Source organism: Cydia strobilella, chromosome 1 (genome assembly GCF_947568885.1).
Source record: "Cydia strobilella chromosome 1, ilCydStro3.1, whole genome shotgun sequence".
Taxonomy (NCBI): domain Eukaryota; kingdom Metazoa; phylum Arthropoda; class Insecta; order Lepidoptera; family Tortricidae; genus Cydia; species Cydia strobilella.
This window is the reverse complement of record NC_086041.1, coordinates 14718976-14863154: the sequence shown is the minus strand read 5'-3', so window position 1 is coordinate 14863154 and position 144179 is coordinate 14718976. Positions and strand designations below refer to the sequence as shown.

Sequence of the window (144179 nt, the reverse complement as noted above, 5' to 3'; positions counted from 1 at the left end):
CAATAAGCATGGATGATCAGGTCATTGACCAGGGCGAACTTGCAAATTGCAAGAGTAAAGGGCAGTGGTCTGACCGCGCCCGCGCCGCTAGCAAGGCTCTGTAATATTGGACTTAATTGCTCTTTTTAATACTACGCCGCGAAGGTGTTATAATTACTAACGACGTAAATCGAAGACATTATATTTAAAGGGGTTGCGTGAGGTATACTCAAATGACATGTTATTACTAACTCTTTTTAGAACTAGAAGAGATACAAGGGTATTTACGTAAAAATATTCCGTACACGACAACGACGATTTCGTAATTTGATCAATACTATCTTATCTGGTTTCAATTAAGTTGTCTTTTAGTTGACCCTTAATTTTGTAATTGATTTTTGACCTATCTGTGTTCGTATGACATTTTCCTCAGCTACGTTTGAATTATATGTAGTTCTTTAAAATCTGATAGCAAGATATACAAAACCTACTAGATAAATATGTTCAATGAGACTCAGCAAGAGTAGGAATAAGCCACAAGAGCGCGCGGGCCGTCAGTATAGGGCTGCACTTAGTGGCAATAAAGTAATACGCGGTGCGCGTGCGCCGCCGCGCCGCCGCGCCGCCGCCGTCGTGAATCGTTTACTGGAGATGAGCAGGGCTGCTAGATGCCATAAATTAATATAAAGAAAAAAAATCGGAACCTATTTGCAAAGGCACACAACATTTTTAAATCTTTTTAGGGTTCCGTACCTCAAAAGGAAAAAATGGAACCCTTATAGGATCACTCGTGCGTCTGTCTGTCTGTCTGTCCGTCTGTCAAAGCCTATTTTATCCGAAACTACTGGACCAATTAAGTTGAAATTTGGTATACATATGTACGTTTGTGACCCAAAGACGGACATGTAACGAAAACAAATGAATTCTAAACATGGGGGCCACTTTTGGGGGGTAAATGAAAAAATAAAAAAAATAAGTTTTTCAGACTATATCAAATGAAAGAGCTCATTATGGGAATCTCAAATATATATTTTTTATAATTTTAGAATAAATAATTTAGAAATTATTCAAGAAAATAGGCAAAAAAAATTTCATTTATATCCGAAACTACTAGGTTTAAAATTTTGAAAAAAATAAACATAATAGATACCTATAGATTACAGGAAAACCTATTAGAAATCGCAGTCTAGCGTGAGTCGGACTTAATTACTTAGTTTTTGATCCGACCCCTACGGGTTTTTTAAAGACATTTCACTCACGTTTCAGTTTCACATACAAAATACATTGTTTAAATTGTGTAATATACGGAACCCTTGGAACGCGAGTCCGACTCGCACTTGGCCGGTTTTTTTTCAATGGTTGTGCTGATGTAACGGTTATTTATGCATGTGAGCAATCATAAAAATTTCAAATCATTTTAAAAAGCACTACTACATACTACATGTAGCATTAAGCATTTACTCTCATATTAAGGATAGCAGTTTACAGCAATAATGCTTGACTCGCTACTTGCCAATAGTCACTTTTTGTACACACCAGAGTGAAACTGGAGCGAATGCTAAATAAGATTTTGTTATAAGACATTCAAAGTGACAGCCCTGCTATTATCACGGACGGATCGGGATTTGAATATGCAGCGCTGGCGCAGCGAAGGAGGGCGCGGGGTGAGGAAAGGGGATAATCGAAGGGCACAGGTGCCGGGTCAGCCTGCGTGTGCCCTTAGCGCATTTGCATAATGAAAGTTCGAAGATTAGTTTCGGGCGGTCCCGCGATTGATTGCTGTATAGGAAACTACATATCGTCACTAACAGTACAACAACTTTGAAACTTTACCTTCCAACTAATCTTTCACTTTAATTTAATCTCAAACTTGTGGAATAAACCATGTAAGAACTGTAAACGAGGATGAGGCTAATTGAGACTTTAGCTCACAAAAATAAAATTGTCTTTGCACTTTCTTTGAGCTACAATAAACAGTAAAGAATTTCTTTTTATTATCTCAACAAACAACAGTTATCCAAAACAATGCAGAAAGTAATTCATTGTTTCGTCGAAAATAAAAAAAATAAAAAACATCCTTGATTCGGCGCTGTAACAACGACCGCGGTGAAAGCCTGTCCTTGAGACTAACTGCAGTTAAACTGTTGCCCTTAGTGTTATGCAGCTAAGCAATTGTAGTTATCACTTAAATGTATTTGCGTGGTTCTACAAAAATACGTAGCAAATCTGCATATCTATTCATAAGAACTTTTTTATATCTAATCTACTTATTTAGATATAATATAGATAGATATATTATTAGCCAGTTTAGCTTAGTTACGGGGGAATAAAATAAAAAATATAAGTATGAGAAATGAAATTGACAGCTGCTTTATGTTATGAAACAGGTACTTACCTAGTTTAAATATAGCAGAATCAGCACTACAAGTTTGAACAGTTGCGCAGACAATTCTTTCGCACGTGTCAAAGAACACTAAAGGCATAGTTAATTATTATAATTTGGTTAAAAAAAATTACTACAGTCTTAAATCGAAGACGTGTAGATATGAGTGGTCTGTAAACCTGGTTTGGTGGCGCCTGCAATTCGGTGGTTAACGAGTATGAACGCCATGCTCCAGTGCAATTAGTCACATTAATTTAAAACTTGCTTTGAGTAGCAAATGACTAAAGACTAAAAGAGTTAAGACCGCTCTAGTAGACAACTAGACAGTAATGACTTATGGTTATTACTGTCTAGTTGTCTACCAAATTGGTATTAGGTATAGGCCACCAAACGAAGGAAATACAAGGGAAATAATTCGTGTTTAAGCAAATTTAGGAAATGGTATATTAAACAAGATATTAAAAGTACCCGAGGATGGGGGTGAAGCTAACGGGTAGGGGGGGGGGGGGGTTAAAATTCTTAAACAGTGGCCCGTAGCAAGAAATGTTCTATTACATAGGTAATCTACATAAAATTCTCTACAAAAAAGGTTCAGTACACTTTTTCGCTAGGATCAATATTTCAAAATATATTAAAGTGGGGGTTACTTATAATTTGTTCTACGGTCGGTTTTTTTAGTTTTTCATAAATAAGTCGTAAACGGTAGCCCATAGCAAACAAAAAACTTGTGCGTAAATAATCTGTATAAATTAATTTTTAACAAGCAGAAACGTCTGCGATCGATGCTATTAAGCTTAGAATAAATTTAAAAGTGGAAAAATTACTGCCTTGGGTGAGACTTGAACTCACGGCCTCTGGATCGATACTCCAGCGCTCTGCCAACTGAGCCACCAAGACCTCATCCATAGTCAGCAAATCTTCCCACTATATGGGTCTAGGGGACCCTAGCGACATCTACCGTAATAGTGTTACACTTCTTAAAACGGCCACCGGAGTTCCAAGTCATATTGGAAATTCACCAGTTACGATGTGCTACCCATTCTAAATTAATTTTTAACAAGCAGAAACGTCTGCGATCGATGCTATTAAGCTTAGAATAAATTTAAAAGTGTTAAAAGTTTAAAAGTCCAGTGGCCGTGAGTTCAAGTCTCACCCAAGGCAGTAATTTATCCACTTTTAAATTAATTTAATCTGTATAAAATTTCCTACAAAATAGATATATTTATTACACGCATATATTTGTCGCGTATATTTTGAAATATTGATCCTAGCGAAAAAGTATACTGAACCTTTTTAACCGACTTCAAAAAAAGGAGGAGGTTATCAATTCGACCGTATTTTTTTTTGCATGAATGTTACCTCGGAACTCCGTCATTTCTGAGCCGATTTGGAATATATATTTTTTGTTTGAATGTATATGCCCCAAATAAATAAAATAAAGTAAAATAAAATAAAATAAAATAAAATAAAATAAAATAAAATAAAATAAAATAAAATAAATATATACTCCCTAGTTGGTCCCGTTTTTGTAAAGCACTTTCTTCCAAAACAGTACCATTTGATAAAGTGGAACTACTGATGATGACCAGAACGGGACTCTTTAACAACGCATATTTCAATTTTGGCGATTTAAGTCCTCTTCGTTATATTTATTAAGCACAAGTAAGTTCTGAAGGAACATTTGTGTTAAGGTCTAGTTCTGATGATGGGTTCCATGAGTTCCAAGTCCTCAAATCTTTATAACTTAGATTAGACCTTGAAACTTACCCGAAGTGCAAAAATATTTAGTGACAGTTTGGCCAGACATATGAAGAGAAACTAAAAATGGCAAAATAAAATTAATCTTAAAAAAAAGGTAAAACCGACTTCAAACGAAAAAATAAAATATTATCTTGTTATATATGCGCTAGCAAACTGATACGTTTGAAGTCGGTGCCAAGCTAAATGTTACAATACTGGTTATTTTGTTCTTATCAAACTATACCAGGGTTGGCATTCGGTTTGACGGCAACTTGACGCTTTTAAGATTTGGCTTGGTACCGACTTCAAACGTATCAGTTTGCTAGCGCATATAAAACGAGATAATATTTTATTTTTTCCGTTTGAAGTCGGTTTTCCTGTTTTTTCTTTAAAGATTAATTTTATTTGTAGATAATTTTAAGTAGATTACTTATGTAATAGAACATTTTATTTACGAAAAACTATAAAAAGGGACACTAAAACAGGTTAGCTTCACCCCCACCCTCGGGTTTAATACACTATCCTCTACAACTACGCCAAAATTTGCTTATACACGAATTATTTCCCCCGATTGGCAATGTTGAATGAATGAATGAATGTTTATTTGTATCAAACAAGCGTATATATACAGGTGTTTCATTTTTGTTTTTGGACGATCCTTGTTTTTCCATGACTGGCGTACAAATATTGTTTATATACTAACTAAATTAACTATGTACAAGATACTATAAACCTAAACTTACAGACTACGATTCTAATTTATAATTTTATGTAATTCATGCAATTATATACATAATTATCCAATTAGATTTTAGGTGTATAAAATTAATGAATAAGTATTACAATTATATATTATATAACAATGATATTCGTGTAGGTAATAAAAATTAACCGTTACAATTTACATTTGTTTATAAATTCATCGACAGAATAATAACAATGTTCAATTAAATAATTAAATAACTTCTTCTTCAAAATATTAAAAGGCATTTCTTTAAATGTATCAGAGAGAATATTAAATATCTTAATGGCCATACAGTACGAATTTTGTCGTGATAACGCTAGATTGGTTTTCGGTATGTTTAACTTAATCCTATGTGTCCCTCTTTCAGAGTTAGTGACCCTTACATCAAACAGTTCTATATTTTTCTTTACAAAGATACACATTTCAAATACATACCTATATAGACATGGAAGTGGCAGTATACGTTTGGATTGGTAAAGTGGTCTAAGAAATCGGCTCCACATAAAGTGCGGATGCATTTTTTTTGTATTTTGAAAATTATTTCAGCATCCGTCGAGTTTCCCCAAAGTATGAGTCCGTACCGGAGTATTGATGCCACATAACCGTGATATGCAGAAAGAGCTGCTTCTTCTGAGACTACATTCCGTAACCGATATAAGGCATACACAAAACGATCGAGTCTTATGCGCAAATTATCAATGTGACTCTTCCAGTTACAGAAGCAGTCCAATGTTATTCCTAAAAATGTCGCAGATTTAACTTCTTCAATTGACTGATTATCATATGATATATTTAAATTCGTCATTTTACTTTTACATGTCAAAAATTGTATAAATTTAGTCTTTGCCAAATTAATGCTCAGATTATTATCTCCCATCCAATTAATTATGTCATTTAATGCTTGATTTATTTCATGTTCAAATGTTAAAATATCACTACACTTTATTAGTAAGGTAGTGTCATCAGCGAACAATATACATTTGTGATTCGTTGCATCTGGCAGGTCATTAATGTAAAGAAGGAATAGCAATGGACCTAATATACTTCCTTGAGGTACGCCTGTAGGATTGAGTTTGTAGTTCGATCTGTATGCTAATCTATCATGACCAGTCATTTTCATGATTTCTACGCACTGTTGTCTGTCACTGAGATAACTATTAAGCCAGTCATAAGCAAGACCCCTTATTCCATACCTATACAGTTTACTCATTAATATGTTATGGTTCACATAATCAGTTTGGTCTTCGTTTGGCCTATTACGCTAAGGAGGACGGATGACTCCAAAATGCGAAAAATAAAACAATTATTTACACAGGCACGCTTTAGAATGCAGATTAGGTAATATGGCTAAGCTAAATAGGTATTTACTTTTTTATGGCTTCTTTTAGACTGAAATGGAGTACAGTTTCATATTTGAAAATTATAAGTCATCATTTAATTTTGCACGGATTACAAAACATATACCTAGTTTTCATTGCCCATTAAGTAGGTTTAGTACGAGTAGGTACATTAAAACATAATGGGTAGAATTTAGTAGGCTGTTAGAGACAGGGGTCGAATACCGGTATATTTTTCATACAAATTAGCCGGTACCTATTCAATTTCGATATCTCGGTTGTTTACGTATAATTTTCCATTTCATTTAGGTAATCTGATAACTCATTGTCCATACCTAAATACCATTCTACAGTATCAGAGAAATATTTCAAATATGTGATATTTAGATTTTAAGTTATACCGGTAACGAGCCCTAGTTAGAGAAATCTTACTATAGGTAATTTAGTATTTATATTTAGTAGAAAAATCTAACTAAGTGTAGCCAATATTCGATAAGTGATGTCGATACTTAGCCAATATTGTAAACAAAATGATTTTTTTAAATATTAAATGATGTACATAAGTCTCTTCATTTGATGAATACATATGTGGGGTACGTAAATGTATGTATGAACTTATGTCACCATTCAGCTCTCAAAATGTTTAGCTGCTGGCACGTTGCCACGTTTTCATATTCAATGCTCAAAAGGTGTTCAGCCAGTGGAAATATTTGTCTGCGACCTACAGTTTCGTGCCAATTCTTAATCTAGCAATCGAATACAATAAATAGAAGAAAAAAACAGCCTATTCGAAAAGTACAAAATATAATAAAACTATGTAGCTGGTGCCCGCGACTTCGTACGCATGGATTTGTATGTTGGTGTATATTCTACATGATCATAGAACATTATGCAACAAATGACAGCAGTAGGGACAGTTAATCATTTGTTAATAATTATACAAAGCATGAGATTTGTCTGTCATACCTACGAAGTTTCAAGCCCCTAACTGAAAAAAGTTGTTCTCGATATAATCCCTTTTAGCGCCACTTGCACCATCCCACTAACCCGAGGTTATCCGGTTAAGCCGTTAACCCAGTCAAATTGTACTGGTAACGATGGTAACTCCAGGTTTAACCGGCTAACCCCGGGTTACTGAATTGTGGCCCTTAGAAGTTCACTCGTTATAAAAATGTTCGTTCCCGATGCAAACTTTCGACCCTTTTTTCACCAACTTATGGAATGAATTTTCAAAAACGGTGATATCAGTTTTCGTCTTTTTAATATTGACGCAGAATGGCCTGGATCATCAGATTATTATCTATTTGTGGGCATCGTAATGGCTAATTAGTCCTAAGAAGTTTGGATTCAAACTTTCAGCCCCTTTTTAACCCTTTCACAGGTTATTTTTTTATATGTACGTTGAAATTACTTTTCTTGTATTATTATAATATGCCTTTACAAAAAAAATCCAGTCCCGCACTTTAAAACGATTGATCTCCATATAAATTTTTCAACCCCTTTTTCACGACCTTCAGGAATGAATTTTCAAAAACGTTGGAATTACTTTTCTTTTATTCTAATAATATGAATTTATACAAAATGCGTGCGACTTTCAATCCGGAGGTCGCGGGTTCCAACCCCGGCTCGTACCAATGAGTATTAGTTTTAATAAATTAGAACAGAACACAGTAGTTGAGCGGGGATAGTGGCGCGGTCGAGGCGAGGCGTTGCGCAATGTTTGACACATTTCGTGTGGTTCTTATCGCATCGCGGATGAATATTCATTCTCACGGGCCGAGAGGGCGGGATCGGGGAGCGGGGCGTGGGAAGCTACCTGTAGCCCCCTAGGGCTGTCTCAGGTATGTTTATAACCAAATATTATGCTTTTGATGCATACAAGTCTTCAAGAGTGTGGGACCGCGTTGTGGTGTATGCACAGTTGGTACACACCTATTTCGTTCATACTTTAAGGCCCCAAATAAAATTGTCTTTACTTTTCCTAAAAGTTAAGAATATTGGCAAAATAAATGTTAACAATTCTGATACAGGTTAAACCTACGTCGGGAGCAGTTTATCGATATAAAGGCTCGAGAATGTCTTAACTTTCGGTAACAGATGAGAAAACGGAAATTTTCTATTGAGTCCTAAATATGAAACTACGTAATAATGATAATAAAAAGCTATTCTGTGCTCTCCAGTGAACATAAAAATACGTGTTCTTAAATAAATGGTAAATTGATAATTAAAATGGCATAACACCGAAGTAAAGATCCATTTCCGAGCTTTATTGACCTTGGATATAAAGATTGTTTTTAATGTCTCCTTCTAAATATTTTGTATAGTATACACCCGTTTTTGGTATGTTAAATAGCAGGTCCACGTAGAAATAAATAACAAACATTTACGTAGACAGCCCTAACGTTAGCAGCTAGCTATCTGTCATCGCAACAGATCAACGTGTCGTCGGCGCGTCACATCAGCCACACATCTACATACTCAGCAATAACTGTGCTCTAGACACCTCCCTGGAATATGTAGAGCAGAATACTATCACGAGGTCAATGACCTGAATCATAGAAGTAAAGTATTTTTTCTCGCGCCATCAGATAATCCATTCTGATATTCAACAGATGCAAGCAAGACTTTCTAGATGGCTTATCGAGGCTGTGTTTAAATTGTTCTATATTTTGACCCTCCTTAGTTATCCAATCAATGGTAACGTTTGCACATTGACGAATATTCAATATTTTATGAACTATATTGGCTGTCTTTCAGAACTCCCGTTATTACAGCATAGCCTTGCCGCGGGCAATGTTGCCTCGCCGCGCCCGCGCCTGGATCATTTTGGCGATCATATTGCCCGGTCGTGTCCGCCCGTGATTTATCTGCGAGATACCGCCCTCCCCCATCTCCCTACGGCCGCACGGTGCGTGTGCGCCGATCGCGCAGATATGATATAATTAAAATGCTCTGAGGTGCACGAGCGCGCGAAATATTACCATACTCGGGAGATCGGGATCGCGCGTCACTGAGCGCACGCAGGGCGACGTGGGCGACGATCGATTAAACGAAGATTATGCACTAATATGAAAATGTTTACCAAATTAAACTAAGATCTTTATCTTTGGATGATTTTAGACGAAATAGGTAAGTAAATAATGCCGATATAATCGGCTGGGCCTCCTAAAGCACCGGTAGACTTTTTTTAAATTGCTTTTGGTTCTTGGAACTATATTTCAATCTCATAATTACTAGAACTATTATAATGTAAGCTTCTACTTAGTTTATATGACATGTGCTTCAATTTCGAGTATTAGCCTCGTGGCGCATACAAATCATCTATTCAGGGCTCCGGTTGTCCTAATTCGGCTAAATGGTGGCAATCACTGGACGCGCGATCGCTTAGTATTCACGTCGGTCAACATTCGGCTTAGTTTATTCAACACCTGATCAAGAAAAAATATGTAAAGCAAGCGATCAATATTATCAATATTTTGTTGCAAATCCCCTCTAACACGAGAGCCTTATTTCAATGGGTTAGCGATCAAATTTTGCTGTGATAAAATGTAAGTAGTTGTGATGCGACTCGCGCGCAGCACACCTGCGCGGGTCGTGCCGCGCATGCGCTGTTACTACAGATTCGGACTAAGTTTTATTATCTTCTGCTTAACTAGGCATCTAATGATCTTATTGTATCAATAAATGTTTATAAATACTCGTTCCATCCCCCTTCTATGCTGTTTCATTTAAAGGTTCACCAAACATTAAATATGTAGCAGTATACATAGGTTGTAACAAAAATAGTGGGGATCCGCTTTAGGGCATATTCGGTATCGTGTTCTGATTAGGAAAAAGAAGAAAAAAAAATTAAGGATTTTTTTGCATCCTGTAGGTATAAGGACAGTCGAGAAAAATATATTACTTCTATAATAGATGATGATCTTGATGCTAGCAAATCTAACACAGTATGTGAAGATGAGTGAATTGCAAAAAAAGTGTAGGTAACACAATGGAATAATCACAAATATATGCAAAAATTTAACACAAAAATGAAGAAAATGTATGTGATATTTTTTGTGCTACGTCACATAAAGTCACACAAGGGAAGCCAAAATCGACGCCGCAATATGTTTCACCGCGCGTAAAATAAAAGTGGCGTCGAATTCAGGAATCCGCTAATACCATGCCGATAGCCAAGTAATTTATCTATAGAACAATGTGAATACAGTAGTAGAAAACGGTTAGCTTATCAGTTTTAACTGCTATCCAAATTTACAGGTTTTTTTGCGACAAAATACTAAAACACACATTTTCTCACCATTGCTCGAAAACCAATACAGCTGACGACACGTGCGTTTGCGCCGCGCCGGCGTAGGTATAAAGTTTTTAAAGTAGTAATAACAACTTTAAACGCGTGAATAGCCCTCGATTTTCAACACAAGATTATGTTATATAAAATATACTAGCGGAAGCCGCTCGACCCCAATTTCAAAGGAATACCGCAAATCGATGTACAGGTTAGCCGTTTGGCACACACATACTAGAGGTCAAAACAAAATTTTTGACCCGCAGTTCCTAACAAAATTTCGCTGCGGGGGGAGTGGTAAAAAATTGTTTTATTTGTATGGAAAAAAAATAGGTAATGAAAATATGAATTTACTTGAAACTCAAATAGGTACAACTTGGGAGGAATTATCCTACTGGTTTGATTGCAATGGTCTTAAAATAAATTTAGACAAAACGGTATGTTTTCCTTTTCTCAGACACACAAATAGCATACCGTATGATCTGCCTCTACCAGTAGCAAAAGCCGATAATGTTAAGTTCTTAGGTATACATTTAGACACACAATTGCGCTGGTCCACTCATATAGAACTTCTAAGAAAAAAATTGGCCTCCGCCTGTTACACCCTGAAAAGCCTCTCTAACATTTTTAGCTCATCTGCACTTAAAACAGTTTATTTTGCATATTTTGAAAGCCTAATGCGATATGGCCTTGAGGTCTGGGGTAACAGTGTCCATGTGAAACCTGTTTTGATTTTACAAAAAAAGGCTGTGAGATATGTTGATAAGGCGAAGCCACTTGAACATTGCCGTCCTCTATTTGTGAAGCATAAAATATTGACAGTGATATCGCTTTACATATACTTAGTCTGTATTTTTGTTTATAAAAATAAGACTTGCATGTAAAAATAAAAATAGACACCCTAGATTAAGACATAAATTTGACATACAATTACCAGAATCTAAAAATTATTCACATTTCAAAAGTAGTCTGGAATACATAGGAATTAAAATTTATAATTTTTAAAATGAGGACATTAGGCAATGTGATAATATTATTGACTTTTCCAAGAAATTAAAATTATTTCTACTAATAAGACCATTTTATAATCTGAATGAATATTTTGATAACTTGACATTTTAATTGTAATATTTAAGGAATTTTTATTGAAATACAATTTAAAATCAAATAAATAACTACCTAAACATAGAGTATAAAAATTAAACTAACCTAAAACATTGTAATTAGGTTATTTAGATTATTATTTTAAGTTAGTCTAAGATTTTGCATGCTATATTGTGGTAGACCATACATGCATGTAACACTTAATAGCTACACTATTTACCTATAACATCCCAATGACATGTAACCATAACAACTGTGTATGTTCAAGCGAAATAAATAAATTGAAATTGAAATTGAAACTGTCTAACAAACATTTTGATAATAAGTTTTTGTTTGTATAAAAGACGTCATTTAAAAAAACACGCTCAGCCAATTAACACAAAAGTTATACATTTTTAATTACAGTGGAGTGTTGCGAGGACATAGGCATTTTGTATGGGAAAAAAATATAGAATTTGGTATTTTTTTTTAAATACTTAAAGCAATGTTTTACTGTAAAAGTGTAAAATGTTAGCATTTGAGTTACATACACTATATGTAAGAGTGTTCAAAATGATTGTTCATATGTGCTACCTATATTTTTTTTTACAGATATTTTAATGTTGAGGACATTTCTGATTTAGGAAAGTACACTTCTTTTGCAATTCACTTAGGTAGTGAAATGCGAAGAATATGAAAATTTACAGTTTACATTAACTACCCCATTTCCACCAATTTCGGGGTTGAATTTAAAAAGTCATTAACATTTGGGCTCTGTAACAATTGAAGATTATGTGTCCTTTTCAAGTAATTTCAACGGCTTCAGCTGTGTGTTGTCTGTACATTAACATAATTGTTCCTTTTAGTGTAGGTATAAAGGTTTAAAATTAAAATTGTTCTCAGTAGTTCGAAATTTCTTATGAGTTGTTACAAAGATATTTTGTCAGTGTGGGAGACGACCCCACCTGCGCTACCGGATGTGCCACTGAGTGGACTAATCTTTTATTTCCGGACTTATTTGACTTCGGACACTGCATATTAACCTTTTCTTTGATTGCGTTTACAATTCAACTGTGAGAAAGTTTCGGTTAAGATGATTAAAGTATGTGAAAATTGTAAGCTCACAAAAGCAAACGGCTTGGATAGGTTTTACATAGATCTAGTCCAACTAATAAATATATTTTTTTTTTAATACCACGTCGGTGGTAATCAAGCATACGGCCCGCCTGATGGTAAGCAGTTACCGTAGCCTATGGACGCCTGCAACACCGGAGATATTACACGCGCGTTGCCGACCCTTTAAAAACCTGTACACTCCTTTTTTGAAGAACCCCATACTGTAGCCCCTCGGGAAAACCTCGGCAGGGAGCTCATTCTACAGCCGAAGCGTACGCGGGAGGAAATTCCTCTTAAACCGCACAGTACGCGACCATTTAGGTGCTAGGGTGTGAGGATGAACACCCTGCCGATGGCGAGGGGTGCGGTGATAGAAAGCGGCCGTTGGCATTATGTCAAACAATTCTTCAGAGCACAGCCCATTGTACAAGCGGTAGAACACACACAAGGAGGCGAAGTTTCTCCTTAGACTTAAAGGTTCAATACCGCTTGTGAGTTTGGGATCGTCGACGATTCGTACAGCGCGCTTTTGGACTGAGTCGATGGGTCCAAGCTGGCATCCAGGTGCTTCTGCCCAAAGGTGACAGCAGTACTCAATTAATTAATTAATATTCGGAGACAATCTTACACAGATCAACCTAGCCCCGAACTAAGCTAAACTTGTACCCAAAATTCAAACTCGGCAAGTCGGCACCTCTTGCTTAATACTTCGTATGCAGGATCACTACCGACTATTGGGTCCATAGCCGTTAAAACAATATTTAAATATTTATCCACAGTCCATTCTACTGGCTAATGTGACCAAACAATTCAAAATTTGCATGAAAAATTTGGAGAAGTGCAATTTTGCTTATAGATTTACATAAAAAAAGCCTTTCTGAGCAGGTTTAGTCGTGCGTAGACGACATAAAGTTGCTTATTATGTTCTAGAGCATAAAGTAAAATCATCTATTACGACCCTTATTGACTTAGCAATAAAGTCCAAAATCTGCCATTAAAACTGCCCGCCCTGCCGGGGCGCCCCCAACCGACGCGCTCCCGACCGGCGCGCGTGCCCTGCGCCCCCGACACAACCGAGTACAAGTCTTGATAAAAAATGGTAAAATAACCTAAAATATTGGATATTATTGTATATTTTACTCACACTCGAAGTGAAAAGCAGAGTGTATAACTCGGGCAGAAATGTCCATTTTTATCCTCGACTATATTGGTCCTCGCTGCGCTTGAACCAATAAATTGCCTCGGATAAAAATGGATCCCTTTATGCTCTTGTTTTACAATTTACTATTTTGTCATTCATTATACTACATATAGTAATATAGTAAAATACTATATTAAGAGAAGGCACGGAAAAATGTATCTATGCTTCAAAAAACTAAACCAAACCTCCGGACACCGGAGATTCACTAGATTTATGTCAGTTACAGTTCCGAAATGATGACAAAATCAAACGTCATTGACAATCAACACAACATGCCATCGAAAGCTAACAAACAAATACAAAGAACCGATGGACAAGCAGATTAGCCACATTACTATTAATGAGGGCTGATCACCATACAAAGCGTGCGTCATACGCAGGTGCTTCCTTCTCCGAAGTGTTTATAAGTAGGTATACTTTACTCAAATAGCCAAAAGGTCGTGTGTTCGAATAAATGACATAGTAACATATACCTTTTGGTTCAGTGTTGCTTAAGCAATGACAAACGCACGCACACTTTATAGTTTTATATTATACTTGATCAAGGGCTTCATCCAAAGCAGCTTTGGATATCATCAAGTGATTGAAATGAGCGGTATTCAGATTTTATAATTTGTTAATGTTTTCATATCACTATGGTACGAACTTGATTGACCGAGCGTTAGCGAAGGTCTCCGTTTCGGCTTGGGCAAAAATGCTTTCGTACGTCCGGATGTTCTCGTCTACAGGTCACAAGTCACAATTCTCAGCCGATTCTCGTGAATTTATGTGAGCAGATTCGATGATTAAATAGCAATGGACTCCCGGAGGATATAAATGTGCTCGAGGGCACTTTTTTTAAGCGTCGCCTGACGAACTGGCTTCTAGAGCAGTGCTATGCTATACTATAGCGTAAAGGAGGACCGCGGGCCGCGGTTCGGTCGTGCCCGTGCCTCTAGGTTACAATTAGAATTGCATGTATTGTTATTTATTGAGATATCTTGAGCTGTACAAAGAGGACATTTTAGTTATTAATATATAATATATAAATAACTACATCTGCACCGACCACCCATCGGGGTCCCGCCACGTGACTGCTTTTACGCAAATCTGCGGCGCCACTTGACTACTTTTCGCGTTTTCGCTGGCGCCACTTGAAGGGTTATGTTATTTATTTTTATTATTAAATTTAAGACTAATTTGATTTGCACGCTTGTATGCAGGCAAGAAACACAGTACATCTAAGAATAATGTTATGTAACATCCTATTACTGTATCTAAGCAAATAAACATTTCTGATTTCTGAATAGTTTTTTTATGTTGATTCAGTTCTTGGACATTTTTCAAAATGCCGGAGCCATACATTTATTACGTTTTAAGTTATGCTAGCGAGGTCTACAGCTCACAGAGCTACAAATGTATGTACTCGTAAATCTCAGTGCATCTCGCGCGCAACCGTAAGTGCATATGTGCAAGCATGTAGCTTTTAAAACTGAAAATTTGACTACTACCTACCACAATTCTCACTTCTACAGATAAATGGCTGCCAGGTAGTAACAGTATGAGGGTTGTGATCTGGGGGCCTAGCCTAGGAGAGATGACAATCGTACATCGACAAAAGCCAAACGAAAAGAACAAATATATCGCGATGATTTGCGTTTTCTATTACCGTTCGTCATCTTGGCTAGCCAGATATTTTTTAAGGTAATTAATATTGAATACATCGCCTTCTAGACTAGGATTCATCGAAGTCTTTATTTTATTGAAAGTTGAAAGGAATGACACGTTTCCTTTGATTAAGAGTAAATTTAATAACTATGAAATATTGCAAGTAAGATCTCCCACGGGTTGTGCGTTAACGAGCGTAGTTAATGACGAAAAAGACGATAAAATTCAAATATTTCGCGCACTCATAAAGCGCGCCGGCGCATCACAGACGCGCTATAACGTATGAGTAATAACTATATAAAAAAACTCATTCGATTGTTTACTCTGTTCTACTAAAATAAGGTACACAATTGAATAAGTTCTGAAACGTAGTTCACATACGCCAAGCGCGACAGATTAGACCCCCGCTCGTGGAGAGGGGTAATTAACCTCCGGTTAATAACTGCAACGCTATCAAAAGCACAGGCAAATTAACGTTTAAGCCTTAAAGTGTGATTTCATGGCAGTAAAGCGGTGCAGCGCCAAATGAAGGACTGCACGTTTCCATTCGTATACAGAAGACGTTCTTAGCAACAGCCTCACAGCAAGTCAGCAACAGAGTTAAGCTATTGAGCATTTGTTTGGCATCGCTGTGGTAAGTATATACCTACGTTCCACAGAGATGTAACAAAACAATGCCATGAAATGAGCAATATCAGAAAACTTACCTTATCTAATCCATAGTTACCTATGTTATTGTATGTATGTACAGTCAGCTGCAGAGAAAAGGTACCCCCCATGCATATGCTACGGGTAATGCTAGAAGGTTAATTAGAGATTTTGGGTAAAGTCCGAAAATTTAAAGAACATTAATCTGTACTCGGCGTTTATATACCCGTACACATCTAGGTCTACCCAACACTGGCTGGGTAATGTTAGGTGTTGCATGATCACTTCTGACATGCATTGCATGACCCAGTGTTGGGTAGACCTACATGTATACGGGTAAACGCCGAATACACATTAAAGTTAATTTAATTTTCGGGCTTTACCCAAAAGGCTTGGGTAATACTAGGTAACCCCAGGGCCCAGGTAAACTTAAGTTAAGTATACCTAAGTTACGGGTAATGCTAGAATATTAAGTAAACTTAGGTTTACTCTGATTTTCTTTCTAGATTTTCTAGTATTACCCAAGCTTTTTGGGTATAGTCCGAATATGAAATAAAAAATAATTTGTGTTTGGCGTTTACCCGTACACGCCTTTTTATTTTTTTTTAATTGTTTATCAATAAATAAGGGCCTACACAAAACGTCGTACTAACTGTACCAAAATATGTCGTTCAAAAAAGTTAACTGTTTCTTCGGTCAAAATACTGTATCTGTGTCCACTAACGTTGGAGATCGAAGCCTAAGAGGCTAATGTATTATTGTATCGTTAATAAAATGTAATGGTAGATCAATAGACAAACCAGATTTACATAGATATGCAGGTATCCTTGAGCCATAACAAAAATAGTGCCACGCGGGACAACCACAAAACGGCTTTCCTGTTTTCTTTTTTTAATAAGCAACACATTACCTTTTATAAATAATTAAATCAGTTCTCTGAATAATTTTCTTAACGGGTATTAAGTATTTAATGATACGTTGCATTACAGCGGTACATTTCGCTGTTTTTAGGGTTTGAAATTCTATTTTATCACAAACAATACATACTTAAGCAACAATAGTATATTTTTAATTAGTTTATATTTCATTTCATTTATTTTATTCTTAAACAATACAATCATTGTGTCAGAAATCACAATGTACATATACAACATACATAATGCACATATATATTTATATGTAATTTGAAAATTTACCCTCTTACGTGTTTAATATCACTGTATGTATGTCTGACCCTATGTATGCTTAGGTCTTTAAAACTAGGCAACGGATTTTGATGCGGTTTTTTTAATAGATAGAGTGATTCAAGAGGAAGGTTTATAATTATGTATAATTTGTAAAGGTTTTGTGTAAATTAGTTGAACTACCCGTGCGAAGCCGGGGCGGGTCGCTAGTAATATATATTCAAATAACAAAATAATGCCTTTTCATTAAATATTTCTAATTCCCGTTTCATTTATTTCAATTGTCTTTTATTAAGAAACAAACGTAATAATCTAATAATATAATATAATATTTTATTTTAAACTTAGTCCTACAGTTTGCTTATATTTATACCCAATATTACGTCTGTTTCCGTAATAAAATGCGTATGTATTTTACATAATTTAGAATTAAAAATTATCGCGTTTTGAAACATATTAAATATTAAACATATTTATGAGAATATTAAATCACATTTACAACCGGGTCTATCGCGATTTTATTTTGTTACCTACCTTTATTTACCGACGTTTCAATTTAGGTTTCACTGGTCGTGACTCGTGGTCGCGGCTAACTGATGTCCCAGCAAAATGTCAAAACAGTGTGTAACTACCCGACGAAAAGTGTATGACAAAGTTTGGGGTAGACATCACATTTTTAAACCACCCATACACATATATGTTAATTATTGTCAATAGTCGCGTGTCGGATACAATATCCACGCACACGCACACATCCGAAGATAGATCCCTTGGCTTTAACCACAGATTAATAAATAGTTACTACGTAACAGATACATCATTCCCATACTAAAGCGAAAATACCTACGCTATAATAGCCTACAAAATCTTAATAATAATACCTGCTGCTCAGGACGAGAAGAAATGTACCATAAGTACGCGCACAAAGAGTCGAGACTGCCTTGCTCGCCGTGCGAGTCACGTGCCAACGCGTCATCGTAAAGAATGCGCTAGGGTTGTACTGTTACTTATGTTATTATTGTAATAAAACGAATGTTGCGAATAAACCATATTTTTTATTAGTCAATCAAATATAAAAACAACCTGACTCAAAAAACTCCTTAATTTACGATTTACCTACTTATGTTCAAAGAAATAAATGGTGACAAAATTCATAAAGATAGATTTAAAACACAACTCACCTTTCTTCGTCTCTCGGAAATGAAAAGACGACAAATTTTCCATTGTTTTTTGACTTTTACACCCATCTACTGCACAATAATTACGTGGTTTCGGCATTTCGAAGCGTAGGCGCGGGAAACGTGCGGTGCGAGCGCTCAGGCGGGCGTTCGACGGCCCTCTGTCGGTTGTATCATCGACGATACGCCGAGCGGTAGGCATATAGCGCGTGGCCTTGAGCGAGTGAAGAAGGCCTGCTTTAACTTCTGGATCACTGGTTCCTCAGTTGGCGATAAGTTAAATCCATCTTCTCTATTAAAATTTCAGGGGTGTTTCTTGATTTCAATCGCTTCACATAATTGTCTGTAAGATATATGCGATGGGCCCAAAATCGACGATCTTTGGTGCGTATTTAACAAAAATACCTAAGCCTAAAATACTAACCAATGGAATGAAACGAAAGTGGTGAGGCGAAAAGTCCCGTTATGCGCGGGTCGCGGGAGTGGCGCGGGGGACGACCTTTTCGTGCGAGTAATCGTTCGGCCCGGCCTTGACCTCGACAGGTGCGTCTAATCGTATGCAACGCGTAATGAATGAAGTGCAAGGTGCTGCGCTATGAATGAGCTTAAAATATGTTTAGTCGTGGCAGTCCATTGATCGCGAGGGATAGCGTCGGCGATGTCTATGAATACGACTATTCTACAGGTGTCTCAAATAAAACTCAGGGATCGATGATAGGTATTAGTTTACCTTATTATACCTGCTTTAATAGTTGTACTACTTATAGTGGTAGACATTATTCAGGCTTAAAAAAGGATAATATTTTATTTCATCCTTTTTGAAGTCGGTTTTCTTTTTATTGTAAAAAGTTTTTATTATTTATGCGTTACGTATGGTGCGATACGACAGTGTGACTGAAAGTAAATCGAGCGAGGCAATCTGAGCGCGCATAACTCTTGAACTACTGGCAAGGGGATGTAAACGATCGCACATTCATTGATAAAATACGTAGTATAGATTTACTTTATACTTATTTGACATTAGTTACAGCATTTTTTTATCAATCTGGTCGTGATGGATTACCTACTGAAACATTTTAAATATTTTTATTCGGTTATTCATGTCATTACACTAAATGAAGTTATTCAGTATTTATTTAGTGTAATTCTCCATAAGAAAAATGTATGTAAAAGACCCCTTTTATATATTAAATGTGGACCTACGCAAGTGCAAATGTAAGAACCTGCCTACTTATTTAACTCAAGATTTCTTCAAAAATATTTGATAAGGCTTTTGTGGTTTAGAATATGTCACTTATACATAATTTATAATACGTATTTATGTACATTGGTACAATTATGGTATTCAATTTCAGTAGTAGGTACGCAACCCCTTTAAGTACCTATTCTTCTATTTGGTGCTCGTGATTGGTAGGTGCTATTATTATTTAAAATTTGTTTTAAGTATCTAACTAGAACATTATCTCTCTTGCTACATGAAGTTTATTAATAAACCAGGAAACTATAACAATAAAAGAAACGCAGTTGTTATTGTTTTATGACTGAAGTGCAAAAAAATGTACGTAGAAGGACCTATAAAATTACTATTAGTTTTAAGTTAATTGATTCCATTGTGTTACGTAAATTAACCGTGTAAATTCTATTTATTTATTTTACTGAACTCATACACATATAAGTTTAAAGGTTATATAGTTATATAGCATTAGCTAACACACTGTCATGCATGTGAAATAGATACTTACTGCGTCGTTGTCGCAGTATGTACAATGAAATAAATTAATTTAAGATTAATTAGAGTTCTTTAACTATGTACATTTCCCAACTAGCAAATAATGTCGTAAGAAAGGCACCATTACGATTCTCTTTCAGCTATTTGGTCGAGAGATAGCTGTGTAAACGGTCGAAAGAAGGATCCGACGACGTTCTCTCGACGCGATTTGGGCGCACTTCTTTCAGCTTTTTAGTTGAAAGAATATCGTAAGTGTCATGGAATATCCAAATAGTTGAAAGATAGTCATCAGAATCGCTTTCATTCGACTTATTTATCGTAAGATAGCAGCGCGGTTGCAATCACTCGACTTATTTATCGTAAGATAGTCATCAGAATCACTTTCATTCGACTTATTTATCGTAAAATAGCTACCGCGTGACGGCCGGGTTGTCAAATTTAATTGGAGTGACAGAAAATAAAAGTAAAAGGTTATATATGTTGTTCAATTTTACGCCAGCCATAATGATATTAGGTAACTTTGACGACACTTAGTCGTAGGTCTTACTTTCACGTGCGAAATTAAGTTTTTCGTCTACATTTCTTAAATGTTAGTTAAAATATTCATGGGCCGCAAGATTATTCAATGGAAAATTAGTCAGAAATAATATTAATTTAAAAGTTAATATGAATTCGCCATTTTGTCATCTCACTTGTCATCCTAAAAGCCTTCTTTCAGCTTTTTAGTCGAAAGATAGATTTGAGAATACCTTTTTTCAACGTAAGTAGCGACATTTTGTGTTAGTTTAGGGGTCTTTAGGGTGAATGTAAAAAGGAAAACCATTATTATCCACCAATACGGGCGGGGACCGTCTGATTTAAAACTCAGATTTCTCGGTTCGGGCGGAGTATGTCACTTTCTGAGTATGTCACTTTCTGAGTAGGTCACTTTCTGAGTATGTCACTTTCTGAGTTGGTCACTTTCGGAGTACGTCACTTTCTCACTGTCATTATCACTATTTTCGTACGCCGATTTCTCACTGCCATTATTACTATTTTCAATATTAGGATCCGAGTCTTGATTAATGGGGATGTTTCCGGTACAAGAACTAGTAGACGCTTCAGAAATTTCATGTTCAGTAATATCGGAAATATTTTCTACTGAACCCTCGTTCAATTTTTTTGATTGCACTTCACCCGCGGCTGCACTCAATGTCCCTGTTGTACGATCTATCATACGAGTGTACAATTTATAAACTTTACGTCGGAAACCACCACTTCTTTTAATTTTTTTCCACCTGTTGTAATCCATTTTAAATTGAACTAAAGCCCACGCGGTTTTTATTGTTTTCATCAACAAAATGGCGATTAAATGCTGTAAAAAATTTCAAATAGCCTTCATTCGACTATTTAGCTGAATGATAGCCGTCAAAACAGCCTTTTCTCAACCTCAATATTCAAGTCGAAAGAAAGTCTTGCAGACAGCCATTATACGACTATTTGGTTGAATGAACCGCTTTTACTCAACAATTCAGCTGAATGATAGCCGTCAAAACAGCCTTTTCTCGACCTCAATATTCAAGTCAAAAGAAAGTCTTGCAGACAGCCATTATACGACTATTTGGTTGAATGAACCGCCTTTACTCAACAATTCTGCTGTTAGAACTGAAAGATGGCGCTATAAAAGCTGTTTTGATGACAAATTAGCAATTTGGTTACTTTTATACAACCTTCTTACGACATATCAGTCGTAAGAAGGCGATCGAGAGATACCTTTATACAATTATCGAGTAAAAGCGATATGAGTTGGTCGAGAGCACGCTTACTCGACAAGTTTATGCGACAAAAAGTTTTTAATGCTAAACAGTCGAGAGAGTTGCTTTTATACGGCTTTGTGATAACGAGAGATCTTTCATACGACTGTTTTTCGACTTAATAGTCTAAAGAGTGAAGCTTATTCGACATAATTTGCTAGTTGGGTTGTACATCATCTATGTAATACATCGTCACGGTATATAGGAGTATTGAATTAAGAGGGAAGCGAAAGATGCCGTAAAGTATGTACATATTTATAAGTTTTATAACAGTCTAACTGTTCCATAACTTCCACATATGGAGATTATAGAGACATCTCTTTTTGTCAAGCTGTTAAGCGAGGTTTAGACTAGCAAGAACCAGCATGCAATTTACGTTACATTGCTGACTACTAAGGTAAACTGCATTCAAAATGTTTATCAGATACCGCAATGTAATGAAAATTGCATGCAAGTTCTTGCTAGTCTAAACCTCACTTTAGAGAAAGGTAGATACTATTGACGCGTAGTCTAATCCGCTACTTTTGATGCTAATCTACGTAATTTCAGTAAACTGTCATTATGCCTTGGTATTCTAAATATGTACTTACTTGTTTACCAAATTAACTACTTAAGTACCTTAATGGAAGAAGAATCGCTTACCATTAGGCAGGCTGTAGGTATATTTGTTTGCCATCGGCGTGGAATCAAAAAAGTAATTAACAGCTAGGTACTCACCACCTGATCACTGGCTCACATATACGCGGCTGCACGGGGTTGATCACGGGTTGATGCTGCACTGATCGGTGACTTGATCGCTTAAGCAGGTTTAAATTAAGTACCTGAGTGCATCACACTTTTATGTAACACATGATTGTCACAATACTAAAACGATACTGGCAAACGGACAAGGAGCGTGCTCAGAAATAAAGCGCTAAAATCTTTACATACAAATTGCTATTCAAAACAAATTTAATATATTTCCAATAGCTTCTAACAGTTATAACATTACATCTGCCACTCGATTTGTCTGTCAGAGTTGCATGCAACCTGTATGTAAATATATATTATACTACTCTTTGATGTAAATTAAGTGAAAAAGAGGAAAAACCAAGTAGAAATATGTTGTCAATGGTTTTAAAATAATAATATTAATAATTTATCTGTGGTTTTAGCCTTTGACTGCAAAAAGTCAAGAATTTTGACTATGTCAAAGTACCTACAATTATGGATCCTACAACCAAAGAATACCAAAAATATATTATTTACTAGTGATTTAGAAAGTAAGAAAAGAAGTGAAAAATTTAAAATGGATAAAACAATGTGACCTCTGTTTGATTATTACGGTACCTACTTGCGCCTATTTATTGTCCAAGTGATCAGTATTTGGCAGGTATAAGAGGGAAATAATATCTTGATAAACTATGGCACTAACTCTTAAACTCTTGTTTTATAAATTTGTTTTCTTTGTGGTGCAATAAAAAAAATTACTTACTTACTTTTAGCCAAATGGAGCGAATCAAGCATTTACGTAATTATATCAACATTTATTCCTTACAATTTTGGTATTTTGTACACCTGTCTTGTAGGTATGCTCATTATATTGTAATAACAAATTATTACTGTACCAATTGATTATTTCTATGTGTTATTCAGCTTTATCGTCGCCAAATGTTTTTTTCCAGAACTCTTACGACAGGGTTCGACTGCAGCGTCACAATTCTCGTAAAGTAACGACAATTTTAAACAAATGTCAGGACAGCAAATATGTGTGTTATTGTGGAGGTGGAGGTCGCAAAGGAGCGGGAGGGTGCAGCGCGGAAGCGGAGGCCTTATCGAGCTGGCCCCGCCGCCCGCACCCCTCGGCCCCTCACGCGAATTTACAATGTACGCAAACCCAGCCTCACACCACACCGCCGCCTGGCCCGTTCACTTCAATCTCCCAACAACGCTGAAATTGACACCCTGTCCCTAAAAAGGTAAAGTATACTTTTCCGTGGCATTTTTCTTTTATAGCTGTGTGCGTGAGATTTTCTCGCCTGGAAATTCTAATGCGCCGCGCGACTGCGATAAAAAATGAGTAGCTCGGGAAACGTGAATACATTACCGAGAGAGACGGCGGCGCCCCGCCCCGACCCCGCCGCTCCGCCCCAAGCTTATGTATTTTACACTACTTTATATTTTGATCCGATCTGAAGGGACCTATGTAGTTGAAGCCTTGAAGGTTCGCAGGGTGGCGTTAGATAATGAGCCTGGCACGAGCGACGGCGTTAGACGCTAATTGCGCAGGAAAAAACCGACAGGGGACGGTTTTTCTACAAGTTACTAATACTTATCAACCCCAATATATAAGTACCTATACCTATTTTTAATTTTTTTCGAGTCCTATTCTATATCTAAAAAATGCGTAAAATAAGTTTCCGAATACTGAAAATTGAGAAAACTAACTTTGCCTGGGAGGCTTTTTCTTCAAAGAGAAATGTCGTTTTTGACACTGAAATATCATATTATCCGTAACAAATCCAGGTCAAATCCATAACCTATACAATCAGAATAAACCTCTACCACTTTTTCCACAATAACCTGATCTAATATTCGGATTGGATTCAGGGGTTTATTCAGCTTGTCCTTACAGTCAATATACTGAGCAAAACATCTGCACCGTTGGCACATGGGCATATAAACTTCATCAAGCCACAAAGTCTTATGGATAGGTAGATATCCCTACTAATATTATAAATGCGACATTAACTCTACCTGTTTGTCTGTTACCTCTTCACACTTAAACCGCTACTGAACCGATTTAGAAAAAATTTGGTATTGAGATAGTTTGATGGTTCGATCCTAATGGGATAAAACAATGTCCCAAGGTTTTTTTCCCATTGTGTTACCATTTCCACATATACTTTGTATAGCGGTAACAAAAAGGAAAGTTTGATATATGTATGGAAATTTTGGGACACTTTTATTCTCCTATAAGGATGAAAAGGGCTCGTGATTCTGACTAGAAATAACACAAAAGTGGCAAAAAAGGTCTCATAAATAAATGGCAAAAGAAAAAATAAACGCTCAAATAATTGTAAATGTGAAGTGTTAAATTTTTAATATAATATAAATTGTTATGTTTGTGTACGATAGCACAATAAATGAATATTATATGACATAAATGATAGTACTTTTATACTGATAATTAAAGCAATTCGTGCAAAATTATTCCCTAACCATTCCAAAATATCAATAAGTTTTTGGCAAAAATGTCATTTTTGGTACAAGCTTTTATCGCTGACTGCTTTTTTTCCACAGGCAACTAATACTCTTCGAGACAATTCTAAAATCCCCAAACATAATTAGGTTGCGTTGTTTTATTACAGAGTTCCTATGACCACCTCCTGTCTTCATCATCAGATCAGCTCGATGGTACCATAATATTGCATTGTCACCCGACTTACATCCGTATGCAAATTTTCAGCTTCATCCGAAACCGGGAAGATAGCTAAATTATTTACCTTAGATTCCATTACATAGTTAGTAATTGACTCCAACATGAAGTTCCAGTTCATGCCTTCTGGCTCCATCGTCAGATTAGTTCGACAGTACCATATTATTGTATTGTCATCAGAACTATAGGTACATACAGCTGCCAATTTTCATGACGCTACGATTCTTGGAAGATGGTTAAATTATTTACCTTAGATTTCATTACATAGTTAGTTAGGTACATACAGGTCGACCTAATAAAAGCATTTTAAAAATGCGCAACGTTAATATTCAAGTTTTCACTTCTGCCGGCACTCCCGCAGTGCAACCCGTTGTTTTTTTTTTTGTAAATAACGTAGGTATCATATGTAAACTAAATAGGTTGATTTAATTTGTTTTATATGATTTTAAATACAAAAAACCGCACTCTCCTGTAACTACGGAACCCGAAGGGTGCACGGACCTTAGCGACGGCAGGATCTAACACCTGTGTTCTAACTCGCGCCCGCGCAGGGGTGGCTCCGCTAATAACTCTATTAGCGCACGCGGAACAACTCCATTCACGCGCTTAATCATATGACCCCCAATTAATTTATTAACTTAGTTAATAGACAATTATTCATGTTATGTTGATGTTGATGTTCCAATTGTAAATTAACTTACTTGTTATATGCATTGGCTATTGCATGGCTGTCGTTGCGAACATTAATTACTATTTTAAGGTACTTATTAATTCATTATTAATTCTCTCAAAAAGCGTAGGTATTAGGTACCTTACCTATCACTGGCAGATAGTCAATTTATATTATTTCAAAGCTAATTTGTCCTTTGCTTTCTTTGACACCTGTAAAATACAACTTCGGCCTGATTCTAATAAATTTTAGTAATCGCCAAAAATTAGATCTCGATACGATATGAATCGGATCTGTCAGTGTCAAAAGTGACGTTTCTTGGAACAAAATTAATTTAATTTTTGACTTTTTTTTAAATTAGAATCAGGCCGTTTGTTAGCACAGAATACAAAACTTAAATTTTATTTATAAGTATCATCATTTGTCTATTTAAATACCGTCTTTTTAATAAACGTCTCTTAAAATTAAAAAAACGTCTATTTGAATAGTAATAATAAGTAAAAATCGTGGAAGTTTAAATCAGTGTTTCGCTAAATACCTGGTGTTAAATGAAATACTTAACAACTTCTAATTTATTAATATCAATTAAAGTTGTCAGCGCAATCCTTGTCGTGTGCGCAGCGCGGGCGCACGCGCCTTAAAGGGTTAACAATAGCGTAACCCTAACGTGTCTCGGGGTCACAAAAACTTGCCACGGTTTGTATAGGGACCTTGAATGGCCACGTGGCTCGTCAGGTGGGTATCTAAGGGTGTTAGACAGTTTTTTGCGGTTGCGGTAAAGACCTTGGGCTTTGCTGGTGAGAAATAAAAAACCGGCCAAGTGCGAGTCGAACTCGCGCACGAAGGGTTCCGTACCATTACGCAAAAGAACAGCAAAAAAATCACGTTTGTTGTATGGGAGCCCCACTTAAATATTTATTTTATTCTGTTTTCAGTATTTGTTGTTATAGCGGCAACAGAAATACATCATCTGTGAAATTTTCAACTGTCTAGCTGTCACGGTTCATAAGATACAGACGGACGGACAGACAGACGGACAGCGGAGTCTTAGTAATAGGGTCCCGTTTTTACCCTTTGGGTACGGAACCCTAAAAAGAATCGTAATAGTAGCACCCTATTTAACGCTTTTGCTGTCGTGAACTCCTTATGCAGTTTTATTAAAAAAAATAGGTATTTGAGACAGAAAAATGTGAATGGTCATTTTGTATTTAAAAATGCAAGGCGTTTCTTTGAATGAATCTTCAGGTGTGAACTGTGTCCGTATGGTCTTGTTGCAGAGAAGAAGCGAGGGCACACGGCCATGGTTGGAGTATCCGGCGGCACGGCTGCGACGCCTGCTGACGGACGCGTGCGCACCGCGACCGCCGCGCCACCAGCGCCCGCCGCGACACCATGCTCTCTTTACAGGTAAGAATAAACGATGATCGGACACCTAAGTTATAACTGTCAAATACTCGTACACAGTTGTTCGACCCTGTCTGCAGTGAGAAAGTTTCAGTTTAAGACGAAAGCGGAGGACCCGTGTGAAATCGCCTTTTCATACAAACTTAGTCCTCATTTTCCTCTCTGGATATTAACATTATTCAAAATACATCATATTTTGATACAATTTGTTGTAGTAAGTTGCAACCATGCTAAGGCATGGTTGCAACTTACTACAACAAATTGCTTGATTTTTTAACCGACTTCAATTTCATAGAAGGAGGAGGTTCTGTATTCGGTTGTGGCTATTTTTTTTTTTTTTTTATGTATGTTCACCGATTATTCCGAGACCCGTGGTCCGATTTGAGGAATTCTTTTTTTGTTCGAAAGGAGCTACTTCCAAGTTGGTCCCATATTAATCTGGTTCTGATCTGATTATGGGATCCCTGAGGAATTGAGGGAACTCCTCAATTTTTAAAGGCACATGTATGGTGATTTGGGTGTTTTCATAAGCAACTTGAGCATTTTCTCTCGAAAACGACCAATTTGATGAAGTGGACCTGTTGATGATGATTGTTTTGAAGATAGTGATGATGATTTTTTTAATGTAGGATGTTCAGCGATTACTCCGAGACCCGTGGTCCGACTTGAACAATTCTTTTTTTGTTTGAAAGGAACTACCTCCAAGGTGGTCCCACATTAATCTGGTGCTGTTCTGATGATGGACTCCATGAGGAATTGAGGGAACTCCTCAATTTTTAACAGTACATGTATGGTGATTTGGTCGTTTTCTTAAGCAACTTGATCATTTTTTCTCGAAAACCACCAATTGGATGAAGTGGAGCTGATGATGATGATTGTTTTGATGATAATGATTTCAGCGATTACTCCGGCACACATGATCCGATTTGAGTTATTCTTTTTCTGTTTGAAAGAAGTTACCTCTCCAAGGTGTTTTCGTAATATTTTTGGTTTTGATCTGATGATGGAATCCGTGAGGAATTGAGGGAACTCCTCAATTTAAAAAGGCACGTGTATGGTAATTTCGGTGTTTTCTAAAGTAACTCAAGCATTTCCTCACCAAAACCACCAATTTGATGTAGTGCAACTGTAGCCTAACCACGAGTTTGGCACTAAATATTCTTCGTAACTTACTTTGTACACTAATACGCCAGTACGAGCGAGATGCATAAACAGTAAGTTACGCACACGATAGCGAATATATCAATGTCAAACTCGTAGTAAGGCTACTGATAACTTCCCTCGTTTGTGTATTATGATTTTTGAAGTAGGTAGTGTTGGAAACAACCAAAGAGACTGAGAGGTGAAGGTAGAGGGTATTAGTGTTTGGGGGGTTTGAGGTTGGGGGTTAAGGGGAGGTGAGTTGATGGGTCGGGGACTGAGGGGTTGGGAGTTAAGGGATTGGGGTTTAGGGTTAGGAGTTAAGGGGTCTGGGGTTAGGGGTCGGGGAATGGCGGTTGAAGGGTTGGTGGTTTAGAGTCGAGGGGTTCAGTGATCAGAGGTTGATGTGCTGTGAGGTTGAGTGATCGGGGGGTTTGAGGGGTTGGGTCAGTGGCGGGGCGGAGAATGGATTTAGTGACAGGAATGATTTCCCAGACGGACTCGAGGAAAATTCTGATTATTTAATAAAGTTTACGAATTTACAGATAAACATGATTATGTTTTTCATACATGCGTCACGCTCTTAACAATGTCTTAAAACTAAAAATGGAAAAATAAAAACTTTTATAAAAAAAAGATAAACCGACTTCAAAAAGGATGAAATAAAATATTATCCTTTTTAGGGTTCCGTGTTTAAGTATATGCGTTACCAACTGATATGTTTGAAGTCGGTGCCAAGCCAAGTACTCCAAGTAGTAACAATACCAGTCAAAAATAATCAGCTTAATGTCTATAAATCCCATTACAACTGTACAAATATTATAAACGTGAAAGCAATTATGTCTGCCTCTTTGCTACCTTTTCATGGCTAAACAACTGAACCGCTTTAGCTGAAATTTTGCATGAAGGTTCCTTGAATTGTTTTATATTTTGAAATGTAGTCCTCTGGATAAGCGACAGAAAATAACTCAGTCCCAATCCCACACTTGCGTGCTATGACTGTTTAAGAACAAGTAAGAAATGCTCTTTAAAAAAATACGACGACGAAACGTATTAGATTTACACTAACGTGACGACAAGCATGGTACGACCTGCGCCAAGAAGGTTCAACCGTGTGTTCTGTTCTGAGGTCTAAAGAAAGTTCGTTTATTGTCGTCGTGTAACGCTGCGTCTTACATAGGCGAACACTCGCGAACGCGAAGCGAAGCGACGCGGCACGGCGCGGCCGGCCCAAGGCGTTCGCGTTCGCAACGAGATCGCCCACGTTGGACACTTCTATATAGGTATCAAAGGATTAATTAAGGCGCCGTGCCGCGCCGCTTCGCATTCGCGTGTTGTTCGCCTACGTAGTACGGTGCGTTAGGTAATCCAACGTACATACTTATATAGCCGCATCTTTATCGAATTGCACCAAAATCACTATGAATATATGGTTTAAAATTTGGCTTGGCACCGACTTCAAACATATCAGTTGGTAACGCATATACTTAAACACGGAACCCTAAAAAGGATAATATTTTATTTCATCCTTTTTGAAGTCGGTTTATCTTTTTTTTTATAAAAGTTTTTATTTTATTAATATTACAAGAGTTAGGAGCATTTAAAAATTTGTATGAAATCTGTTTTTCGCTCCATGGCATGGATATATAAATCATGCATGGCGACTGAACGGTAAAATAAAAAATACAAGAAAAAAAATGTTTCTAGGGTACCTACCTCCCATACAAAAGTTTTTTTTTTGCTTGAACCCAATGACATGGAATATCGTTGAATAGGTCTTTCAAAACGAATAAGGGTCTTCAACAACCATTTTTTGATAATCTCAATATTTTCGGACATAATCGCTCCAAAAGAAATAAAAATTGTCCACCCCCCCTGTCCCTGTCGGACCATGCGTCCAAACATATGGAAAAGATCGTGAAAATAAAGGTCGATAAATATTTTTAACGAAAACGAAGTTTTTGAATCATTGCAAAATAAATAGCCCCCGTTTAGCCTATTCTGACAGAATGGTAACTACGGAACCCTTCACAGATTTTTTTTATTTTTTTGCAAAAACAAATTATAAAATTGCTAATTTTATCATTATACTCATACTTAGTTTCAGTACCTAGGTGTAGGAGTATTTGAAACAAACTTAGTGCCGTGCCGAAAACATTATAATAATTAACAATATGCCTATTGTTTTAAATTGTTAAAAAATTTCCAAGACCGCAATCAATCAACTTTTATTTTTTTATTTGTTTATTGATTCAGGTAAATACACATAATATACAACTTAATTACAAAACTACCGTTAAACCAGTAAGGTTTGTCTCGGTATACACCATCCGCAGTTGATTTTATACAATAATAAAATATCTTATAACAACAACATAAGAAAGTTCATAACATGCTCAATTTAAGTAATCTATTATTTAAATTACTACATTCCGACACCGATGCACTGAGCGCATATAACAGTTTTTCCTTATCCTAGTTACTTAGTATTTACAAAAAAAATAATGCCACACTGGGTCGGTATATGAATTTAAAAAAATCCATATATATATACTGATAGTAAAGTTATGTTACGTTATAAAAGTCGTAAAACTGAACGATTGCAAAACTACTGACTGGTGTTCTGGTAATAAGTAATAACTGCAATAACCGTTGTTAAACTACAACGATTTGGTTTATAACTTAGTACGCAAACATTCGTTGAACGTTTCAGCACATCATCAGTTTCACAGTTGTTTTTTCCAATAGCACACCACAGCTTCAACATTCAATAGGAATGCTCCAAACCTAACTAACCGCAATTTGTTAGGATAAATACATTGTAGGTACAGTCGACGTCAAAGATATGTTTACACTTGCACTTTGCGAAAAATGTAAACTTATCTTTGCCGTCGACTGTACATATGTACTTAGATTACTAGCAATGTCATGGGAACTTAAGAACTGCAATAACTAGTATGCAGGCGCAATATCTTAATCACGGTGATCAAACACCTCCATGTTCTGAGAAGCAATCTCAGCAGCGCCGAGCTCGACGGTACTGGCTGCGTACGCGATAATCGCCATTGGCAAAAAGTGCCCGGAACAGTCCGGGAGCGAACGGGTTTGCCTCGCGTGGGACCCGCGACCCGCAGCTGCAAAAACTAGATCTTGCCATGTCGTCAATTTGCGTGAGAATGGTCAGTCCTGGGAAGCTGGTGCAGGTCAAAATATGCAGCGTATGCTATGCATCTTGGGAGTAGCAAGAGTGAAGGATAAGACTTGTGACGTTTGGTAGAACTGAAACGTGGAATTCGTCAGTGATTATTTTTCACAAATTTACTCTGCTTAGTTGAAATATTTAATGAATGTCTTTCCAAATCCGGCACATATATACATATCAGGTGATAGAGAAATACATAGATGCATTACCTTAGAAATATTGAAAGCAAATTATTCGGCCAACTAAATTCAATATCCATTATAACCTGTTTATAACTAGCTCACAATCCAGGTTTTTAAAATAAAGTCTTTGGTATTGTTGTGTTACTTACTATGGGTAAGGTATCAGTTGTTTTCATTGTACCAGACCTGCTACCGTTGTAAAACGATAATGTAAAACTCCTGTCACTTTATAATATGCTGCGAGTAGGTACATGCTGGCCAGATTTTATTGAAATTGCCTCCTGACAGTATACATTGATCTGCACATATTTTAGCTAGGGTTATGTAAGATTAAATCGTGAATCGTCGAATACGTGCAAAATTTTAAGTAACAACATATTTATACTATGTCTAGTAGCTATATGTTTAACACAACATAAAAATGGCAACATCTGCAATCGCAGTTTGGCGAGGAATGCTCTTGGCCTTGGTTTTGTTAGAAAATTGTTGTGTACTTTGTGATAAGTAAAAAAAAAACAAACATAAAAAATCTCGTGCTTAGAGTAGCTAACGAGAGTTCGCACATTCATTTCATAAAATACACCAGTCTGCAAGAACAGATGTGCAGCGTTTATCCCGTTTAAAATGGAAATAGATGGGCGCATTCAATTCATTCCATTGACTTCAAATTGGCTGGCATCAGCATCCAAACGAATCGTCATTATCCAATTAAGAGTTCTGACAACTAGCGGAGTATATACCGTATATGCTGCTCACTTCTTTATTGAATCGTGTTGTACAGAGAGCCACGAGCCACTGCCACTAGTTGGTAATCATATTTTATTTTTGGTATTGTTCGGGTTATATGAATATTTAGAGGAATACGAGTACCTATACAAAATCGTTTCAGAATTTTACTTGAATAATTTGTAGTCTGTGCGGAAAATAAAGCGTCGTAGGATTTGAGGGCATGCCGGTGCTATTTTACGGATTTTGCTATGCTGACAACACTGTGACGTAATTATAGTACGACGGTCATGATACTTGAATCCTTTTGTTCCGGCTTTTTGCCACAGCTCACTAAATCGAGCCCGGTGTCGGCTCGGCAACCTAATCCTATGAATTAGCACAGGCATTTGTGACACTTGTTTTTATATCTCAGATACTACAGTGACAGTTCGATGGAAAATACATGCCCACCAATACCAATATAATACCAATTGTCGTATTAGTACAAAACTAGATAGGTTCTAATTTACTCCAATCTGCCCAGTCTAGCAGTTATTTTAGCACAAACCTGGATAGGTAGATTGGGTAAGTAATCGAACTGTAATTTTATTATCGGGGACAGAAAAACAGAGAATAGGTCTTATTGGGATTATTCGAATTACGACATTTTACTTCGTCGAAAGTCACTGCAGAAAATGAAATAATATTTCATAACTAAAAATAAGGAAATGTTCTCAATCAAAAACTTTTATTTAAATCGAAGTCTGTGGGTTTACCGCGAACACCGAAGTTCGCAAATTGCGGGCACCTTTCTCTGTCACTCTAATTACGCCCTGATTGGAGTAAAAGAGAAAGATGCCCGCCCGGAAGGGAAGGCCAAAAAACTCGGTGTGCTCAATAAAGCGAGGCGATACTTTACTCCGGGGCAAAGACTGCTGCTATATCAATCGCAAGTGAGACCCCATATGGAGTACTGCTGTCACCTTTGGGCAGGAGCACCTGGATGCCAGCTTGGACCCTTCGACTCAGTCCAAAGGCGCGCTGTACGAATCGTCGACGATCCCAAACTCACAAGCGGTATTGATCCTTTAAGTCTAAGGAGAGACTTCGCCTCCTTGTGTGTGTTCTACCGCTTGTACAATGGGCTGTGCTCTGAAGAATTGTTTGACATGATGCCCACGACCGCTTTCTATCACCGCACCGCTCGCCATCGGCAGGGTGTTCATCCTCACACCCTAATAGCACCTAAATGGTCGCGTACTGTGCGGCTTAAGAGGAATTTCCTCCCGCGTACGCTTCCGCTGTGGAATGAGCTCCCTGCCGAGGTTTTCCCGAGGGGCTACAGTATGGGGTTCTTCAAAAAAGGAGTGTACAGGTTTTTAAAGGGTCGGCAACGCGCGTGTAATACCTCCGGTGTTGCAGGCGTCCATAGGCTACGGTAACTGCTTACCATCAGGCGGGCCGTATGCTTGATTGCCACCGACGTGGTATAAAAAAAATCGAGAACTTCGGTGTTCGCGGTAGGCCCTCTGAATCTAAATATTCAACGTAACTTATGATTGAACTAGCTTCAGAATAACCAGACGAGACACTCAATGAGTGACATGGAACTGTCTTCATCTAAACTGGATGTGCTTGAATCTGACATGTGGATTGCAAATTATTGTATATCATCTAATAAAATTGTCTTTTATTCGAGATACCGTAGGTACTTTTACTCAGTCCTGAAAATAAATTATACAAATACAACTAAAATGGTAAAGTATCAAAACTATTTGTCAGTTATTTAAAGATCACGAATGACCTTTATTATTTACGTAAATTAATAAATTAAATCAGATAGAAGGGTTAGAAGTTCAGTTAGAAGGTCGAACCATATTGTTCTACCTTAGGGATGGCCAGGGGGCGCATAGCCTCCAGTAAGAAGTGAATATACTTGGAAAATTTCGACCTATGCCACTGTGGCCCGGTGGCCGAATGGCACAGGCACCTGCCGCGATAGCAGAGGATGCTGGTTCGATTCCAGGCTGGGGCACTGGAGGCCTTGGTCACTTTTTCTTAGTATATGACATTTATTTCAGTTTATAATTTATATAGTAGTGTTTCTACTTGAATTTTAATAAAAACAAATTTAAGTATTTTCTGAAAATAATTTAATTTGTTCTAATACTTCTAACAGAATTAATATATTGTTAATGAATATATTTACCGATTATATATATATGTATACGCTGACAAAACTGAACAATATTAAATATAATTTTCCTTGTGGTTTTATGTACGGATTTTGTTTTTGTAAATTAAAATACACAATGACAGAAGTTTGTTTACTTTTTACAAGACAGGTGTCAAAGGTTTATAAAATTGATAATGTTAGTTCCCGTTTCTGCCACGACGCTTCTCTTTTCGAACAGACTCTACTAGTATTTAAAGTAATTTAAAAATATACATATAATGAAACCGCGATAACACTTATCCCTAGACTAGGGAAATGACAAAAAAAACTTTTTTAATCATAATTCCACACAGACGAAGTCGCGGGCAGAAGCTAATGATATGATATTACTCTCAACACAACTTTATCATTATATGTAAGTTAGAACGAGCGCGATTAATAGCGTCCAGCGTATAAAATATCGTACATACTCTGGAAGGTTCTAAATTCAAAAACACTCAGGAGCATAAAGGGCATAGGTGAAATCTATATATACATATATATTATTTCATGGACTAACTTATACGAACGTTCTATAGTTATGACGAATTTTTAAATGTTTAGTTAATTATTTTATTTTATTAACCCATTAACAGTTAATAAATAAATTGTATCCTGATTTGACCTGCTATATTAGAAATATAATTAATAATATGAGTATACAAATGGAATTCTTAATAATTTTTAAGAAAAAAAACCGACTTCAATGGGGGCCGCTGAAAGTTCTCTTATTGTTGATGGTGCACTCTTAGATTCCAGACAATAAAATGAAAAAGACAGCATCTTTTGCCTAATTATGTAGAAAAGGAGTTTTAAATGTAAATGCTGGATTTGTTGATGAAAATACAAAAATCATTATATGTATGCCTTTCACATTTGAGGAGTTCCCTCGATTCCTCATGGATCCCATCATCAGAATTCGAGCTTGACAAAAATGTTTCTTGAAAACCTAACTTGCTTAACAAACATAACGAAGAGGACAAATCGCCAAACGTGAACTATGCTCCATTGAAGAGTTCCGTTCTGATCATCATCAGCAGTTCCACTTCATCTAATGTCACTTTTTAAAATGGAAGTGCTCGATTTGTTTATAAAAATACAAAAATCACTATATGTATGCCTTTCACATTTGAGGAGTTCCCTCGATTCCTCATGGATCCCATCATCAGAACTCGAGCTTGACAAAAAAAAATGTTTCTTGAAAACCTACCTTGCTTAACAAACATAACGAAGAGGACAAATCGCCAAACGTGAACTATGCTCCATTGAAGAGTTCCGTTCTGATCATCATCAGCAGTTCCACTTCATCAAATGTCACTTTTTTAAATGTAAGTGCTTGATTTGTTGATGAAAATACTAAAATCACTATATGTATGCCTTTAACATTTGAGGAGTTCCCTCGATTCCTCATGGATCCCATCATCAGAACTGCTTTTTGACAAAAACGGGACCAATCTGTATGTATATACTTACAATCAAAAAAAGAATTTTCAAAATCGGTCCAGAAATGACGGAGTTAAGGAGTAACTAACATTAAAAAAAAAAACAAAAAAAAAAACATACAACCGAATTGAGAACCTCCTCCTTTGAAATCTTGAAGTCGGTTAAAAATAAACCTATATAGGATAGTTATGAGGCCGACAATCCCTTTTCACGGCGAGGTATGTATAGTGCTTTTCTCAAACATGCAACGAAATAAATAAATAAAAATTCCACGAACTAAATGTTTTATTTCTAGGGAAACTTAACGTAAACTAGACACAAAATATCACTAACACGTATATCTTCATCACACTTACATTTTACACATTTATTTTTGTGTCTGTTTTTTTTCGCCTTGTATCCGTCTGACTGCCGTTTTAGCCACGTAGGTAAGTAAGTTTACATAGTTGTTTATGTTGATATTATTCTTCACAATACATCGTTACCTTAAGCATGGAGTATAATTCCCACAGTGATGACGGTTTTATAGTTACTTCAAGTGCTTTAAAATATGCCATAAAATCTGTTTCCGATAAACTGCGGGCAGTTTACTTAGTTTTTCAATTTACAAGATTGCCATTAGCAACCATACACTGCCGTTGAATTTAGCGCCAGGAAGTTATTTAAAGTCAATTCTGCTTCCAATTTCAATTTCGTAGGAGTACCTACAATTAACATTCATTTCCTTTTTCGTCGGTATTTTCGTCGGAACTCATATTAAATGAGAAAATAAACATCGCACAATAAATCCAATAAAATTGAATTACAGAATGATAATTTTTCAACTTTGCCTCCAAAACGATTTTAAAAAATTGCGGTTCGAGTAGACATTTGTACCACTAATATTTATATGAAATATTTTTAATGTGTATTGGAATTTGTTAATAATGTTTTATTTATTATTTTTTTGAAGATTTTATCAATTTTATTAAATCAAATATCGTTTAATGTTTTTTTAGTAGGTAGGCGTATTTGCAGAATGTCATTCCGAATCAAAAAGCAAATATTGCCTATAGTTTTTTTTAATGACTGAATGCCATGATGCTGTGTCACAAATTTATGTACCATGGAAATTAAAAAAGGGCCTGCCCCGGCCTAGGCCAGCAACTTTCGTCTAGCTGCTCCCGATACGTGATACTTCCAAGCCTAATATGAAGAACATGATATCAATATTGCATTGCATGTTTGAGAAAATATTCATAAAGCTAAAAATACACAGAAAATGAAATACAGTTAAAAGCTAGGTAACAACAACAACAGGCGGACTTATCGCTAAGAAACCGATCTCTTTCAGGCAAACTTTGGGTGGCAGGAAATTAAAAACTTACAACATTGAACAACATTCAACGTTGAAAGCATCAATTTGTTTTCTATATTACCTTGCTAATTACCTTGCAAACCATGGCATGATTAGTTAGCGATACAAGGTACCTACCGTCCTAAAGAGGCACTCCATACATGTAATATGTGAAAAAAATGTCTATCAAAAATCCATACACGTATGTACCTATGTGGCACATTATTCCATAGTTTTTATACTATAATATGCAGTCATGGAAGCCATAATAATTTGCTATCAATACCGAAGAACTTTCTAGAAAACACATTTTTTCAAAATATTCCCACGAGGAAATCCATTTAAGTGGCTACATAGCCCATAAAGCCCCATATTGGATAGGAGCGCATTCCCGCCGGCGCGACGGCGTGCGCGGCTCCCACACTCGACTCGCGTATGAAGCAGTTACCCTCGGTAAGGAAGCCGAACCATTCCATTTCTCACTTTTTACTCCCCAACCAAATTAATGAATACTTATTCTCTTTCACCGGAATCGTTGTCCACTTACTTGCCCCCGATGAACGAATACTTACGTGGCGGACCAAGGGACACAATACGCATTGTTCGTCGTTCGGATAGCCTAACCATAACTTATATTTCGTTATTGTACTGCAATGTTTTTTTAATCTCGCTTGACTTATGGTTTTAATACCGTAAAATCAGGTAACTTACAACTATTGTCCAAATTCAAGTTCCAGTAAAATATATATGTACGACAAGTATGTTTTCAAATTATGTTGAGTACATAATATAGAAAGAGCATTAGTGTTATCTAAGCTCTAAAATAAATGTAACAAGTACAAATCATAACGGCTCGTTAAGAATCAACGTTAAAAACTGGACCATAGTTGTACTTAAGGACTATAATTACCTGATTTTACGGTACTCGTAAATGAGCATAAAATATGATTAATTACTCTGGCATTTCATAAGTCAAGCATAATCTATACGTTATCAATTTATCTTAATAAATATCTGATTTAGTCAGTAGATAAACTCGTAATATATTTGCATACCTACCTATTTTTTTTTTGCAGATAGGAACTCATTTTCAAAACTTAGATTATTTTTATTGCTTGATTTATAATATTTATATATCTCTTTTTTGTTATCAGCTCGATCAGATCAACTCAAATTAAGGCACAAAATTATTGTACACACAGCTTATGTGACAGCTTGATTAACCGCCCTGGCGGTATATGGCACATGTCTCCGTGCTAATTGCAGAGTGGTGTCAGCCTCCGTTATCAGTATCTGTGCATTATGCGCCGGCGCAGCGGGTGCGCGGCGATAGAGCCGTCGTGCGCAGCGTGACATCTGACAGAAACCATACACATACATACACACAGGTACACTACTGGAAGTGACAGCATTATTGTTCGCATATTGTGATAAGTTTACAATAATACTTTAATGTATTTTTGACCTATGATAATTGTCGAAACAGTTTTCCAAGGTTGCCCCTTTTTGCTGCTGTCAGCACAAACTTTTTAATTTTCACTTATTATCTCCATCTTAGACACAATATTTAACTCTCCCGACATCTTACGTTTTATAAAGAGTAGCTAATTTATCTGGTTAGAACATTACTCTACGCGGTCACTTCCATACGTTTCACATCGCGCTTCTTTAGTTCTTCGACTTGGCAATTCGGTTCTAACATAAATCTGCATGTCGTGCGGGAGCCGGGAACTCCGGGGTGAGCGGGCGGGGAAAGGGAGGCTGCCAGGTGCGGGGGCGGCAGATGGCGCTCTGACCCACATCTCAACAATGAGCATCAACGTGAACCTTCTGCCCTTGATATAAGGCTGACAACCTGGAGTGGGGTCAACTGCTCGAGTAACAATGGCACACGCACGGTGTAAACAAAGGACACACGCGTTTAATTCATCAATACAAATCGATATAAAAATAAATAGTTTATTTTCGGTTATTTTAGTTTGTAAGGGTGTTGAACGGGTGTGGTAATAGCTGCTGCCCTCGATCTAAATATTTCGGGGTCACAGTCATGAAGGACATTAAAATTAATTTTTAATAAATATTGCTGAAAGGTACTAGGTAATTTGAAAATTGTGTAAAAATATTTTAAACGGTTATTAAATCCTTCACCCGATGAGGGGTTCTTGTCCACAAACTTAATTTTTGTTATAGATAATATCAAATTACTTAAAAATATATGTGAAAAATTGACTTATTTAAATTGACATACTAAGAATACATTCTAAATAAATTATATAAATGCTTTACTGTAACAAAACTGACTTATTTAATGTAATTAACTTGGACTCGACATAAAAGGTTTTTTTATTTTATTTTATTTATTAAATAAATCAAATTATGTAAATATTTTTAAACACAAACAAAAATATTAAATTATAAAACGTCAGTATTTTAAAAGTAAAACTCATTTACTTGGTTCGTATGAATTATTGACATAATAAAATAAAATAAACCGGCCAAGAGCATGTCGGGCCATGCTCAGTGTAGGGTATCCGTGGTTACCCCTCCGTCACAATAGGCTAAACTGGAGCTATTAGTACATACCTATTAGAAGATTGTTAACAAAGGGATGATATGGTGCTTGGTGCCTTTCACCCGAGTTAAACAATCTACTTTTCATATCGAACACGAGGAAACCAAAAGGCAAATTTAATTAAAGTAGGTAATAGACGTATGACCATGATTTTTTTCCTTAGAACTTACTTTCAATCGGAGACTTTGCATGTCTGGTCATAATAATCCATAGGTAGCGAAAAACATTAAATTGCAATATTTATTAATAAACACATATTTTAGGAAACTGCAGTAATTTTAAAATGATTTGTTAATTTAAATATAAAAATCAGGGATATTGCCTCTTATTTTTTAATTTTTACTTTTTCGTTCTAAAACGGCCAATATTCAACGGCATTCGTGCACTCATTCAGCCAATAAAAAAAACATATTAAATATTATTACATATTGAAATTACATATTAAATATACAAATTACATATTGAATGAGTAAAATAGTAAACAAGAGTGAATAGGCTGTTACTGAACCGGTGAGCTCCATCTTAGGCCCTGTCTTCACTTTCCATCAGGTGTGACTAGGGCCAATCGCCGATCAGTTTATAATAAAAAAAATAAAAATAAAAACTATTTTTATCTTACATTTTACTTTATTTACATGAATAATCCCAAATAACTTTAAAACCCCATTTTAATGCCGTAGTTAGTAACGTTTACCTGTGACTAACATCTTTTTACTATGAAGGGGAGACTTTTTACGAAAACTCGAAGACAGCTATACTGATCATGTTCGCTATAGTTTTCATTAAATGTCTTTCTTAACCCTTAAATCGACAAGGGAAAACAAATCTCAAAAAAAAACTGTGTTGTATTGAATCGTTTTTTTTTTGGTGTTAGTATGTGGTTGTTTATTGTAGAAAAATCATGAAAAAAACAATTTACAATAGTATTGAAAAAAAAACATATGTCCAGTTGGTTGGACGTAGCCAGGCTCGGCGTAAAGTTATAAAATAGCCGCAAATGGAAAAGACGTCCAGTATTTTGGACGTTGCCAAGTATAGCACTTTATGTGTATGAGGTTTTATTAGTCAAATTCATGTTTTTTAATAATTATAAAATAATTGTAGTTTTTAAATTAAAAATACACTTACTGATAATTTCAACTTATGTAATGAATTTAAGTAAAACCTATATTTTTTTATATTTTTGTTGTTTCTACAATGACTCGATCACGAATGACTTGAGCTCGTAGGTGGTGAAATTTTACCACTCATTGACTTCATTTTTTAACATTAAATCAAACTTAGCCAGGTATCGTGGAATGCAGTAACATCTGGGTAATGGTCTTGGCAACTACCAGAAATTTTAATAATTTTACTCTTCGCATACTTGGCAACGTCCAACAAACTGGACTCAGCAAAAGTGCCGTGTAACAACGGGCAAAATACTGGACATTACACTTTTTAAGTGTGTTTCACCCATTAATACAACACATTTTTATGTAAATCATACTGCCAAGTAAGAAATAATCACCTATTACATGTTTTAACGATGCATAATACTGCCATATAAAAAAATGTTGAAATATGGTAAAAATGACAGTCTGTCGGATGCTTCCTTGGAAGTTCTGCGTTCTGTAGGACTTTGACAAAAATATTATGTTCTCACTGGTTTCCAATATTTTATTCTTTACTGGAAAATAACATATTATTCACTTACGCTACCAGGAAAGTATCGCTATTTTTATTATTTATTTATTTATTAAAAAAAAAACACTTAGGACTAGGTATACAATATTTTCGCCAACTGAAGACAGTTTGTCAGCGAATAGTGCTAGATAGTGATAGGGTTATATGCTTTTTATAAACCTATCACAATAATATATTTGGAGCAGATTTTTTTTCTTGGGATGTCCATTATAGTGGACGTTATCGATTTAAGGGTTAAGCCATATTTCTACGATTTTTTTCATATGTTTTGGATCCATGGTTCAAAAGTTAGAGAGAGAGTTATGGGGGGGGGACACAATTGGTCTTTCTTTCAGAGCGATTATTTCCGAAAATATTCACTATCTAAAAATATTTGTTGGAGACCCCTATTCGTTTTAACTCCCTAGGTAGTTATAGTTCTTTTGTTATAATCCATAACTCCCGTGGGAACAATACATGCCTTTGTCCTTTAGTACACCTGCATGAAATAAGATCTTTTTTGAGCAAGTGTGATGAAAGTAACTCATAAATATTTTAAAGGGATTTTATAAAGTTCAAAACAAGTCATGTCGTATTCAGAAACGTAAAACATGATAGCAATTGGATTTTTATTATCATTATAATCATTTTTTCGAGTATTATTGCTCAAAGGAAGATAGTGTGCGAAATACTGGAAGCGTTACTGGGGGAAATAGTGGCAGTACGTACTTACCTAAAAATGCACTTTTCCTTGGATAAAACTAAGCAGGCCTACCGCCCTAGCTACGCGATCAAGCCCTGTTTCTTCCAAAGAATAGCTATCCCATATTGGGATTCCCAACATACCATGTTGAGCTAATCTAATGCTAGAAGGACAACTATGACGACTAGATTTGCACTTCATTTCTACCTTTTTGGACTTTTCAGGTCAAGTTTGGTAGGTATCATTCATTATCATTTCAGTATACGAGTATTATAAATAAAGCACGATTTTTCATAAAATTGACATTACATGATGCAACGAATAGTGCTTATTTTATGAAAACGAAATACGAAAATAAACTTGTAGATACTTACATCGTATTTTCGCTTTGAAATATAAAAAGATCATTGTAAACAAATCTTACGTTTGATATGGTCACTAATTATCTAATAACACTTTTTTATTATTTATTTATTTAAAGAGAACCAACAGCTAATTACCTAAATGACAATAGAATCTTAAATAGAGATACAGAGCCAATTACAGGAATACAATTAGATGTGGTATAAAATTCGAATACAAGTATAGTAGTGAATTTTCTTTTGTGGTTTCTATGATATAGGAAAATCAAGTCTCGGCCATACTTATACATGGGTGGTAAATATTCACCGCAGATCGCAACGGTCAACTCGTAGCCTGCTTCGAACCAGCCGTCTCGCGATGCCAAAAATAATGGCAGACGGAAAGCTTTCTAGAAATAGTTCTAGGAATATACTGGGATACCCAGCCCAGATGTTGCAAGAAAAGCAGAGCATTGATGGCAGACTTTACTTGTGGTTAAAGGGTTCAGCTCAATGCAGCTGTAGGTACCTATGTTATAATTCAGTAAGATTTATTTAGATACACTGCTTAATACAAAGTTGATTCCATTTTATTTACCAGAAAAAGCCGCTCACTAGAATTGACTGACTTATCTAATCATTTGTTAGGTAAACACTGTTCAGATTTTTTTCTAATTTTAATTCTTGCATTTTTTATTTAAACCTTAATGGAAAAATTTATGAACCTCTACCTACTATATTGACGTAACAGAGGCAATAGAATGAATCGTAAATATGAATTTCCCACGTACACGGTAGTTAGAGCTGGTAAAGCGTTATATTTTAGGCTCTCTCTAGCCTACGGCGCTATCCAGATTGCACCGATCGCCGTGATATTCGTTAATGTGTAATGGGCATGTTAATTGTGAGCGGTCATGAGTTCAAGTTCAGAGGCAAAGGCTGTTGACCCCGCGCGCCGTGACGTCACGCCTCTCCGCCCGCCACACTCCTAATTTTCCAGCTTAACAAAAGTAAATTACATACAATAATCACCCGCAACGTCGAAATGATACCCCACCGAGTCATGGCCCGATAAACGAAAACACTCCATTCTTATATCGAAACGTACATGAATGAAAATTGTGAAGACTTTTTACTTCAGCACCGATTCTGGCGAGCAGTTTTTGCTGCGACACTTCTTGCTGAAGCATGATTGTATCTCGAGGAATGCGCTACCTACCGCAGCGCAGCCTGGGTCCGGGTGCGGAGCGGAGCGGGCCGGCGCGGGCGGGCGGACGCGTATGTAAAACTCTTCGCGAAGGAAAATCCATAACGGCACGCGGAAAACCCTTTTAATATACGGCACGTAAATAAGAGGCTCTTGCGGGGCGGCGCGGTGCGGCGGGGGAGTGGCGCGCCATTGGCCGGCGCCGCCCCGCCCCCGCCCGCGCGCGAAAAAAACCTCGGGAAAAAAAGCGGATCGGCGCGGCAGTGTCTCACCGACGCGCTTAGTGGGCGGACGCTCGCTCCGGAGAGACGGCGCGACCCACGACCGGCGGCCGCGGCCGCGCCATGCCCGCGCTGGCTCTGCGCGACCAGCCGCTCGACTGCTCCATGCGCCTGCGTGACCTGCCTGTCTGGCCACCCGCGCCGCCGCGCGCGAGGGACCACGGTCAGTAGTGTGTGTCCAGTGCCCAGTGTTTTCAGTGAGACAGCCAGCCGCAGCCTGACCCGTGCACGCCAACTGGACCCGACCAGCATCGCGATCGAACCCGACATAAACAAATAGTGCAACCCCTACTCGCGTAACCGTCATTTTGACAGCGCGATTCTTTAGCGGCTTTGATCCCATTCTTCACGACCCCTGCCGCGAGTTGTATGTCTCTGGGGTCAGATTTGCGCGCTCCATTATTGTCATTCGTTCGACCCCATCGTTATACAAATTTAAACCGATATCAAATGTCTGACACAACATTAAACGTGCTGACCCTTGGCAGCAGGTTTACAGGTACGTCCAATTTTTAAGTGACCAAGGCGATTATGCGAAGACAATTCACTGGCCGACAATGTAGTAAGTTTTAAAGTAGTTTTGTATTTAATTGGCATTAAAGGATTTCAAAATTACTGTTTTTATCCATATTAAGATGTACATTAAGTATTTACAGAGTTAGTATTCACACATCTTTACATTTAAAACAAAAGAAGACCGGTATCGGAAGGATAATTCTTAAATATTATAAGATTTAAAGGTAAATTAGAATCTCCATTAATATCCAACCTAAAACTATAAAATCATATAATACCTATCAAGCCTTTAAGTGCTTAAACTATGAACTGAGTTCAGCTTAATTATCTTACATTTTGTATATATAGTTACCTAATAAACGTTACATAATAATATATCCTTCGAATCAACGAACACACCCAAATCTCGAAGGTGTATTAACAGACCGGCAAGGGGCCATAATTAAACTCTGGCAACCCTTCCGACCCCGCACAATATCAATATTGTGCGACAACAAATATCTGGACATAAAAAACGTCAACAAGTCGTTCGGACATAATCCTTTATCAGAAGTAACGCGGGTCAGGTGGCGCGCTGTAAGACGCGGTCCCCGGAGCCTGGGCTGCCACCCTCCGCAAATAATATTAACTCTCTCACTCCTTTGTCGCCTCAATTCGTGTGCAAAATGATTCCTTTGACACGCCCCGCATGCACTTCGCCTTTTTATTGTGAACTGGAGTGTTGCTTTTCTATTTGGACAAGGAAGGGCTTCTAATAATAAAATTGGCTCCGTCTTATACGGTAAAATCTTTAGACAATCATTACTCAGCCAGAGGGTGAAGGAATTTTTATTTGGTTTATTTTTAACCTTAAATAAATAGCTTATTTGTAATTACTTTGATATTTTTTAAACATACGAATTACATTTTGAAACATATTGCAATGTTTGTGTTATACAAAAAATGTACATAGGATATCCTTTATTTTCATCTTAATTTATGTTCATTTTTGTACCTCATCCAACCACGTGATGTTTAACAAATTGTACATGAATGAAGTTAATAAGATCCGAATGTAAGTGACACGTTGACTTGTTACCTACTTATGTTTTTTTTTAATGGGTAATGTTTCATGTCCATAAATATCAGACTACAGAGGTAGACGGTAGATATGAATGTCAAGAAATACCGAGTGCCCATATTGCATATGTATAAGCTGAGTTAAGCTCACAATACAGCCTTTCTAAGAAGCGTCATACAAATTTTGAAAATCTGTTAAATATTGATTTCATATTTATTTATCTACGCTACTGATTTATTATTGCGAGTGCGCTGCTTAGTGAATAGGTAACAGATTTTTAGAACCTAAATGCCGTTCCAGTAATAATTGGAAAGTGGCAGAATTTTATCAAGTAATTTCGTATTTGAGGACAATCTTATATGCATACTAAGCGTGGCCCCAAATGTGTCCAAACTAAGCAAAGCTAAATAATATTGAAATATCGTTGGTAGGTGTATTTGAATTTAATTTATATACAACAGGCAATGCCAGTTATCGTTGTACCAATACCAAGGGTAGAAGTTATCGATTGCTAGGTTTGGACAATACAGATACCTCTTGACGCATTACTCTATTATTATCAACGGAAGTGACACGTTTGGCATGTTGACATACAAACTAATGTGGAGGCCAACTCTAGTAATCATCTTCTTAGCGTTGTACCGGCTTTTTATCACGGCTCACTAACAGTCGAGGACAATTTTTAACTACTAAATTACCTTTAAACTTTTATTGATATTTTTTAGGCTTTTTTCAATTATTTTTAGTTTCTGACTATCAGGGTAACTTCTCATAATCTAAGGAATAAGGAGTCAAAAAATGTGTAAGTAGTTGTTGGTAGTTACCGTTGCATAGAAAAGATAAAAGCTTTCATGAACAATTAAAATTAGGTAGGTCTGGTTAACCATCCTCAAGATAATTTAAATAGACTTCAAATCAAAGGGGCTTATCAAACTGATTTAGAAAATTAAAGTAATAGACGTATGGCCATGATTTTTTCCTTAGAACTTACTTTCAGTCGGAGACTTTGCATGTCTGGTCATAATAATCCATAGGTAGCGAAAAACATTAAATTGCAATATTTATGAAAAAACACATATTTTAGGAAACTGCAGTAATTTTAAAATGATTTGTTAATTAAAGTATGAAAATCAGCGGGATTGCCTCTTACTTTTGAATTTTTTACTTTTTCGTTTTAAAACTGCCAATAGTCAACGGCATTAGGTACCTACTCATTCAGTCAATGAAACGTTTTTAAAGAAATTAAATTACAAATAAAATGAGTAAAATAGGCAATAGGCTAGATGTAATTTTTTCCTAAATGGTATCAATCGATCAGGTTTGTTTTTAGGATCAAATGTCTATATGGGACCCATTGCATTAAAGCATTACAAAAGTTAGAAATGATAGTCAAAGTCCGACATTCGTACTTCACTCGCGAAACGCTTCTAATAAAACGATAAGTGAACGTGACGTCAAGTTCACTGAGAGCCCATCTTGAATGTATGAAAAATAAGTAAAAATGCGATTTTGTCGGTGAAATATTGCGTTTATGTATATAGTTGCCATACAATTTTGTTTCTAATAAAATGTAAGGAATCGAATGGTACCCTTACTTTTTCCCTTTTTGAAAGTTAAAAAAGCTTAAATATTTAAACTTCCTGTCCTGTATTTTTGTAATTTTTCCTTATATTATTTTTTTATCCACATTATTGTGATAAATTGGTCATTTATATATTTTACTAGATTTTGTTATAAAATTCAACATGTGTCATCATCCCTATTATCTTACATTTTGCTTTATTTACATGAATAATGCCAGATAACTCTAAAAATCCGTTTAATGTCGTAATAACTGTAGCTGTAAGTACGTATTTTATGAAGGGGAGACTTTTTGCGACAACTCGCAAGCGATTAAACTGATCATGTTCGCTATAGTTTTCATTGAATGTCTTTCTTAAGCTCTATTTCCAACATTTTTTCATATTTTTTGGACCCACGAAAGAAAAAAATGTGTCCCCCATTTTTTTCTTTCGGAGCGATTATTTGAACATATTCCCTATATAAAAAAATGTTCGTTGAAGACCCTTATTCGTTTTGAAAGACCTATCCAACGATGTCCCACACTATAGGGTTAAAGCGTAAAAAAATTACACTCGCACTACATGTAAGGGGAGGTACCTATCCTAAAAAAAAATTTTTTTTTGTTCTATTGTACGACTTTGTCGGGTTTATTAATTTATATATCCATGCCAAATTGCAGCTTTCTAGCACGAACGTTCACGGAGCAAACCCTCGGACTGACAGACGGACAGACTGACGGAAATCGCGAAACTATAAGGCAAAATAGTTGACTACAGAACCCTAAAAACAGAGTGACAAGGAATAGAAATAGAGATATCTTGACGAACAATAGCTTTATAATGACGTAATCGTCGCATTCACATTAAAATAACAATTGAATTGACGCTGACGATAATGTAATCGAAATGGTGGTGCTGTTTTCCATCAATTACGTGGTAATTTGGGGATAATAATGTCATCAATGTGTGATGTGTTTGCCTTTACGCGTTATTGCCCGTGGACTCCGCGCGCCGGCCTGCGCGCGCGCCTCCGCCTGGGAGCGTCGCGCTCTTTTGCCGCACACGCAACACACCTGCGTTAATAGTAATTTGGCATTATTTCCTTATTAAACCGGACTTTTCAATACCCGATTTTTTAATGTTAGCCGTGACTTCCTAAAATGTTATTACCCGCATTTTTATAAATGTCTCATTGATTAAGTTCAGTAACAGGTCATGTATGACGTAAGCAGATATCTTGTCTTACCTCTTGTAGCTACCTATACTCGTCGTACTGAATTGGATCTATGTTTAGTTGAATAAAAGGTGAGTGAATATAAATACAAAAACTCTTACGATATTGAAATACTTAGTACAATCACAGAATAAATAATAGTAGGTAATTTTGGTTCCGGCGGCATCATTAATGTTTTTTATTAAAATAATAAGCAAGATTATGAAGTGTCTAGCAATAAATTAAATTAACATGAAGGTAATTAAATTGTAAGCGTTATAATTAGTAGTATTTTATATTTGTACAGTACCGGCCAATAATATATCACCTCCATGTTTTTACGGTATAACTTTTATTTTACATTTGTGAGTGACTTCCACCTCACTGCTTTAGGTAGTCTAGTAGTATTCCTTTGTACGGGCGATGAGAAAAATTTGTCTCATTGTAATGGTTTTTGCATAGAGGTTTTTTTAATGTATTATTAACCTCTTTTTTTTACTAAAGGTTTTATAGTAATATGCTGAGTATGATACTCAGAAATACTGTGAATTACAATAGGATACTCGGAGTATCCTATTGTAATTCACAGTATTTCGGTGGTTGCAATATTCATCATATATTTATATAAAATGACTAGTAAAATATGCAATCTACAAACTAACCTATATTGTGTACTCTAAACAAGCTCATACAAAACACGGATTTAGATTTTAATAAACCGGATGGAGTACACGGGCCAAAAAGTGTGTCCACATGAGAAGTCAAAGTGGGCGGTTGCATCTCTTTCTAATTAGGGTGACCATAAGTCATATGTATGTGGGATATTAGGATAAGTTGGAATGTATAGTTTGGCCAAGATCTTTTTTCATTCATGCATAGGAAGTCAGAGAGAATGGATATAGTTTTTTTCTCCTCTGTAAAACGCTTCTCAAAACCTTACTTAATTTAGTCGTTATAAAAGCTGTTACTGATGACAGACAGACTGACAGACGGACAGCGGAGTCTTAGTGATAGGGTCCCGTTTTTACCCTTTGGGTACGGAACCCTAAAAATGGTCACGTTTTTTTCATCTGCCTCTTTCGCACTCATGGTATGTTCATATACGTAATGGCTTCTCTTTTGCACACTTCAGCTATTCTTTAAGCGTCATCGTAGTTAATTGCACCATTTTTTTTTAATTTGCCGCCTTTGTGTACTGACGGAAATATGTGTTCAACCTATATAGAATATTATGTATAAATGTGTCTGTAATATTTAAGGATTTTGGATTTAAATTTTGGCAATTATATAGCTCTCATTACGTGCACAAATAAATCATTTATCTATCTATCTATCAACCAAATAATTAAACATGCCGAAATAAAGATATACTTATTTAGGTAAACTTATTTTTACATTAAGTAAGTACGTAGGTAATAAGAACTCTGTAAGGCCGATTCACATCGTGCCGACATCATAGTCACCCTAATGAGTTTGACAATGTTTTCTTGTATTTTTATCGTAAACTTTAATAGTTGAGGCTTACCTGTGAAAAGATATACCACAATCAACAAAACTTTCACTTCTGCAACCTTTCACACAACATCTTTTACCCATTTTATACTTTATTTCGCAAATAAATCTTGAGCGCCGCCATTAATGTATTTTGAAAATTTCTTTATTAAGTTGGGGATACCAATTAATATTCAAAGTTACTACAATGTCTACCATATTAAAATTAATGTATTTTTTGTTGTGCACATGCTTGGTTAAATCAGTTAATAATATTGACATTATAACTATTTACAAATTGCGTAAAAGATATCAGAACCGCACTCTGAATATAGCACTTAAATAATATAAGAAGGTATTTAATTTTAGTAGTTATTGATATAAATACTACCAAAATGGTATTTTTTTAACATTGGCAACATGTGCGAGTGGGACACCGCGACCCACTTTTGCTATCTCATGTGGACCGTTTTCTCTCTGGTACGAACACCTTTCTGCCTCGGTGATAAGGTTCAATTTAGTATGGCAAAAAAAGTGACATTTCGCTCCTGTTTAGGGTATAACTTCATGATACAAAAACACTCAAATGCGATATATTATTGGCCGGTACTGTATGTCTTATGAATAAAAAATGTCAAGTGGCAAGTCATTGATAGGTCATTGAAAAACAAATTGTAGAATATCTGCGACTTATTTTAAAATCACGACATATCAATTCAAGGTTGATACCGTAAGCACGCTATAACTTTCACAGCATAGTTCTCATAATTGTAAAATGCAAATGAAATTATAAGCATATTCTTTCTAAAAAGTACATTGTGACTTCCGAATAATGCATCGAATATTTTGTACGAACATGAATTTGTTATAAGAATGTTTCAAAAGAAAACAAGCATTGATGTTTGTCAATTCACCCGATTGTTATACATACTTTATAGGTACCTACTTAAAAAATATCACTGATAGCTGGGGAGCCGATGATGCTAAATGTGTAGTTACTCGAGCGTCGTAGAGTAGAGGCCTATTGGAATCGAAAGATTAGATGATAAGAAGAAAAAAAAGTTATATAAAGTTTTTTATTCCAGTGAGCAGGGAAGCGTCTACAGATTTTTTTAAATTTCGGGGGGTTGGTGGAGGGTTAAAAAAAATCATTAAGTAGATTGTGGATTTGGTCGTTTTGGTCCAAGTTAATGCTATAATTTTTCTATAACTGAATATGACACGTATTGTTACGCATTTCCTTAATCTGATGACAAACGCCCGATTTTCACATTGTAACCGTCATATTAAGGTAATGCGTACAAATAATTGTCAGATTTAGTAATAGCACAATTATAGCATTACTTGTAAAAATCCACAATCTCCTTAACGATTTGTTGAACCCACCCACCAACCAACTGCTCAACATAAACGGCTAAAAGTGGAAAAGGTAGACTCCACGAGGTAGCAAGATATCACTCATATCTTAATCTGACGCGCTCGAGTAACTACGAAAATCCCAACTCCAGGCAACGACCGAATCCAGGCTCCCCAACCATAATGCTCGTTTTTCCGAGATAGAATAGTTATATGCGTGCATTCATGTAACCGTATAAAAGAAACTACTTGCTATATCGATTAATAATTGTCTTTAACAACCTCTCCCAGAAAATACCCATTGAATTAGTTATAATTCAGCCATTCTCAAAGTGTGCTCCGCGGACCCCTAGGGCTCCGCAAAGCCTCTGTGGGGGCTCCGCGAAAAAAGCGAAAACAAATCAATAACCAGCTCTTCTATTAGGTATACAGTTAAATAGTGACGAACGTTTTTTTTTTTGGGGCTCTGTCAAATATTTCGCTTTCCGACAGGGTTCCGTCGCCAAAAAAGTTTGAGAACAGCTATATAAAGTGACTGCTTAGTTTTTAGTACTCTTTTAATGATTATTAGATATTATTAAATTACCTGTTCCTTACGGTTAGCGACACTGATACTGAATAATGCGACAGAATCTCTAGGTTAGAAGTTTCCTGCTAAATATAAGTATACATATAAATAAAACAACCGAAAGTGAAAGGTTGCAAAAATTTTAATATTATTAAGAAAAAAATCGTGACTGTAATAGCAGGTCCATTATCGCCACAATGATGCCACTTCCGATAGGTAAGAAGGTAAGTAACTGGATACTTACACAGTTTATTTAAGAGACGCCTTTGTTCTCCGGTATTTTTGCTTTATTTAGGGACATTTCTGCCTTCCATAGAACATTTTAATTGGCAACTATATTGCCAACTATATTTTCAGTCACCGAACTTTAGATTTGAATTTGAATCCCCCAATAATAATAATAAGTATTGAAATAATGTTGTATTTACATTGAGTAGCGAGATTAAGTGTAGGTATGTATTTAGATTTAAGAAATATATATTGAGTTACAAAAAAAATTGGTTGTTTGTATTGATTTAATTAGACAAAAACGAGGAATGCATTCTTTTTTGCCATATTTATAACAATATTATTTACTTGTACTTACGTATCTGGGACTTTAGTCCCGGAAAAAAATGTTATCGCAAGGCAGTCTCCACTTTATAACTTTGTTCTACCAAGTTTAGGTATTTATACTCTGACTTCGGTTACCGCGATAGTTACTCATGAAATAAAACTATGAAAACGGATTACACGGGGAGTAGTCACCCGTTGACCACGAACGCTGTAAAGGGTTCGAAACGTCGGGATGTAAATATTATAAATTCAATATACGCGATATAATAATACGTGATATACTCTGCCTATTCCGATCACTGATTATATTCCCAACAAATATATTTGTCATCGTATTAATCAAATCTGTCTCCAAATTCGAATTACCAAATTAATGAAAATGTGTATCCTGCCTAAATAAAAATTTGTTCTGTTACCAAAATAGTAGGTCTATCAGCAAATAAATCGATATGTGAGACTTATTGATATGAACAAATAACCAAAAAGGTCAAATCGTAATATTATGTATCTGTTTAAGATCAATTAGTAAAAAAAAAACAATCATACTACCCACGTGATCATGTTTGTCCTTCCCCTAGTCCTAAAGTGTTATTGCAAATCCGGAAAGCCAAGTTCTAAGCGCGACGGAAGTGACATCATCATATCACTTATGAGAACGCTTGCATCCCGCAGCGCCGAAGCCTTTGAAAATATAATTTTAATTTCTCGTTTTTTCCGACAGAAATACTCAATTTTATTGGTGAGCTGGAAACACATTGCTTGTTGGCTTGATTTTGCTGACAAATCTATTATTTTGTGAACTGATATAGTTATTAGATGATTGATATAATTTACCACAAATCTATTCACCTTTTTTTAACATGTTGTTTATCGTTAGCGAAGCTCAAATTGACCCTTAGTTCAAAATATTATGCATTCCAGAAAAATCCATGGTTTTAATGTTAAGTTGATAACCCACACGGATATTTACACTTGTATTGTTTTGCAGGATAAATATAAAAATAGTTTTCCCGAATTGATCGGTTACTTGTGCCATTTTCAATTAAAAGGGTACTTATTGTCGCTTGTCAGTAAGGCGCTATTTCCATATAGCTTCAATTAGAAATCAACTTTATCGACAACCGACATTGTTGTACCTTTTGGTTGAAAACGTCACGTTTTATGTGCATAACTGAATCAAACCAAACAAGTGAGATGTGTTTACTTGCTTTACAATATATATTACAACATACATTAAAAGTATTAAAACTGACTATTCAAGTGCGTGCATTATCGCACTCGGGTTCTGACAGATGCGGGATGATATATCTGTGTGTGTGTATTATCTGGTTCGTTTAAGACATGGATGGACACAAAAATAATGCATTCATTTAATGTTGTTCTGATGTATGTACATAAATGGTGATCACTTGCAATCTAAAATAAGCACTTAGTCGATTGCCACGTTTGCGTCGCTTTATGCTTTTCTGGCAAGATGTGTAGACGCAGCTTGGAGGCGTGCGTGCGCGCGTTGGCCCGCACGGCGCTCTTAATGTCTCATTATACGTGTCTAATTAATTAATTTCATGCTTATGCAGATTCGCCGCGATACACATCGGCCGGCTTCGTTCTCTGCCGTGTTTGTAATGTCGACTACATTAAAAGCCTAATTATGATTTCTGTTTGTTTATTAAATTGTCATGCGGGATTTTTAATAGTTTTCGACGTTTCAACATTATGGGGCCAATCTATATCGAAATAATGGCTTATTAAAATAATGGAGCTTACTCAGGGAAGATGCGCCGCGCGACTAGTCGTGTCATGCGGCAAAATACTCGTTACTGACGTGTTCGTTCTTTTAAGTTAGTGTTAATCAATCAACGAGATACCATAATAATATTAGGCTTCTAAAAGAAACACCGATAAGTAGCCTTTCAGACAAACGGATGCATATCGCCGCCCCTTCACTCGAGTCTACTTAGTTTTGCGTGTAGCTACAATCGGGAACATTCCCGGAGAACCACCTTAAGGGCAAAAGTCGTTTAAACGTCTTGCAGACGGTCAGGCGATATCATTAATGTGATGACCAATAGCATGGCACTTAAAAATGGGGCTGTTGAAAAGAAAGGTTAGCTCAGGTAACGTTTATTGCCGTCCATTTTCTTTGTGACGGCCGGCATGTGCAAACTAAGATAAGGAATCCAAAATGCATCCTAATTCTTTATCTTTATGGGGAGGCGAAGTTTAGCCTAAACAACAACAACTAATAAACTGTCCCTACTCCCTATTGTTTGTCTCATTACCTTTTCATTATTAAGATAAAGAATCCTAAATACATCGTAAATCGTAATTGGTTATCTCTATGGGAGGCGGAGTTTAGCTCACTCGTAAGGATCGAGCTAATTTTTTTCTAAAGCGGTTTACCGGCAATGTCCCAGATTGTACATACTCGTACCTAAATTCTGAAATCTCTTCAGGCGGGACTCAGTTTTGCGTCAGTGTCGGGTAGACAACGTGGTTATTACCCTTCGGGCGTGCAGCAGCGTCCTGTGACGCGGGTCGAGGCGAGACAAGTGTTAACATTGAACGTGCTCCCGTTACGGACGTATCGATTTTCGTATATGGGGCAATGTTTGTGTCCGCTACGAGCCATGTGCGTGAGCCGAAGGCGGGTGCGGGGGTGAAACATAGCGGGGGACGCGGGGGCGCCTAATTAACCACCGCCGGTCAACGACACCGACAGATTCTCGTCTCGAGAATCCGCGACACCAAAATAGAAACCTGTAATTCTGCGAAGCGATCTGTTGCTCGGTTAATCGCGAGAAAATCCCGAGGTGTTTTTATTGAAAATGTTTCTAATAGAGTCGTCAGTCTCGTCTGATTAGCATATCGTCAGGCATGCGGCTCACGCGATTTCGTGTTAACACAAATTATTGTAACTGATAACGCGTCACCGCTTCGCAAAAACACTCGTTGAGGAGAAAACAGTGTTCGCCTCGATCAGTAGTAGATCAGCCTTGCGTGTTAGACCTGTGGCCAAATTTGGCTCGTTTCGTTTTCATCTGCATATTTTATGTAATTAATATTTATATGTCTTTCCTTGCGTACAAGTCAAGGTAAAAACATGCAAAATTCGTGTATTGAGTGTATTTATTGGCCACTCGAAAGTCATAATAAGCGACACAACGGCAATAAATGGTTTGTCGACGACGCTGCCGCTGATTTACATTCCTGCCGCGCATCAGCGGGGGAAGGGCGCCCTCGTTCTTTCTTTTCTCAAATTGGATTTAAACATTGTGAATTACCTTTCTTTGATTCGCGGGTTAGCCAAATGGGGACGATTTATGGAGTAGCGAGCAGGTCGGGTCCCGCGGGACCAGCGCGTTGCTCGCTGGCCGGCACTATTTCACGCGCGCGATTTACTGAGGGGGGGCACCTGACCCCACTTTAAATAGAAACTATCCGCTCGTTTATTTCCCTAAGTCTAATGCGATGCCTTCTAAGATAAGCTGAGGTCCTCCTTACATCACAACAAAACACCGCCATGGAGCGTTCTTCTTCTGTATTTTCTGCGCGACAGCGGTTACCAATCGGTTCCGGTTTAGTTTTTTTTTGTGGGTACCTCCGTCACACTTCAAGTGGCCCTCCCAAGAGGTTTAATTCACTTTCGTCAAGGTTATTTTTACAGATTTAAAGCTCGACAATATTCCCACAAAATCTACTATGATTCCGTTTAAAGTATAACTACCTAAACCAACTGTTTATCGGACACTCGTCAGTCAATGTACTTACATGTCTCCCGCTATAAATAATCAGATAAAACTAGCTGAAATGTGTTCTAACACATATTCACATACTTATTTAATAATAATATCAAAGTTTTGCACAAATATAGCGTGGCTGATTGCTATTTTGCAGAGTAGTTGTCTATGCTACATAATTCCATTTCAAGCTTAGGTAAATAATGGCCCCAAAAGTTCGCCAATACGTCGCGTACCGAACCGTCCCTTGGGTGAAGTGACCCTTTAATTTTTCACCGTTCGAGGGCAGTCGGTGCATGTCTTTAAGTTGGTGCGGCTGCTTAGTCGGTACTTGCGACACGCGATACACAACATGTTGCGACTCGAGGAAACGCAACATAAGTTATACTTGTAACAAATAAATTAACAAATCTTTATGAAATCTTTATATTACGTTGCTAATATTTGCCTATTCAGAATAGGCAGAAATATGCTTGATTAGTAATTTTTAACCGACTTCAAAAAAGGAGGAGGTTATCAATTGGACTCATAACTCCGTCATTGGTAAACCTATTTGGAAAATTGTTTTTTTTTTGTTTGAAAAAAAATTGAAAATTGAAAAATTATTTATTTAGGTAATTATTTCGTTTTGACAATACAGTTAATGGAGTCTCCTAGTAAGTATAATATACCTGACAGGAGGATTTAAGTCCTCTTCGTTATATTTGTTAAGCACAAGTAAGTTCTGAAGGAACATTTGTGTTAAGGTCTAGTTCTGATGATGGGTTCCATGAGGTCCAGCTCCTCAAATCTTGATAGCTTAGATCCAGACCTTGATACTTACCGGAAGAGCAAAAATGTTTAGTGACAGTTTGGCCAGACAGATGAAGAAACACTAAAAATGGAAAAATAAAATTAATCTTTAAAAAAAAGGAAAACCGACTTCAAACGGGGAAAAATTAAATATTATCTTGTTTTATATGCGCTAGCAAACTGATACGTTTAAAGTCAGTGCCTTAGTCACCGACGCGGTAAGCCTCCTTGGACTTACCGTGGGACTTAGTCAATCTGTGTAAGAATGTCCCATAATATTTATTTATATATAATATATACTTACACTTAAATACATAGAAAACACCCATGACTCAAGAACAAATATCTGTGCTCATCACACAAAATAATTGACCTTACCGGGATTCGAACCCAGGACCATCGGCTTCACAGGCAGGGTCACTACCCACTAGGCCAGACCGGTCGTCGTATTTATAACATGTTTATTAGAGCAAATTAATGAATATTATATGTACAGTTACGAGTAACCATTCGTTTGTTGAATTACCTTAGGTACGCTCATTACCTTCTCTCTCACTGCGCACAGTGCCCGGCACAAGCGCCACGTTCGTCCCTAATGATCATGGTGTAGGATAATTTATGGCCACCGGCGGATGGATTATTCTATTAACTTTGAATATAGAATGGTCCGCCCCCGCATTTGACGATATGACAATGATTGTTGGATTTGGCAAGCAACGGTCATCGGCATCGGCGCAGCTGCTGGACCACGCGTCGAGAGGCGATTGTGTCCGCACACTCCGCTTTTTGCACCTTCACTAAATATATGAAATCTATCACATTCGCACATTCAATGTTGGATTGTCAAAGTTTTTACATTAACATTGTGCCAATTGACACTTAATAGCGCCGAGTGTTTTTTTTTTTCACTGTGGCTATTCGTTTAAAACAGGCGTAGCGGTAAAGAAGCTAAAGATGATTTTGCCGGTTTTTGTAAGGTATAAGACAGGCTAAAGGCTTCTACATAGACTCATTGCAAGAGTGTACCTAGTCCATTTCACAATAGGTAGTTAGGTACAAGATGTTTAACTGCATCTAGGCTTTTTCGTATCTTCTAAGTTATTTGAAATTATAACTTATTTCCATACAACGCGAGCGTAGTCACACTGAACAACTTTCCTATGGGATCAATCCCATAGAGTTAGTGTTGGTTGCTCCGAAATCACAATGCTGTTCTCTATTTTTTACAAGGTGTTTCTTATGGACAATTTGACATTAATATTTTCAGAAATAAAGTATTTTTTTGTGTTGTAGAATATTCCTCAGTTAAATTCACCGATTTGATACCTATTGATTGTATCCTGGTTCTCTAATAATCATATTTTGTTGCAGTGTCGGCGCGCGGTGACGTTAGCAGCTACTTCAACACACAAATGGTGCTCGACCTTAACGGTAAGTGCATAGAGTATATATTAGCACTTTTGCGGCACATTTGGATGTCGCGAGCATTATCTACCTAATTATGTTTTTGTGGCTGGCTCGCGGTCTGTGCTAGTTCCTAGGGTCAAGTCCATGCCGCTAGCTTCAGCCATACTTAGGTTTTAAAACAACTTGACTAATAATATACTTATGTGTCAAATATTACCTTTTCCTAATTGTACCTATTAAGTTCCTTCTTGGTGTTTCTGTACAATAAAGAGTTTACTGCTGCTAATTTATAAGTAACTAGAGATAAAATATACATGAATCATGATATTCATGATAAAAGCACATAGGTATATAACTGAATCAAGGGGTAACGAACCTGGAACAAGTGATAGTTTATTCGATTGACCCAAACGTCGAGTAAATTGCGCTCATCGTTATTGTAGTCAAGGTCTGACGTACCAAGAAACAAACAAAAAATGATGACTACGAAATGTTCAAAACGCGATGAATCATAATACTGTGGATTGCCGCGATGTAGGCAGACTCCGAAAATATGTAAAAAAATAACAAATCCTGTCAATGAATCTCCTGTCTATGTACATATTAGCGACCCATAAATAAAAAGTAGACCTATAAATAATAATAATAAATAATAAATCAATAAATCTGCCTAAAAATTGAATTTAGCACGCGTACGAGTATGAAGGTATCGCAGCTGCTCGCGTGTCTTAGCTGTATACTTTTGGTTTGTTTACCTATATGATTCTACTAGTCTAAAGTATTATTTTTGTTCACTCGTAGAAAAAGTATTGTATACAATAGTGATATTATCAAGCTTTTCAATCTCGTACCCAATAAGGCCACTCAGCAAGCTTCGTGGCCTTAACACGGTACTTAACTAAAAAGCTCTCCATTATATCACGATTGTATAAAATACTATTATTGGCCACTGTATAATATATAGAAGCAATCGAAGGAAGCAATACTGCTGTTACTGTAAATAAATATTCTTATTCTTACTGTTCCGGATGCTAATGAGCCTTCACGGAGACAACACGGCACATTTAAATTAATACCATTTCACAGCCGAAGCTTTTTGTACCAGCACATTTCTAATTTTCGTCAGGCGCGTTTTTATGCGCGTTAATTACGCGTTGAATGGGCGATGCGGCGCGGCGCAGTGCGACGCGGCTGCGCGTGCGTCACGCCGCGCTTTGTGCGCGACTCTTATTCAAATGCTGCGACAAAAAACGAGGCGCGATCGGTCACATTGCTGTAATGCCCTAATAACCGTGTAACTCGACTTTTACTCTATTTTGACGACATCGAATCAACACTTGCAATGCCAATGAGATTCCACGAGTAAATAGGTTGAATCGCCCATGTATGCCACTGATTTTTTTAATGACGACGGCTTTATTACTAAAAACATATAAGTTAAAACTACACTTACTAAAAAAAGTATGTTGACATTGTAATGAATCGGCCGATAAAAGTAGCACGTGCACACGTGTTGCAATTCAAGACATTATATCACGGACAGTCCCTTCATTACACCCTTACACTCAACTCAACCACTCTAGTTACCTTATGTTTTAATTTGTACAGTACCCCTTTCACACATGACACTCAAAACATTTGGACAATCTGCAGTACCAAGTGTATAGTAGAAGGAATATATACATGTTAATAATGTAACATGACATAACACACATAACATAACATGTTATAGTGACATGTCTTCCGCACAGGCGCGTCGCGATTCGCGATGGGTCCCGTCCCGGCGTTGCATCGCGTCTCGGGTGACAACAGCAATAAAAGGTTTAAATTTTACGCGACGTACCCTAAACCAAAGAGGATATAATAAGATAAAGCGGTACTGTCATCGTAAATTTTGTAACCACTGTAAATTCACTGCCATCTATCGACATATTTAAAACTAAGAATGAAGATTTATAAAAATACGTTAAAATGTATTTAAATATGGATAAATGATTTTTTTATTTGCATTTTTTATTTTTATATGATTTTGACCCATGTCGTTTCACTGATATGCGTTAAAATTATAAATAACAAACGAAACCGTCAACGCCCTCTATACGAGAGTAGGCCAAAACTAGTGGCGCCATCTGATCGAAAATCAAATTTTCGTGATTTTCGAGGCACGTTTTTTCCTTAAACTGTATCACGTCTATCACGGAGTTATATCTATCTTTGCCTAAACGAAACTGTATAATTTGGTAAACAATGAAAGATAGGCGAAATGCAGTCAAGAGGCGATCGGACGCGCACGGAGCTGCGGTCAGCAAATTGCGTAAAAGAGATTGTTCACAATAAAATCAGTAATTTAATAAGAAAATTACGTTTAGATATTCGGTTCATTGGTCAAAATTAGTGACGGGTTGATAATTTAGCTTTCTACGGCACAAAGAGATCCATCTAGCGATACCGTTTCAGTCAAATAGAACTGTTTCCAATTTCAGATAGGTATCTCGTTAATCGCGGCGAGTCGTCGCGTCGCCTAATATCTGATCATTTAACATTCTGACGCTCGTGCGCCGTAAGATCCGACCCGGTCCGCGGGTCGTTATCTTCGCATCGACGTCTAATTCTATAGTAGAGCGTAAACAAGCGGATCATTTTCTATTATGTATTTATAAAGCTCTCAAGTATAATTTGATAACTGCTTCAAAGCACTCGACAAAACGTTCTTCAAAAACAAAACGAAGCAAAATTTGAAATTAGATAAACAACGGTTAAGCTTAGAAACTTTTTTTATAAAACAGCTCTTATGAATATTAATATAGATAAGTTTTAAAGCCAGAAGAAAAAAACTTGTAAGTCATCGGGCGATTAGATCTCCGCCATGAGCGATGTCCACCGGTGCACGCGCTGTGGTCTGTAATGTAACCTGTATTAAAGAATGGTCTCGAGTCTCTTTGTCCCAAACTGTACAATTAAGTCCAAAATTTTACTTATATTAACATCTCTTTTTTTTCTCTTGCTTTAAAGTTAAAGCAAGAGAAAAACCTTCCCTGAACAACAAAGTGTAGCGTATTGGCGCGAAACGTGACTGGTCTCTCGTGCAAACTATTCAGTTTAGAAAAAAAAAATATTAGAATCCTCAATATCATTTTTAAAGACCTATGTTACAGGTATGCGTTTGATGAAAAAAAAAATTGAGTTTCAGTTCTAAGTATGGGGAACCCCCAAAATTTATTATTTTTAGGGTTCCGTTACGTTATGAAGAAAAGCTACCTCGAATTTTTGATATCGTATGGTTATGGGGTGGTGGTAATCGATTATCTTTCTTAGAGGTCTTTTATTTTTCTCATACTTACATGGTGTAAAATGCCCGTTTGTCACCAAGTATGTGCCACATGATAGAAAACATACGTCCACCCTTTGTAGAATTCCTCGCGACGGTCTCGCTCAGGATTCTCTTGTTTCTGCGTTCAAGATTCAATGTACGCCCTCGCCGTAAACATAATCATCGTTTTTAGGGTTCCGTAGCCAAATGGCAAAAACGGAACCCTTATGGATTCGTCATGTCTGTCTCTCTGTCTGTCCGTCCGTTTGGCACAGCCACTTTTCTCCGAAACTATAAGAACTATTGAAACTTGGTAAGTAGATGTATTCTGTGAACGGCATTAAGATTTTCACTCAAAAATAGAAAAAAACAATAAATTTTGGGGGTCCCCCATAGTTAGAACTGAAACACAAATCTTTTTTTTTTCATCAAACGCATACGTGTGGGGTATGGATAGGTCTTCGAAAATGATATTGAGGTTTCTAATATCATTTTTTTCTAAACTGAATAGTTTGCGCGAGAGACACTTCCAAAGTGGTAAAATGTGTCCCCCCCCCCCTCTAACTTCTAAAATAAGAGAAAGATAAAACTAAAAAAATATAATATGATGTACATTACCATGCAAACTTCCACCGAAAATTGGTTTGAACGAGATCTAGTAAGTAGTTTTTTTTTAATATGTCATAGATCGTAAACCGCAATTTACCTTTCACTCACGTTTCACATAAAAATACATTGTTTAAATTGTGTAATGCACGGAACCCTCGGTATGCGAGTCCGACTCGCACTTGGCCGGTTTTTTTTCTATTTTTGTGTGAAAAACTTAATGCGGTTCACAGAATACATCTACTTACCAAGTTTCAACAGTATAGTTCTTATAGTTTCGGAAAAAAGTGGCTGTGACATACGGACGAACAGACAGACAGACAGACATAACAAATCCATAACGGTTCCGTTTTTTGCCATTTGGCTACGGAACCCTAAAAACGATGATTATGTTTACGGCGAGGGCGTACATTGAAGCTTGAGCGCAGAAACAAGAGAATCCTGAGCGAGACCGTCGCGAGGAATTCTACAAAGGGTGGACGTATGTTTTCTATCATGTGGCACATACTTGGTGACAAACGGGCATTTTACATCATGTAAGTATGAGAAAAATAAAAGACCTCTAAGAAAGAATCGATTACCACCGCCCCATACCATACGATATCAAAAATTCGAGGTAGCTTTTCTTCATACCGTAATAATTATCCAAATAAAATACAAGGATTTGCGAATTTTGCGATGCTTCTAAGTTTTTACTTGACTTAATTTTCTGTTTATTTACGCGAAGAAGGTAGTACATGCGCACGGGAAAGTAGCGCGGATCCCAGAGTTTGAGTGTCAACGAGCGCACTTCACACTCCTCGTGTGTGTGGCTTTATCGTTCAAGTGTTAGTACCGACCATTCGAAACAACTGCTCACTCCGCAGGTAAAATATGAATTTGATAGTGATATGAATAGCTAAAAAAATATTGATTACTTACATGTATGATTTTCTGAGTAAAATAAATGTAAATACTTATTTTTACTTATATTACAATTGAGATTATGCACACAAGTCCCTCGAATTGTCGATTGGGTTCCTCAAACCTATGTATACTTCTCTACACCTTGTAATCTAGAATGCGCTAATTCCTAGAGACATCTCAGCGCATTTGCATGCGGCCTCCCCCGCGCCCGCCGCCCCGCGCCGCTACCTGCTCACGCGCATCTGCCATTTTTTTGCCTCACCTCGATCTCTCGATCGCCGAACAATCACTCGCTTGCATATTTCTTTCTATTTCCATTAGTTTTTGTCGCCGACTGCGTCTGCGTCCGACGTGAATAAGATTTTTTTACTTTTTTCCAAATTTATTACTAAACGTGCGACGGATCACAATGACGCCATGCTAATGATAATGTTGATGTGCGCATTGTGCGGCTAGCGGACGCGCCGAGCGAAGGGCCGTGTTGGACATAATCGCTGGAGACACAGGAGCTCGGCCCGCAGATTACAGTAGTTACTGCCCTCGCCCTATATTTCCAATGGCCATCGCTTTCCTATAATTGCAATGCAAGCTACACGTTTGAGCAATCAATAGATTTAATTTTAACAACACATTATTAATGCTATCTAAATTTACCCTATTTGGTGCATCGTCGTGACGCGTCATATGACAAAAACGCGTTGCACCATAATGCGCGCTTTATACTAATAGCATCTGCGACGTGACCCATTGATCCACCTTAACGGACAACAATAACCAAATTCAAATTCGTTTCTTACGTTGGCTATTGATCTTATTTCAATTTTAACCGAGTTGTGTGAGTTCCAGGGCTCACAAACAAACGTTAACGGTATGCACGCTCCACGCATCTACGCCGCGCACGCGCACGTGTAATCCTTCTAGTATTGATGCTCAACATAACTGAATTCATAATTTTGAATTTAGATAGTTCTGATGGAATAAATAGGTTGTAATTAGGGTAATTGTTATACTACATTAATATCCAGAATATTTTCATAATGAAGTAGGTAATAGGTATCCACGCGGCTTTTTGCGGTGGATTAAGATCTTGAGTTAATTAGTAATTACATAAGCGCGGGGTGCGTGTTTCATCTCCTGAACGATAGCTGACATTTGTACTAATTGTGGACGGCTGGGGCATCTACATCTGCTCATAGATCGGGACTAGGAAGCATTACTACTGGTGTCTTTATGATTAAATACGTTCATAGGATATAAATAAATCACAGAAGAAGCCTTAATTTAAGTCTGGAAGAGAGATGACAATCACTTACATTTTCTTGACACTACTTAACTCTCTATGTTTGGAAACTCATCACAACAATTCTGACCTTTCATATCTTGCTATGCGTGTTGCAGTATGCGAGCGGCGCGTCATGCGTGCATGATTACGATCGCTGCATGCTGCGCGTCTACCGCCGGTGAGGGCGCGGGCGCAGGTAGCTCTACCTGACCGAAAAAAATCGCACTGACCCCCATCAACCACACGTTGGCCAAATTTTTGTTCGAAGCTGTAATATTAACGTCCTGTTTTACATAAGTACTGGAACATTCCTGAGACGATTACTTCTATGTACGAGTTGGTATAAACACATGGATATTCTGTTTAGGTACTACTATTTATTTTGTTGACCATATTTCTATACGACTAGGTACAGTCGCCATCAGATATATTAGAGCGCACGAGGTGCTCAAAATATCTGAACACGCACTCTAACGCCTTGACAATAGAGGCGTGTTCAGATATTTGTGAGCACCTTGGCCGCTCCGATATATCTGGTGGCGACTGTACTTATAGTATTATTCAAACTCGGTGGGTAGGGTGACAGGTGTCATCTACATATAATTTATAAACTAAAACCGACAAATCTCGCAAAATTGCATTGAAATGATAATACCAAAGATAGATATAACTCCGTAATAGATGGATACAGTCTAAGGAAAAAACGTGCCTCGAAAATCACGAAAATTTGAATCTCGTTCAGAGGGCGCTACTAGTTTTGGCCTACAGTCGTATAGATGGCGTTGACGGTTTCGTTTGTTATTTAACAATTTTAACGCATATCAGTGAAAGAACTTGGGTCAAAATCATAAAAATAATTAATGCAAAGAAAAAAAATCATTTATCTATATTTAAATACATTCTATCGTATTTTTATAAATCTTCATTTTTAGTTTTAAAGTGTGTCGACAGATGGCAGTGAATTTACTGGGGTTACAAAATTTACTATGACAGTACCGCTCTAGTATCAGTTACTCTATGATAATACTTAACTGTCAGCAGCGTACCCGTCGAGTTTGAAAAATACAATAAGACGACACAAATCTGTAATTATTAAATGTTATTAACATTTGCCTAATGATAACTCAGATTTCCGACAAAAAATCAATCTAGAAAATAGTCGCATAAATCAACAAGTAGGTATGTATACCTAGGAAAATGTAAGTGGTGTTCACACCGCTCTGTGTGGGGCCTGTTGAAGAGCACCATTTCCATAAAAATGCGTTTAGCGCATGCAAAGTCCGTTGCGGGGAAATGCAGGCTCACTAGCTTGCCGCCTGTCGTTACTTTAAGTAGTCGTCCTTTTTACAAGCTTTTATTTAACTTGCCCTGTTAGTATGTAAATACGAGTACGTATGTTAATTTGTTAGTGTGGGTCAAATCTTCGAAGCTAAATTTGACCCACCTCTCGATTTCCGATTGAACTGAAATTTTGCATACATATGTAAATCGGATGACAATGCAATATTATGATGACATGGAGCTGATCTGATGATGGAGACAAGAGGTGGCCATGGGAACTCTCTGATAAAACAACTGGTACCTGGGTTGTTAGAATTGTCTCGATGAGTATTGGCTGCCTGCGGAAAGAAAAGTCAGTCAGCGATAAAAGCTTGTACCAAAAATGAAATTGTTGCCAAAAACTTATTTATTAGCCTAACTAAGTAACTATCGTCATGTTTCCTCATGTAGGTATGTATGTACATTTCTTTTTTAAATAACTGGCACACAGACATACGCAACGACATCGTCTATTCTAATATGTATCTGACCAAAACCTGCGACATGCAGCTTTTGTGTCTTATTTAGCGGCATTCATTCCCATAATGTGCGTTTTATTCAAAACCACGTAATTTACGGTCTTTCGTGTCATTTTGTGGTTGATACACCTCTGTGCAGTCTTTATCCTGCGCGTATACAAAAAAATATCGGGCGAAAATACTCGTAGTGCCGAATTGTGCGTATGCAAATCCTTTGTTACTAGTAAGTTGAAGCTATTTCCATCTCTTTGCACTGTGGTTAAGGAATATAATTCTTTGATTAGCATCGTACAACGGTGCGCAAAACATTCCTTCTCGATTCTCGATAGATTACCGCATGCATTTGTATGATTTCTTATGGTTCTAAGAAAGGAACGATGAACGAGGCGGAGAGAACGATTTATTGCACACTATCTGGAACGTATTATTTAAAATATTCAAGTCCGTTTGTTAGAATCAAATTGGTCCTTCTAGGTGATAGTTTTTATTTTGCAGCTGCATGTTAAACATGGTTAATGGCATTAAAATATAAACAATGTAACGGATTGACGAATGCCACGCATGGCCGCGCCCGCAGTATCAATTGCAATATTTGCAATTAACAGCGATAACATCGACTTGCTATGGGCTTTGACTCGACACTCGACAGCTGGATGCTTCCGTCGTCATCGCAGTGAGGAATGGCTTCCATAGAATATTACACCATGAACCTCGGCGAAGCTCGTCAAAATGTTGAGACAATTATATAGGTATATGTATTTATTTAAATATCAAGTATGTAGTTTAAAAACTCATAACGCTAACAAACTAATTACGGTTTCATTGCATTGCAATATTTTTTGTTCATACTCAAGTATAATTTTTATTCGAATAAAGCTATTATAATTTGAGTACTTTTTCCAGTTAACGCATTCGCGGTTGTACCTATCGTTTTATGGCGGAATTCCTGCGACAATCGCTTTTTCTCTAGTCAGATTTGCGCATGAAAATTAATACATATTAAAGACCAATAGCCCGTTTCTTCAAAGTACAGCTCAGTATTAAGTACCTACTTAATAATTGCAAGCGGAAGTCTTTTTCTTATAAAAAGAGAAATTCATAAAAGGATTCCACTTGTATATAAGGTACAATACAAGCAATTAGCTTTCATAAAGCCCAGCATAATGTATGTTGAATTTAACTGTTTATTTAAATGTATTGTAAGAGGAGTTAAAATACAGCCAGAAAACTTTTGAAAAAACCAGACAAGTGCGAGTCGGACCTGTCGGACTCGCCCACCGAGGGTTCCGTAGGTACTTTTATTTGTTGTTATAGCGGCAACAGAAATACATAATCTAAAAATTTCAAGCTATCTCGGTTCATGAGATACAGCCTGGTGACAGACAGACAGACGGACAGTGGAGTCTTAGTAATAGGGTCCCATTTTTACCCTTTGGGTAAGGAACCCTAAAAACAACGGATTTTAAAAACACCTACTTTTATTAAGATTTACATAAGTACATAGGCCCGATTTATACATTGATTAGCGTTCAGTGCGAGTAGGTACTGCGAGTTTGCTACATGCAATTAGTAGCAAAAGTATAAACTCTCACTTAAGACGAAAGTGGACGACCAGGCAAAATTCATCTATCTTCTTTGGATATTAAAATTATTGAAAATCATAGAGCTATGGTTAATATACATTAAATTATATGTAAAAATATTTTCCATAATGTCAATATCCAGAGAGCAAAATGGGGATTACGTTCGTAATGTTCGTATGGAGAAGCGGTCGTTCTCTTTCCTCTTAACACTAGTTAATGTGTAAATCCGGCCCTAAAAGCAAAAGCAACTGATAAACAATAGGTAGTAGTATTGTTAGTATAATTATTCAATAATCGATGATCAGTTAGTAGAATACATACAGCATTGTAGTGCTGGCTTACAAGCAAACTATAAAACCACTAGACCAAACCACTGTTTTGCTATGAACAAAAAATAATGAAAGTGAAGAATATGAATAAACATCGAAGAAAGTCAAGGAAAAAACTTCTGCGAACGAACCCAATCAACAACTTGACTTGCCTATTGAAAAAAAACCCTTCCCCTCCTGACCTTAGACTGGATACTAAAAATAGCCCTCAATATAGAAGCTCTAACCCGTTAGTCAGCGTCGGGGTGCCAGCCGCTAATTATCGCAGTTAGCGGCCGAGGAGTGGGGGCTGCGCGGGCGCGGGGCTAAAGGTCCCGCGACCCTACACTCCAGTTACCGTGGTCCCGTTACTCGCCATTCACTGACATTTCGTTTTTGCGTTAATCGGGGGTGAATAATGCAGGCTAGACCTAGGGCATGGGGTCGAGTGGGGGTAGCGGCGCGCGCGCAGTGTGCCCGCGACCCTTGATGACGACTGATGGCCTCAGGTGAGATCTATCTTATTTATTGTTATTTCTTAAGATTTTCTTGATACGTAGCGGTGCCGATGTTGGATCTTGGACTTGTGTCTGTCCGCAGCTAGCTGGGGCCACTAAGTCTCCAACCAAATGTCATGGCTCCTCTACACGATGGCCCAGCGCTGGACCAGCGAGATGGCCATGCGATGGTTGAGAGTACGCACTATGGAATGGACCACGCAGGGCCGGATCTAGGGTAGAGCGAGTGGAGCGGCCGCGTTAGACGCCGGATGGCAAGGGGGGCGCCAAAATGGAAAATGAGAAAAAAAAGGGTAAAAAGCTTTAACGAAGGGCGCCAAAACCCCATTTCGCTCTACCCTGATCAAGGACTTCGGCTGGCAATGGGACCACGTGTAGATGCGTACGCACCATCGCTGGCCCACTACCTTTGATGTGCGGACGAGAAACCGACACCGTGGCCATCCCATCGCCATCCCGCCGCGCCATAAGCCATCCGACCCCAACTACCCTCTCTACACGCTGGCCCATCTTGGTGGGCCAGTATCCCATCCCACCCATCGTGTAGAGGAGCCATCAAATTATATATGTACAGCTGTTATGGTAATTTAGATTTTTGCACTAACTGTATGATTACAGTTGACCTCGATTAGTAAATTCACGCAGTTTGATCATGTCTGTGACATAGGTATCTATATTGTGCGCTCTTGGTGTGGATTCTGATGCCAGTTTCGGTTTCAGAACTAGTAAGGATCCCAAAGCTTGCGTGAGGTAGTCCCGTAGAACTTAGCGACGCCTACCCCCACCCCACCCTTCGCTGAATTTTTACGAGCGTATTCACGGTAACTCAGTAATTAAATTTTAATTTTTTATTGCTTTCACCGAACACTATAATACCGAGGTCCTCCACGGTTCAGGGTACGTTTTACGGTTATTAATTGATGCGGCACTGCGGCGGGACGGGCGCGCATTCACAAGAATGCTTATTGTTTTTAACTTTTTAACGAATTAGGGATGCCCGCTAGAGGCAATTCGAGTCGGAGAAAGCGCGCCGCAAAAAACACGCGACAAAAGAAGAAACAGCTTTCTAATTTATTGACGGAGATTAACAAAACAAGGAAACAATTGGAATGCGAAAATTGCACAACCCCAGTTTTACGACGGACAATGCGTATCGTAAAAGACAGTCGGATGCGCGAGGGTTTTCCGTCGAGCCCGGGTTTTACAACGGAACGGACATAACGAGCGGACCGACCGCTAGCGGGCCGGGCAGCGTCGCCTACACTACAGCTAGCTGTCCGGGCCTAACGGGACTAAGCTGCAAGTTTTTAATTACCACATAAATGATTTTTAATGTCAATATGATTTTAAGAACCGTTAATTATGACCAGTTTCGTATTGTTTTTTTTTGCATCAGAATAAAATTTCTTATGAATAAAATTATGCCTCGGGCTTAGCGAGATAGCGTGTTCGGTCGATGTGATAGCATAGCATATACGATGTGTTGGATGCAGCGCAGGCCGTGATTGGATGGAGTCGTCTAGACACCGGACCCTCCTCGCTCCTCCCCAGTCGGGTCAAAGCTCTTACTTAAAGTTATCAGCAATTTAAATAGCTGACGGTCACTCTCTGAACTTTTAACATACATAGTACATACATATTTAACATATTACTTTATCGCAACAAGAAAATATTGCCGAAAATGGTAAGTAAGTAAGGTACCCTCATTTAGTTGTGCTAAAAATGGTAGTAATTAAACAAATCGCTTCTTTCCGTCCTTAAATCAGCGTGCTGTATTATCAATTTATCACAGCATTTCGACGGTCAAATGGTTTGTTTTGTGAATGTAATAAGTGTCGTTATAGGTATTAAATTTGTTTAATAAAATTAATTTTTGTTTTCTTTTTAAAAAAGGATTGTCGTCTTCGCGCCACTTGTCTAGATGTCGAGTGTTGCCTAATCTCTGTAGATACTCCTTTGTCGGAACACATTTGTCGCGGCGAGCTCGCGTGTGTTGCCGCAACATGTGCGAGACCTTTCACTTCACTTGGGGAGAGTTTAGGGTTGCTAATATTCCGACATTTCTGGTTTTCGTATGACTTTATAAAATAATAATTGCCCTGTTCCAGTTTTAGGGACTGTTAGCATTGTAATCGAGTGATTGATTTGTATCCAGTAAGCACTGCGAGGTCCTGGAGGACAGTGCAGTTGCCAAGTTTGTTGCTCTGTTAGCACCACCCGGGGATCACGTGTAGGGTTATCTAAGGTACTTCCTACGGACATAGAGCAACAGCGACCCCCGAATTGAAGACCTCGCGAACCTCAGTGAAAGGGCCATCGAGTATTTGAAGAGTGCAAACCTCAACCTTTAGATTAATATTAAATCCAGTAACTGTAATGCCATACGATAAATAAATAAATAAGGGTCTGTTAGCAATGAATGGAATTATTTTAATCGCATGAGGTCCGTGTGATTAATGCATCAATGTTATCTAATCACTTTGTGGTTTTTTTTTTTAACTTAAGAATCCCCGGCAAGCTCGGTTCTCCATACAAACGATAAGCTCTCATTTTAAAACGACTAGCTAGATTGCTCTGAAACTTTGTACTTACAATAGGATAAGGTATATCTAGGTCTGTAATTAGTTTATGTAGCTTCAGATACCGTAGTAATAAAAATACAGCTAATTTAAGTTTTTCATACAAAACTTGTTTTTGCTCTATTTCGTTTGTTTTATAATCTGGAGCTATATAAACTAATTACAGACATAGATATACCTCATGTCAGTGTATATGCAAAGTTTCATTATAATCCAACACGTAATTTATAAATGGGAACGAAACTCCATTTGTATGGGAAGGTGAAATTCGGCCGAGCTCGCCGGGGACTCTTAAGTATGCAAATAACGATCACTATCTATTGAACGACACCAATTTAGATTTCGCAAATTATTATAATCGTACTTATGAATCCATTTACTCACACTAAATAGCTGTCACTAGAAAGAAACAAGGGGCAACCCTGAAGGGCGAGCTGACCTTTCCCGGTCCCGTTAGAGGCACCTGCAGCACGTTACGGTCCCGCTATCGCCCTCTCCCTGCGCCCCCGCCCTAACTGTCGCCGCCGATACATATTATACTTATACATTATCATTATCACTAACACTCGTTATCCGAAACTCCAGAATCCCGATCGCTTGCCGGTGCGATGTATGCTCTTCTATACAGTGTGTAAATCTAATACGGGCAATAAATTAAACCAGATATAGAATTTATCCGTCTAATCATTAATTAAGAAGTTTTTTTTAAGTTACACTTAATTTTAATTTACCGGGCAGCAATGTACTGCAAACATTAAGAAACATAAGATGACATGACATTACGAGATACGAGCTTTTTATAGTAACTGCCAACAAGCGTTGACAGTTCCTTTAAATTTTAAAGTAACTGTTTTTAAAATTTAAAAAGCTCGTATCCCGTAACTTGTGTGGTGTATTACATTGCGGGCCGAATTATTTTGTATGGTTAAAATTTTCATTGTATTTCTAAGCAAAATCTATCTCAATATAATTCTTAGGTCCTATACTAACCACCGTTTAAATGTTCGCCCGTATTAAATTTACACACTGTATGTAGATTGTAACCTCGCTCTGGATGCTAGTTCCAAACGCGTACCTCTACATACAGTTTGCTTGCTCAATGCTTAATATACGTTGAAACATGTGCGCCCCTCGTAAAGTGTGTAATTAATTGTCTTTGAATTTTTCAGGGTCGTTAGTTAGTATAGTCATAGAGAAATAAGTAACCATAAGAGTGCTCACTCCATACATCAGTTTTGTTACCAAAATACTTATTATTTTCGTAGTCGACATCTAGCGTCAAGTAGCGGAATTATCAGTACTGCTATGCTACTCGACAATAGATGTCGAGACGAACGGAAAATCTAATGCTCAACAATTTTCAGCTAATATTAGTAATATTATAACCGGATTAACTGGAACTCTATTTTCAACTCCTTCTGCTTGCTATATTAGTTGTAAATTGTTGAGCAATACACTTTTCGTCAGTCTCGAAGACGTGACACACGTAACATCTAGTGTCGAGTAGCAGTACTGATAATTCCACAACTTGACGTTAGATGTCGACTACGAAAATAATTAGCGATTTGGTAACAAACCTGATGGATGGAGCAGGGATGTTGCGGATGCCGATTTTTTGACATTCGCGGATGCAAATATTTAAAGGCTCACATCCGCGGATGCGGATGTCAAGATTAGGCACAAAAAAAACTTCAAATATTACATTTTAGTATTTTTTTATTATAAAAAACGAAACTTTTAGTATTTGAACAAGAATATATAGGTGCCCTACAATCGCATTACTATACTAAAGTCCAAATAAAACAAACTTTTCACTTCTTGTCGCTGTCCATCATAGGCTCAATCGACGAATCATAAAAACGAAACGAGATTCCTATTGGCTAATGACGAAATTACCTAGCACCTACGCCGCCGCTAAGACGTTCCTGTACCTACCTGTTCCACATCCGCATCCGCATTAAGCATCGATTTTATGCGGATGCGGATGTTCAAAATAATGCTGAAGTTCCGCGGTTGCGGATGCAGATGCGAATATTCGCAACATCCCTGGTATGGAGTGAGCACTATGCTTACTTATTTCTCTATGGTATAGTTTAGTGTGGTTCCTATTTCTTCTCAGTTCACATACTTAATGGCCTGCATGGTCCTTGTTTTACTATTAATATATATATCGGCTCAGCTTTTTAGCGCATCTTGTTTGAAATTAAATAGTATAACTTAATGTCTTCCGAAGAAAACAATTCAATCGACTAACAGTGAGTCATACCTATTATACATAATTTGAATCGAACGGGTAACGGGTGCAGTAACGATCTGCGCTGCGGTGCGCTGATTGCTCTCGTTCTGTTTTGGTGTTCATCACTGAGGCCTGTAGTTTGGGCGCCGCAGCCGCTGAGGTGTTGTGCCGCAGTCTAATGATATCACGCGCATGGTAATGCGTTGCTTATGGTACAGCCGCTGCCTACACTGATTGTTTTCTAGTTATTAAACAAAATGGCCAGTCTGATTTAAAACATTTTTTTGGCTGATAAGTCTCTCTTTAACAGAGTTATGAATTCATAAAAATATCGTGCGTCCCGGCCGATATATCTAAATAGAATGACATTCAAACTACCATCAACATAATCTGGGTATGGTTAAATTACACCTATCAGTTTTATGATTCACATATTGGAATGATGACATTCGAACACGTACGCATCGTATGACTTCTGACGGCGAGCGTCCGCGCCATTACGCGGGGCGGCACGGGAACCGCTGCTGCCTCCTACATATTCCCGCGCAGAGTAGCAAAACTCAAACCTATGGCTAGTGTATAAGGCCCAAATTACTCTGCACGTAAATGTAATCTCCGCGAAGGTGTTACCGCATACGATAGAAATCAATCGGCGGCATATTGCTCGGCTTGGATATTAGAATACATTCAAATGCAGCGCGCACGCGCACACCCGCTCGCGCAGTCGCTGACGGCTCCCACGCGCCGTGCGAACCGCGCATCGGCAGGCATGCGCGATCGCGCCTTGTCAATTTAAATTCATATTCCATCACGATGATCTGATTGGCGTGCGACCGCCCCGGCCGCTACGAATTTCAATCGATTTTTACGTTTCAGCCGGCGAGCCTTTAAAGGTTTTCGAAGCCTAATCCTTTAAGCAGCTTTCGGGACTTTGCATATTTTGCACATCGACGGGCTAACGGTTCCGTTGTCGCGGATTAGCGCGCGAGCAACTGACATGGGGAGATGTATGCGCGACGCGCGCGCACCTGCCGAGGGTCAAGGCCGCAGCACAAGTGGGGCGTGATTCCATTAACTTTATGTGACATGTTACGAGCATACATGCTATTATACCATGGTAATAATATCTAAATACAAAGAACCAAATTTTAGTGAAATATGTCAAATATGTAATTTCGGCGAGGCAGAAGAGTATCTCCGGTCATTATTTTCCAGGCCATGCCAGGCTGCGATCGAAAGTAATATGAATTCTTTTTAAGGGTGCCTGTGAACTGTGAAACAATAAGATACCAATGGACGAGTGCATTATTCCATTTGCTATTAGGGGCGCTGAGTGTGGGTCAGCGTCGCGCCGGGGGCGCTGTTGACACTGCAAACATCTTTTTCACATGTATCTAAATTAGATAGGTACTGCTATTTGCCTGACAAGCCTTTAAGTTTCTCTTATTTTCTGTACTTATTATGAAATCGATGAAGATAAAGATGCAGGAAATTTATATGTCAATAAAATTCGAAAAAATATCTATTACAAATATCTATTGCTTGTTTTCAAAACGTCGATGAACCCTTTTTAGGATTCCGTAGCCAAATGGCAAAAAACGGAACCCTTATGGATTCGTCATGTCTGTCTGTCTGTCTGTCCGTCCGTATGTCACAGCCACTTTTTTTCGAAACTATAAGAGCTATACTGTTGAAACTTGGTAAGTAGATTTATTCTGTGAACCGCATTAAGATTTTCACACAAAATTAGAAAAAAAAACAATAAATTTTAGGGGTTCCTCATACTTAGAACTGAAACTCAAAAACATTTTTTTCATCAAACCCATACGTGTTGGAATATGGTGGTCTTCAAAAATGATATTGAGGTTTCTCATATCATTTTTTTCCAAACTGAATAGTTTGGGCGAGAGACACTTCCAAAGTGGTAAAATGTGTCCCCCCCTCCTGTAACTTCTAAAATAAGAGAATGATAAAACTAAAAAAAATATATGATGTACATTCCCATGCAAACTTCCACCGATAATTGGTTTGTTTTTTTATAACATCGTTTAACGAGAATTATCAGTTAACAGTTTATACGATGTTATGTAGTTGCGAAAGTGCACGGCCACTTTTATGAATGAATTCCATTCAAGAAGTGTCTATGCATTTTAGAAGTTCGTTGAACCTATTTGCTTAAATATACTGTACTTAACATCCAGATCTATCTAACCTATGTAGTTTTGGGTTCGACAGAGTCCTCTTAATGACTTGCTACTGACTACCTATCATGCCAAAAAATTACGACAGTAGTGTACTGTGCCCTCAACAAGTTTTTTTTTATATAAGCTTGTTATCCCATGGGACGGTCAACATTCGGGCGGAACTTATATATGTAATGCAAAGCGATATTAGGCCCGCGAGGACTTCCGGAGTCACCGGACATTCGTCATCCCTCCCCGCTGTCATTTCCCCACACCCGCGAACCCCTCAGCGTCTCCCGCGTCATGTTGTTTTAAATCCATCCGTCTTGTCTCGAGAGCCCCTCTGCCCTAAACGTTGCAAGCCAACTTAAGTATACCGTTCCAGTAAAACTAGAACTTGAGCAGCTTGTACCTTCTGTATTATCAGCGTTTTTCCAACGGCAGCGGCACCGATTCCAACGGTAAATAAAAGTTTGCACAAATGGACACCGGCCGTTTTCTCTCCAAAAGAGATTTATGGAAACACGTGAATATAAGATGTTATAGCTATTTGAAAATGCTTGAGCAATAGACAATTGAATAATGGTGTGTCACCGGGTAAACAATAAATCACTAATGATTTTATACAGTTTACATAATTGAGTATTTCCTCTGATGACTACAACTGATTTCATCTGCGTGTGCGGTGACTGAGTAATTGTTGCAATCGCCTCTAATTGCGACCTTCCCGCCACCCCGCCCCCCTGGGTCTCTGTATGCTAATCTGCTAATGGGGCGCGCGTGCCTTGCGCCAGTTGCGTTGCGCCTCATGCCACCTGTGATTAGACACCACTCACAATGAACCGTAGCGATAAACTAGGTACGCACACATTTTTAAAATACAAACAAATGTCGACCATTCTGACGCCGCTGACAATATAAAATATTCCCGAGCATGTATAACGTGAATATTATATTAAAGGTGGCACACGCATAGATCGCATTTCATTTATAACTGCCTTCGCAGTTTCGATTATCTAAATGCCAGCCGGGATGCGTGCCGACCGCGAGCCACCGGGCTTGTAACACTACGAGTATGTCCGTTCCGCTATTCCGAGATAAATACAAATGACTTTTACTCCCTTATGTCGAGCGTGCATAAATTAAATACGAACAGTTCTTAGCGTAATGTAAGTAGATACTATATGTATACACGTTGCAGTGTCGCACGGCTCTTCTTTCTAATCTTAAGGGGACACAATGCTGTGTCTCTATTTTTATTTACAATAATATGCACATGTACAATGTACTCGTAAATTCAGGAGCTGTGTTTGTACACTGGAGGTGTCACAATGCGCGCGGTGGCAAGAACGCCAGCGCAGCCCCGTGGCTGCGGATCGAGCAGACAGACGGCTGACAGTTTTAGCACCGCATTAGCATAATCGCATGCACAATGAGCCCGCAGTTACACACCGCACGTTTTTATATCTTAACAAGCAAAAAATATGATTTAAGTAAGCAACAAACCGACTCATTTAAATAAGGTAAATGAGTCTAGACGCGAAAGTTTTTTCCTTGAGAACTGTTGCAGGATCTATGGATAATTTAGTAAGAAGATTACACGATACAAAATGTTGTTTAAATCTCAGCAGTAAAGTATGAGTAAAGCTAATTGGATATTCGTAATAAAGCGGTTATACACGCACGGTCACACATGCGTATATATACCGTACGCAGTACAAACACCTCATTTATAGTGCACAACTTCATGTATAATAAAAAACTTATCAGTTTTATGGTGTATTTGTTTGAGTTTAATTCTATTAATTGTTTGTTTATCACCTCAATTTATTGGTAACGTAATAGTAACTACCTATAGAAGGTGCCGCTGCCGAGTATTGTACCATTTATGTTATACATATTTATGTAGGTTTTTCTTTATTTATTATTATATAGTTATAGGCGAGCAGCTAATTAATAATAATAATTAAAGACGTTTATTCAATAAGTTTAAACATACGTACATAATAACCAGGCATCGTAAACTGCGAGCGAAATCCATTGAAGTACTAGGGTTGTTGTCAAGTTGCTTGCGGTCGAATGCTTTTAGCGACCCTGCGGCACCCCATCTAAGGCGGATTCGGCACTCGTTGGTGGTTTTAGACGGTAGTCCTCTGGTTAGTCCGTCATCCCTCCTGGTTCCCCCGGACCAGGTGGCATGCGTAAACGCATTTCCCCAACGTTAAAAAAAAAAAAAAAAAAAGGGTTGTTGTCAAGTCAAAGTACGTCATTTCAATGGACTTCGCTCGCAGTTTACGATGCCTGATAATAACAGTACACGATAATGCTTACAAACTAATTGAAAGGGAAGGCTATTAGGTTAGTGTTAGGTTAGGGTTATTGGGTTAGGGGGGGGGAGGGTTATTTATAGCTGATGAGCCTATGTCACACAGTGTCCAGTGTTATATAATATAGTTCAAAGTTTGTATAGTCATATCACATCACTAAGAAACATCAGTCTAACTTTATTGCTTAAAAGCCACTTGTCCAATCTGTTTTTAAACACATTGACCGAAGGAGCAGTCACAACACTATCCGGTAAACGGTTCAAAGCCGCCACGACACGGTTGGACAAGGAATGATATGCAGCTTTAGTAGTAGTGGGAGTGCGAACAATTCTTAGTCTGTGACTATTAATTATTTCGTGAATGTTAGGGAGGTTGTAACAGTGGGTAACAATCTTAAAACACTCGATGAGGTCTCTCGCTCTCCTGGCTTTGTGTGTGGGCAGCTTCAGTACCTTTAGCCCTTCTTCATAAAGTAGGCGTTTCAGCTTAAAAGAAATCTTGGTGGCTCTTCGCTACGCACTCTCTAGGAGGTCAATGTCCTTTTTGCACTGATTTTTTTTAGATTTAGGGTTAAAAATCGCAAGTAAAAATATTGTCAAGTGTTTTATATTTTAAAATGCTATTATATACTTATATCGTTCATGGTACCAAATAGTTACAGACAACAAGTACCAAGCTAATACAAAAGTCATCACAGGATTTTGCGTCTATTGCAGACGATTTATGCATTGCTGTTTATACAACGGGTTTGGTGACTGTGGAGGCCGATGCGTACAAATATGCGATGCGATGCAAATATGTGAAGCGATATGTAATTGTGTATGAATACAATAGTATGCTCCTTATTAAAATACAAAAAATCTGCTATTATAATTAAATTCCACACCTGCTTCTACAATGCTAAAAAACTACTTAAGTATATCATAATTTTAATTAATACGTGCACATACGTCAACTTTGCTCACTTTGGTGTATTTAAGACATCTATGTGTTTGTGTGTGTGTGTGTGTGTGTGTTCCGTTAACTATTTATATGCAAGAGTTTTAAAGATTGATCGAAAAGCGTAGAATAATAACTGGAAAGTAATTACTTACGATGTGGGCACCGTAAAAACCTTTATCAACATGTGTATATGTGTAGAGGTAGTAAGGGGTACGCGCATGATAATGAGTGATTATGACGCGCTTAAATCATAATAATTAGGAGTAGCGATCCGGCGCGGCGGCGCGGCGCGGCGCGGTACCTACGTAAGTCGTAAACACGGCGGTTAGGGCTGAGAAAAACAAAAATAGGCCTCTAAAATATCTCCTTCCGGTGATAAAACCACATCCAATTAGCAAATAGTACTATTACGAGATTTCTTACAATGTTATTAACTAAATCAAGTCGGTCATTTTCACATGCAATCATTTGTAATACAACCGCAACACTGCCACAATATAATGAGATTAAAAATATTGTCAATAAATATGCTATTTTGTCGTAAGAAGAATGGAATTGAATGGAATGGATGTAAACTTTTGTCCAAAATATGGCTGTTGTAATCTAATTTACGGCCTGCTTCCTTCATATGAGATCGTATAGTTTACATTCTCATTTATTTGAAGAGGCAAGTGTACCTACAAGCAAATCAAACTCGCATCAACATTCATTAGTTTTGCCTATTGATAAATCCTACTTATTTTGCGCAAACCGCTTGAACCTACCCAATAGGAGTATGTATTGTCGTTTTGTTTTACCGTCTAACCAAACTGTAGTCTTGCATATCTAATCACTGGTGCAATCTATGACAAAACAATATATATGTTGTACTATGGACCAATAAAGAGACCTCTTTATTGGTCCATGGTTGTACTAAATAGCCAATAATCGATACCCACATTTTGATAACAAACAACATCATTACAGGTGAAACAAAATGTTTCGATAGCTATAAGGTTCGGTATTGAATACTCTCAAAAATTAAAGATATTTGCGTATTTTCACAGCGATGGTATATTTGCAACTGAACTGGTTTACATAGGCATCGATATTAATCTAGCGGGAGATATGCATGTGTGTCTGTGCGTATATTTGTCTAAACACAAAATAAAAGCTTGAAAAAAGTGAACTCATCATCCGAAGCATTGAAACGCGTTCCGCTCTACTCACATTAAACTTATTTTTAGAATATGCTAATGTTAATTAATAAGAAATAATACTATACGAGTATTTAATTACACAGCCGAGTCGACACACTAAAATTTAACAGTTATACGCGACATACATTTATACATAATTGATAAAGTATGTAAGTACATTCAGCTTGCTCTGTTGTCGGATTTGATTAAAATTCTGCAGCTGTAACTTCTGTGGGAACACTTCACTAACTGTTGCTACTGCTAGCGTAGGTAGTTACAAGAAGCGTTCATTCAAACTCACTCTGAAACTATATATAGTATTAGTGTATTCCGTGGCGTAGTGTCACTCGGTGCCGCGACAGCGCACTGTGGGCTGAAGTTCGGCTCTCATTGACATAGATTAGAAACCAAAGTTGTTATATATTTTTTTATTATTGTAATAGGTTTTGCCCAGCATTGTTATGGTAACTTTTGAATTTGGGACGATTTGGCATAAAGTTTTTTTTTTTTTTTCAAAAAATGTATGGAGCAGGAACAAAAAATCAATATAATTCAAGAACCGCATAAAATACTGTAATATCCTCGCAGATAGTTATACCACGAATTATTTGTGATTTTTCGGCATTTTTCATATTTCCGTAACGAGTGCGGTTTTTTTTTATAAAATCGTTTATTGTTTCTATGAAAAAGACACAAAAACCAGTTGTAACTAAGATTTTTTTGAATGCAATGAGTTTTTACGAGCATCTTTATGCTAAATACCCCTATGAATTTCAGACTATATGAAGAGCAGAAAAAATTAAAATAACAACTTTGGTTTCTATGTCAATGAGAGCCGAATTTCAACCCACAGTGCAGTAGCGTCACGCACCAGTGCCAAACCGCGGCCACTTCATTTGTGGCTATCACTTACTAACCAATTGCCTGTACCTCTAATGCACTTATAATGAGAAGCTGTGACAAAAACGACCTTATAATGCAGCGTATAGGACTCTGCAGTTATTCGTACGGAGTAATGAGACGTGTTGCCGGTGACACGTTCCCAGATACCCTATACATAGTTAGTACAATAATAGATCTAATACTTGCTTACAACGTAAGCAAATATATTTAACTTTTTTTTATGTAGTGTACACAATAAAGCATTTTATTGTTAAATCATTTTACGGTTTAGACTCACTTGTTTTAGTCACTCGCGCGACATGTGACAAACAAACAACAACCAACCAACCAACCAACAAGTGAGTCTAAAACGTAAAATGATTTAATGTTAGTATGTCTCACAACAGTTTAAATTCGATCATTTTATTGTTATTATTATTTGTATCGCCATTACAAACTCGGGTTTTCAAGACCAGTCATTTATAAGGCTCGCGTGGGGATATACATAGATCAAACACGTAGAGTGCGTCCAAACGGTGGAGAGCTTTGATGTCATGTAGAACGCCTGCCTGGAACTCATTCACGAGTCTGTAAATATATACCCGTATACCGATTTCAGCAGGGATTGGAGGCTATTGTAGAAAAAAAGTCGTGGTCTATGGTTTAAATTTGGGTGGAGAATTAGATCTGGCTATTTCTAAGAAGTCCGGATACCTGCCATAACATTGCGATCCACAGAGTTATCGAGGCAGGCGGTGACTCGCCACTCGGTTGATGGGCACCTGATGCGCCGTCGTAAAGACAGCCAGGCGCAACACCAGAGTGAGCGGCTCAGGAGTATCGAGAGGTGTGCTGCGTTTTCTCCGTAGTTACTCGCGGCGTTATGTCCTTTAACACTTCCACCCCAGGAACATATAGTCTTTGGAGTTGGACCTGCGGTGCCGATATATCCGTCATTGGCGTCCAAAATGTTAAGTGTTGGCCGAAACCAACACCCGTTCCATATAATCATTTTAACTATGCGCAGAAGTTATAGAAGCGCGTAGTTAAAATGTTTATTTTAGACAAATACTTAGGTATTTTATGACAAAATGGTAGTCTATCAATAAAAAAGGAACTTCCGTTTGATACAAATTTTGTTTTCATCTTCGCCGTTTTGTGTCCTATAAAATGCACCCACTTAAGGCGCCATTGTTTTTAAAACATTCATTTCCAAGTCCATCGCAAGCAGCCCCCATTTGGCATTCATGAACGCATTTAGCATTTATATTGACCGAGCACTCGGCCGGCGAGTGTTGACTATCGAAATCAAACACCGGCATTATCGGTGCATTACGGCGGCAATATCCGTCCCTGGAGCCCCGTGGGGCCTGACCCGGGGCGGGGGCCCGTTTGCGTTACATTTACATGTTTGTGAAGTCCGGCGCCCGTGGCCCGCGTGTTGGTTTATCTCCGCGCGCCAGCCGACCCTTGCCCATGCGGCCAGAAAAATCGCTATCGATATTCCGTTACCGACCACGTACGCTTCACCAGACATCACGTAAACAGCCCTAACTGCCGTGCGCAGGATGCCCGGCTGACAACTCGAACTCATTTCGGAGTTTATCTACGGATCTAGTTTAAAATTCAATTCGCGATGAAGCTTAAACTGCCGATACATGTCGGGAATTGGCTCTCGATCCCGCGCATTCCGGCGGCGAACGTTTATTCCGCTTATCTGAATTTTAAATTCGCTGCCTGTCTCCCCACCAGCCCACACCCCCGGCGTCCCAATCACCGCGGCAGCAACGCACGGCTGCGGCGTTTTCCGAGCGAGTGACCGGCGCCCTCACTGGTCGCTCATGCTAGGCCGCACTTTGTCTACTCCGTGCTCTGTACCAGTGCTCATGCTAGGATGCACTCGACTCGCTCGGCCAAGCTAAACTTGCTCGAGTTTCTGCATCACTAAAGTAGCGATCTCCCGGAGTTCTTCATGCCGTTTGCAAATCTTGCTGTACAGTGTGATTTATTTCCAACCGGATGCCACACATCTACCTAAACCCAAGCAGTCGGCTGCTCGCAATCTCTTACTATATAAACAATTAAGTTAACTCGTTGATTTTACATTTTACTTATAGTAGCTAACGTTAATACTTACATCTTTTAATAAAGTATCTTCACACAATTTCAATAATGTCGATGACAACGTTGCCAAGAATTCGTGTGTACTTAGTGTAATAGAGTGTTTTAAAAGTCGACGTCGGTAGCGCTGGTCACGAGATTTAATACCAGCGTGGGAACACCGGGAGCCGCCGGTAGCTTACAGCGCGCTTATTACGTTAACCCATTTTTCAATTCCGGGACAATTTGTAGCGATGGCCGCCGGCGCCGGGCGCCCTTTGATCCTGCCCGCGGCTCCTGTCGGAATATTAGCATAAGGTGACGCAGCACGGGCTTGACGGCCTTCTGAGATGACCAGTCTAAATAAATTTGTCGGTTGTAGAAACGTATATTAACCCAAATGTATGAATAATATATAAGGTAAACGTGTAGTGGCGATCCCAACGTCTTGGCGAGGCTCTTAATGGAAAAAAACAAAGAACAAATCTATGAGAACATGTGTGATATAACAAGGTGCTTAATTGCGATCGCTGGTGACTTCACAATTTGGATTAGCGTGACATCGCGCATACGAAAAGTAATTTGGTGAACGCAAATGAAGCGCGTGGGAGCGGATGCTACGTGACACGCACATCTACTCACAGAAGCAAATGTAATCTTACTTAATATATGCCTTTAATTCACTCTCACTTCCCATGCCAACTCAAATATTACATCATCTTATATTTCGTTTAACTTTTTTGTTACCTTTGGTATATACCTTACCTACAAACTTACATCTATTGGATGCATCCAATAGTAGTGTAGATATGCATACCTACATTGATTACGAAATTTTATTTGAATTAAATTAAAATTAATTTGATTTTAGATGAATCAATCCAATTTGAAATGTGTGTCTGGTATTATCTCGCATTTAGTTTTAGATCTTGTCGGTGCAGCCGGGCAGAACATGCAAAGCGAGCGTGCCGTCGCATCATTACTTCGTAAATTAATTTAGGTGTCGGTTCTCAAGGCGCTGTTATCGGAACAATAATTCGAAATCCGGAGCTGGCGTGCGGGCAGCCCGGGTAATTGAATAGTTGCGTGCGCGCCGCCCGCGCCCCGCCCCGCGCGGCGACAGCTTGAGCAATGGCGCAAATTTGCATGCACGTCCCGCGACTGCGCCGGCGAACACCAAGCAACTGAAGCAAGCAACCCGCCGCGGCTCCCCGCCGGGATCGGCCCCTAATGGACCGTCTAGCAGCTACAACATCTACAGGCTTACTGCTCTAATTATTAACCAAGGTAATTGAATTTCATAACATTTTGGACTTTGTAACCCTATTTGTATACGATGCGGAAGCTCGTGGCACGCACTACGCTCATTTGTGAAGACTATTATGTAGGATGTAGGGTATAAATTCATAATTTGTATCGGTATGCTAGCCACTCGTCGTCGGTTCACCCAAACAGTGTATCAATTATACAGTTCCGGGCACCTGCGTCACTGTTAGGGTTGTCATTGTATACGAAGCTTATTTTTGGGAATGTAACATGATTAATTAAATGGAATGTAATACGTATGTAATACCCGCAGTGGGCTTATATAGGCTGAATTAATTAATATAAATAGGGTTTGTAAAAATGGCGGGTTATACGAAAGAACAACGCTCATTATTGAACAATATTTCAAAAGTAATGAACGTTTGGCGGGCACAGTTCGCAAAATTCGTGCAAAATATGGTCGGAATATTGATTTGACTTCGTCAACTGTCAGAAGAGTGGTTGCAAAATTCAGGTAGGGTGGATCAATACATGATTGGTCATTCCACTGGTCGTCCAAAAACAAGCCGTTCAAATGGCAATATCGAATCAGCCGAATTTATCTAAAATGGTCACGGAAATTTTTGACAAAAGAGTGTGATGTGCCAGCAAAGCGTGGAGGCCATTTGCCCGACGTGTTATTCCACCCATAACCCTGTTTAGTATATTTTATGATTTTATAAACAAATAATATTATAAAGAAAAAAAATGTGTTTTCCATTAAATTCAAATCTTGCGTTATTTTTGGGACACTCTTTATATTCGTAGGCAGGGTCATTACCGGCCAGGCTAGGAGGTCGTCACTTGAATATGCCACCCAAATCGTATTTGACAATACTTATGAATATAAATTGATTCTAGACTTTATGTTGGTGATTGCCCTGTCTGCGTGAGTAACTTTCCGATAATTACGTTGACATTTGAAGACTAATTCTATTATCCATTAATATTATTGTGGTCTCATACAACACGTCTTTTAGACGTCTTTAGACTCAGACGTATCATTCTGTTTTAATATTATGATTGTACTAACCCTGATTTTCTTTCCCGTACCGTAAAATGGGGTGAGTAGGGTTCGCGGGGAGAGTTGGGTTATGAATGGGGAGAGAAGGGAAAACGTGAAACGCCGGAGTGTGCCGGAACGATGAAGTGATATGTTTGCCATTACTTACAGCTTAATCTATACCATTGCACTCTGCAGAATTCCGGTAAACATTTACTCCAAATAAGTAGCAACATTCATTTTTAATTAACAGCATGTGTAACAAGCTCCGTTTGTAGCGGGCTCGACGGCGAACATTCCTAACAACATAATAAACTTAATTATCGATTTCTTATTCATAACCAGTTCCCATTGAATAAGGACAGACGTAGATTGATAATTCGTCTTAGAATTTGTTTACATCTCCATCGCGCCAAGCGTGACGCGCCGCCATTGTCTCTCGGTGCCGCAAACAGATCTCAACTGTATTGTCTGGATCTTACAAAGTATTTTCTTTGGTAGTGTTTGAATCTTGGTGCTACGGGTTGTAATGAAATTGAAACCTTATTACTTGGCGACAGAGCATAAAGTTCGGTTTGCGACGGTTTGTTTGTCTATTGCGGTTGGTAATTGTAGCTGCAGCTAATTAAACGCGGTGACTGTTGTAACACAAACAGACATACGTCACTGTTCCTTCCCTCGCCCGTCTCCGTCCCGCTCCTCATTAGCCTGTGTCGGTGCACAATAACTACGCATCATATTACCCAATGGTGCCTATTGTCCTGAACACTGGTCTTCATCAGCCTGGGCCAATATCTCGATAACGAAGCGGCTTCCATTTTCCAAAGTAGGTATCAAACAGGGGCAATGAGACGAACTTCCTGGAACATCGCAAATAAGACGATTTGTGACGATAAACTTTTGTTCATGGTCAATAATTAAGACAAGTGTGATTGGGTGGTTTTGAATTTGTGATACTACTAACGTACTAACTAATTTATAGACCTTCGTCGGGTTATTAAAAAAAATTACCCGTATCTGTTTTGACCTTAGCTGGTAACTAATTTACTTACATTCGCGACCATAACCGGGGAAATTTATATCGTACAGACACCGTAAAAAACATGGAAGACTATTTAGCTTCAAACAAATTATCCGTTTAAAAGTGAGAAAATAATTTAATTACTTATACTTATAACAGATTAATCACAATTTGTCTAAATATCTCTATAAGTCGGTTTTTAGTTACCCAAAACATGATTAGTAATTTTTAACCACCCAGAATACTTCGATCATAAAATGATTCGTATAGACAAATATGTAGTGACATTGAAAACATTTTTAGTAGCCGGTTTCATGGAATAAAGAGCCATTTTTATATGATTTTATATTCGTTTGAAAAGTTTTAAATTATTTTTTATGTAAGTAATGGGATAGTTACTTTGATTGTAATCAAGCCTCCGAATTAATTGGTTGTATGTACCTATGTATGTACGTATGTACGTTACTTTATTGCACATAAAAATAATTACATTGTATCTTTCAACTTATAAGGCCCCTATTGGTGAATTAATGTGGAATGTCTACGAGCTCTTGTTTATGATCACTGAAATATGTAAAGGCAAATGATATATTTCTTTAACCCTTGTAAATTCGACTTGAAATCATAGTCAATAGCCACAGTCCAAGGATGATAAGATTTAAATTAAAATAATGCCAAAAGAAGCACTCTTTACATTATAGCAGGGGTCGGCAACAGGCGGCCCGCGAACCTCTCACTTGCGGCCCGCGAGCCTCCTGGGCTATTTTGTATATAATTTTGACAAACGACAATACCTGATAATGTCATAAATATTAACAAAGTGCGGCCCGCGTCAATTTCGTTAACTACTATGTGGCCCTTGGCTGCTAAAAGGTTGCCGACCCCTGCATTATAGCGATCCTTAAATGTTTCATACGGCGGACTATATAACGTAATTAATGCATAACGTCACTACATAGGAGACCTTTGTGTCTGTACGCTACTCTCTACGGGCAGTTTTGGTGTCGCAACACTATGCTAAACCTCAAACTAAAAGTTGGTGATTGTTGTTGAAAAGTTGGCATAACATCATCCCTATATCCTTTCATCTGTGGAAGACCCGAATCGGGCACCAGTTGTCACTATTTAAATAGCACATATTTTCAAGCCACAGATGAAAGGATATAAAATCTGTTCTGATTAAAAGAAATTAAAATAATATGATGCCAGGTAAAAATCTCATATTTTTTTAGTGTTTGTTGGAAATGTGCTAGTGCTTGCCATTTAACCGCACAATAAGGCGGCAATTGTTTAGTTTGTGGCATTATCTAAACATCACATATCTAAATACATACTACGACTGTGACAACGGGCCGCTGTTTGCGAATTAAAGCTCACTGGCTCAACATTGACACGAATCACGAATGGAATGTCTCAATATAATATATGATCAAATATCTAGAGAAAGTTTTTAATGATATATTGTAATGTGCAATATATAACACATGCATGATCAGTAGAGCGAAAAATCTCTCGTAAAGGTTGAGCGCTAGGCTAGCGTTCAGGATGACAACTGGAAGCAAACTGGCAACAATTAAGTCCCTCGCACGCTGGTGTTATCAGCTATCAGTCACAGGCTGCGCGCGTTAATATCACCATTATAATAATTGCGCGACGCAATTAAAAGCGTTTGCATGTGACGCGATGTGACGTCGCACTACATGCGCGAGTGCAGAGCGATATCTGTGCCTGTTTGCCTGTGTAATAACAATTAGGCGATAAGCGACCGGTGGTCCTCGTATCTTACGGACAAAATATTTAAAATATCAAATGTAATGAAGGTGAAAGTACTTAACAAACTATATAACACTATTGCCCCATTATTTTTAACCAGTTATCAAAATTATTACAAGTAGTGGGTAGTGGCTTACTTGGATTGCTTCCATATGATGAAAGACAGTTTCTTTAGTAATTTGTCACTAAATGGCGAATATTAATAAAAAAATCTAAAAAGGTATTGGCTGTTCATAATCGTCTACAAATTTTTTAAAGCCACATTTCTTCAGCTTTTCCACAAGCTCTCCACAATATTGGTAACCGACATAGGATTTAACCACATCTATGTATCGTGAGCACACGGGGTAGTAAAAGTAAAAGAATGGGCCAGTCTCCGACAGTCTCGGTTGCGGTGCGCATCGTGCGGCGGCGCGCTTTGAGGCTTTATTAATTACCCCCCTCCCCGCTCCGCGCGCCGACGCCCCGCTGCGCAGGAGCTCCTAATTATTCAGCAGCAGCGAGGGGCCGTTGTGCAGACATTAGCATCGCGGAGGCGCTGGATAATCGCCGATTAGCGACAAAGATGGCCTACGCTGGTTAAGGTTTACATCCTGGCGTGCTAACTGGAATAGTCAATACAGTTGTAACTAATTACGGTCAGTTTAGAATGAGTAAACGACTAAACGTGCATTACATTTACGCTATAAAAACCAAAAATAAATGTAATCTTAACGTGAAACGTGAGACAAGCAGTTTAAACGATATACCTAATATTCACAAGGAATCTACTTATAATAGTTTCAACTGGATTTTTTTTTTGAAAGTCTAATAAGACATTAGTTTCATTAGTCAAATGCTACCTATACTATATTCGTTTTAGTTAGGCAGAAAATATTAAAAATCACTATGTTTATTAGCGATCGACATAAATAATATAAATTCTAATGACCAAGGAAAGTTAGTTGACATGTTAGTTAATATTTCTTTACTAAATGAGTCTTATAAACCCGGTTGGTGTATTTTCAAGACTAAATCCGATAGGAAGGATAAATTAGCTAATTAATATCATTATTCAAATACGACCCAAATCCACAAAACATAATAGGATAGTTGTTCTGTGATTCTCGATCTCACGGGGTGCCATGAACTAACAAGTAGCTGCACTAGAACCGACACATTCTGATATTAATTATATTAATTATTCCAACGCTAATTTGAATGAAGGAGATTTAATTAGCGGTAGCTACACGCGGGCGCAGGCTAATTAGCGCTAATCACTCACTTGTGATGAGGTTCACAGTTCTCGGACTGTAGTCACTTGAGTAAGGCGCCACAAAATTTTAGGAAAAGTGATTTCTTCTTATAAGATTAATGTATTCGTATTTATGAAAGTGCCCTGACTATTATCACTTAACCTATTAGATCTATATTTTGTATTGTATGTATACAAAAAAGAAGTAGGTACTTTAAGTAAGCAATAACTGTTACAATGTAGCTAAATATGCAGCCGGAGTAAAAATTTGTGGAATAAAAAAGATATTAATACATTTAATATAGAATAAGTTGTCATAAACAATTGTGTACATGTCCGCCTTTGGGTCGTCGACATACATATGTGTACAACATTTCAGCTCAATCGGTCCAGTAGTTCGCCAGACAGAGTCGCATTATAAGGATTTATTTTTACCGTTTTGTTACTAAACCCGAAAAAAAAATTTAATCGTATGGTATGCATAAAGAAGGAATTGTCCTTCAGGATCCGATCCGGATCACGATGAGGATTGCATCGAGGTCGCTAAGCCAGGTAACCAGCTCAGCCGTGACTGAGTCCAAATCTTCAGCTGGTCCAGAATTCGAGTGAAGGGGACAGCGTGGGAATATACGATCAGTGGTCTGCTCTTCCTGACCGTATGTTAGAGAATTACAGCGGCCAAAAAAAAAACCCTAATAATGAGACTGTTATATACTGCTGATGAAACTATACCCCAATTTATATTTAGTTCGTTTTGATCAGTAGTGACCAAAACGCACAAAAAATAAACTTAAGTACACATTCCTCACTGGTGCCGAAAGCGAACTAAAAATATATAATTGCATTTTTGTCAATGTGACGAATGTGTCCTGGACGAGCTAGATTACCTATATTTATTTTATGTTGAAGTTCAATAACTTCTTCGTATTTGTTACTGATTATTTGGATTCAATTGGTATGAAACTCAATCCGAAAACAACAATAATATATCTTAGATTGAGTAAATAAACTGCAATCGGACCTGAAAAATAATCCTGTCAATAAATGTATTAAGTAGTCATTATAATTTAAAATAATTATTAAGAGTGATCTTAGCATGCCTATTTGTTATTACCTTATATATCATCATCATCATCATATCAGCCTTTTATCGCCCACTGCTGAGCATAGGCCTCTCTTCGAGTACGCCACTTATCCCGGTCCTGAGCCAATCTCATCCAGAAGTGACCCGTAGTCTTCCGAATATCGTCCACCGATTAGGTACGTACCACATTTTAGGCATAATATATATAGTTGGTCAAGCAAATCTTGTCAGTAAATAAGAACAAAGAAAACTATACTCATCCTTTTCTTTTGGGTGCTAGTACTAGTATAAGACAAAGATAATATCATTATCTCTGTCTATGTTTGAAATGAGACAGTCCTTTGACAAACTATATGTATATTCATGTTATTACATCATAGATCTCCTTGTTCTGAAACTGTTATGGATCTGATTTGTCAACAGACAAAATCCATGTGGACAGATCAAATCCATTGCAGTTAGAACAAGAAATTAAAATCGAATAAGAATTAGAATCGGGTTCCTTACTCTTACTCTAACTTCTAAGTACTATTGCCACCCTTGTTTATTGTGACAGCCTCGGTCAAAATATAAATATAACATAACATTTTATACGAAAGTGTCCTACCACTTAACTAGCAGAGCAACGCATGCGCAACCTTGCAAACGACATCAACGCGCCGCGGCCATTACACACTGACACACGTTAACGGATAAACTTATTATTTTCTTCTATTTTACTGAACAGTAAAAAGGTATGCTCTGCGCGGTAATATAATGTAATCTCATTAACTTTTGACAGCTGCCGTCACGACACGTTACAACAATTTAGTCGTAATTTCGTGCGAAAGTGCAAATTAGAGTGAAAATGCCGTGTCACTTGTTAAGCTCGTTACTGCGTCGTTCGTGGGACGACGCGACGGGCGCGAGAGCAACGGGCCTGAGCAGATCCGTCTCTTTCCGGAAGCTTCGGTTAAATTAGCATACCGTTGAATTTTGATGATGTCTGTTTGTTATTATTTGTCTGTCCGTCTCACTTGCATCAATATACATCTACACAACACAGTTATTACATCTGAACAAGTACGAGCGAAATGCACGCGCGAATATTTTAAAATATCATATTAGTAACAAAATGTGCGTTATTGGTCTTCACAATGACGTTGCACTCGCGCACATTTAGGTATACGTAAAACAGAACAACCTACATATATATATGTATGTTGAATGTTGATCCAATTTCGAGGCGTATAAAACACCTTTAAAATTACTACCTACCTGACTAAAAGTACTTGGTGTACATTTCATAGACTAGGCATTGTTTTCTAGGCATAGATATAGATACGTAGGTATAGATATTTGTTGATTACATGTATAAGAAACATGTTAGGTGCACATTGATTAACTATTATAGTAAAAACCATTTCACAACTTGTCTACTTAGGTTTCCTTCTACTCGCCTGTAGATGTCGCTGTAAGTATAAACCAAATTGGAACGTATTCTTACCCCATATTTGCGAATAAGATTTGGCAATCTTATTGGATAGACGATCATTATGAGATATCTATGCTTAGCCGTATTGACATTGTTTTTTTAATTTTATTTTATTTGAGATTGTTAAAAATTTAATTAAATTAATAGATTGCTTATTCGAATGGTTTTTAAATTGTGTATTGTTTTTGTATAATTATAATCAATTGTTATTTTCCACTTGACGATCATATTATAAATTCGTATAGATTAGTGTAAAAATAATTTATATTGTAATTTAATATTATGAAATAAATAAATCTAAATCTATAAACAGGCTGCTAAAACAAGTTTAGTGCCAATTATAAGAGAATTATATAAAATTTGTTAGATTAGCTAATTAACATTGGTTAGATTACTTATACTTCGTTTCTTTAGTAATTTTGATTCTCCAATTAACTGCTTATTATAGTTAGGTGAATCGGTTTTTTAGATTCAAACCATTTCAATACAGGTAAGCTAAATCTATACGTTCTTTACACAGTCTGATTTGTTTTTATGGCAGCAGCAACAATAAATATCTGATAGGGTTCCAAACTTTATACTTACATATATGCTTTACTGCACGAGTTTAGGGTTACGTAATTAGATAGTGGCGTACTTATAGATATGTACTATCTTAGCGCTACCGCTTATCGCACGAAGCCTGCGGCGGATACTGTACGGCTTAAAATAATAATTCATTTGTAGATATGTATATGTAAAATAAGTAAAATCACTTTCACTAAATCACTTTAATTTACCAACAAATATATTAATATTGTCTTCGGTTACCGCGATAGTTACTCATGAAATAAAACTATAAAAACGAATTATATCGCGTATACACCCGGGGAGTCACCCGTTGACAACGAACGCTGTAAAGGGTTCGAAACGTCGGGATGTATTTATAAATTCAATATACGCGACATAATCCGTTTTCATAGTTTTATTTCATGAAAAAATATATTTTTATGACTCTTCTTATAACAATAAAACCGTCACTGATCTAACACAAATATACACGGACCTATCTTTGAAAGTTGGGTAGTAGGTAACTAGGTATAAGGCGTCAGGCGAGGGAATTTTCTGTACTTTTAGTCTAAATTACTTTTTTTTGGTAGTATCTGTAGAGTGGATGGAAATCTCTGTATAAGGAATCCTCATTTCGTCCGCTTGCTTTTACAATAAACATTTATATGTGAGATAATGTTATATACCCTTGTTTTTTGTCGTCCAAGTACCCGTGTTGTGTGGATGTCATATTCTCACAAGTGTTGTTGCGTGAAATGAAAACTACTGAGGACGACTGAAGTATGATGACAAATAAAAACTATCCGAAAAAATAACACGGAAAAGGACTACTTACAACTGTACTAAAATTTAATATTTTATTACTCATTGTCACGTTTGCATAATTCACTCAATATAATCGTAACTGTCCGTCGCGTTGTCTAGATTGCCTATATATGTCCTTAATGATACCTACGCAATGTAAAAAATGTGATAAAAATCACGGGTTTTACATGTGATTATCCAGACACACCGATTCCGATTCATTCACTTTCGTAGCATTCTGCTCGTGTTACAAATAACAATCTACCAATGTGACTATTTAGGTATTAAGAGTTTTGAATGATTCACGTTTAGTTTCACTAGACTTATATTGACCGGGATATAGACCGTGATTACCTTTTGTATTGTTTTTGAGCTTCCGATATTTCGACGCAGTTACATACATCTTGTTCACGGTAGGTATTATTTTCGGAACTGGACTAAATATTTGTGGGCTTTGTTTAACGTAATGTTGTAAAGTTACAGCCTAGATAACCGCGAGCTTAACCTTTGAGCACTTAATGTCTCAGATGACCAACTCCTAAAGGGATCCAGCATCATAGTGAGCAGGTAGGGATAGTATGTGTTGCTCGGGTATCATGTCCGGCGTTCCGTACTGCACGCGCGATAATATCTATAGGTCGCGGCGCGGGAGTTACGTAACCGGGCACGGGAGAGGGAGTAATGGGTCACTGACCTCGTGTCGATTAATAAATGAAGATAACAAATGAAGCGCGCTCGGACAATGCGCGCCGCGCGGGCGCAGCGGCCGCCGCGGAGAGGAGGGGACTTAAAAGCACCGATCTCATAATTAATCACAACGTTTAGCTTTGTTGTTCTAGTTAGAGCAGTGACCACTCGGTCGGAGGCTCTAGGAATAGCCACATTGCGGTGTTGCTATTTGCGTCATTACAAAAAAAAAAGTCCAATTAGATATACCTTTTTAAAATTAGGACGTTCAGAAAAATTATCTTATAAACAAAATTACACGGCTATCTTTATTGTATGATCGGAGGATCGTTGAACAAAATTAATTATGTTATTTGCCAAACCCTGCGAGACTTGTCATATGACTAGTACGTCAATTACTCCCAAAGTCTAAGTAAAGCATCGGGAGCCGGGCGGCGGCGCGGGCCCTCTCAAAGGTCGTATCGCTATGAATCGATATTTCCGCCGCTAATAAAGCGATATTAATTATCTAGTATTCAAATCTGAGCGCGCTCGTGACCGCCCCCCTTCCTCGTCCCCCGCCGGCGCACCCCCGCGCGGGTTCGTCATTAATATTGCCGGTCGACGCTCCGGAGGCTGCTCACGACTTGAGCTCCAGTAGAGTAGCCAGAACCTAACTGTTTCAGCAAATGATTTGCGCAAACTGCCGCTTCACGGTATGGTGACTGGATACGTCACTTCCGCAGGTAATTTACGCTTTGGCTCATGGTATACCTGCAAAAAGTGTGACGTACTTTTTTCAAACAAATTTTGAACTGTTTTTGATATTGGCCTATCTGACCTGGACTGACGCTAGTATATTTTTTCTTAACAAGTACGCAAAAGTTCTGGCGTACCCACACTAGACTGACAAGACTATGTTATGTACCTACTGTATCCTAATCTGACCGTCCTTGTTCTTACTTTTCGTCCGATTTAAATACAATGATAATATGCAATATAATGCAACTAATCAATAATAATAGTACAGCAAAATCCTTACCGTCTGAAAACCTGATAACAGTTCAGATCACTGCGAATGAGGTTCTCGTACGGGCTTTAATAAAGTGGTGAATGTGAGGTAATGCGCGGATGCGATCTTTTTTATATTTATGTGTTTAAATTAATTTTGACATTACATCATCGCTATCATTACATAATTAAATAAAAGAACTTAGTCACTGCGCCTAATAGTCTGTAATAAATTTTGGGAGAAGAAATTGGTGCAAGTGGTGCAACCATAGTTACAATCACCAAAAACTAAATTTATTTTCATTCTAGATAACAGAAACTCAACAGAAACACTCAGAGATTTAACAGAAAGTTAAAGTAAGGCCAAATGCTAGTATTGTTATAATATTGAAAAGGATAAAACCTATATTACTAGACATTTTGTTGTATGCTGTACCTATTTCCAATTAATAATACAAAATTACTGTTAAGTTACTGTGACTGTTACCGATAGTAACTGTTAGCGAGGGGTGCATTTTAACGAAAATACCCCGATCAGCTATTCGGAATTAGAAATCGCAGTTATAATGCTTGACTGGTTTTAAAATAACAAACGGAGTATTGAGCGGGAGTCGGGAGCACAGGGGCGCGCGCGCAGTCAGCTACGGGATGATTTGCACATCCATCCCACTCAATGCTCGTCGCCAGCGTCGACTCGACGATTATGTTAACGTCAATGATGATATCATTCGTCTGATCGATTAAAAAGTAGAAGCGAGTTATGATAATTATACATATGTTACGAGTAGAATTCATTTTGAGTTTTTGCTAATATGGTTGTTCATTAATTATGCCATGAAATAATTAATGAACAACCCTAGACCTCTAGATGTCCCCGTGTCTGTACTTATGTTTGCGTAGGTATATTTACATAAAATTCATAGTGTTAGAGTGACATTGTGATATCTAACAGGTTTTTATTAATAAACAAATGGCATTGAATAAAACCTTATTTAATGGGTTATTACTGAATGCAACTCATTATTTATGATATTTTTATTTTTGACATCCTATTAGTGAATGTTGGGTTCTACATATATATATATATATATATATATATAAAATATATTGGTAAAATAAATTATGCCATTTGCATAGATATGTGACGTTTTCAACCAAAAGGTACCACACTGTCGCTCGTCGATAAAGTTGATTTCGAATTGAAGCTATATGGAAATAACGCCTTATTGACAACCGACAATACCCTTTTGGTTGAAAATGGCACATATTCTTTCGTTTTTACACATCGCTTTTTACTCGTCAGAAACATTCGCAATATGAAACTAATTCATTTCCATACATTTTATATTATTTCAAAGATTGATTTAATATTGACCCGTGTATAGATTTCCGATCAGTAGTAATATTGATTTCAATTCAAATAAACTTGTAACATAGAGGTGGTAGCAACTAACTGCATGAGCAATGACAAAGTGAGGTAATAATATATCATCATTGACGTTAAATTTCTATGATAATAATATATATTAATAATGACGTTTACAATAACATACCACACTTTTTTCTGTCAAAGTTGATGCAGAGTTAAGAATTATCCGAGATAACAAACTAAAACACATAGGAAGTTGATTTTTAACACTAAGTACCTACCTGTAATTTGAGTTATCTGGTCGTTACTGAATTTTTAATCTCAATGCATAAAAATGCCAAAAAATACATATTTTTTGTTGCATTTCAATAATGTAATAAAATAGAGTGCTGTAACCATAATAAAATAGAGTATAGTAGGTAATTCGCTGTTAACTAAAGACCCCATAACCTATCTTCATCTTCGACAATGAAAAAATTCGTAAAAAAATCGAGTAAGTCAAAATGTTACTTTTGTTGCACATTTGGTAATTTATAGTTCCCTGTTAAACTAAAAATTAACGTTGATCAACACATTTTTTAGGTTTTAAGTAAGTAGCACTAATTACATTTTTCAGTGATAGTGATGTTTTTTACGGAATGCACTTCTAGATAACCATTAAATAATTAAACTTTTTTTTAAGTATTTTAACGAAATTCATTTTACGGGGTTTATTTATCAGCAAGTCAGTGACCACAGTCGCTATAACTACGTTGAAAACTGGACACGATAGAATTTAGCATAAAAAACCCTAAAAACGGTTAAATTTTCTTAGTCGCTACTTTTAGAGCGGCACTTTTATATTAAATTTTAGATAAATAATCCTAATAACTAAAAAAACGGACAAGTGCGAGTCGGACTCGCCCACCGAGGGTTCCGTACTTTTTAGTATTTGTTATTATAGCGGCAACAGATATACCTACATCATCTGTGAAAATTTCAACTGTCTAGCTATCACGGTTCATGAGATACAGCCTGGTGACAGACATACAGACAGATGGACAGTAGAGTGTTAGTAATAGGATCCCGTCTTTAGCCTTTGGGTACGAAACCCTAAAAAGAGGTACAGCCATAATAAAATGTAAGCGTGTGTGTAAGTCTTTGCCTGATGTTAGGTATATATGTGACGTTCGCTCGCAAATCGCTATTGTGATATAGGGCCTTGATGAAAGGTACCTTCTGGCGGTCGGCGCTTACGCCATTATTAACGACGTTCCAATACTAATGCGGTGCTAACGCGACGTAAGCTTTACCTTTACCCGTGGAACCCTAGGGTCCTAGGGTGTCATGTATCCCATCATACTACAAATTACTTTAATTAAAATAAATAAAAAATACTAAAAAATTCCAAGCGTTTTTTGTCTATTAGAAAATTCGGCTTTTTTCTGTCGTCAAATCTGAAACAAATGAAAATTTGATATTTTTCAATAGGTTATATTATATAGCTTTTATTTGATGCCTTCTTGTTTAATATTGCATAAAAATTTGAAAAATTATTGACGAAGAAACAAAACATGTGAAGTGATTTAGTTTCTTTGCACATGACTCACGTGAGTGTATAGGTACTAAATTTTTTTTTCAGCGCTTTTATATTTACAATTTTGTGCGTAACTAAATTTACTAAATTCGTAGTTTGGTATGAAATACAGTGGAACCTTGCTAATTCGAACCTCGATGATATTTATTCCCTTCCCTTCAAAGCCCAAAACCACTATAACTCGAAATATTTAACCTCATTAAGACGATGTAACGAACGATTCCCTTCACGGCTATCCAATACAAACTTTACCTCCATTCCATAACTTGAAAACTGAAATTTAACCTCTATAAATCGAAAAAATTTACATATTCTTTTATCACCTCTAACACACTAAATGTTGACATCTGATTTTACTATTATTTTAATTGTTTTTCCTATATATTATGTACCTGCGCCATACGACTAAATAAATCACCTCGTAATATGAAAAAAATAATAAAAACTAAGACCTTACTTTACGCGCATGTATATAAATTACCTCTCTAATACTAATGTTTCATATAATGAACCTCTGTAAATCGATACTCTCTATAAGGCGTTTTCCTTCAGATTCGTTTTTCATTTTTCAACATAGCAATACCGACCATTTCTGTCGGTCGCGTTGGCGACTCAGTGTCAATAGTACATCAAATTGCCCTTGCAAATATGCAGCTCGACGCATCAGCGTAATTCGGTTAAGTGCAGGAATGCAGCGTCCTGCGAATTGACGAGGTGGAGATCGGGCGATAGTGTCGCGCGTCACGCGCTGGCGCCCTTGCCCATGCAGCCCAAACTCAGTTTTGAGGTGATCGTGATAAAGTCCAGTTTACATTATGTGGAGATGCGTGCGTAATTCCAATTAGCCAGTGATAGCATCCTCACTGCGGTGTCGCCGCCGCGACACTCCGCTGCGCCCGCGCGCTCGGCGCGGTGACGCGACAGTTTCCGCCAGTCTTTATTATGCATTCAACTTTGATTGATGTTTAGTCAGAATTTTTTGTATGACTTAAAATATGAAATATTGATTATAATAATCGAACAATAGTGCATTCGACGCTTCCGTTTATGAGTGAGACAAAAGCTACTCTCTCCGTTTTGTTCTATCGACAGTGGAGGAAACATGATCGGTTCTAGGACAATAAGACTTGTCGGGGATGTGCAGCTGTGGTTGTGATTAGAATCACATTAGAATCGACAATAACAGTTTTCCTTTCGAGACCATCTTACAATATTATTTTCACAATATTGATATACAATTTTTCTATATTATTGTCACGAATAATTGTATTCTGCAGTTGTTTTTTGTACGTACCTACCTATGTATAATACGTACTTACCTAATTCTCAATTTCTATCACTCACTGCATCACCTACTCACATTACTTGTTTTTTTTTGCCTTGTCTCCACTACCCTAAGGTTGTCTGGAAGAGATCGCTCTGTAGCGATAAGACCGCCTGTTGTCTACCATAGTTTAAGTGCTTAATTTGTATGTCTCTTTATATTGGTGAGCAATAAAGAAGATTTGTATAGTATACTTCATAGGTAGGTACGTACGTTTTATTTTGACGATCATGATAGAAATTCTTATATTTTTGACATTAATGCAAACTTATTATGTAATTATCTTTCATGAAATAAATCATCTAATCTAATCATATATCTTAATTTTAAATAGGTATATTAGTATAATGACAAATTACAAATGTCATGATATCCAAGTAAAATGTATTACATATTTACAAATGAGTAGGCGCGTAGAAACACGCGGTTATGCTTTAAACTGCAAACGAATACAGATATGATCATAGTTGAAATGCGATAATCTGTGTGTTGTGGTGATTTGTTTATTATGTTCACGATAAGAAAATGACGTTTGAACATTCACGTTCACAGGATGTTACAATAGCAGATTGTTAACCAAGGGTGGAAAGTAAACCATATTACCCGAGATATTATGGCGCTCGAACGAAATCTCGGGTGATATGGTTCACTTTCCACCCTCGGTTAACAATACTATTAACCGACTCCAAATAGCAAACTGTACTGAACTAAACTTTGAATTAATTAAATTTTAAAAACTGCTGCAAATGTTCTACAAGCCATGCCATTACACTATACTCCATTAAGACGTTAGCCAGATTAAAGCTTTGCTTCAGGATCAGATACACACCGACTGTAAAAATACTTGCTTACTAAAATTGGATATCTCCTGCCTACCTAGACACAATCTGCCTTATACAGAATTTGTAAGGTGTATTGCAATTATTCCCAAAAGTTATTGATAAATTTGAGTATTTGAGTAATCCGACTTGAAAGTCACAATTTATGATTTTCATCTTAAAATGAATTTCGTTATTATTATTAAATTGGATATTGGTATACCTATTAATTAATCGACAATATTAATCAAATAATTGTAGGTATTCAAAAATACAACTGAATTTAAAAAGTTTTCGTGTTTATATATTATTATGTTTTTATTTTCCGCAAAACAGTGGAACAGAACAGAAAAAAACAAACGGCTTGATTGTGTTGCCTACTACTAAATAGACCTACTGCTAGCGACTGAAGAACGACTGCGGGAAGTCAGATTTATTGCCAGTGTATCAGAAGGTATCGCTTGATTTACCTATTATATTTTTTTACAATTCCGGAATAATCTAACAAGGAAATACACAACACCTTAAGATTTTTCCAAAGTTTTGGACTAGACAAGTAAATACCCAACTGTTTTACATTTTAAGGCTATATGCTCTAGTCAGTTTTTGTTGTAAACAGTTCAACCTTATTTTGGCTTATACATTTTTGTACTCGTCCCAACAAATAACCTAAACAGATTGTGTGATGAGAGTGAGAATGAGAGGGTTCCAGCACCTTTTCAATTTCGTCTATGATCAGAAGAATCTTCCTGCTCCAATTGGCACTAAGCGGTCGACGCCTCAAATAAGTTAATTTGGGCAGCACTTGGGCCATTGGTGGTCAAGCTTTGTGCACAGTAGGTGAGGACAACCTCGTTAAAAAGGAATATGCACTTCAATCTGCGAACCCTCCTTCCTCCGCCGCTCGCCCGTCCGGGACGAGATGTTGATGGATTATTTGTGAAGTGCCTTTCAACTCGTTCGCGCGTTAAAACGGAGGCAATCCCTCCGCCGCCGCGGCCTGTGTTTACCTAATCAGTTTATTGGCCCCCGCACCGCCCCGTGCCTCCAGCTACGTTAAATTTATTTCCACAGCAGCCCCGGCCCGCAGCCCCGCGGCTTGTCTCGCTCGGCCCTCGCCTCGGGAACCCTTCTGCCTCCTGCGCCCTGTACGACACGACCGAACACTGATTTTACAGTTATTGAAAAAAATCTAAAACTCCTGAGAAAACTGCCTCGCAAGCTGTGCGTCGCTTTTACATTTTTTACCCCAAAAAAGTGTGTCAGAGGGGTGCTCAAGGCGCCCGGGGTGCGGAGAGAGAGGACAGGTCGCAGAAAACAGTTTTTTAGCGAAAAAATGAAGGAGCGACACAATGGGTGACCCACTTCCCGCCGTGGGAAGGAATAACGACCGCTTCTGCGTTAAAATTTACGAATTTGTGCAATAAAAAATGCATTACCCCATATTTTTTAAATTCGCGGAGAATAAAAAGCATCGCGGCTTTGTGCGCGGAAGAAGGGTGAGATTTATGTCGGAAATAACGGTTTTCGCAAAAAAACTCAGCTGCGACAAACACAGGCGCGCCTACTGACACACATCGAGCTATTATTTCAGTGTCAAATAGTACAATGGTTTATCACCGCGAACATTCCTGAAGAGCGCGACGCAACTCTTGCAGTCCCCGGCCTCGTGCAACGGCCGCTGTGACGGTTAACGGTTTCATTAAAAAAATGTCTTTTAAAATATTGCGACATTATGACGTGGTTACATTGGCTATACACTTTTTACCTATAAGGCCTGTCTCGTAAAGTTTTTTTACATGAACACATTAAGATAAAAAACTTTCTGATGAACTAAAATATTTTATCTGCAAATATGTTATTTTATATAGCGATTGACTAGTGATTAATTTAAAAATAAACCAATTCGATACACACATAATATACACATGCGTTACTGCACCCTAATGCAAAAATGAAGAAATTGTTATTTGCGAAACTTTCGATCGATTTGCCACATATTTTGTATTCGCAGGATAATTAGTAAAAATATATCACAAAGTCATAACAAGGTCCAAAATTCCAAAGAAGAATGTAAAATCATTGCTAAGATCTCAAATTGGCGACAGAATATAATCAAAATATATACATAAAAAGAGAATTAAAATGGCTCCTGTTTTCATAGAAAATCGAAATAGCATGATATGAAAGTAGGTATTCAAACCCATATAATTTTGCCAAACTTTTACAAAGGGTTTTAGGTTTAGGTTTACTTATACTAATAATTAATTATCTTGACGAGTACACTTTTATTTGGTTTATTATATAATATTAAGTGCAAAATTAAGTTTTTGCAATATAGACAATTAGACACTCAAAATATGCGGTATGTGGGTAGGCAGACATTTTTATTTATTTTGGCCGCAGCGACATGTTTAGTCAGCATTAGTTCTAGTAGTACAAATACTTAACGAGACAGGCCTTAGTGGGTAGGTACATCAAAACATTCAAAAACGCCACGTCAAATCAAGTCAAGTCAATATATTTTTTATTCAAATAGGCCTAGCACTTTTAAATTGTCTAGTTTTACAAATGTGGGTCATAAACAGTAAACTTAGGTTATTTCCCATTTTTACATATTCTTCTTCTTCTTCCTCGGTCCCTCAGAGGATCGCGACCATGTATGCTCCGTCTCCATTATTTTTACATATAGGCCAAGTAATAAGAAGGTATAGAGGAAAATGCTAGGAACACAATTTTTGACTCCGTAACTTTGTTTGGACTAGTAGATAGGTGAACATATCAAAAATCCCCGGCCATAACCCTGAAAACTGAAACCGAAAAATGGAACCTACAAACCCCCCTCCCCGGCACCAGGGTTACGGGCGGGGACTTTTGATATGTTCACCTAACTAGTCCAAACAAAGCTACGAAGTAAAAAATTGTGTTCCAAGCATTTCCCTCTATAACTTTTTTAAGCATTTATTTCCTGGCCTAATAGGTATTCAGGTTTTTAAATATATATGAATTGCATTACAAACATTACTACATTACTCAGTATACACCAGTCTGATAAAGAAATAAGTAATTACTTACCTACCTACAAACTTATATTTTTTATTAAATTAAGCTCAGTTTTGAGAATTAAATTAACATTTCGTACCAACTAAAAGAAATAACTTAAGAAGTGAATTAGGTACTGTTATCTTCCGCCTTTACTCCTAAAATAATTACCTAAATACCCAAGTAAAGGACAATCAATAAAAGAGTTACTGTAAAAAATATTATAGGTAGACTAATATAGTAAACAAAATGAAACTGTAAAAATTTAATATGCTTGCAATTGTTTGATATACGTAGGTAAGTTTTTTTGCCTCATTTAAAGACGACTAACTTTAGCATCAATTTATGACGTGTTAAAAACGTTCCTTAGCTATTAGCACTCAGTTTCACTCGCGAATTTTTTACTTAAGTAGTTGTCTTTTGACTTGAAATTTGCAAGATCATATCAGCGAGCGGCGCGAGTAATTACCGGTATCACTCGTGTAACTCATGTTAATGGGGTCCGAATGGCAGTTTGCGACTAGAGCGGAAGTGGTTATTGGTGTAGCCATGATAGTCGTCGGCGGCGGTGCATTTTCTTAAGGGCTTATTTACTAAATTTAGGATTCTAAATTATTTAGAATCCTAAATTAGTAAAGTGTAATCGTGTTTAGCAAGTAGGGATATCCTAATTAGGAGCAAGGATGTTTTCTGACAAGCTAAATGATTTTAGCATCCTAGTTAGGATAGGTGTAATAATATTTAGTGCAGTCAGTCGCCTACGGCGGGCGGACGCATCTAAATTTAAAACTGTTGTGACTAAATTTAGAACAGTGTGATCAGGAGCGTCCTTCATATCCTAAGCAGTCTAATTAGGATAACTAAATTTAGCAGTGTAATAAGCCCTTTACACTGTTCTAAATTTAGCAAAAGGTAATAAGCCCTTAAATATTATTACACCTATCCTAACTAAATCATGCAGCTTTTTAAACACCATCCTTGCTTGCTAAACGCGATTACACTTTACTAATTTAGGATTCTAAATCATTTAGAATCCTAAATTTAGCAAAGTGTAATAAGCCCTTTATCCATACGGCTGAGCCCGCACGCACTTCATCGGTTATCGTATTTTGTAAGAATTCACGCGCCAATTCGTAAATTTTTGTTCTGCGCAAGATACGGTGTTCCGGCAAATGGAGGGGGTGATTAATGGTACACCATTTGAATCGGCGTTTACCGTAAAAAATGCATATATCCGATCCCGCATTCATAGCCGTTTTTTATGCAAACGGTTAGTCTAAAATATGTTTTTGTTCGACATTAGCGTGAGATACTTTACTCGACCCGTTTGATCCGATTTTTTTAACTACAGTAATAGTTTTTTAGTGAATACGTTAACGGATGTAAATGAGACGTTGCGCAAATTCAAAGAAGTGATTATTACCTTTATCAATTCACTAACAGCATTCGTGAAAGAATTCAGGTTAGAACGGTGAGTTATTGGCTGTGCGAGTGGCGCAGTGCAATATGTAAATAAGGAAACGGGTTGCGCTGTGATTATGCGCGTCGCGTGCGGAGGAGGAGGAGGCGTATGCAAACGAGGCGAGGCGGGGCCTGTCCTCCCCTCCTCGCGTCTCCTCGCGCTCTCACCTGCGTGTTCTACAACGAACAATATGTTCCGCGCGAGATGAAAAGTGAAACCCCGAGGGGCAGAGAGCAAGGGTTGCTGCGCACACGCACCGCGTCCCGCGCGCCGCGCACCCCTCCGTCGCCCGACAACCCTTCCCGCACGTGCCCCGCCGCGCCTAGCGCGCGCTATGTATGACGCAGGCTCCACGACAATGAAACCGATTCACTTTTCGGTGAGATTATTATTATAGGCAGATGAACTGATAATGGTGTAGCACGCGATGCGTTCATATGTACTGGTCCCAACATTTAACTACATTTTATCTTAGCGACAATAGGTCATCGAGATTGGGTGTTTTGAGATCTCAACCGTCAGACTTTCGAAATCGAGATTTGACAAAGTAATTAATAATGTATATAATATTTCAGTCTATATGCGTCCCACTGCTGGGCACAGGCCTCCTCTCATGCACGAGAGGGAAAGTAATTAAACATTAGTTATTTTGATCATAAATCTCTAAGAATTCAGTATATACTATTTACTTAGGGTAAGTACTTGCTCTTTTTCTTCTTCTTCTTAGCATATTTGCGTCCACTGCTGAACATATGCCTCTTTCATGGATTTCCATGTTGTTCTGAATGCGGCGGTTCTATGCCAGGTAGGCCCTGGCGTCTTTCTAATGTCGTCAAACCATCTGGCTCGTGGTTTTCCGTCCTTTCGGGTTCCCAGTCGAGGTCTCCAGACCAGTACTCGCTGGCCCCATCGGTCGTCATCCCTGCCTGCGAGAGATATGACCGGCCCATTCCCACTTCAGTTGCGCAATTCTTTTGGCGATGTCGGTCACTTGCTCTTATATTTGCTAAATTAAACAACGACTACGATAAAGCCAGCACTGCTGAATAATATGAATTAGACTTATATGAATATGAATTATATTCATATTACTCCAAAAAATATTACTCAAAACAATGTGATTTTTAGGCGTAAAATCATCTTGTCGAAGTCTTAAAAAGTTCCGCGCATTTGGAATCACAAATCATAAACTCTTATCACAGTAATGTGTATACCTACTTATAATTAAATGTGAATAAGTTTTCTGTATAGTAGGTATCCTACTGTCCAATTTAAACGGGAACATTTTACCTTTTATAAAGGATTTCCTTATTTGTAAAACGTTTTCCTTAGAAGTTAGAACTCTGTAAGAATTTTAAAACGTATTTCCTAAATCCCCGCGAAATGGCGACGTCATTGAAATAGTTTAGGTTGCGGAATGCCACGAGGGCAGCGGAGCGCGAGAGTTTGTTTAAAGCGCATCGCAGGGCCGGAGGGCAGCGCAGGGCGGCCCTCGCCGGAGGGCGCGCTTTGATGTCGCCGTCAGCCGCTTAACGCTCCGCTAAACGCTTTTCATCTATTCACTCCGGACCTGTAGCCGAATGTGAACCTAACCTTGTATACATGCAGCCATTACTCACATGTATATCATCATAATATAGATAAGATAAGATAAACTTTATTGTTAGCATACTGGTACACGTCAAATACAATTTTGTACAATAAACATACAAATTCCTCAATTTCCACACAGAGTACATGAGTACGAAATATACACAGCATAGAAATGTCAGTTTTTCTGAATAAAATAAAATAAAATTATTACATAGTCAGTGGTAATTCCATAATTTCGTTAAAAGTATAAAAGGTTTTTGTGAGTAGCCACGATTTCAAATTACATACTTTTAAAGGATTGGTGAGATGGTGCATCTCTTATATTTTCTGGGAGGCGGTTGCAAATCGCAGGGCCTGTGAGCTGTGACGTACACAGACTGCTCTGACCTTGTGAGTTTGTGAAGCGGTGCAACTAGACGGTCTCGATATATAGGAACTATTATAGATAGATATACATATTAAAGTTACAAGTCCTACAAAAGTTAACTCACCTACGACAGTGAGTAATCGTAATCCTTATTTAAGATCAAATAATTTTTTGCATAAAAATCTTACCCTTAAGTGGCAGAGTACAGCCGGCAATGGGATATTGATTTAAAAAGGTTTATGATACATACTTGAGCAAATATGTGTACAAAAGTGAGGCAGATATAAACGCTTCAATAACGATTGTTTTAGATCAGCAACAAACCACTAAAAGCTAAAATTTTGTTCTAAGTGTTCAATTAAGAAACACGGACACAGGAATATTTATATGTTTAAAATAATATAAGTACATAATATAAGTACATGTAAAGATGCATTTTTAATTTTTGCACGCTTTTTACACACATTTGTTTGTTGTATTTGTAAATTTGAACCACCCCCTTCATGGTGTATGGTTTACATTTCTAATTAAGTATTTCGGTGACAATATAAAAAATTTCTAATTTAATGTCAAGTTTGAGATCAGTAGAACTGTCGTAATAATGCGTGTGTTAAAACTACTTTTTGGGAAGAAACTGTCTTTTTTCACAAGCTTTTGTGATGTAACTTGCCCTGTAATGTAAATTTGTCAGCGCCACTTGCAACATCCCACTAACCCGGGGTTAACCGGTTAAACCGTTAACCCAGCGTCAAGTTGTACTGGTAACCATGGTAACTCCAGGTTCAACCGGTTAACCCCGGGTTAGTGGTTGATTAGTAGGATAGTGCAAGTGGCCCTTAGTGTGTTAGTTAGTTAGTGTGGGTCAAATCTTAGAAGCTAAATTAGACCCACTTCCCGATTTCCGATTAAGCTGAAAATTTGCATACATATCGTCACTACTTCGAAAAAATCTCGTATCCCGTATTGCTACTCAAAGTTTAAACGTAGTAACTCTGTATGCATATCATACCTACATGGTTAGGGACCGTAGGTACCACATTTTCCTGTGATTGACAGAACAAGATACGAGTTTTGTCACGTGGTCACGATATGTAAGTCAGGTGACAATGCAATATTATGGTACCATCAAGCTGATCTGATGATGGAGACAGGAGGTGGCCATAGGAAGTCTGTGATGAAACAACGCAACCTAATTGTGTTTGGAGTTTTTAGAATTGATGAGTATCATTTACTTTTTGTTTAATGACATCTAGATAGTATCTAACGTTCCAAAATAACGTTACAATAAACCGCAAATATTAGTTTACTATCAAGATAAGGTTTTACGCAAGCAAGTCTGTAACTGGAAAAACATGCAGCGAATCAATTACTTATTCTAAAAAAAACTGTTTAATGCGTATTTAATCAAAGATCAATTAGACGCAGCTTAATTATGCAGGTTTACATGTTAATTTAAGTTGCTTTTATAATATTGTGTGTGCCTGCCTAATCGTCATCTAATTTTGAAGCCCGAAGACTTTAATTAATTAGTAGATAAGTAAGTAATTAACTAGAATTTAATGTAATCAAAACAAAATGTGACAACTGGTGGAATTTCCGGCGAATAACCCGCGCCATCGTACCCCTTTGTAATTACCTCCTGCAGCGGCTCGCAAAAAAACCCTGAATGGTGTAAATTGAGCCGCACAATGCCCCGCGCAGCCCGGTGTCATTCCAAAGTTACTGCAAGAGTTGATATTCTAAGCAAGCAACTAAATACAATTACAGTGGAACCTCGATAGCACGAATCTCAAGGGAAACTTCGTGTTAACGAGGTTTCGTCACATCGAGGGCATCGACTTAGGGAGGCTCTTATAAGATTTTGTTCGCCTTAAAGAGGTTTCGAGGTTTTAAAACGCTTGAAAAATTCATGTTAGAGTTACAGAGGTTTGTTAGTAAATAGCTTCGAGTTATAGAGGTGGTAAAACAATACGACAATTTTTTGATAGTAGCCGTCCTAATTCGTCCTCGTGTGATGCGTTGTGCATTCTTTGTGTGATGTGCGTGGCCGCAATAGTTCATAAATAATTGATGAGCGAACCGAACTAGTTATTGAGATGATGGTAATGCGTGGAGCCATTACTTCTGAAATATGACTATCAGTGGCGGCCATTAAATGTGATTAAAGCAATTTATAATGTTTGTTCGGCCGCTCGCGGCCCGCATGCGGCACGCGCCGCCCCCGCGACCAGGGATCAAACGCTTAAATAAAATAGAGTTAACAGCAGCTAAAGGGTTGACGCGTGCCTTCCCCCGCGGCCCGCGCTTTGGCAGCTGCGCGCGCGCCGTTGTGACGCAGCCTTTATTTTTTGTTCCGAATTCGATTTCAGTATCGCATTATCGGCGCGACATCAGCACTGGGTGCTATTCGATTATGTCTCCCCGTCCTACCCCGCACCAATTCCACATCCATCCTTTCGCCGGTGAAAGTGACATTGTTATGCCGATTGTTAAGAGTCCCCAGCAAGCTCGGCCGAATTTTACCTTCCGTTTGAGTTTCGTTCTCTGCGTTTTAAAACTACATGTTGGATTGTAATGAAACTTTGCACATACAATCTAATATCTTCTTCTTCGTCTTTGTCGTTTTACTCTTTGCAGAGTGCCGTGGTCAACTGCTGACATCAGGTACAGATGTTGCTTGCCGTACGACTCTATCTATATCTGTATCTATGCCTGTGATAAGTTTATATAGCTCTAGCTTATAAAACAAACGAAATAGAGCAAAATCAAGTTTTGTATGAAAAAAAATTGGCTGTATTTTTTAACTACCCGTCAGATACCATACCTGAAGCTACATAAACTAATTACAGGCCTATGCCTGTAATTAGTTTATGTAGCTATATCTATATATACCTTATCCTATTGTAAGTACAAAGTTTCAGAGCAATCTAGCTAGTCGTTTTAAGAGCGTAACTACGTTTGTATGGAGAACCGAGCTTACCGGGGACTCTTAAGATACACAATAGCAAAAGATGGCATTTGAAATAGTTTATCTAAATATAAATGTAACTACCATCCACAAGGTAAAATATTCTCAAAGTAGCATAAATAATCGGAATAACGGCACTTAACAATAAATTTTTAACCAACCACAGCGAGGACCAAAAAGCAGAGTAATTTGAGTTCTACTTCTGTGAAGAGTGAGTTCTACTTCTGAGTGAGTCTGTGCGGAAAGAGAAGAGTTAGAATGGATTGATTTCCTTTAATGCACGACTCTTCCCTTTCCGCACAGACTCTACTTACCTATATAAGCAATAGATAATAAAAATAGGTAGGTACCTACTTCCTGTAGGTACTACGACAAATAATATGTCCAAGTGTTTTTGCAGTATAAAGACGTTTTTCTGGTTAATAAGTTTTGAATTTAATATATAGGCACAAGCTAATATTGTGCCGAACGATGGGCTCATCCTAAAGTTTTAGATCCACACAACAGGACTACAAACACACGCATGAATACACAGGTAACTGGAGAATTGGGAGAACTTTAATATTGGGCATAAGTGCTATTATAGGTGTTGCATTGCACTATTGTCGCATTCACAAGTACTTACCTATAGCTTATTATGACTTTAAAGGAATTTAATTTGGACTAATGTCGTTTCTCTCCCCTCCCCGTCCCCTGCAGCACAAACAATCAGTGCGTGTTTGCCGCCGGTGTGTACACTCATACTCTGATTACAGCCGCCCGCGCCCCCGGCCGGACTGCGGCCCGCGTCTGGAGACCGCCGCCTGATTACCTCGCAATGTCACCTCCGGCCGCTCCACTCCACTCACAGTTCAAATTGCACTCCATTTTCAGTTTATCATATAATAATGTTAGCTAGCAAGTACTTCAAGCTGAAAAATGCTAAAAAAAAACCTAATCATATGTGTATAAAGATAAAGAAAGTAACATGTGTAAGTAAGTGTCTCAATTTCGTTAGTACGAATTAGTATCCAACCTACAGTTAGCTACTTATTATATTTACAGCGGTCAAACATAGCAACTGAAAACATAATGAGTCGTTCAGTAGCTCCGACTAGCCGTTAATGAGGGATACTCGAACAGTGCTGTCGCGCGGTGGAGGGAAAGGGTGCGGGCGGCGGAGGCGCTGATTGCGAGATGCGGCGCTAATCAATAGCCACTGCAGCTGCACACATGCACGACACACACGTTTAGTATTGGTAGGCACAGGGACCTGACGCGGAACAAGAGATGACCCGCGAATTAGTACCTGTAGTTTGCTTTGGCGATTAGATACATATTTATGAAACCTCTGAACGCATTGAGCATTGACCCCTTCTCATTCTCATAAAATTACTCTACATGAAGCTAATGCCATATGAGTCGAACAAAGCTTTTGTAAATAAAGGTACCTAAAACTAAACACGATCCGAATTAAGGAGAATTGATGTTGAAATTAAGTTATCACCTACCTATCTCTTGTACTTTATATTCTAGGCTTCGTAACTTTCCAAGCTTTTGCTAAAGAGATTATCAACTGTTTATTAGCGCTAATATGCGTTTATGAATCATGCTTTTTGACATCCGGTTATCAACGACTCTTGATCTACTTATGCTCTAACTTTTTATGAATACGGAATTAAATGTTTTCTATTAAGATTGAAATACCATGACAGCACAAGACGCCCACAAGGAGCGTATTCATAGTGAATCACTAACAGATTTTCCAAAATTAGTTAGTGGGGGCCCCTCGCACGCGGAATACCAAATGGAATTTCCATTGAATTTCAGAATTTCTTGGGAAATGGGTTGGAGGGTCCATTATCGCGCCTGTTTATGTGCTCCACAATGCTATCGCGGACAGACGGACCGGCAGACGGCGGCGGGCGTGAGGGCGCGGGGGCAGGGAGCAGATCATAGATTATTCAGTTCAATTGTGTATTAGCGGAGGGCAATTCGTATTAATAAGATTGAAAGGGAGGGCTGCACACGGGTGCGAAATTTTTTTAAAATGTTTTAGTACATTTCAATTCAAAGGAGAGATTATCTATCTTTTTGGTTTGCCGTGTTGTTTTCTACAACCTACATTAAATCAAATAAAAAACTGCAAAATTCCACGTTTCTGTATATGCATAATTTTGAATTCTGAATTTCTAATCTTTGTTTTCATTGATTATGAAGAAACGCATTACTGAATAGAACGCAAAGATAAAATAGTGCAATTTTCACTACACTATACAATGTTATGCAACCCACAATGTACCGACGTAAGTAGGTAAGTACATTAGGACTATTCCCGCACGCAGGCGCGACTTTAAACTATGTAAATGTATGTAAAGTAGCGCCCCTTTCTAGCTGTCTATGCATATGTCGATCGCGGGGCGTCACCGGCGTGGCGGGGCGCAGGTCGTATGGAAATCAGTGTCGCGATTGGGCAACCCTTCACCGGTATGGAAATCCGCAGGGCATAGGTCGCGAGGGGTAAAAGGGTTGTTATTTACGCGCGGCTCGCGATGATATCGGTGACGCGATTAATTTACGCGGAAGGGAAGGGTGTTAACTAGTTTGACGCACATGGCGACTTATTAAAATCTAGAAATTTGACCCTAATATAAAGATTAATAAAAAATAAAGAAAAAATACAGTGTTACTTTCTTTATACACATACGATTAGGTTTTTAGCGTTTTTCAGGATACTTAGCTTGAAGTACTTGCTAGCTAACATAATTATATGATAAACTGAAAGTGGAGTGTAATTCGAACAGTGGGTGGAGGTGGCATTGCGAGGTACCTATTTAGGCGGCGGTCTCCAATTCGTACTAACGAAATTGAGACACTATGTCAATTTCATCTATACAAAATTACTTAAATGTTAGATGAATAAAGAGCGCTCATATATAACTGTTTTAATCATATTTATGTTGCTATATTAAAATTGTTAAAGCATCCGCTGTCATAAAATACGCTACTACTTATTGATTTTATAATTTGGGAAAGTTTAGAACTGAAAATGATTAGTAGTATATTTACAAGTAAATGATTAGTAGTACGTATAGTAGTATTGTACTATCATTTTAGTTTTTTATAAAACAAACGTGAAAAGATATAAATAACGTTATTTATCCCCTAAATTCGCATTATATTTTGAATTAATCTCAACTAAAAATCACATTAAGTTTGGCACGAGTCATAAAAGTCGTTAATCATCTATATTAAATGTCGCTGCTGATGCGCAATTTCACGGGCAGCCTGCGCGCGGGCAACCCTTCCTCGGGGATGCAAATGATCGGGCAAGATGGCGGCCGAGCTGGCGATAATCTCGCGGGTTAAATAGGGCGCGGCATGTGACGCGGGTCCCAAGCCGAGTTGCATGTTTAGTCTTGTGGGGAGAAGGTATGACTAGGTAAAAACTTGTTGAAAATTTTACACAGTATCTTATACTGGGTGTGACCTGTAATATGAGCAAATAATTAAAACATGTGTTGTACGTTGGCATTAACACATGGTTTAAGGAGTAGTCCTTAAACGATATAACTTTTGATTAATAACTTAAAAATTATGAAGTTTTCTCTTTTTCACGCAAATTAAATATTCTTTTCAATGTACGCTGTTGTCAGGCTTTAACATAACAAAATTCGCAATACATTGCGTCTTTCAATAAATTAAAAAAACTTTGCAGTGTAATAAAAATAAATAAATAAAATATAAATAAAACACAAGTTTTTTTTAGTCGCTGAAAAAATGTTGGCTAGTTAGAGGAGTACAGCTTACAGTTTAATTTATTGCTCCTGTTTACGCTCCGGTATAACCCGGGTTATAAGGTATGGCCATACCTTTATTATTATGTATTATATAATTATTTACCATATGTATTAAATTATAAGACGAAGTATTACAATGCCCTATAGGCTAAATTTAAATCGCCATTAGCCTTGTAACTAAGATTGGAAAGTTCCTGTCGGTTATCCGAAAGAGTATTTTTTTTAAATAAAACTATGAAAACGGATTATATCGCGTATATTGAATTTATAATACATCCCGACGTTTCGAACCCTTTACAGCGTTCGCTGATGTATTATAAATTCAATATACGCGATATAATCCGTTTTCATAGTTTTATTTCATGAGTAACTATCGCGGTAACCGAAGACAATATTATTATTTTTTTATTATGTTCTTTGTTACCGAATACTTCTTTGTCTACCGTTTTATATTCAGCACGGTCTTGACATACTTTTTGAATGACGTTTTTACTAAAGCTAAAAACTGCGACGAAATAAGTACAAAATGAATATTTATTCGATTTTCACAAAGATTATATTTTAATAGATACTCGTAGGAAAAGTTTATTTTTTGTGCAATTTTACCTGACTTGAGAACTGAAAGAAGACAATTTTATTATTTGTTGCCGCGTTGGTATCGCTTACACACCAGCCTAATTTATCTATTTAGAAGTTGTTTATTCTACTATGATAACTAACAGAACTTTTATATAAAAAACGCAATAGATATGACTAGTACCCGTACCATGAGTCACTGACAGTGTCAAACCTGACATATACGCTAACGTCTACGTAGTTTACTTTCTATACATCTCTCTTGTACTAATATGCAAGTACGAGCGAGATCCAATGGCGTACATGTCAGTGCCACACTGGTGGTAGCCACATATAGGTATCCTTCCTCGTAGTATCTTAAAAGTAGTGATGAACAAGCTTGCACATAATGTGGTGACATATTATAATTGTTACAAAATCATCATCTTCCTCGCGTTGTCCCGGCATTTTTGCCACGGCTCATGGGAGCCTGGGGTTCGCTCGGCAACTAATCCCAAGAATTGGCGTAGGCACTAGTTTTTACGAAAGCGACTGCCATCTGACCTTCCAAACCAGAGGGGAAACTAGGCCTTGTTGGGATTAGTCCATAATTGTTACAAAATAACAAAGTAATAATCAGTAATATATGACGATAGAAAAATAAAACCACCCACTTGTCGAAAACAATTTCCAAGATAATACATTAATAATGAAGACTGTTGAATCACAGCGGTCGGTTTAGCGCCCCCGCACAAATATGATGCACTTTTTATGACCCCGTGTAAACAGCGCATTTGTGACCCCCTCCCTCCCCTGGGGTGACCCCGCGGACACGCAATAAGGTGCGCAAATATAGAAATCAGCGTCCGCTCAAGCCGCCCTCAACGCGCTACGGCGAATGGCTACGTTGCGTTGACCGCCCGCTACGACGCTACGCCGTAGTAGCATTCCTACCTAAACAAGCTTTTACGTTTCATCATGGTTTAGCTTAACATTATGTTTTAGTACAGATACAGAGTGATGCACAATATATTAATGTCAGTGCTATAATTTGTATACTCGGCACTGGTCAAGATAGTCTTTATTTAATATGTCTTTAAAATAATGTACATAATTTCGAGCTAATCGTAAAGTAGGTACAATTTCCTGAAACTAAATTTTAAAGCTACTCGTAGCTGCATACATAATATTGTGGTTAAAATCCAAACGTCCTTCTTTTGTGCCTGGAATCTGTAATGTTTCATAAAACGCAAACGGCTTGAATACATTTTGTTTTATACCTAACTAAAGTGTAAGGAGTAAGCCAGTTATTTGGTTGTTTTCCGAGTGTAAGAACGAGAGTAGCTAAAGTCGACTTAAGTATCTGCTAAACTCTTTCGCACGTCTCTGTTGCGCAAAATTAACAAATCCAAGAACACTCGGGAGCTCATTAAAAGCTTGTTCTACCACAACCATGCGCGAGAGCAGCCGCCGAGTTTTTTTCCTCCCGACTCGAACCCGATATCGGAATTCGCGCATCGCCGCAACCCGCCGTCTCCCCTTTCCCAAAAAAATTAAACAGCTTTTAAACGCGGATCGCTCGATCCGTTCGGCGAAAGCGAAAAAAAATCATCTCAGGTAATCGAAATAATAGCAAGGACGCGCGAAAAAAAATCACTAAGGGCGGAAAAAAAGAAACGGATTCTAACAAAAAAGTTCAATTTTTAATTCGACGGTTGCGAGTTGAGGGGTGAGAGGTGCGCGGCGGGGGGTAGTGGTGCGCGCTGCGCTGCGCTCGGCTCAGACGCCGCCCGACCCGCGCCGCGCTCGCTTGGCCGCGCTCGTGCCTTACTCGCTGCTGACTGTACTCGCTACGGTCCGTTGTCGACTTTTCCCGCTGCGCGCTGTTGTTTCACTACCGCTCGGCCATGGTGCTGTCAGCCTGCGTGCGCGCCGCCTCGCGCGGATACTGCTCCTACCGTGAGTACTGTACCACCAACTCAAGACATTTCACACCATAGAAGGGTCATATACGTTCACTATGGCATATTAAAATATATAAATATGTATGCAAAACTTCCTATATCGAATTATATTAATTATTATTATCCTACTAATCATTCATATATCCTATTTGAAATACAATCACTAAGGTATAAACAATGATCCGCGCACGCATCTATTACATGCAGTAAACATCCAGCTCATACCTTTCTAGAAACGAATGGATTTGTAAATTCAAGGTAAGTTTAGTTCATGAATTTTATTATTTCTGTTTATTTTGTAGGTCATATTGGTTTTGTTCCTGTTTTTATTGTCAATCAATATACAGTATTAGTATTTATTTATTTGTAAACTACTTACTTATTTTATCAGTAAATAAAGATACATATAATGGTAACCATTAAGTTATTTATTAAATCACATTTACAAACGGGTCTATCGCGAATTTATTTTGTTACCTTTATTTACCGACGTTTCGACACAGGTTTCACTGGTCGTGGACGTGTTAGCCGCGACCAGACCCGTTTGTAAATGTGATTCAATATGTGTTCAAACCGCGAAAGTTTTAAATGTTACATTAAGTTATTTGTTTTACAGGGGAGCAAAGTTGTTCTGTAACCACTCGTGCTAATATTGATACCCGAGTAAGCGAAAGATTCCAAAATTGAACCACGAGCACGAGTTCGAAAAGTGGAATCTTGAGCATTGCGAGGGTTTCATTTCAAGGCGCGAGGGTTAAACAAATTTTGCCACCGTGTGAAACACAAAATTTTTCACCACACCAACGGAAGGAAAATACTAACTGTAAAATATCAAACAAAATCAAACCAAATCAAATCCAAATGAACCTTATTATATATTTATTATTCAAAATTATCATTTAAAAGTCAATTCTACCAAAATTTCAGATTACTTTGCCACACATATGGATTAAATGCAACTTTCTCATCAGTTTTTGAACAATTAAGAGAGTCTTTACCAGCCGGTGAGGTAAAACAATATTTTTACATAAGTACCTATAACGACGAGCGGAAAAAGAGGGGGGAGGCCTTTGCCCAGCAGTGGGACACAGTGGGCTCTGAATAATAAGTACCTATAATGTCTATCATAATAAACTCTTAATAATTCTGATTAATATGGTTTTCAGTTTTTGTTTAAAACGCAACACCCGTTTCTGTAATACATGCATATAATATTAATGAACACGCCAACATAATTATACATACTATATAGGTGTTTAATTCGTCTCTTGATATGGATGAAATTTAGCAATTCAAATCAATTTTAGAGTTAAATACTTGACGTTTACATCCCACATTTACATAAGTACAACGTTTACATTATAAGTTATCGTTTATGTTTTGAAAAAGGTTTAAGGTTATGAAAAATTTCGCGGTCGGGAACCAAAAATATTCAAGTAGGGTAAGACCACCAGTGAATGAACACTTAAGCAATTATACAAGTTTGAAAAATCATTTCTCAGCATTCATTAATAATTTGAATAATTAATTGCAATTTAATCAATCCTCATTTAATAATTAAGAAAGTAATTTTTGCGATTTTTTATTACTTTCATAGTTTTTGAGTTATAACATTATTTATCAAAAAGTACCCAAAAACCTAATGAATGAACATGAAAACAAGTGAATGAACACCGCAAAATCCAGTGAATGAACATAATTTCGATCTTTTTAATCAGCATTAAAAGACATTTTTAACACAAAACCCGTTTCCAGCTCTATTCTATTAGGTATAGCGAACGCGTTCATATCTTTTTATCCCCTCTATTTGATATTAAATATATAAAAATGTAATAAAATCATGGTTATTCACCAATAACACAGAAATCTGTTACATATTAATTAAAAAAAGAGAATCAATATTTAAAACAAGAAACAACGTGCATATTTTGATGAAAAAAGGTCAGGCTCAGCAAATAATGCTTAAAATAATAGACTTTTCATTCATATATAAAAATGTAATAAAATCATCGTTATTCACCAATAACACAGAAATCTGTTACATATTAATTAAAAAAAGAGAATCAATATTTAAAACAAGAAACAACGTGCATATTTTGATGAAAAAAGGTCAGGCTCAGCAAATAATGCTTAAAATAATAGACTTTTCATTCCGTTGTTCGTGGTTACAGTGTTCATACATAGAATTAGTAGAAACCCAATGAATGAACAAGCCAAATTTTGTACTGTTCATACATAGGCATGAAAAATCTAGTACTTGGACTATGAAAAATCTAGAAATTTGGTTTGTTCCAATACTGGCTGAATGAATCAGAATCGTTTTCTATGCAGAATCACAAAAAACAAACTCAATACCATTTCGTTTAGATATAAATTTAGAAAAAAAATTAAATCTAGACTACACCAGTGAATGAACACACCGTTCATTTACTGGTTTCAGAACATTTAATAAGCCAGTAATGGAACTCTAAAAAATAAAGACCTAATCGCATAATACGCTGACAAAGTGTGCATTTATAGAAGGTTTAACTCTTAATCTATCCAAATACCTAAACTTTGTACAGGTAAACATTAAATAAGCACTTCATATGTTGCTCCAAACGTACACTGTTCTTATCTGGGATCTAATTTTTCCATACAAAACTTCAAAACCAGAAATACGTAAACTTCAAACGCCAGTCACATTCAAACTGGTCGAAAATAAATGTATGATGGGTTGCCATTGCATAGGAAATAAAGTTGTTTATAAGAAAAAAATACGACAAGTGGTAGAAATTGCTATATTTCTTATTTTAGACAAAAAACCTGAATTTGTTCATTCACTGGGGGGTGTTCATTCACTGGTGGGTTTACCCTACGACTAATACTATTTAATGGCATCCTAGCGTAGTCCTTCAAATCCCGGTAAGGGTATTTTAAAAGGTCAACATTAGTTCCCGAGTTATGGATGTTACCTATGTATCTAAGTATGTATTTATGTGTATAGATATGTATATCGTCGCCTAGTACCCATAGTACATACCTTGCTTATTACTCGTAGTTTGGGGCTAGGTCGAACAGTGTAAGATTGTCCCCAAAAATTGATTTATATTTACTATTACAACTACCAACATATAATTCCATAAATATTGATTAATTATTTCTTACAACGCTGAACGTGTTTGATGCTGACACGGAATTACATTAAAGGCCACTTCCGCGACGGAGGTAATGGATAAAACCGCTGTATGTCATCAACGCTGACTCAATCGGCGATTAAACCTTAATTAATTGTTGTCAAAACAACGCTATACAATGCTAATTGATGTATTTACCTGCCGTGTTATACGACAACTTATTTCTTCTTCTTCTTCACTTGTTATTGATAATATACTCAAAAGTATTTTTCATACAAACTGGCCCGTTTGTTATTGAAAGTAGTTACATTAACACATATGAGTGATTCAATTCCATCACCTGTTGGTGTTAAATTTATGTACCTACTTTTAGTAGAGTAGGTAGTTATACTAACTTATATACCTAGCTAAGTGATGATTGATGAATATCAGAGAGCATATATACTTAAATTCTGCCGGCCGCTATTTTTTTCCGGTAAAGGATGAAGGTACATAATAGATTAATTCTTTAAAGAACATCTCAGAAAAAATACATATTTAGTTTTATATATTTAATTTCACGTTCTTAAAGATTAACAGACTTTTAGCAGGCAATATATGTATAGCATTTTTTTATTTGATTTAAATATAGGTAATGCTGTTGAAGTGGCTTATAATGAAGACTGTTTCAATAATAGTTTATTGCCTCACTTAGCATAATCTCAAAAATAAATAAATTATTTTCTTAGATGGCGGAACAATCTAAACATGTAACTTAATAACTTGTCAGAAGTTGACTGATCCGGAGGAGGTAGTTTAAGGCCTGGCCCACACCTTTGCCCAGCAGTACTGTAATAGTTATTTTCAGATTTCGGAGTTTTCATAGCACAGTAAGACTAAAGATAGGTATGGAGTCTATGTAACAATAAAATTTAAGTCATACCTACTTACCTGCGGTAAATTGTTTGTGGTAATTTTTAATAATAATATAGGTCTAACTCTAATAATAAAACTTAGTTTGATACCTACAGATAGTTACATCGCAACAATATATGTAGTATGTTTAACTAGGTAAAGCTCTAATGAGGTTAAAATTTAATATATCAATAATTACGTTTACCTATTTGTAGTTTGAATTATATTTCATTTGTATTTTTTTATTTTTTTTATATATTAAATATTTAATTACTTAGAAGGATATGCTTAGGATGAAGGCATTTTAAGTCGCAATTACCGATGAAAATAAGGATGAGTAGGAATTAAATAATAATGTTAATATCGACTCCATAGCTCAATTTATTCTTATTGTGCTATAAAAATTCCGAAGCCAGGTTATTTGTAGTATATGCCTACAAGTGTGAAAAGTAGGCAATTCTAAAAAAGTAAATTAGGTATACATATTGTAAAACATGAGCAAATGCGAGCTCTGGATCATAGAGAGGAACATAATGTTTCCCATAATATTCATTTATTTTATACTAGCTTTTACCCGCGACTTCGTCTGTGTGGAATTAGTAATTTGGGTACCTTAATTCTTAAACAAATCTGCTTTTTAATACATCCTTTTTTCACCCCCAAATTGGTCCACACTATAAATTTCCACCCCATTTTTTACACCCTTAAGGGATAATTTCGGGGATAAAATTATTCTATATCCTTTCCCACAGCTCAAACTTACCTCATACCAAGTTTCATCTAAATCGGTTCAGCGGTTATTGATTCCCCATACAAATTTCTACCCCCCTTTTCACTTATGTTCAGTTCTGGGATAAATAGTATCCTATGTCCTTCCCCGGGACTCAAACTACCTGTATACCAAATTTTAACTAAATCGGTTCAGCGGTTTAAGCGTAAAGAGGTAACACACAGACAGACAGACAGACAGACAGACTTTCGCATTTATAATATTAGTACTTATGGATTTTAGAGTTGCTAATATTTTTAGTCGCTCAACTGTTGTTTACTCTATTATTGTGAATTATTATAAATTTTGTAAAGAAAACGTGTTTTTATTATATGACTTTAATGACTGACGTTTTATATTTTCATAAAATAAACCAAACAGTACAACTGTGACAACTGTAACGACATCATATTATCTTAAAATAAACCCTATTAGACTCAGTAGATTAACAATATTTAACACTGTTGATCATTAAGTTAGTGATTATTGAATTAATAATTAAGAACCCGGCTATATGATCATTGAACTGCGCAACCAACTGTAAGTCTGAGCTGGCAACGATGCTTAAAGAAAGCATTATTATATACACTTATGTATGTATAATTATGTAAAACCTCCTTTTACATTGAATTTACCCAGATCTACTTTACCATAGAATTTATGACTATAAAATAGGACTGGGTTGCGGAAACAGAAATGCAAACAATAATACTCCTAATAAGACGTTTGATAGACGTCGGTTCATTTTTAGCAAAGAAACGTACAATACTTTAAAAAAAATAAGCCAACATAGAATTAGTTCCGCAACATTTTCATTGTATTACTATATACGAATGTATCAGAAAGGATTCTTAATCCGCGCCATAAAAAACAGACATTTGTCGTTTTTACGCAAAAAAGTTGAGTTGACCCGCGAGACGTCTGTATCTAGTTTCTGTGTCTACTCGTACCCTTTTGTTACCGGGTAATGTCTTGATGTAGTTCGCAAATCCCTTCGCCGACATCCCCCGCGCCCTGCTCTATAAAGTGCACCGCGGGATGATCCCACGCAGGTACGGCTCCCACGCAGTTCATCCCTGCCCTACTTAATGCATGCATTATAATCGCTACATAAAAAATATCGCACGACATTCAATCTAGTAATAAAAAGTTACGATTGAATTTTATTCTTTGTGTTTTATACATTTCGGTGCTGCCATTTTTTGCCATGCTTATAAAAAAAATATCCTTACAAAAATGTCAAATGACAAGACAAGACATCGAATGACAAGCAGTACAAAATAATGTATTCGTAAAGTGACGAATAGACCTACCAACACACAGAAAAAAAGAAAATGTAAAAATACACCTAGATTTAAGAATGTTGCAGTGCCCTGTCATGTACCTACAAATGTATTTATTGTAACACCTGTATTATGATGAACATGATAGCAATAAAGATATGAAATGAAATGAAGTCTAATCGTGATAGACTTGTTGATACATAAAATTTTTAAAATTATGAATTTAATGTTTTAACACATATACTAAATACATATTTAAATGATTAACTTAACAAACCCTATGCTACGTTTTCGTAGCTTTTTCCTCTTAGCGTAGCGTTTTCGTAGCTTCACTACGGACTAGTCGATCATACTTCCACGAGATTTGCATTTCATCGAGTCGTTAATAGTTAGTTACGCTCTTAATACCCACTAGTGAAGTAGCCTCGAGTATTAATCAAATTTTAGTTGGTTTAATTAGATTTTGGTGACACCCGATACCCGAATGTGCTGCGTTATCGAGTCGGACTCGGCATTAGAATGGCAATGATCCGGCCCTCGCGCCTCTACAGCTTCAGCTGAGCCGATTAATCCTGCTAATTACTTAATTCCCCTTACGGAAGTAAGACAAACCACCCCGACCGACTGTTAGTTAGTCGCAATAGATGACCTTCTACTAAACCGCTCGGTAATACCTAAGTTGTGTTCGACGGTAGAGCTTTTGATGAGCGACTTCAATTTTATCTGAAAGCTATTTGAAGTACAAATCGTCATTTAATCGGCTTAATGTGATCCGAGGCGTCGTGGGTGCCGGTGCGGTGTAATTGGAGTCATGTGGCTTCGGCTGATGCGGGCCCCGCGGGGGAGCCGCGCGGGCGCGGGCGGCGCGGTCAGGTGGAGGCCGCCACCATGCACCAGCCTCCAGGTGCCTCCAGACAGACTCTCCGTCAATATATTACGCACGAAAATACATAACTTAAAATATGAAAAACTTGAGTAGCAATGAATTGAATAATAATTGTTTATTTTTTTTGTTGTTTCAGAAGAGTCGGGCGAACTCATCAAATCGCCCTCCCCGCCGCCCAGCCACGGTATGTAATTATGATTAATAATGACTTACGCGTATAATATATATCGCCTCATCATTAATACTGATACGCCGACAGAAATTTTCCCAAACAGCGAAATTTTTCACGTGTAAACAAATCGGAAAGTTCTCATACTAAAAGAAAGAAAATTTCCATGTTTAAAAAGAAAACTTTTCTAATTTCTTGAGACACTTTCCAAAACTTCCATATTTTTTGCACATACCAATATACCATTTACTAAGTTGTTATTGTTAAATATTTGATTTGACACACTTGCCTCTTATTCAGACTTGATATAAAAAACGGTTAAAGCACACTGACACCACAATAAGTAGGTACAATGCCAGAGCTTTAATAGCAATTTATCTTAGTGAACCTCATCTTAGCGTTAGCGGCGTCTTTGTTGCGCGACACGCGCGGGGCGGATAAGCGCGCGCGCACTCGCGACAAAAAAAACTCACCCCTTTCGCACGCGCCTCGCCTCTACCCTTTCGCTTTCTTTACGGTCACGTCTTGAACTTATGAGATTTTTATGATCACATAGTTATTTTTTAACTGGCATGAAATATTAACTGATTTATTCAGACAAAATATTTTATGTGCGAGGGGTGTTTAATTATTAATTTATTTATTTTAATTAACGAAGTACCTATACTTTTAAAGTAAGTTTTTAATAAATTAATTTTATTAATTATCGGTGTAACTAAATCTTTTTGATTAAAATTTATAGATATTAAATGATTTCCTCTCATAGTTACAACTAGGTACTTATTCTTACGATAATGCATACGTTAAAATCCATCAAACATTTAGACTTGGGCAGTGCCAAAGAAAATACTAATCATAAAACCTACATAGATAATCTCTAAAAGCAAAGAAAGCTATAAACTGACCAGCAACATATACCTGCAATTAATTTCGAAAACGTACTTAAGAAAAGCTTAAAACATTGTAAACTCTTAGGTATCAAGAAGAAAGTTTACGGTGACATAATTTTAGTGAGACGCACTGACTTCGTTTCACGCTTAAAGTGCGTAATCCTTGCGAGGGTTTCACATTTGCATTCAATTTCCGGATGCGGCCGTGCGACACGCGCCGCCGGCCCTAGTGACAGCCACTCAGCCAATCGTACATATTCATGAGGACGCGAATTTAGGTAGTTGCTACCCAGTGATGGTTGGGTCAGTGATGTTGTTACTGTCTTGAGTCAAATAAGTATATAGTGATGCTACTTTCAGCCCTATAGGCCTAAGTAGGCCAGCCCACGGGAAAAGTGCGCATTACAATTAAAGTTCTGAATCAAATGGCATTTTTGTAAGAATTTTCATTTCTTACATACTTAAATATTGTTTACGCTTTTTGTTTTTGGAACTTTATGGCCTTATATTTTACACTGGGTAATTAAAACAAGATGGACAACGTGATGGAGCGACGACCTAGTGAAGGTCGCGGGAATTCGGTGGATGCGAGCGGCACAGGATCGGTCGGAGTGGCGAGCCTTGGGGGAGGCCTATGTCCAACAGTGGACGTCTATCGGCTGACATGATGATGATGATGATGATGATGATGATGAATTAAAACGGTTCAGCGTCCCGTATGAATCAAACGCAGGCCAACTGATGATAGAGGAACCTATTAAAAGCTTGCGATTTGACCGCCCTGGAGGCGTAGGTATTCTGATTGTTATAACAGGTTATCTCTTCAACCAGAATTTCACTTATGACACTGACAGATCGTATCCGCAACAAATCCTTAATTACGAACCAAACCTTATATTACAATCGGATTACGCATACTATATATGTTCAGCAAAAAATAATTTATTCATAACTAACTTAACTAACTTAGTTAACCTAACTTTTGTAATATGAATAACTGATTTAAAAAGAGATTCTATCAATTTTTTACAATGATTTTCTTATTTTTTAAATCATTTGTATCGTTTGACATTACTATTAATCTCTTCTCAGAGATTTTTAAACGAACAAGTAAAATTCTTGCAAAAGATTAGCGACGGCAATTTTACCGTGTGACACCCAGATCATAGAGTAACTTATACTAGAGCGGTACTGTCATAGCATAGAGTAACTTATACTAGAGCGGTACTGTCATAATAAATTTTGTAACCCTAGTAAATTCACTGCCATCTGTCGACACACTTTAAAACTAAAAATGAAGATTTTTTAAATACGATAAAATTAGTGATGTACCGACTATTGATTTGGCCGACTAGCCGACTAATCGGCGCTCGGATGGCCGATTAGTCGGCTAGTCGGCCAAATTCATAAATCATTATTTCTCTTTAAAGTTTACATTCAGATGGTCACTGCAGCAGCTTTGTCTAAGTTAGGATGCATTTGTAAAACAATTTTCTAGCTCCTTTCGTCGTTTTAGCTTTTTGCGCGTAATTTAATGCATTTTATTTCACATTTTAAGCAATTAAATTACAATTTAACCAAGGAAATGCATTTGCTACAAGATATTACGGCATCAAATATTCTAATAAAAATGCATAAAGTTTGTATTTGAAGGAAAAATACAAAATTTATGCATGAATAAGCCAATTGCCATTTGAGCATTTTGAGCAAAATAGACTTTTCTTAAGAGACTCGCGTTTTGTGAGGTTGTTCTAGTAATTTAATTGAAGACGCCTCAAATAATAAAAATTACATAGGCACTGTAATAAAACGTTTGTAATTGTCATTGAATGGCAATATTCCATGCCATTGAATGACAATATTCGTATGCACCCTTAACAGGTATAAAGTATAATTAATTTAATTGAATAAAATGGAAATTTTATCAAATGTATTTGCTGTTTATTTAGTTTATGACCTGTTTTTCTGTAACTAATAAAAGGCCGACTAATCGGCCATTTTGGCCGACTAGTCGCCGACTAATCGCCGACTACAAATGTGGCCGGATAGTCGGCTTTCCCGACTAGTCGGCGACTAGTCGGTACATCCCTAGATAAAATGTATTTAAATATAGATATTTTTTTTTTATTTGCATTAATTATTTTGATGATTTTGACCCATGTTCTTTCACTGATATGCGTTAAAATTGTTAAATAACAAACGAAACCGTCAACGCCATCTATACGACTGTAGGCCAAAACTAGTAGCGCCCTCTGAACGAGAATCAAATTTTCTTGATTTTCGAGGCACGTTTTTTCCTTAGACTGTGACCATCTATTACGGAGTTATATCTATCTTTGGTCATAGTCAATTTTGTAACCCCAGTAAATTCACTGCCATCTGTCGACACACTTTAAAACTAAAAATAAATATTTATAAAAATACGAGAAAATGTATTTAAATATGGATAAATGATTTTTTTATTTGCAATAATTATTTTTATATGATATTGTCTTCGGTTACCGCGATATTTTTATATGATTTTGACCCATGTTCTTTCACTGGTATGCGTTAAAATTATAAATAACAAACGAAACAGTCAACGCCCTCTATACGAGTGTAGGCCAAAACTAGTGGCGCCATCTGATCGAAAATCAAATTTTCGTGATTTTCGAGGCACGTTTTTTCCTTAGACTGTATCCATCTATTACGGAGTTATATCTATCTTTGCCCAGATGCACGATCCAGATATAACAAGCGGGATGCGTTAAATTAGGATCAGGTATTTTTAAATTCGGATAGGGTTAGTGTGTCAGATACCGTCCAGTGCCACTTTCCGTCCACTTGACGGAGTTGCTATAAAGAATTGCGTATAATTTGAATATAACCTACCTTACCGCACAATTTTGGACTTATTGCAATCCTTAATGTCTATCTCCATAAAAATGATATTTCGCAAGTAACGAATTAAAAATAAAACATATTAGTTGCAGCTACGCATCCGTGCCTTTCAGAGGTCATAAAACCAAGAAAAAATGTTTAGGCGGGAAATGTTCATGGTAAGTTTACTGACGTAGAAGTATAAAGGTCTCTCTACATATGTCGACGCGAAATCGGCAAAAGCCTATAGAAAAAACCTTTACAGTACATAATTATGGTACTATTTTCTCGCACTAGTGCGTAAAGAGCACTTTTCGTGCATATGTCGAAAGTTTAAAGCGCCATATGTACTGTAAGATGTTGTACGATACACGTGCGAATAGGTAAATCGCAACTCGTGTCGATTTAAAACACTCCCTGCGGTGGTGTTTTAATTTATCACCACTCGTTTCGAATTTCCTCTTTTCCGCACTTGTATCGTAAATAACTATTATGTCTGCGCAATAAGAGTGAAAGAGGCGTCGGCACGTCGGCAGGCGTCGGCCGATGGGAGCCGAGCCGAATGACGACTTCTTCGCTCTTATTGCGCAGACATAAAGGTTTTTTTCTATCGACTTTTGCCGATTCCGCGTCGATATATGCAGGGAGATCCTAATAAAAGCAAAAATTATTGGTTTTAAGAAGTTTTTTAAAGAAATCTTAGAGAAATTTAGTGGACGAGAACTAACATACCAATTTTATGAAGTATTTAGCTTTCGTCCACGGACGGACGGAGCTAGGCGAATATTTAGTATGGTGATTTTATTTAAATATATCTACTAAATACATTTGTTTTTCCTCTCAATATGATTTGTATCGCCTATTAAAGCAAGCATTTAGTTTATGTCCACCCCTTCGTCAATGGTGTGTCAATAAAATGGTATTTTGTCCAATTTATTCTGGCCTGATGTAAATTAAGGATTGTTGAATTTGGTATGGAATGGAATGAGTTCCTAGGAAGGACATAGGTTAGGTTTATTACAAAAATAATCTTAATAGGCGGTCGAAATCGCGGGCAGAAGCTATAAAAACTACTAAAAAAGATTTATGTATAACATAAGAACAAAAAACGAAATATATAATCGATTTTCAACTCAATAATGCAGTGGTCGGAATCTAGCTCATACGTGGACGAAAACTATCTCATAGGTGGACGGATACTAAAATAACACTACTTTTGCAAATTGCATTTTTTTATAAGATAAACCGTAAATATTATTAAAGGTCAAGTAATATTAAATTTTAGTAACAGTACTTTAAGATTTTTTCGTCGCATTTCAAAGCTGGCATCTCCTATAACTGGACGAAATCTGACAAACCTACCCTATTAGGTACTTTGGGAATGAATAGACCGAAACCAAAGTTGGCATATTTAGCACAACGGCGACAGGGTGGCATATTTAGCACAACGGAGCGCCTATAAATATCTGATACAAATTTGTAGAGCCTTAAGGACGTGTCACATAGTTTTGCGTGCTTTGCTATGCCATGTTCTCTTGAGTAGATATGTTCTTATTTTTCGGTTGCAGATGGGTCGGCGAGCGGCGAGGGCGAGGGCGAGTGCGAGGCGAGCGGCGACGAGCGACCGCCGTCACCGCCGCGCGCGCCGTCCGCACCCCTCCCGCACCCCTCGCACCCTCACCACCCCGCCCATGCCCATCATCACGCACACGCGCTGCCGCTGCCGCTGCACGCGCCGCAACCGCCGAATGTCTTCGTGAGTGTTTAGTAGAAACTATTTCTTAATTTTTAGCTTTACTTAATATTACCGTCGTTTACTCGTCGCTCGGAACGCCTCAATTAATTTTGACTGTTTAGTTTGAAACACTAGACAACTATTTAAAGATTAACAAGAAAATATGCCATTTATATATGTGTCTTACATACACGATATACATCTCTAAGATACTTACTGACATGATTATGTATCTGGGCACAATGTGTACCAAAAGGTTAAATGGATAAATCCGTCTTTGTACTGCTTGATATTGACGTAACGTAGTGAAATGTGTCGAAACCTCTTAGCTTTGTAATTTACCCGTATCGCAAAATCGCAACCATTACACTCAGTTGTATGTAGTTTAAAAGTATCCCAGTTTTCAAGAAGTTCTACCGCCGCTCCTACTCCTACTCCTTTACCTGAATGGGAAAGCAATATTTTCCAACACCAATAACACAGGTTAATGTTTCGACAGGGTGGCAGCGGTGCGGGCTCGGCGCTGGCGCAGCTCCAGCACCTCCTCCTCACACAGCACGGAGCGCATTCGCTACTGTTACACACACAGGTATGTATACCTCCATAAATTTGTCTAGCACTTTCAGGCGGTTGGTAAAGAAGTTGCTCACTGATTTTCTAGCAGAAGGTAGCTGAGTTTTGAGATTAAAACTAGTTTATATGTATATTACATTACTTACTTAACATACTATAAATCAGCTTCATGTAGCCAAGTCAACCAGTCTGTAGCAGACCATAATAACTTTTTACCAATCATATCAGGTAAACGGAAAACCTATATAGGTTACTACCATAAATAAACATTCATTGAATTTTTTGAAGGCAGTTTTGACTGCAGGATGTAGTACCTACCTATGACATATACCAACAATAATATATATAGCGACTGCAGCTAGGTTGTTGTCACCGTCAAGATCTTTGATAAAATTAATGACGGATTGTAAAGCGAGCTCAAAATTGCATGGACACGTTATGAATGGATTCATAAATAAAGCGGCCATCGAATTTTGCGGCTGAATGTAGATTCTAATCGCGTCAACAATACGGCAACAATAGTAACGCAATTTAATGAGGAAAGTATCTGAGTACATTACCTGCATCAACAAAACCTCTTGCAGCAATGCTGCAAGAGCAACGATGCTATATTCGCCATCCAAATGTACCGAACCAGCTTCGCATTTTTTTTTTCTTCTTTTTAATAATAAGCTATTTATTTATTCCAAGTAGCAATTTAATTACCTATGTCCAAATTAGTATTGCTGCAAAATAAAATGGTGGTCTTCGTAGATTAAATGTATAATAATATACCTACGTTGTATTGCAGGTACAGCAAGCGGTGGCCCAGGCGGCGGCGCAGCAGCTGCAGCAGCTCCAGGCGCGCGCGGCGGCCGGCGCGCACGCCGCGCACGCGCACCTCGCGCCCGACCGCACCATCGACCTGCACGGTAACACTCCCGACTTGCTAGACCAGAAACAGACAGGTGCGACATCGCTCCACCATCTAGCTTTTCTTACGACATATTATGGCGAACTTCTACTTATAAGCACTTCGAGTCTTTCATACATTGAAAAACCTATATAACCCCGTTCGTTTATCTTGTAAAATTAAGGTTTAGTAATTAAATCAAATTAAAATGAAATAGTTCTTGTTATTGACGTTAAACATAATCTTTAACGTCTAAGGGGAAATGAGGCAAATAAATGTAGGTAGGTACCTACTTGAACATTTCAAAATTATTGATAGTCATCATCATTAGTTAAATATGAATACTGACGCACAGTTTCCCCAAGTTTCTACACCGGTAGATTGTTTACCTCATTAACTGAGTTATTCTATGTAAGCAATGTATGGGAAAATGAAACAAATTAATAAAGTTTTCAAACCTGTGTGGCACGATACATCTAGGTGTACTCTTTAAAATTCACCACTCTCCCCCACCCTCCACCTGACGCTCGACACCCCCCCCCCCCCCCCACCTTGAAATGTGTCCCCGTTGGTGGTTTTTTGACATTCTCACGAAAACTATAAAAGATATAAAAAAAGTTTCAAGGACAGAATTGATCCTCATTAAATTTGGAACAAAAAAGGCTTTATGTGTTTTTGTACAAGTTGGATGGTATTCAAGCTATAAGTACTTGTATAACCTTAAAATAACAAAATAACCAGACTCGTTTGACGACATGCATTATATTTTCAAAACGGCTAGACGGATTTTAATAAAATATACCTAAAATTCACCGCAGTGAAGCCAGCTATCAAGCAAAAAAAACACATTAAAATTGGTTCATCTGTTTCGGCGCTACGTAGACACACAAATACCAAAGACATAATTCAGGGAAATTATCTGAAATTACGGCAATAATGGAAAACTTTTTTAAATTGGAAATATTGAGATATGTACGTTATGGACCAAAGTTATTTTTCATCAACCCTCCCCACCCCTCCCCCCTCTGCGTCACCCCCAGACCGCAAAGGGCCCGAAACGCGGTTTTTCTCAATTTTTTTAGGAAACCGTTCAATATACAGAAAAAGTGTGTAGGAACGAAATGATCCCTAATAAATTTTCTATCAATCTCTTATACACACTATAGTGCTATCGCTTATAGTTTTTGTGCAACCTGTCACCAAAGATGCATTTTTTTAGAATTTAACATTTAACATTTTTTTCTTTTCTAAGATAACTTTTCTTATGCTCTTTAAAATGAAGTATTACTTATTCTTAAACTCCTTCATTTGACGAAGTTATGCCATTTTGAAAATACATCGTCTTCAAATATTTTCAGTCAGCGAATATCGTTATTAACCACTTGTCTGTATATGAAACGAATCCTGACCGAATTTTATACAGCATAACCGAGGGTGAACCCACGATTATTACCCAGTGGTAATATAAACACATACTATGAATATAACGAAAACGAATGTGTATAACTATTTACTAAAAGCAAACTAAATTTGGCGATATCGTAAGTTTTTTTTAAGAAAAGTTATCTTAGAAATGAAAAAATGTTAAATTCTAAAAAAATGTTATCTTTGGTGACAGGTTGCACAAAAACTTTAAGTGATAGCACTATTGTGTGTATAAGAGATTGATAGCAAATTTATTAGGGATCATTTCGTTCCTACACACTTTTTCTGTATCTTGAACGGTTTCCTTAAAAATTGAGAATAACCGCGTTTCGGGCCCTTTGCGGTGTGGGGGGTGACGCAGAGGGGGGAGGGGTGGGGAGGGTTGATGAAAAATAACTTTGGTCCATAACGTACATATCTCAATATTTCCAATTGAAAAAAGTCTTCCATTAATGCCGTAATATCAGCTAATTTCCCTGAATTATGTCTTTGGTACTTGTGTGTCTACCTGTGACCTCGTAGCGCCGAAACAGATGAACCTATTTTAATATGTTTTTTTTTGTTTGATAGCTGGCTTCACTGCGGTGAATTTTAGGTATATTTCATTAAAATCCGTCTAGCCGTTTTGAAAATATAATGCACGTCGTCAAACGAGTATGGTTATTTTGTTTTTTTAAGGTTATACAAGTACTTATAGCTTGAATACCATCCAACTTGTACAAAAACACATAAAGCCTTTTTTGTTCCAAATTTAATGAGGATTAATTCTGTTCTTGACACTTTTTTAATATCTATTATAGTTTTCGTGAGAATGTCAAAAAACCACCAACGGGGACACATTTCAAGGTGGGGGGGTCGAGCGTCAGATGGAGGGTGGGGGAGAGTGGTGAATTTTAAAGACTACACCTAGATGTATCATGTCACACAGGTTTAAAAACTTTATTAATTTGTTTGTCTGAAAACATATAATGACTCAATTACATACAATTTGCCAGAATATGACCATCCGTGTATATTTCACCAGAGGGTCGGTCGCCGAGTCCTCGGCGCACGCCTCCCGGCGCAGGTGCATTCCTGACGCCGATGACGCCGGGCTCTGGTCGCGCGCGCTCGCCGCTCCACGCGCACGCGCACACACACACGCCCCTGCACGCTCACGCTCACAAGCCGCGAGCGCTCGAGCCCGCCGCCGATGACACTGCTGACCTTGAGGAGCTGGAACACTTCGCGAAGACCTTTAAACAGCGCCGAATCAAGCTTGGTGAGTTCGCATATCTTGTATTCACTACGCGGTTGATTTATAAAAAAATTACATGGATACCTACAGTATAGTAGTAGTAGTAGTAGTAGGTAGTAGTAATCACTTTATGGTTTACATACAATTTACAGAAATTAATGTACAAAGATGAACCTATAAGGAGTATACCTAAGGGCCCACGAGGAACCCGATGTCCTATAAACTTTTTTGGAATTCTCCTAGTTTCAGAGTTAAAGCCAGTTAAAAAACATACCTTTATTGTTAGTTAGTGCAAAACGACTTTTTGATGGCGATGTTGTCTAAATATCCTTACGGATAGCGGATAGATGTCAAAAAGTGACAAAACTAATTTGTTTTTGAGCCATAGTTTTAAAAAGAACATTTACATGGAGCTTAAATAAAGCTTTTATAAATTGTAATATCGACATATTTAGTGATAGGCTGATAGCATATCAATAATAAAAAATAAATTAATTAGATACTTTATGGGTGACAATGATTCTGGCGCAGGTCAGGGCTACTGTGGCTAAATGTACTACCTAACAGATTTTACCTTCTTTTATACTTATTTTTTGTAATAATCGATCATATTCATATCGATCCTCTGTTCTTGTGCTGTATGAACTTGTACATGTGTAATTAAGCTTGTTATATTTTATTCCGTTTCTATAAGTGAAAACCTATAATTGGCCCTTTAATTCTATTATAGTTTTTGGATATGTATAGCGCTGTTGGTTTTCCATGTACCAAAATAAAATAATTAAATGTACAAATACATACAATAAATCCAAAAAAAAACAATTTTTTTGACGAAATTGAACTCATAGGCGAAATCAAACCTATACCTAACATTTTTTTCTTCTTTTGACCTCAGAAATGCGTGGTTAAAATCTCTCGGGTTCCTCGTGGGCACCTTATATATTGCGCACCTACAAGCAGCTAAAACACATGGTACATGTTTTTAAAACAGTTGAATATACCTATTTTATTATTGTCAACAGGATTCACTCAAGGTGACGTGGGTCTAGCAATGGGCAAGCTTTACGGGAACGACTTTTCCCAAACGACGATCTCGCGCTTTGAGGCGCTGAACCTGAGCTTCAAAAACATGTGCAAGCTGAAACCGCTTTTGCAAAAGTGGTTGGAAGACGCAGACTCGTCGCTGGCGGGCGGCGGCGGCGGTGGCGCGCCCGGGCCCGGCGCGCTAGCTGAGGCCGTGGGCCGCCGCCGCAAGAAGCGCACCAGCATCGAGTCGGGCGTGCGCGTCGCGCTCGAAAAGGCCTTCCTGCACAACCCCAAGCCCACTAGCGAGGAGATCTCCGCTCTGGCCGACGCGCTCGGCATGGAGAAGGAGGTGGTCCGCGTCTGGTTCTGCAACCGCCGCCAGAAGGTAAAGCGCACGCGCCACGAATCCGACGTGATGGCTGGCGTGGCGCCGCCGCTCACTAACGCCGCTTGTTGGGGTGTGCAGGAGAAGCGTATCAACCCGCCGCCGGGCGAGAGCTTGGGCCCGGGCGCGCTGTCGCTGTCGCTGCCGAGCGCGCTGCACGCCGCCGCGCTGCAGCCCCTGGCGCTGCTGGCGCGGCGTCCGGCGCCCGGCGACTGACCCGGCGCGCCGACCTTAGCGCCGCCCTCACATATCCCGTCGCTGTAAATAGGCGCCGCCGCCCCCCGCACTGTACATACGCATATTAGCGGGTGGGCGCGCAGCGCCGGCTAGTCTGTAAGTCTATCTTATAATGTGAATTCTATTTATGTTTAGTGGAGCTGCGGCTCGGAGTGTAGGCCCTCGAGCGATGCGCGCCCGCGGCCCCGGTGCCGCGGTCATATCAGTAGCGCGCCGCGCGTGCGTGTATGTACGGTGGATGTGTAGAAAACTATCTATATGTTACAATAAAAGATGATAGAGACTATTACTCTGAGTTTCATTTATTTTCCTGAAAAGCACGGCCCCACCAAATGGTAAACGGACACCGAAGCCTATTATGTATGTTTATACAGTCGCCATCATATACTATGACTAAGGTAGTCACAAGACTTCCTTAGTCGCTCTAGGGGCTTTGGTTTCAATGTACTTACCTAAATGTCATTTTAATACATACATACATATAATCACGCCTATTTCCCGGAGGGGTAGGCAGAGACCACGGATTTCCACTTGCTACGATCCTGACATACCTCTTTTGCTTCCTTCACATTCATAACATAACATTCCTCATACACGCTCGCCGGTTTAGGGTGCTCTTGACCTGGCCTTTCTTCAGGATTTCCCCGATCTGATCAGAGAAAGTCCGCCGAGGTCTGCCCCTTCCAACTCCCGTTTCTACCTCTCCCTTATACACTCTCTTTGTTAGCCTCCTTTCACTCATTCTTTCCACGTGTCCAAACCATCTCAACATACCTTTCTCAATTTTTGTCACTACATCTTCGCTCAGTCCACACTTTTCCCTTATCACACTGTTCCTAATTCTATCTTGTAATCTCACCCCACATACACTTCTCAACGCTCTCATTTCCACTGCATTCACTTGGCTTTGATGCCTCTTCTGCCATACCCAACTTTCGCTACCATACATAAGTGTAGGCACCAGCACCCCTCTATGCACAGCCAACCGTGCCTTTTGCGACACCTTCTGGCTGCTCATAAAAGCGTTAAGTGCCCCATTCACGCGATTTCCAGCACTCACTCTCCTTTCAATATCTTTATCATGCTTACCGTCCCTAGTGAATAATGTTCCCAGATACACAAACTCTTTCACTTGTTCTACTCTTTCTTGACCAATCAAAATTTCACAGTTTGTCATATATTCCTCCTTTTCAAATACCATAACTTTCGTCTTACTTACATTTATTTTCATTCCTTTCCTTTCAAAAGATCCATGCATTCTAGTTACCATCTCCTGCAACTCTTCACCCGATGACGCTAGCAATACCAGGTCATCAGCGTAAAGAAGACATTTGACGGGTTCTCAGCCCACACTCATCATTTCTCAAATCATTTTAATATATTTATCAAAATCTCAAAACAGAAGTGTCAAAATGCCGAAATCCCAAAATAACTTTTTTTCCAAAATGCTATACATATTCTCAAAATGCCTAAACTTCAAAACCTAAATCTCACCCATCTACATGATTTACATGAATGACTGCTATATTATCCAATATTATCGTCTTTTGGTTCCAGCAAACTGTTAATGGTAATCATACATTTAGCTAATTTATCTACAAATTGTATTCTCTAGGGGGGCAGCTGCCAAACTTCTATTAAATTATGACGTATAAATAACACTTGCACTGCGTGTGCTAGCAAAATCGTTGCAGACTTACCTCGGTCTAACTCTAACACTTCTATATATACTAAAATGCCCACACCATTCAACACTGGTCTCACAGTCCTATATCTTGCGTGTTCTTTTATTAGATGGACTACCTACTTGATTCCAAGGTGTTGGTAGAGAAGAGCCATTTCCAGAAAATATATTTCTTAATCTCAATGGCCTCACGCAACATTCTGAGAATATATCGCTTCTCCTTGGCGAGAGTCAGAGACTTATTAAATTTATTGAGTGATTGGCTTTATCCATGACATTGCTCCCAGCTTTAACTGATGGTGCTTGACATTAGCTATGTGGTCCTTCACCCGAGTAGAAATGCTTTGCTGTCGTCCGCCCTACATATGAAAGACCGCATTTATAATCCAGCTTGTACACTCCTGCATTCTGTTGCTATAAACTCTATAAAGGGTTCGAGAGTCGGGTTGTATTTTAAACGAAGTATACGCGATATAATCGGTTTCCATAGTTTTATTTCATGAGTAACTATCGCGGTAACCGAAGACAAAATTAAACTTTCACTTAACAAAAAACGGAATAAGTGGTGGTTGTGTCACTTAAATACGAATGGTGAATGCCCCCCCGAATCACCTGTAAATATTATCCGACGCGACGATGGCGTCCAAGAGCTAAGCTAAGTCCCATGTCATGTCTACGAGTAAGTAGACGGTACAGACGGGCTACCTCCCGGAGGCAATTTATATGGGAACCGCACGCTAAGGGTCGATATAGACGGACTGCAACCCGAATGCAATTTCTATAGGAACTACACGCTGACTGACTGCACGCCAACTGCAACGTCAGCGTGCAGTTTCCATACAAGTTGTAGCCGGTTTCAGTAATAACATATACTAATCTATGGCCGGGTTGCAGTCGGTCTCATAGATTAGTATATGCATAGAGTAACTTATACTAGAGCGGTACTGTCATAGTAAATTTTGTAACCCCAGTAAATTCACTGCCATCCTGTCGACACACTTTAAAACAAAAAATGAAGATTTATAAAAATACGATAAAATGTATTTAAATATGGATAAATGATTTTTTTTATTTGCATTAATTATTTTTATGATTTTGAACCATGTTCTTTCACTGATATGCGTTAAAATTGTTAAATAACAAACGAAACCGTCAACGCCATCTATACGACAGTTGGCCAAAGTTAGTAGCGCCCTCTGAAATCAAAATTTCCTTGATTTTCGAGGCACGTTTTTTCCTTAGACTGTATCTATCTATTGCTTACTTACTGCTGTGGCGCGACGACCCGAAGTGGATCTTGGCCTCCGACACCAAAGACCGCCATGCTACTCTGTCCAAAGCCGTTTCTGCCCAGTCGACGGCGCCGAGTTCGCTGAGTTTCGTGATCTATCTATTACGGCGTTATATCTATCTTTGGTATATGTTATGTCAGTCTTACTGCCGGCACTAAAGGTACATAACAGCGCCATCTGACCACCGCGCGCCAAACCACTTGCTCGACCGGCACTCTTAGCTAGTTTGAATAAAAGAAATACCGCTCTACTCATGAACATTTTAGTTACCGAGCTTGCCGATAGATGACATACCGAAATAAATTGGGGTTCAGAAATCGATAAAACTCATACAGTCAAGTGACTGGGGCCTATTTTTAGGGTTCGGTACCCAAAGGGTAAAAACGGGACCTCTAATTAGGCAAGCTCGGCCGAATTTCAACTTCCCATAAAAACGGAATTTCGTTCTCATCTCATATTAAAACTACTTCTTGGATTGTAAAGAAACTTTTCAAATACAATGATATGAGGTATATATAGGTTTGTAATTACTTGATACAGCTCTAGTATATAAAACAAACGAAATAGAGTAAACACAATTTTTGAATAAAAAACTTAAATTCGCTGTATTTTTTTAACTATTATAACCTACATAAACTAATAACAGACCTAGATATACCTTATCCTATTGTAAGTGCAAAATTTCAGAGCAATCCATCTAGTCGTTTTAAAATGAAAGCGTAACTACGTTTGTATGGAGAACCGAGCTCACACAACTCACATTTCTGTATAATAATTGTAAAGAATCACGTCACAAATCAATCAGTCAAATCATTTATTTATTTATTATATGATGCCGCGCAACGTGCAACCATGAAGAGTTCAAAATCAAATCAAAATATTTTATTGCACGGTTATGGGTTCACATAAAGGTCTTAGGTAATAACAGGTTCATGTTCGCCATATCCTGCCTTACAAAGGCGTACAATATTTGGACATGTCTTATAGCTGATTTAAAATCTACTTTCAATATACAACATAATTATTACTACTAACATATAATCACAAAATTGTATTGAACACTTATTAATAATTCAATAATATTAGTTTTGTTAAAAGTCATGTATGCTATAGAAGCTATATGGAATCTATAGAAGCACTGTTTAACTAGCCAATCAAACAGTCTTTTTTTAAAGGGCAGGGGTGGCAATTTTTGAGATCTATGGTTCGATTCACTTATGATGGCTCAAGTGGCAGATGCTATAGCTCTGTTTATATAATACCGGAAATGAATTCTACTTCTTCTACTAGTTATTGATATGACCGAAATTGATACCACGATATGACCTATTAGTATTAATATTAGCATAGAGTAACTTATACTAGAGCGGTACTGTCATAGTAAATTTTGTAACCCCAGTAAATTCACTGCCATCTATCGACACACTTTAAAACTAAAAATTAAGATTTATAAAAATACGATAGAATGTATTTAAATATAGATAAATGAATTTTTTTATTTGTATTTATTATTTTTATGATTTTGACCCATGTTCTTTCACTGATATGCGTTAAAATTGTTAAAAAACAAACGAAACCGTCAACGCCATCTATACGACTGTAGGCCAAAACTAGTAGCGCCCTCTGAACGACAATCAAATTTTCTTGATTTTCGAGGCACGTTTTTTCCTTAGACTGTATCCATCTATTACGGAGTTATATCTATCTTTGATATTAGCTACACAGGGACTGTTAGAATTTTTAGAATGAAGCCGTGCGGAGCGGTACTTGCTCCCGAGGGCTCCCGATTTAAGTCGGTTTACTTTGATATAAGGAACAACTGTGCCAAGTTTCATGCTTTAGTCAGGAAAAGTAAGGTTCTCCACTTAGGACCCTCACTAACAAGGGCCAAAGATGAGGGAAAAATCATCTTCTCTTTCGGAATAAAACATTAAAAACCGGCCAAGTGCGAGTCGGACTCGAACACGAAAGATTCCGTACCATTACGCAAAAAACGGTAAAAAAATCACGTTTGTATGTATGGGAGCCCCACTTAAATATTTATTTTATTCTGTTTTTAGTATTTGTTGTTATAGCGGCAACAGAAATACATCATTTGTGAAAATTTCAACCTGTCTAGCTATCACGGTTCATGAGATACAGCCTGGTGACAGACGGACAGACAGTCTGGTCTGTCTGTCCGTCCGTCTTAGTAATAGGGTCCCGTTTTTACCGTTTGGGTAAGGAACCCTAAAAACTAGAGGCATTAGAGTTCCTTTCCATGCCTGTGTTGAGTTCGCCTTGAGACACAGGCAGACCAACTTTAGTCCAGAAACAGGAGAAATGCAAGACGATGTCGGTTTGCAGCATGGAATGTAAATATTGTGTGCAGATAGCGAAGCGTCTGGTTGACGTAGATAGCTGGCGGCTTCCTCGCACAACTTATCAGCATTGCGATACAGCGAGGAAATGCTGCCAGCATCCTTGGTACAATGCTTCAAGGGCCTATTTTGGATTTAAGCTAGTTATTAATTTCGTTTACGTAGTACTATACCACTGTCTGCCAGTCTGTCTGGCTGTCATCTTGTATGTAAATATGTTATAAGCAGGCATCGTAAACTGCGAGCGAAATCCATTTAAATGACGTACTTTGACTTGACGTGACAAGTAACAACCCTAGTACTTCAATGGATTTCGCTCGCAGTTTACGATACCTGGTTATAAGTACCTAATCATTCTATTAATAGCAGTAGGTAGGTATATTTTATTATTATGTCACCATAGCCATGAACAATACTTGTAAACCGCTTATGACGTCTGTTTAGTGTCGTTGTTGTGTCGTAAATGGTCAATGCCATACCAATTGAATACAGAAACAAGTTCTTATGAAATATGTTTTTATGAAAACAACGAACAACTCGACATACTTAATTGTTTTGTTTATATCCCATATCCCAGACACTAAAATGGCAATTCGATAGACCATTTTACTACCCAATCATCCTTGTTATATGTATCTATGTGCCGATTTAGTACCTACTAAAATGACAAATCAGTTGGACAATTTAGCTTTCTGGGATCTGGCCTCAGCAGCTCGAACAAGGGTACTTTGCTACTTAAAAACAGTGAGACAAAATGACATTCAAGTGACCTTTATATTCAAATGTCATTTCAACATGCAGGGTCTAATACAAGTTCGAAATACTTGGATTCTATTTTCTCTGTCCCTTTCACGTCGTTAGCAAAAATAAAGGGTAAAAAAAATCAAATCCCTTACTACGCTCAAGGTTCTAAATTAGATTCACTCGCTACGTGAATCTATTATATGTAGAATCTTTTGCTTGCACGGGACTCAAAAATTAGCACTCGAAGAAATAGCAAACTTTGCTCAGTTGTTGTACAAAAACCTTTTTTTTTGTTACTTTTTAGGGTTCCATACCTCAAAAGGAAAAAACGGAACCCTTATAGGATCACTCGTACGTCTGTCTGTCCGTCTGTCACAGCCTATTTCTCCGAAACTACCAGACCAATTAAGTTGAAATTTGGTATACATATGTAAGTTTGTGACCCAAAGACGGACATGTAATTATGTAATTTGAAAGTGCTTCTTGCTTGGCCTATTTGAATAAAGAATATATTGAATTGAATTGAATTGAATTGTAACGTAAACAAATGAATTTTAAAAATCGGGTCCACTTCAGTAAATGAGAAAATTAAAAATGAAGTTTTTCTAACTATATCGTGTTACATATCAAATGAAAGAGCTCATTGTGAGAATCTCAAATATATATATTTTTATAATTTTAGGATAAACAATTTAGAAGTTATTCAAGAAAATAGGCAAAAATGACCATTCCCCCCGTTTATCTCCGAAAAACCCGTAGGGGTCGGATCAAAAACTAAGTTATTAAGTCCGACTCACGCTTGACTGCACATTTCTAATAGGTTTTCCTGTCATCTATAGGTAAAGACCTATTTTGTGTATTTTTTTTTCAAAATTTTAGACCCAGTAGTTTCGGAGATAAAGGGGGAATGGTCATTTTTTGCCTATTGTCTTGAATAACTTCTAAACTGTTTATCCTAAAATTATAAAAAATATATATATTTGAGATTCTTACAATGAGCTCTTTCATATGATATGTAACACAGTATAGTTTGAATAACTTTATTTTTTAATTTTCTCATTTAAAAGTGGCCCCCATGTTTAAAATTCATTTGTTTACGTTACATGTCCGTCTTTGGGTCACAAACTTACATATCGACTACCGTAGGCTCAAAGGGCGTAAGGGACAAACTGGCGAAAATGAGTTATGAATGCAGTTATACTCAGAATTTTTTTCTCTATCGAATGGTATATTTAACGTCTCGATAACTTGAAAAAAATGTCCTTTACGCCCCACAAAAAAATGGTGCTTGAACTCAATTTTCCAACGCATTTTGCAGTATACACCAATTTAAAAAAATGTCCTGAGTAATTTGGGCGTAACTCCCAACTTCGTTTACGATACGCCATTTTGCATCAGAAATTATATTAAATGCGTGCTATTTTATGTCCATTACGCCCATATGCAGTAGATTTTCGAGTGCTTACTGTACGTTACGACCACAACTAGTGGCTATTTTCTACTGTACTTTTTGTACTAGTAACTGTATTTTTTGTACTAGTATCTATAATACGACTGTTAGAGAAATCAATGTAAGAGATACGTCAAGGTAATACGTACAATTTCGAGTTTTAAAATTGTTGTTTTGTTGTGTTTATGTGGTATGACCTAGTATTTTCCTTTTAAACTTTTTATTAAGTACTTCCATTATTAGTTCTTTGCTTATAGGGTTACTAAAATATGTTTATTTAGATTGAACTAGTGGGAACTATGTTAATCAATTCTGAAAAATAACAAAACACCGCAAGAACAGACAAAAACTAAATAAAAGGCGCGATTTATAAAAAAGGGAGTTAGTTCGAGATAGCTTCTGTAAGTAAACATAATTATTTTTAAATGAGATGGTTAAGGTGGTTAATTAATAATGGTATTGATAACATTTAGTTTTATTTGTAATTGGGCCATTTGCAAGGTTTAGACTTAAATCCAAATTAGTAAGTGAGCCTGACCATAATTATGGCTTTTTTACTACTTATGGTTAATTTTTACTGTCATACAATAGACGTACTGATAGAAATAAAAGAAATGGCTTTTACTATGCGACTTTAATTATAATAAGTAATTATAGAAAACTATTGACACAATGACACTAGGCGCAATCCAACAGAGTACAAAGGTAGAAGTGACATGTACGTCTAGGCATAGAGCAGTAGTGTGGCCAGGAGCTATTTTGCTACTTGTTAAGATGCAGACGCTTAAGTGGTTTGTGTTTACTTTCATCATCCTCTCCTGAACACAAACCCATTAAATCAGTAAACTTTTGGTGTTTAGGTCCATGTAGTCCTTTAGTCAGGAGATCAGCAATCATCTCCTGCGTTGGTAAGTACTGCACAGATATTTGTCCAGTGGATATCCGCTCTCGAAGGAAGTGGTAGCGGACATCAATATGTTTGCTCCTCGGGTGATACATGTCGTTACCTGAAAGACTAATGGCGCTTTGGTTATCACAATACAAAACCGTAGGAATACCTGAAAGATTAGGCCAGAAATCTTCTTGTAATTGTTTTAGCCAAATACATTCTTGTGTAGCGGATGCTAATGACATGTATTCCGATTCCAATGTCGATAGGGCAATGGTCTGTTGTTTTCGTGAGTTCCAACTCAAAGCGGCTCCTTGAAAAATAAAAATATATCCAGTGCATGACCGTCTATCTTCAGAGTCACCAGCCCAGTCAGCATCGCTGTATCCAACAATATTAGTGTGTTGATCACTTTTGTATGTAAGCTTAGTGAATATTGTGCCCTTCAAATATCTTAGCACTCTCTTAATAGCCATCCAATGCTCTTCTGTAGGTTGGTTATTAAATCTGCTCAATGTGTTTACTATATATGCTATATCAGGCCGTGTGCCTTGTGAAAGGTACAATAAGCAGCCCACTGCTTCCTGGTATGGCTTATTTCTTATAATATCTTCTTCAGTTTTAGCCTTTTTAAATGTAACATTTGTTTCACATGGTGTTGACACCGGCTTGCAGTCCATCATTCCAAAGCGGGTTAATATTTTTTGTATGTAAGCCGACTGGTCAATGGAAATATCACCGTTGTCTTCCTGTGTGATCCTGTAACCTATACAATGCTTTGCTTTTCCCAAATCTTTCATAAAGAACTTTTCTTTAAGTTTATTTTTAACTTTCATGGCTGTGTCGTAGTTGTTAAAAAAATACAGTAGGTCATCAACATACACAGTAATAAATATTATGTCACTTTCATTCAATATTCTAAAGTATATGCAGGGGTCCAATTTTGATCTTTTCATACCTATCTCAAGTAAAGCAGCATTTAATTTAAGATTCCACTGCCTGCTTGCTTGCTTGAGACCATAAATGGATTTGTTTAATTTACATACTTTTTGTCCATTTTCAAAGTATGGCGGTTGTGACATATAAATTTCCTTATCTATGTCTCC

The 144179-nt window shown here is 37.6% G+C and overlaps 1 protein-coding gene across 4 annotated transcripts; it reads left to right on the top strand.

Moving 5' to 3' along the window:
- Positions 1 to 44506: 44506 nt before the first annotated feature.
- On the top strand, positions 44507 to 134943 carry LOC134746164 (POU domain, class 2, transcription factor 3-like). Of its 4 annotated transcripts, none has more exons than XM_063680480.1 (8): positions 44507 to 44701; positions 58763 to 58822; positions 123363 to 123410; positions 128713 to 128900; positions 129379 to 129468; positions 130243 to 130399; positions 132794 to 133030; positions 134029 to 134943. In XM_063680480.1, exons 1-8 carry the CDS (start codon positions 44602 to 44604, stop codon positions 134631 to 134633), a joined length of 1485 nt encoding a protein of 494 aa, XP_063536550.1. In that variant the 5' UTR covers positions 44507 to 44601; the 3' UTR covers positions 134634 to 134943. The 4 variants fall into 4 exon arrangements, with proteins under 4 accessions (XP_063536550.1, XP_063536558.1, XP_063536541.1 ...); XM_063680488.1 differs by lacking the exon at positions 44507 to 44701 and adding an exon at positions 44726 to 45037 and having other exon boundaries at positions 130243 to 130363; XM_063680471.1 differs by lacking the exon at positions 44507 to 44701 and adding an exon at positions 44726 to 45037.
- The last annotated feature ends 9236 nt before the right edge of the window (positions 134944 to 144179 follow it).

Coding starts and splice junctions, on each gene's coding strand:
- LOC134746164 (XM_063680471.1), top strand. CDS start 44,908: ATGTCTCTGGGGTCAGATTTGCGCGCTCCATTATTGTCATTCGTTCGA. Junction 128,901..129,378: donor CGCAACCGCCGAATGTCTTC/GTGAGTGTTTAG, acceptor ATGTTTCGACAG/GGTGGCAGCGGTGCGGGCTC. Junction 130,400..132,793: donor GCTAGACCAGAAACAGACAG/GTGCGACATCGC, acceptor ATATTTCACCAG/AGGGTCGGTCGCCGAGTCCT.